The sequence below is a fragment of the Cupressus sempervirens genome, chromosome 3, assembly GCF_028749045.1.
Source record: "Cupressus sempervirens isolate cs-2001-9-10 chromosome 3, ASM2874904v1, whole genome shotgun sequence".
NCBI lineage: Eukaryota > Viridiplantae > Streptophyta > Pinopsida > Cupressales > Cupressaceae > Cupressus > Cupressus sempervirens.
Window position 1 is genome coordinate 386,155,516 of NC_143120.1, and position 144,179 is coordinate 386,299,694.

At 36.8% G+C, this 144,179-nt stretch overlaps 1 protein-coding gene across 1 annotated transcript; it reads left to right on the forward strand.

The window, feature by feature from the left end:
• Window positions 1-2,128: 2,128 nt before the first annotated feature.
• Window positions 2,129-92,859, forward strand: LOC149566630 (glutamate NMDA receptor subunit epsilon-1, putative (DUF3598)). The gene is made up of 7 exons (XM_089819938.1): window positions 2,129-2,558; window positions 2,657-2,751; window positions 2,972-3,089; window positions 9,846-9,964; window positions 75,771-75,957; window positions 91,609-91,755; window positions 92,349-92,859. Exons 1-7 carry the CDS (start codon window positions 2,193-2,195, stop codon window positions 92,628-92,630), a joined length of 1,314 nt encoding a protein of 437 aa, XP_089676064.1. The 5' UTR covers window positions 2,129-2,192; the 3' UTR covers window positions 92,631-92,859.
• Window positions 92,860-144,179: the final 51,320 nt, after the last annotated feature.

Here is a 144,179-nt window from a genome sequence, read left to right on the forward strand (position 1 = left end):
AGAAGGGGACATTAATCAGAGTGAAGGGGAGGAGTAGGAGTAGGGCTATGAGGAATTTAGAACCAAAAAATACAAATGATCGATTACAGGCAAGGACAAGAATGTGGTGTGGAGAAATTTTGACACTATTTCTGCTAAAGTGGGGATCAGTAGAGAATTGATCAAAACATTGGTCAAAGAGAATGAAGAGGGCAAAATCCAAATGGTAGAGTTGATTGACCTGATCCTTGTGATTTTTAGTGACATCACTAAGGAAAATCCTTAAATGGATGTCCTCAACAATGCCAAAAACAACGCGGTGGACAACTTTCACACCACCAAATGGATTTTCATGAAATCCAAGAGCTCAAATACAGAGTGAACAACTTGGAGAGGGAGAACTACAGCTTAAAGAATAGGATAATGAAGGAAGAAAAGAGCATGGACAATAGAGTGGAGGAAGTGAAAAATAGGGTCTGAACGATGGAGAGCTCAATGCATATTATATTTGAACAAAGCTATAACATTCTCAAAGATGCTAATGAGAATATTAAGCTACTCATTAACAAAGCAGAGGAGCATAGAACCAGTAAGGAGGAGGTCCTGTTCCCCATAGCGCCAAGGATAAGACACCTGATGATAGCTTGAGGAATCATACTAGATCCAACATGAAGAAGAAGGACATCCTCGAACCTGACCATGATCTCTCAGACATGAAGGAGGCAACTGGTAGATTGTCGGAGTTGGAAATTAGTGCAGCAAAAATACTTAGAGAAATCACCTGAGCATCCTGGCTTTTTTGCCAACCTTGGGTTTTTGTCCTACCCCCTTGGTTTTTTACAGGTTTCTTTCTTTTATTTGTGGAGGGCTATTTTAGTTGGTTGCTTTTAGTTAATACTGCTACTCTAAGTGTTCCTTTTTGTCAGTTCTTTGTTATGCAAGTGTTTCAGGCCCCCGTTAAAACCTATTTTCCTTAATAAAAAACTAATTATAAATAATATTTACACAAAATTAAGTTAAATAAATTAATAAATTGTTAAATAAATATTTCATTAAGCACACATGAAGTTATTTTTATTTTAGATTAATATGGTATAAAATAATAAATTCATTATAATGTTCTATGAGATAGTTTTCCATGCAAATCTCTTAAAAGTCATTCTTAAGACTAAAATAATCTTTAATGGCTTTTAGAAACAAGAGTAAGGATTGTAGTTTTCATGGAAATCTTTTAAATGCAAAGCTTTAAACAAAAGGCTAAAATACTATCTTAAAAAAAAGATTTTTAGAAAGAAAAGTAAGATGATAGTATGCAAATCTTTTAAATGTCAATCTTTAATAAAAGACCAAAAAAAATCTAAAATCTGATAAAGATTTTTAAAAACAAAAGTATAAATCATAAATTTCTAAATTAATTAGTTTTATTATTTTTGAAAATTTTGATAATATATTCTTTTCCTACTTTTTTGAGATGGCAATTAGTTAAATATTTTTACAAAATTATTTCTTATTCTATTTAAAATAAATTTAAACGATTATTTTATTTTAATTAAAATTAATTGAAATTTAATAAAAAAAAATTAATAATAATCAAACTTTTTAATACTTTCCTATTGATAAACACATAAGTGAAGGATTTAAATTTTTATTTATTTATTGATAAACACGTTTTTTTCTTAATTTTTATTTAACATGTAATTTGTTTTTTTCATAACTTTTTAAATATATCATAAATTTTAAGTGTTCTCTTATGTTATTACAATTATTTTACTATCAATTATTAATATTTATTTTTGATATTATGTAGATTATCAATTATCACTTAATTATCTTTAATTTTTATATTTTTTTTCTTTCATTATTATTAATAGATATTTTATATTTTCTATCCACAAAAGCATGTCACTGCTAGTGTCTATTTGTTTATCAATTCCAACCTATTTATCATTTATACTGATCGATTGATACCAGAAGAAACCATTTTAAATGATTTATTTAGAAATAAGGAATTCACTTACAATAAATAAACAACCTATTTATCATTTATACTGATCGATTGATACGAGAAGAAACCATTTTAATTGATTTTAAAAAAAATAAGGAATTCATTTCTAATAATTCATTTATTTAAACATAAGAAATCATCTTTAAATGATTTATTTGAAAATTCGAAACGAACAACTCTGACCTTCCGATAATTTGTAAAATGCCCCATGATAGATGCGGCAGAAAGAAAACAAAATTCTCAATTCTATCTGAATTTAACTGAGCATGAGGATGAAAATGAATGGACGAAGATTGTGATCATTAGCGAAGTACAAGAGAGTTTGAAACTCGATTCCATGGCGGCATTGGGTGTGACAGTGGAATTGGTTGGCCTGCCTGGGCTCAAAGTGAACTTGCAATGGCCAAGGCCAAACAGGGTTTGTTTACATGGAAGAGGGAGAAGGCGAACGCATTTAATGAGGGCAACCGTTGATCCCCAAAGCTGTACTGAAGAAGAAGATCGAGCAATGAGCACAGAGGTCTTTCATCAGTTCATTAGTTTAAGCAAGGGTTCATGGAAAGGCTCCTTCTGTGTGTGTAATCATAATCCTAACTCACTCTTTCATTCTTTCAATTATCTGCATTTGTGATGTCGCTTATTTTGTTCATGTTTGAAATGTACGAGTGGCAGCAATACGATGTCTTGGGGAATGCACTGCAACGTGTTAATACCAACTTAGCTGTTACCTCGTATGGGGAAGATGAACTTGTCAGCCTCATGCAAACGTGAGATTTGCTTCCCATCGTAATTTTACTTACACAATCCGTGTCTTGGAAACGAATTCCCTCATTGAGCAATGCTCATATTTTTCATCTATATTCGTTGGGGAGCAACCGTAACCAACAGTGGGTAATATCGTATTAATATCAATAAAAATGTGAAATGTAGCTGCCATTATTTGCCGTGAAAATGTACCCTGTGCATTTGTGCTGTGTTATGATATAGGTTGAAGATAAAGCAAGCCCCACCCAAGACATCAATATCAGGAGGTCACACAGAATCAGAATGGGAAGAATACAAGCTTAGGGAGACTAATATGTTCACAATTGACAACCATGAGCAGGTGAGCTCCAGCCTCTGCGTTCTATTATTTTGCTCTCTACCATCAAGCATTTTTTAAAGTAAATTTGTTGAATTACTTTGCAATCATACTACTTCCATATTTAACATTTCACATCCGTATCACCATTGGCAGATAGGTCTGATTTGGGGTATTGATTTCTCACTGTATCGAAAGATTCTATTTAAATAACCCTATAGCAAATTTTAAAATACTTTGACTCAAGATTTCTTTAGGGAAAATAGCTAGTAAATTTAGGTTTAAATATGTTTGATATTGGAGGCATTTCATTGACTAGATGATTGTTCTTTATGGAACGCACCCCGAAACAACTTCTTAGTACTCAAGCGGTCTTCAGATGTTTGTGCAATCGTATTCCCTTAAAGTTATAAGCGGATGAAAGGCAAGAGCGTGGAAGGAGGCACAGATGAAGATAAATAACTAACCGTAAAAGTTACCTGAAAAATGAATGAAAAGTTTGCATATATCACATTTTTCAGGTTTTCTCCCTTTCCAACTAATAGCGAGCTTAAGAAAGGAATCTAATGTAATTTTTTTTTGGATAGGACAAGGTTAGAACATTCTTGAAAATTTCTTTGCAAATTTTTCGAACTTGCAGAATTCTCAAAAGACGTTCAACTCAATAGTGTTAAAATTTGGGCAACCGGAGAAGAAAATGGCTACCTGTTTTTAGAACTAAATGATGTTTTCAGAAAATTCAAAATTCAGATTTTACAGATGTAGTTTTGATCTGCAATTTCTACCAATTATTGCTTTGAGTGGCCTATGCCATTCCACCTCTCTAGTCTATGAATTTTAAATAATAAAGATCTAGAGAGGTTGGATTTCTACAGTTTATGATGTTTTGATAGCTTAGCTTCATAATTTATCTTATGTTCAAATTCCTACCCAAACCTGATGATTGAGTGCATTGGTAATGGTGTATGGTAGTTGAGAGTGAAGTTTAATGGAAGTGCTTTCGTTTAACAGAAGTAACCCTATTAATCCAAACCTTAATCTAAATTGACTGATTTTTGAGCATTCTGATTCTGCTATCGAAAAAGTTTTAATGATACATTCCTCTTTCCCAAGACAAATTCATCTTGAGTTGCTATGTTGCTGCTACCGGATGCTTTTAATATCCTAACATGGAGTTAAAGTTTTATCGGGGAAGAAATCCAGGGCCATACACCATGCGCCTAGATCTTTTGATTGTTTTGAAAAAAGTAGATTGCTCGAAGCATTGAGTTATGTCTGAAAGAGATTGCACCTACTGGACATTGACATGTTTACTTAAAGGGGATGTCTATAAAATTTTATATTTCTTGATGTTTAGCAAAGATGCTTGTGGAGCATCACTCTAGTGCCTGTTCTTAAGGATGCTAATCTGAGGTTCTGACAAACCTAGACTAAAAGCATTTCTCATTTTACTGGAAAGGTTTGCGAAACTGCATGGTAAATAAACATTATCCATCATGCCTATCTACAATTGGACACTATCTTATAGTCATTAATAACGTACAAATTCAGTTCAAAACTCCCTCAAGATCTTTGGTAAATGCCTTGCCAAGAAAGAGAAGTGTATTATCTACATTGAGGAAATGGTATGACCTGTACAACACCCTGAAAGTGTTGATGTTTGGTAGCTTCTGTCGGATAAACCTATATATAAATTATATATGAGATATAATTTATATATATAAGTTTATTGTTATGTGAATATATCTGTAACAATGATTAATTTTTTATCATATTAATTATCTAACTAATGAATAGACATGTCCCATGAATGGAACATGTCTTTTCATGGTTTGTTCTTAATTTAAATAAGAGGCTGCTGCCATTTGGAAAACACATACCAAATCTTATGGCAGTGCTTAGTACATTTGCAGTGATCCTCAGAAATTCAACATGGTATCAGAGCAGGTTCTTCTACCTTCCTGTAAGAAATGATGAATAATAACCATTGAATTAATTCCAAGATACCAAGACTTCGATCAAATAAAGGCAGAGACGAAGATGTAAGTCAGTGATCTCAGTCTTTTTATGGTAGTCAACATCATCCATGTGTGAAATAGCAACTGCATCAAAGTCATCAATGAAGGTACACCTTGATGTGTATATTAATTAAAGGTCAGATGTAATATTGGTGCAGAATTTATCAAGAGTATAAGCTTGTTCCAAGAAGCGGGAAAATTAATATTTTTCCAACCTACTTGTAAAAGGAGTAACCAGAAATTGGTTCAATTGTAAGCAAAAGGAAAGTTTTATTTGGTTTATTGAGAAATCAAAGCAGCAATCACATTTGGATGAGTCAGAAATATGGTTAGACAATGATTTAATCAAGCATGGAAGTATTGGAAACTACAAAAGATATTAAGAAAAGAAACGATAACCACCATGAAAGACTATTATAATGGCGGGGATTATATGTGAAATATATGTTGTGGTGTATAATATGTTGTTAGCGTATAATATAAAGGTTGCAGATGGAAATCTAATACAAGCAAGGATATATAATTAAGTATTTAAGAACAGTATTCTTAATATTGTCTCATTATATAGATAAAGATCAATATCTTCAAAAGAAGAATCACATACAAGAGGTTGACAGTCAAACATATTAAGGCCATATGATCCAGTGTACTAAGATATATTTGCTGCCTGGATGATATACAATATCAATATCAAAATTTCTGCGATATTTTTAATTGGTAGGGACTTTACAGCAGCAACATATCAAATTTGCACATACATCTGGAGAACAGTGATTAAAATCTGAAATTCCTATTTTCTATAAAGCCGATACGAATCACCATAAAATATCAGTTCAAAAGATCCATAGCAGGACAGAGAAAAGTCACTGCCTCCTAGGGTAAAGTGAACTCGAATTCGGGTTTGTTATAAAGCCTTGTTACCATTGAATGAGTAAACTAAATATAATGGAAGAGAAGTCACAACCCATGCATGATCTGTATTACAGTGTGTGTAGCTTACCTATTGAGTATCACAAATTTTATTTGGATTTTGAAAAAATGCAAGCCATGGCTTATTCAAAATGCCCACCGCGTTAAAGAGGAAGTTGAGAAGATGAATGAGAAGAGGCACACCTGCGGAAATTATGAGCGAAAGAGTGGAGCTTTGCATTCAAATGAATTTACTGAGTGGATGAAGGAATAATAGAGAGATAAGACCAGGTAAATAATAAAGAAGATATGTGTCTTCCATTCTCATGATGCTCTCATCCTGCCCAAACCACAACACAATTGATTGAACCCAAGAAAACTAATGGTCAAAGAGGTGCAGAGAAGGATCACAATTATTCTATCATGTGATTTGCCTAGAAGACCATAGTTTGGCTCTAGATGCCTAGCTATAGAGGGGTTCCATTCTAGCTCAAACAAAAACTAATTCTCCATATTATGTGGATACATTTGAATATTATCTCCATGTTTCTCACAGTCAACCATCGGTCATGTTGATGCTGGTCTGTGGTAGTGCATCTACAACAAGCAACAATGAGATTTGGAGTTTTGCAAAGGATTTTGAGAGCAAAGAATTTTTTCACGTGATCATGATAAACTCCAAGCATCGACACAATTATTGACAAGTTTTGTGAACGATGGATGTTCATTAATTGGTAAACTCAACATTAATAGCAATATAATTTGGAGGTCTAGATGTACAATTTTTTTTAATATGAAACGGTTTTTCATAATCATCGTCATTTGTGGTATCAACGAAAGGAAGAGACAAGTTGTTAGAGCTTGATGAGTTTAATAATGGTGACATGATTCTTAGAAACATGGCATCATGGAATGCCATTATTGAAAGATGAAATCATAAAATTTTGAGCTTCAACTAAGACATAAAGGATTTGAGAATCAATTATGTGATCGGTATAAGAAGACCAAAGGAGATAAACTCGGGCCCACACAACCCCTAAGGGAAAATGAAAAGAATAGCACTTGGAAGGACGCGCCACCAAGAAAACAACAATATAAGGAACTTACATATTAGGAGGAATGGTAAGACTTTAGGTACTGATTCCTTTAAGGTAAATATATATTTTATATTGTTTAAGTTTTCTTTTACATTATGGTGAAATATATTATTTAAGTTTTATGATAGACTATTTAAGTTTATTATAAAATATATGGTCCACATGTATATATATATATATATATATATATGGTAATTCATGAGAAGAATATTTTTCAAAGAATGCTATTTAATAACTTGATATTATGAATCAAATGGTATAAGCAAGATTAAATATTGACGCATATGGAGGTAGTTTGTGATTTGATGCATATGAGATAAGTATTTGTCATTATTGAGTATTACATTTATTTACTCATTACTTAAATTTCAATACTTACTATTAGAGCTATTTGCCTTGACCTATTCCTTTGAGGATGTTATTGTAGGAAAAGGGAGATTGATTTTAGAATCAGAGGGAGTTTTTCACTTCTTCAGAGGTAAAGGAGCTCAAAAGATTGATATTCAGAGGGATTCTGACACATTCATCTAAAGAAGTAGATAGAGAGTTTGATTCAGTCAACCTTTGGCGATCTTGGTCATATTGATTCAGAGGGAGTAAACCATGTTGAGATGGATTCTCCAGTGATCAATTGTAGCAGTCAAGAGGACCATGCTTCATGAATATACCTTGTGACTATGTGATTTTAATGGGCATCATGAGGAAGTGATGACTTCCAAATGATGTCATTTGTATTTGCAAAAGTTATTGAAAGGTGACGATCTTGCAATAACTTAATTTTCTACCATGATGGATATCATATGATGTCTATGCAGATCATGATAGATTATGCTCTACATGGTGAAGTTTTATAAGGTAAGCATTATCAGAATGTGTGTGCACATACCTTATAAACATTTTTGAGTTCATGGTGAATGTTATGCAACTTGATATTTTGGAAGACCATTACTAATAGTATTTGGTGAATATTTTGCATCTCAACATTCTGGAGACCATTACTAAAAGAGTATTTGGTAAATAATACATATTGATACTCTGTAGACCAATACTCAAATGTGCTATTAAAATGCTGAATATCATATGCTGATATTCTGCAGAACATTACCTTATTGAGTACATGGTGAATATCAAGTGTCGATACTGTGGAGACCATTACTCAGATATTCGGTGAATATCATATATTTTGAAGGCCAATACTCATGATATCAAAATGATAGATGTCTTCTGATCAAAGATATCCTTAATTGCTAACTTGATATTAATTTGAGGTAATACGTGTGTTTATCCTCCCTAGCTAAGAGGGAGTGTTGTTTGGTAGCTTCTATTAGATAAACCTATATATATATATATAGAGCAATGATTAAATTTTTATCATATTAATTATCTAACTAATGAATAGACATGTCTTATTCATGGCTTGTTCTCAATTTAAATAAGAGGTCGCTGCCATTTGGAAAACACATACCAAATATTATGGTAGTGCTTAGTACATTTGCAGGGATCCTTGGAAATTCAACAAAAAGATCATAAAAAACAACCTGCAAACCCTACTAAAAATGCAAACAACAAACCAAAATATTTTAACATGTCAAAATACATAAAAGGCATCCATTATGGAAAAACTTTACTTGTAGGCAACCTGGTGACTTCGGGATAAAATCATCAAATCCAGCCAGGAGATTATTTTCCTCATTTGGAATTTCTAGAAGATCTTCATCCTCAAGAAATAAAAAACTCAGAAATCATCACAGTGCCAAAAGTAGATGGTAACTCTTTTCTCTTCACAGCTGCTTTTATAATCTTCCCTAGTGAATAAATTAATAATTTTCCTTTTTGGCTCCATATTTACTGTAATATTTAAATTCATTTTTAAGATAACAAAACCACGACCTTTTCACGTGAGCCTAATTCCTCCTTTATGCACAACTTAAAGTTACTTTTCTCTTTTTAATAATAAAATAAGCTGTCAATTTAATAATATTTGAAATATTACTTTTGACAACTAAATTATTTAATTTATTTTTCACCTTTTGGTCATCACTTAGCTTATGGGGAAATATAGTAAATAAGCTAATGGCCGCAAACTTGGCTATATATGTGAGAAGGGGACATTACATTTCTTTCTATGTTTATCATTGCATTGCATATTTTTTGAACTTAGAACTTCGTTCTCAATATTTTGTTATTCCTTTATTCAACTCAGGAATCACACAGCAGATTAAAATTTCATATTTACTATTAAATTTGACTAAACAAATACATACATAAACCCTTGCAGGCATGATTTTACACGCTTGCATCTTATTTGTATGATAATAATTTAAACCCACATTATTATGCTTTTCTGAAAACAAAGGTAGCCATTTCTATGCCCCAAGTCATTGTGGCAGAGCACTGCATTTAAGTAATCAATTCCATAGAATTATGTGCTCTTTCATGAAATCTGGTCATAATCTTTGCTATGGAATTATATTGTCTTTCATAAAATGTGACCATTCAGGTGCAAATAAGCTCCAATGCAAATATATAGTACTAAGTGCGCCAAGGTAGGATGCTCTTTTCATTACAATGGTGACTGAGATCTTCATGTCATATTATTACAATATCTGAAGCTATTGGTAATTTTACTTTCTGTCTGTACATTTAAGTGTGTCTTCAAGGAATTAGGCTACTTTTGGAAAATTATTGAATTTGTGAGTACATTGTATTTGCTAAGATTTTTTTTTTCTGACTACTTAATAATATGCCTCATGCAGATAGGATTTTTCCCAGAAGGAATGGCATTTTCTCTTAGACACCAATCTGCAGATGTGGTGGACAAAGTTTTGCGTGTGGGAGTTCTTGGTGAGGATGATGTTGACGAAGAATTTCCAAAGTAAGCATTTCATTACTGAAAATGTACATTGCCAGATGTTATTAATAATTTTGTTTCTTAAATGTTTTTGAATCTTTGATTATTAGAACTCTTAAATTTGTGGAACGTAGTTTTATAGAAGCTAATCTTTAGAAGTTTCTATAGTATTCATGCTAAGCAAAATGCACAGTAAAAACAGTTGCTTTATGACATAAGGTACAGAAAAACACTTTAATGAAGCCATGGAAAATTTGTAAAACAGAAATTACAATTAATTTCACAACTTCAGGAAACATAACACGCTAAAGCATTTTTATGTAATATGTAAGATATACACATAAGAACCATGTAAGGATTTTGACTTGAAGTGGTTATCGTTCGTCCTTGCTCAAATGATTATTAAGCTAGTCCATATTTCCTCATCAACCTTGTACTTCAACTGAATCATCCATGAAGTGTACTATGTCTACATTAGGTGTATGATCATGTAATTTGGAAGATCCTTTTAGCTATGACTAAGAAATCACAAAAAAATATTAAACAATATGAAGTCATTCATGAATTTGGACTTGTGTTTATTGTGTTTGATTTAACCAGTGTAGTACATAGTAAAGTACTTAGCTTTAGTTAAGCTTTGTTGGGTCGGGTAGTTAGGAAGTGAGGGGATGCATCCGTTGTTTTTCCCAACCAACGGATAATTATATAAGAACTTTGAATTATGAAGGACTCATGTTTTGATAATCAATAAAAGAGATAACATTTCCTCACCATTTGGTATTCTGGTACGAGTAATGAATGTTCTATTGGTACTATTGAATCTATGCTATATTTCTCTCTGTATGATCTACTTGGACAAATTCCTTGACTGTTGGCAAGAAAATTGGTACACATGGAGGAAGCAAGAACGGAAATAGAAAGAAAACAAAGAAGGCAACAAATGCTCCAACAATTCTCCAAAAGAACATAGGAACAGGAACTGGAGGAGCGTGATAATTCATGGAAGATAAATAGGCACTAAACCAATTCATGCCCTTGATTCCAAACAAATATCCGAGGTGGGTGCTAGAGGAAGAAACTAACGAGGAAGTCTCCCTGAGGACGTTAGGCCTTCAACAATAGGAGGAAAGATGTCGTTACCTAAGGGGATTAGGGGACCACTTTCGAAACCAAGAAGGGTTGATTGAACACATAATAGAAGAAATAGCCAATTTGGCTATTTTTGAGACATTAGGAAGGCAAGGTGCAGAAATCCTAAAACCCTTGCACGTAGAGAGTATCGGTAGGAACAAAACTCCAGCCTAGGAGAAGGAGATATTTTTGGAACAAGCACTTAGGAATCTAGCCCGGCAAGAGGGAGCACCTAGTTAGGAGGGAGTGTCTCATTAAGATCAGGAGGGTGCTTCCCGGCACGAGGAAGCATTTTGGCAGGAGGTAGCGTCCCAACAGAAGGGAGCATCTTGTTAGGAGGGAGCGTCTCGGTAGGAGGGATCTTCTCGTCAAGATTGGGAGGGAGCCTCTCGACAGGAGGGAGCTTCTCAATGGAAGGGAGCTTCTCGTCAGGAGGGAGCGTCCAGACATGAGGGAGCTTCCTGTCAGGAGGGAGTGTCTTGTCAGGAAGGAGCATCCCGACGGGAGGGAGCATCCTGACAGGAGGGAAAAATAGTAGAAGAATGGCAACGGACAAACAAAAACTCCCTAGATTCACAGGGACGACTCAGAGGACCCCACACGTCGTTGTAAAACATGCATAACCATATGGCAAGCAAATGGAGAGAATGATGCAAATGAATGGCTAAAAGCATTTCCAACCACATTAAGAGGTATAGCCATTGACTGGTATACAGACTTGGAGGCAGGCAAGAGGAATACATGGAATAATCTTCGTGCAACCTTTGAAGAAGAGTTCAAACTCCTTCGGGACGATGATGAAATAGTGACAACGATTTATAATACAAGACAAGGGAAGAATGAATCGGTCAAAGCGTATAGTAGGAGGCTGAAAGAATTGATAGGAAAGCTTGACAACAAGCTCGCAAATGGACTGAAGAAAAGGTGGTTTATTGAAGGGTTGACGTTGTCCCAAAGGAAAAAGATGAAAATAGTTCCACCATCAACCTTTGTGGATGCATGTACACGGGCAATGGATATAGAAAGTGAGAATAAAACCTCCAAGGCCAAAAGGCATGGAAGTAGGAGTGAAAGCTTAGAAGAAAACGGGGATGAATCCAAGACCATCCAAGTTCTGATGAAGGATATGATGCGATTAATGAAGGAGGTAATAGGAAGTAAGGAAGAGAAAAGTGAAGGGAGGGAACTATGGTGCATAGACTATGAAAAGGAGGGCCATACAAAAGGAACATGCTCGTGAAAAGCATTTTGTGAGATCTATCAGGTGTTGGGACACACAATCAAAGACTACCCTTACAATCTAAAAGTACGAAACACACAAGTATTCTTCACCCAAGGAGAACAATCCACACCACCCTCCACCCCTCCAGGAAATGTAAATACAAAAGCCTCATTTGGAGGATATGGAAATAACAGGCAGGGGAACAATAATAACAACAACAACACACCGAGGAGAGGGATCCAGTATGACTCTAAAGGAAGACCTATGATCCAATGTAGATGGTGCAACGAATGGGGACATTTTGCATGCGACTGTCAAAATGGAGGAGGATAGAATGGACGAATGTTGTGTAAATGGTGCGTGCCAAGTAACCATTAGGATGCCAATTGCCCTAGACAAAAAGGGGTGAACATGCTCAAGATTGCAGAACCTGAGAATGAAGTATTAGCCATCACAAGAATGCAGGCCAAGAAACTAGAATATCCGAATGCAGCTATAGAAAAAGAAAGATTTTAGGAAGTTAGAAGGGACATTAGAGATAATATGATAAAGGAAGTAGAAGCGTGGTTAAACCCCCAAACACCCAGTGGGTAACAAACATCATTAAACAAATACTGGAGACCACCACTCCCGTTAAAACTGCGGATCTACTAGAAAATCTACCTCAGTTGTGAGTAACAATAACACAAGGGGGAAGTATCAAAGGAGTACCCTCCAAGGAAGAGAAGGAAGAGGAAGTGCAAACAAGTAAAGGGACTATGAAGTATTCTAGCCGAAATGTAACATATTACAGATTGAAGATGCGGAGCCAAAAAGGTACCTAGAAGGCTATAAAGTAAAAGAATATGGGGCCATAAAATTATTAACTTTGGAGAATACTCCGATAAAAGATCTCGTTAATGGGTCTAAATTAAAACCATATAAGGAAACAAAGGAACCTTCTTCTACCTACTTCATAAATATAAAAGATGACAAGGAGGAAGTTAAGAGGAAGGTTATAAAAAGCAAAATAAAGGATAGTCACCCAAAAAGAAATAACGGTGGCACGGAATGGTCATACCATGTGCAAGCAAACTCTTTAGGGACTAAAATAAATAGAGGAGGATAGCGGAATAGAAGAAAGGACTATGCTTAAGCAGCCATACCAAGGAAAGTTACGCAGTACAAAACGAACATAGTAGTACGGAAGGAGATAGAGCACGTGTAGGTGGCCGTACATCCAGATCAGGAGAAGGTTGTCTCTCCAATTTGGGAAGAGGCCGTACATCGGATTGGGAACGAGGCTGTGCGTCTAGTCAGTGAGGAGGTCGTATGTCGGGAGGAAGAGGCCATAGTTGGGAGGAGGGGGTCATACATTGGAGGAAGAGGAGGCATACGGGAGCAACTAGAGTGAGTGACGGAGGAGGGAATTTTGGCACGGTACAGGCACAAAGAGCCAACGGGGAGGTTGGAGCCAAAGCTCGTGTGTGAGGGACAATGAAGTATGAGGAGAGGATGCTGAGTGTGGAGCTAAAACTTATAGGCAAAGGTACAATGGAATACAAGCAAAGGAGGCCGAAGTTCAATGTATGCAGGTAGGAGATCAAGCTCGTACATGGGGGGAAGGTAAAGCTTGTACGATAGGAGGAAAGAAGGTTAGCCGCCAATGTGTCTTACGTGTACGTGCACATGTAAATGTACACAAGTCACACACATTCACCATATGCAAGCAAGGAGGGGAAGCGTACGCACACATTCAACCGTACGCACACCTTTGACCATATGCAAGCAGCAGGAAGTACGGGTTGTTTCCATAGCTGCCGTATTCCACAGACAGGACAAACAATGGAGGGAGATGGATAGTATACAATTAATAGAAGAAGAATGTGGCCTGTGGCAATACAGATGAAAGGAAACCATAGCTGGAGGTAGTAGAGGAACCATCTACTGCCACGTAGAAGTAGAGGGTAGAAACAGTTGGGGGGAAATAGTTGCAGAGTGGACAAAACGCTACACCATACTTCTAGCTCAGGAGCAACTGCTTCTCATATAGACACTGACAAACATGGAAGTTGCATTCCGAAGGACATACTCAGAACTCTAGCAAGGCAAAGACTTGGTAGCACGGTTGGCTAAGGAGTGGTAGATTGAAAAAGTTGCTCTCATAGACAAGTGGAAGGCGAAAAAAAATGCTTTCAAAGAATCTTGGAAGATAGAAAAGGTTGCCTTGGAAGATAGAATCACAACAATAGAGGCAAAAAAGACATACTCTGCGTGTTCTACAAGGGGTTTATGCCAAACAAAAGGCAGCTAAATGAAATCTTTAGTGACTACGAGGGGCCTCAAGTGTAGGATGCCTTAAAAAACCTCTTCTTGAAATATGGGTTTCTTGTTTTGTTGGGTAGTCGTCTAGAAGATGACTTCTTTTTTGGGGGGTATAAATGTAGTACGTAATAAAGTACTTAGCATTAGTTAAGCTTTGTTGGGTGGGTAGTTGGGAAGAGAGGGGATGCGTCCATTGGTTTTCCTAACCAACGGACCATTATATAAGAACTTTGAATTATGAATGATGGACTCATGTTTTGATAATCAATAAAAGAGATAACATTTCCTTGCCATTTGGTATTCTAGTACGAGTAATGAATGTTCTATTGGTACTATTGAATTTATGCTATATTTCTCTTTGTAACTTGTGTTAGTTACCATTCTACAACCGAGTTGATTTTCTCTCAAATTCATATATATTTAAATTCTAGCTCAAGAAATAATTGACAAAATAAATTGAAGTTTTATTAGAAAAATATAATCTGTTAGTACTAATCTGAACTCATGTAATCTTCAGTTAGACTCCTTGAAAAGATTATTGCAAACTATGAGCAATCCTTTTAGAAGGTTGTCTAAAAATAGTCATCATTAATAGCTGCTAAAATAGACTTCTTAGAATATGACCATATTTTTAAAAACAATAACAACTAAACATAGTAGGAGCTATTTTTAGCTATAAAGACAATTTCGATGTTCTTTTTTGTTATTTTGATCAATGGCAAATCCTTTAAAGATTTTGCAACCTTGACATTCTTTTGAAGCCAATTTATATCAAGAAGGATAAAAAAAGGAACCAATAGCATGATTTCTACAATTTTGTTAATTAACACTTTAAATATCTTGTTTAAATGTCACTTTTTTTGACTTGACTAGAAGTTGTGATAAATATGACATTAAAACCATAGTTACTGGATTCGTGCTTGGGAGCCCGGATTCGGATCTGGATCTTGATTCGTGCTTGGATTCGTTTGGATCCAGGTAGGGTCCTTGTTTTGGACAGTAGATCCATCCAGATCAATGGGCTGTGAATCGAGACAAATCCATAGGGTCAAATTTGAACCTTGCATGCATCCGTCACGAATTGATGTGGACCCTCACGAATCCAACATGAATCTCCAAGGGCCCACATGCCAAACTTGGAATAGATATACATAATGCGCGCGCACACACACACACACACGAATCCTCAAGAATCATAATGGGAAACATAAAAAAATAAAAAATCTCGAATCCACAAATCTGATTCATGTGTCCGAATCGGATTTGCATCCCAAATCGACAACTAAGATTAAAACAAATATGAAAAATTTCATTTGGAAGACTCATAAAAAATGTATGTGTTTGGAAGGGGTGTCATATCATCAAAGAAAATTACCTTTTGACCAGCTGAGTCTAAGAGCTTGAAACATAAGTTGTGCATAAATGGACGATGCTAATCTGAGGGACAAGTAGAGAATGTGTGACTTGTTTTTTGAGTTTGGATAGAATTGGCCAAGGGTCTTTGTGGGTAGTTTGAATCTCCCAAATATTCTTTTATTGGTTCACTCGTGCTGATGTTTTGAACCAGAACTCAAGAATACTTGTATGGAAAAATACAATAACAAAAGACAACAGATTTATCTTGGGAAAACTCCTCGAGGGAAAAAACCATCCACTCCGAAAAATAGATCCTTTTATTAGACGCCAAAACAAATACGAAAATATCATGCTTATGATTGTTGACACTAAACAATCAATCAATTGGACTTATACACAGTTCAATCACTTTAACTATGTAGATACAGTATATAAAAATATCCTAGTATCTCACAGATACAATCATCAAAGAGACAGACTCATCCATACAAATCTAATGCTCACAGATCTTATATCCAATGATGCTGTAGCATATAGTGCACTTATTACAGAAGATAAGCTTATTTCTTCAAACACAGAAAACATCAAAGGTTCATCTCCTAAGATCTCCCTCAATCTTCTGTAGAATATCACCAACCACTGATACTCTACCAAAGACAATATATATCCAATGGATAAGAAAGAAAAGTCTTTTCGATACATACTAAGGGACACATTGTTTCAGTATTATAAATTGTTGGCAATCAAGAGGCCAGACGTATTCACACACGAGCCACCTCAGATAAGAAGGAAACACAATGCCCAATCATCATCACATACCTGGTCCGAATAGGGATCACATAATAATAACCAATAATGAATAAAGCTTTTGACAAAGAGTGATAATCACATATACAGCCCGATGACTCATACTTGTAATAAAATAACAACTGTGCGGTGACAGATAAGAAAGGAAGCCAAAACATCTTTCATGTTACAAGAGTAAAGGCAATCATAAAACAATTGATGCCAGCAAGCACATATAAGAGGGCCCCCTCTATCTGTTTGATCCTAAGTTTTTCTTGCAAAGGTGTGTTGGTGCATTTTTATTTTCTTGTATTTAGTTTATTACTATATTGCATTAGGGTAAGCCTGATTTTGTTAATTAGTCATGTGGCCATACCATATGCACTTCATTGAAACTAGCCTAATTTGAGTTGTATTCCATCTAACAAGCTATGTCATCTAGTTATTTCCAACAAGCATGCATGTCTTGCTTTAATGAGATCAGTGTCTATCTTGAGTTAGTTTCCTCTATTCATGTGCTGCCTTGCCTTGCTCTATATGAGCAGAGGCTTCTTTTTTATTTTCTAATCATATTGTACCCTTGACTCAAATAGCATTATTCTATCATATTGATCTTCTCTTTTGGGTTTGCATATAGCTCTCTTGATCTTTAGCGATAACCAGTTGACCACATGGTCTTAATCTATTTGCCACCTCTTATTCCAGTTCCCATTAGCACATTATCATTTGTCCATTTGCACAGATATTCTAAGATAACATGATTAGTTTCCTTACCTTTGGATAAGTGACTTTTCACATATATCTCATCTATACAAGGCTCCAATTGAAGACATATATTCCATAGTCCCTTGTTTTATTTTGGAGTGTAAGGAGTGAACCAATAAAATAATATTTTGGAACTTCTAACTACCCACATATAGTCTTTGCCAATTTCTATCCAAACTTAAAAAACCAAGTCAGACTTTCTTTGCTTGTCCCCTAGATTAGCATCTTCAATCTATGGCACAACTTAAACTATTTGAAAATGTTAAAGTTGTAGCTTTAGTTGGATTGATTCGATCTAATATACATTATTGTTATTGCTAATCATTATTTCCTATATATACTTATCCATGTTTATATATATATATATATATATATATATATATATATATATATTATATTGTATATTATATATATATTATTGTAAATTTTATATATATATATATATATTATAGTATATAATATATATATATATTGTTATACATATTATTATTCATGTTAATATAATATTATTTAAATGATGTTTACACCATAGAGACGTGTCTGACATGTCTCCTCATATATATATGAGATCCAAATCTGCATTTGGAGATCATCAATTCCAATGGCCATGATAGCACATTTGCAGAAAGTGATCCTAATAATTTAACATGGTATCAGAGCACCAGGCTGCAAATGTGAAATATAGAGAGCATATAAGACACAATATATTTAGTAGCATACTACACTTGGGAAATTACACTAACAGATGCGAATGGAACAATCTTGTATGCAGAAGTAATATGTTGAAGAGAATTCAAATTCTCAAGTTAAACGAACACCATTGTCTGGGTGTAAGCAAAATCCATGATTTTTGTTGAGTATTCTCACACAATAAAATGTCAAATGGAACTTGGAAACAAAGGCAATAAGTATGCAGGTGTGTAAGTGGACATGATGGCCTTTAAACTGTTTAACAAAATCTCTATATGGAATTTCATCTAGGGATGTAGTGTTGGTAGAGAATAAGTCAAAATAAATACAATTGACAAATGTAAAATCCATTTTTATAACCCACGACTTGGCTACCATTTGACAAATGAATGCTACACGCCGGAAAATGAAATTGTGAATGACTTACATGCGTAAATACCAGTATGTTTATAGATTTATGAGGATACAATTATCAATGATAGAAGTGGAGTAAATGACATTGAATGTCGATTCCGCATAAAGAGGGATAAAGGAAAGCAATTAGGGTTGACACTTTACTGACGAGACCCATAAGTACATTGAATACATGATAGTGGAATGCCAAATTCATAATGCAATGGATCCTGCGAAACATCCAAGGCGGCAATGGGTTGCAAAAATGTCTACCCAACATCTCACAAATGCAAGTGACCTGATATTCTATGAAACAAGACAATAATAATAATGTCGGACCCAGTCATCAATGATGTGGCAGAGATCGTGAATAATCATGCTACCCCATGGAAAGTATCAAACAAAGATGTATTAAAATGTAAACCATTAATAGAGAAAGGAGCGTGAATTTCATAGTTAACCTGCTGCATAAAGAAACAACACTGCCACGTAATATGCACAGAGAACAAGGAGTCTAACGTGGAGGAATAATTATTTGCAACACTAAAGGGAAGAAACATTTTTAAAAGTGGCAATCTTGGAGTATAAAAGAAATTGAAACATATGTTAAATGTTCCACTTGTATGTGGTTAATACATAGACTGAAAAATGAGATATGACAATTCACATGGACTCATACAATAAATAAAATTATTGAATGGGCGGCCCACAGAAATATGCCTTAATATGAAATGAGGTTTCTCACTTACGCATCAGCTGTCGAAGGAGGGAATCGACATTCACCTGCCAAAACATGATGTATGTGTGTCACTTGGAAGGGATCGAACTCCTTACATATCATATGAAGAGGACAGTGTATGATGTGGAGGTAAGTATTTTTATGTGAATATGATACTTAATAGTAAAATATGTTTTCTATACAATTTCTTATGAATATAAGTGAAATTGATCCTCTGATAATGTTACTGCAGTAAGACACAGGAGGAGTTGGTTTTCAGAATCAAGTCAATACCTAGAAAAGGGTAGAGTCAGCAAAAATGAAACCGGCAGACGGGAGAGGAGACCAGTCGGCAAAGGAGAACCCTAAACAAATATTCTCAACCCAATATTAGTCATAATATAACAGTACTTCAGCCACAGACAAGAACAGAAAATAATGGGCCCTATCAACTCAATCAGCAGATTTAATATCAGAGTCATAAAGATGAAATAAGTAACATGCCCAATCGGTATAAAAGATAGATGCATAGAATAATGAATTATAGTGATACAGGTCAGAATCATAATTAAGGCATTTGATTCGAATCCTTCACTTCCATTCACCTTTGGGATATACATCAGCAAGTTGACTCAATGCATTCAGCACATAACTATTACAAACTTGAATGAACAAAGTGGAGAAGACTTGCCTTAAACAACAGCAACAACAAAAAACCAAAAACAAACTCGAGGCACCTACATGAGCCATACCATAGATCAAAAGGATGAGTTTAACTTCTTATATCTATCATAGACTGGGCTTTGGGAGTAATTCCTACCTCATTTTACTTTCATCAAGATAATTGTATTACTATGAGGAAGGGTTTACATATGAAGTTGAGATTGGAGAAGTACACCAGATACAACTCTTGGTAGTTAAACCTGTACATATCAAAGAAACATATTTAGATGGTCTCTTACAAGATAATATTAGTCCCAATTCATATAGGATTCAAGGACATTAGATTGAGGCATCGATCTCTAGCATTGGATGGAAGATTAAAAACTTGTGTATAATATATGACGTCTCTAAGGATGAAGTATTGACTGTGGAGCATAGAATAATATGTAAATATAAAATAAAGGCTTTATGATATGGCAAGGACATGACTATTTCCTAAGAGAACAAGGACTCTTAGGAAGAATGATAGTATAATCTCAACAAACCAAGATCACATCCACTTATTATACTTGAAGGTCCGTGTATTCTATTATGGATAGTCTTGGAGATTATTTAGAGATACAAATTTTATCATACAAATTAAGTTAATCAAGAGATGATCCAAGTCATTCTTGTAGCCACATGAAAATCTAGGTAGTCTTGGTGACTAATTTTTTTATGTGCCTGGATATCTACATTTGAAGCAATCTTTGACGATAATGAATAGTTGATTCGCCATATCTCATCATTCAAGGCAAGAGTGATTAAAAGAGTAATCATATTCCTTTTAGCAGTAAATTATGACTGTATTTTCGAGTGATCTGCTGGCATTGACAAAATAACTTAAATATGATGCAAAATTGTTCAACAATATAAGAATAAGTGAAAATTTTACATTGTGGGGGGAATAATAGTCAATGTTCCATTCCCACTTGAACCTTATTTAGAGGGGAGATGTTCCATTCTCAAATAATCTAAAAAGACAATTTGTGAATCTTCATGTGCAGATAAGTATTTTTATCTTTTATATTTATCTACTCTTTGTAGTTTCTCTCTTATTTGTAATTTTATACATACTGTAAGGGTTATTTGCCTTGATCTTTTCCTTTATGTTTGAGGATATTCTTATAGGAAAAGAAGGTTGGTACTTTACATATGCTATCAAATATTGTGCAAACTCAATCTTATGATAGTAGCTTTAAAAAAGGCTTTGATTTACAACTCATTAGTCATTTGATGATCTAGCAGGATAAAGTGAGGCTTATGAAGTGAATATCCTTTATGATTGAGAATCCTTTCATATCAAGAGGGAGTCTAATACTTCATCAAAGACAACCTTATACGAGGAGTTCAAAAGATTGATATTTAGAGGGAATCTAAAAATACATGTATGTGACTACATGATTTTGATGGGCCTACCCCTGAATACATCATGAGGAAATAATGACTTATCACTGGAGGTTGAAAAATTAATATCAGATTCAGATGGAGTCCGAGAGGCATCCTTGGGTGAAGAGAGTCTCAAAGGGAGTAACTACAAGACTTGACTTCCCAGGATCATTGTTCAGAGGGAGAAATTTTGAGATGCAATCCTTTGTGGATGATATCTTCTCTATGAGGAGAAGTGCTAAGTGAAATTCTTTGTAATGTGCTCTCCTCTATGAGAGGAGTCTGAGGTGAAAACCCTTGTTCCACCCTCTAGTAGCAGCTATGGTGGGTCCACCCTCTGACATGGTTCATGGTGGATATCATGTGAGTCATTGCATGATACTGTTGTGATTATGTCATGAAAGGTGGCGATCTTTCGTTGATGTATATATTTAGAGCGGAGCTATTGACAAGTGGTGATCTTATCAATAGCTGGACCTGTTATTATGACAAACTTTATTAAATTGTTGTCACGGAGTGCTCGAAGTCATGATAATGAACAGACATAAGGTATCCATTGTAAGGTGGTGATCTTATAAATGGTAGACCTGTTATTATGGTTCTTTGGGTTGGTTTTTGCTGGACACCATGATAACCAACTTGTTATGGTTCTTTGGGTCTAATCTTGTTGGACACCATGACATAGTTATTGTTATAGACCGCACTTAAGGTGTTGTTTAAGCTTTTATTAAAGTTATGGAATTTGTTATAGGTGAGATGATATCTTTTCATATACATGAGAGCATAATGTGTTCTATATCAATTTTCCCTAACTAAGAGGGAGTTTTAAAGTTGTAGCTTCAGTGGGATTGATTCAATCTGTTATATATTATTGTTATTGCTAATCATTATTTCTTATATATATTTATCCATGTTAACAATATATATATATATTGTTATACATATTATTATTATTCATGTTAATATAATATTATTTAAATGATGTTTACACCGTAGAGACATGTCTCTCATATTTTTAGGAGATCCAAATCTGCATTTGGAGATCATCAATTACAATCGCCATGATAGCACATTTGCAAAAAGCGATCCTAATAATTTAACACAAAATACATCCAAACTCGAGCAACGGTCTCCATCCAAGATGTTCCTAGAATTAAACCCTGATAGCTCTAGTATTTAGCATTCTAGAAGGTCAAAGTGTGGTGAGATAGATAACTTTGTGCAAGGAAAAAGCTCCAGTCTACGATAGAGATAAGAAGAGGGACCATGCAACTTTGCCTTAAGATAAAGGTTCCTTGTTGATGGTCGATGCTCAATAGTGAAGGTTGTGATCACTAAACATTATTTCACCCTTGGGAAGAACCAAAGCCAAATGTGTACACAAGATATCTTCCCATTCTTGGAAGAAAATTGAGGGATGAAAACTTAGAATATTTGAATATGTGATGTCTTTGGAAGTTGCTTAGGTTTTGCTATGTGGATGTTGAGAGGTGCTGCAAATAAATCAAGAGTCTTAGGCCTAATTAAAGAATGTGATAATCAACAACCTAATGGAAACAAATGTAGAACAAATTCCAAAAGCAAAAATGAAGGCAACAATTGTGCTTGACTAGTCATCAAAGAGGGTATGAGTGTCATTGGCGGTGTCCAAATTTGCAAGAAGATACTCAGAAAATATATCTGCAAAATTTGTCAAATGCTCATCTTGTGGAATTGTCTTTGGAAGATGAGGTGTGTGATCTTGTTGCCCCAAATCACTGGAAGTCTCATCTTAGGCAACACAGGTAGCCTCATTGTAGGTAACTCTGAGCCCTGAAGTCTCATCTATATACTCTAATGACAATATAATATTGTTATTCTCTGCGCAGTAATCTGCATACACAACAAAGAAGACTGTGGTATGCAATCTACAATAATAATTGTAGAAGACAGTAAAATCGATGTACTTCACACAGTGATAAATAAGATAAGATAAATTTATTAATGTCCAACAAGAGACCATGAGGGTCTAAGGGATTGAAGCCCATATAAGAGGAAATCGTTAGCAACAGGAGCACCAAACAGTGTTTGCAAAAAGAACAAGACAAGAAAGCAGAAGAGCAAGCTAGAGGAGGACAAACCACCTAACTACTCCTCATAGACAAGTAGTCAAGAATTGAGGGGTATCGCCCTATGTGAGGGTGGGTCCTGGGGCGCCTCAAAGACCTATTGGGAGTCGGGTGATGTTGTTGCATATAGTCTTTGCAAGGTCTCACAGAGCTGGTGTGAGTCAAAAAGTGGCAAATAGGCCGCTTCGTTACTCAGGCGTGGGGTCTGAGTGCGAAGAAACAGGTATTGAGCTGGTTGGTAGGCTGCGTTGGAGATGGCTAAGGCTGTAGGATGTGACCATGAAGTTGTAAGGCTTCCTAAAGATAAAGAGCAAGGCACCGCTGATCCGTGTATCTAAAGAAAGTCAAGAGGGATATGCACTCTTTGAACAAGCAATAGAACCTCCCTCTGATCTTGTAGAAGATGGGGTGGCAAAAAATAAAGTGGACCTTAGTCTCCGCCTTCCCAAGCTGGCAGAGACGACAAAACCTCTCCTCCCTATCAATTTGATTGTTAGTCTGGATTTGTAGCCAATGAGAGTCTGGATTTGTAGCCAATGAGAGCCCACCTTAAAAGAATCCTAAAGAGATGCAAATGACATTAGTCTAACGATGGGAGATGTACCAATGATGCATAATAATACCATCCTAGATATCCATGAAGTGCTTTGCATAAAAAGCCATCCTTGGGAGGCCCCTGAAGTGTTACACCAAGTTGTGATAATATACTATCTATAAATGTCAGTCCTAACATACTCGTTCAACTCCTGCCGAGAGGGCAAGAGGTGAGAAGGCGCTTCTAGAGAAAACTAAAGGGGGGGGGGGAAGACGGTCCAACGCGATCCCAATCGAGCTAAGAAGAGCAAAAACCTGGGTGAACCAACAATGCCCTTGCCAATAGGATTGGAGCTTGCGATTGTCTTGGAAGAGCAATAAGCCAAATAGGAATACCTATAGTAATCCTCAGAGGAGTCAACGAAACCTTGCAATCAATAGAGGAACCAAACTAGATTGAAGATGGTCTCGAGCTTGAAGGGATGAGCACCAAACTCCGCTAAGATGATACTGAGGGGGGTGGACCGGTGATCCTTGATAATACACTTGAGGGTCTAAATCCACTCTACAGAAGTCCAGTCTAACTCAAGGAGAAGACCCCACAAAATAGAACCATTGAGGGCAATCAGTCTAACCAAAGAGTCCAATAGGGACATCTTGGTCGTGGTATCCTGAAAGTGATGTCTCAAGCACTGTTCTCAAGCATTGCTAGGGAGCCAAGCCCCTTGTTCATCCAGGGCTGCATAGTAGGTCTCAGATTGAAACAGGGCCTAAAAAACTTAACCCCCAAATAATTATAGGAGGAAGTGATCTCTATTTGCTTCCCTTGAAAGTAGAAATGGAGATGTGAGGTCTTCAGGCAATTGAAGACCATCACTCGAGTCTTTCCTAGGTTAACAACAATCTACCGTGAAGCACAGAAGGAGGCCGACTCTTCAAGGAGCCGTTGGAGTCCCTTAGGGAAAGAAGTCAAAAGAACAACATTGTCCGCAAAGAGTAAAATGGAGACCGTGACCTAGTGTAAAAGGCAGCCATAACCAAGGAGCAAGAAGTCCTTGAGGAAGGTCTAAAGCTCATCAATGTAGATCTCGAAGAGAGTGGGAGAGAGAGGACAACCCTGCTTCACTCCGATTGTGCCTTGAATACTATCTGAGAACCCCTTAGGGTTTCCGAATCTGTCCCCACACACTCATACATTGCTTATTTTGAAATTATTTGCAATTACTAACAACGTTGATATTTTTTGATTGAATGGATGGGTGCTCGTGTAATGAGAGAGTTGATGCTCTTAAGAAGAGAGGTGCTTTGTGACTCAATGCTTTGATGGGAAGTTTGACTACTATGGAGAGGAAACCACTTTTCTATAGAAACACGAAAGAATTAAGAATCATCACTGCATGAACCTCTTAGTGGACAATCTTAACTGCGAGATCAAATAAATCAATATTAAGGAATTTAATATCTATCATTAAATCAACAGCGAAATCAAATGAAATAACTAGTTAAAGCAAGCGTTTGAGAGAGGATTTCACTAGCTACTGAGAGAGGGATCCTTATTTCCATGAATGGGAAAATTGGTTATTGAAGGATGTATATATTGAGCTATATACTGTCCTTGACATAAAATTTGCAATTTGTAGGGCCATATTCATGCCATCACAAAGCAAGGTTGAGAAAAAAAATCGGTCACTATTCTCAACTCCAATGGAAAAGCATGTGTGAAGGTGAATTAGTCGATGATGGTTGTCATCCAAAGAATCACAGTTGAATTCTGATAGCATTATCACAATTTGACTTGTGGAAAATATCTCTTACTTATCTGAATAAGTTTTATCAAGGTCGTGATAGTAGATGTATGCAAATTGTTTAACAAAATGTCGTGATCATCTTCACCTTTGCATGCTTAAAAGACCTTTGAAAGAAGAAATGGATCAGAATAAGATGTTATAAATGATGCAAAATTGTTCAAAGATAGAGTGGGAATTTTACATTGTGGGGGGAAATAATATCCAATGTTCATTCCCATTGATTAACAAATGCGTACATCGAAGTATTTTCTGATTTGATACATACGGACCTTCATTGGAGCAACTTGTATCAAGGATATTGATATGCAGATAATTGTTATTATCTTAAGTATTACATTTATGTATTCATTATAGTTTCTCTCTTATTTGTATTTCCATATGTACTATGTGAGCTATTTCCCTTAATTTTTTTCCTTGTATTTGAAGATGATCTTACAGGAAAAGAAGAATGGTACATTAGGCATATTGTACAGACTCAATCTTATGATAATAACTCTAAAGAGCTATGATCTAGAATTCATTATTCATTTAATGATCAGGTAGGATAAAGTAAGGTTCGTGAAGCAAATATCTTTGATGGTTGAGACTATGAGTATTCTTTTGCATTAAGAGGGAGTCTGACACTTCTTCAAAGGCAACGTAGGAAGATTGATATTTAGAGGGAGTGTAAAAATACATGTGTGTGATTGCATGATTTTGATGGGCCTACCCCTGTGTACATGATGAGGACGTAACGACTTGTCACCAGAAAGATGAAAGATTGATATCAGATTCAGAGGGAGTCCGACAGTTTATCACAAGCATCCTTGGACAAAGAGAGCCTCTAAGGGATTAGCTAGAGGATCTGACTTCCTAGGATCTTTTGTTTAGAGGGAGAATTACGAGGTTCAATTCTTTTTTAATGAGTTCTCTACAAAAGGAAAGTTTGAAGTGAAATTTCTTGAGGGAGAAGTTTGAGGTGAAAACCCTTGTTACACCTTCTAGGAGCAGCTATGGTGGATCCACCCTATTACTTGGTTCATGGTGGATATAATGTGAGTTACTACATGATGCTATCATGATTTATGTCATGAAAGATGACAATCTTTCATTTGGTAAATGTGCGAGGCTGCTATTGTAAGGTGACGATCTTAGCAATAGCTTGACCATGTTATCATGATAGACTTTATTAAGTTGCTGTCTTAGAATGTGTCGGTAATCATTTTAATAAAATCTATCATGATCGACTAGAATAAATTGCTGTCCTGGAATGAGCTAGAAATCATGATATTGTGGTTGTTGTGCTATATTCATGATCCATTGTCATGATAGACTACATTAACTTGCTGTCCTAGAAGTCATTACAATAAGTAAATCATGATAGTCCTGGATTGAGCCAAAAATCATGAGATCAACATTGACTATTTGATGAACTATGTTTGTGTCTTAGAATGTGTTGGAAATCAAATAGTCTATATTCTTAAAGGGATATAATTGTGTATAAGCATTTTTTATGCAAACTCGAATATGAGATAATTGAGATTAAGAAATTGATCATATCCTCCCTCGCTAAGAGGGAGTGTTAAAGTAATAGCTTCAATTGGATTTGATATTAGTATATGTAACATACATATATGTATGTATATGTATAGACATGCATATGTAAATATATATACATACATATATGTATATGTTTGATTTACTTCACATACTGATATCTCATGCTATTCGATACTTTATGATTGTGCCCTGATCAGGCTATATATATTAATATATATGCCATGATAGTTCCTCTTATGTATCAAGCATTGATTCATGACATTAGTGATACTATATTTGTTGCTCTTGAGTTTTGATCTGGAATGTGCTGGAGATCGTGATGCTTGTCATAATTGAGACTGCTTTGTTGTCCCTGAGATCAAGGTTGTTATTTGATAGACTACATTCAGTTGTTGTTGTGGAATGCCGAAGATTAGATAACACATATCTTTCTAAGATATAACATATTCTTGTTGAATCATACTTCGAATTATATTGAAAGATAACATCTAAGTTGTTGGATATATATTGATATCCTTAAATATGTCATTCTAGGAATATCATATTGAGATGATATCTCTCCATATGCTTGAGAGCAGTGTTATTACATTGCATAAAATGCTCAATAAAAATTAACAGCAAGGACTAGTTACCATCATTGAGGGTTTAAACCTCTTTAATGTGTGCACTATCATTGAAGGTACTGTGGTTTGCTAGCGATGATAGGGATTTTATTCAATTGACTTCTTGCAGGTGTGTAGGCACCAACTTGTGCAATGTAAAATAATTATTTTTTACAACGTGATCCATATGATTCATGGATTATTTTATGGATGTAGATAAAAATCTCCAATTTTCACAAATTAATAGTCAATCTATGGGTTATTGGGCCTACTATTATAGAGCAAGGCAATACATAAATGTTGAAAACTAACTAAAGCTAGATATGCATGATAGACAGAGATAAATTGATGAACTAGCATGATAGAAGGAATGTAACTCAACTAAGATTAGATATATGTTCTTGTGCATGAGATATGGGAAATGATTGACAACTACCTAAGTGAGCTTATCTTAGCTAGATACATAAAAACACTGTGGTAATAAACTATAAATACAACAATCATCAATAGGTCTTACTTTTCTTTGCATTGTTATATGCAAATGTTAATGTTGGTATGGAGTTCGATTATTGGTTGATAACTTTTACACTATATAGGAGAAGTGAAAGGATGCAGAACCTGCTTGAATTTATAACATGCATTAGATGGTCTACTAACATTCATTTGTCATGATGATCACTTCTCTCATGTAGCTTGTCAACTAATAGATACTTTTCTACAATTAGTTTCCACAGGTCATTTTTTTTAGTTTAGGTACTTATTGGTGACGAGCACATTCTTATAGTAGTGGGGGTGGAATAGTTTTAAGGTAATCTTTTACAATTTCAAATTAAAATCACAAGAACATCAATCATGCAACATCAACAATTAAGAACACGAAGAGCACAAGATTTGCATGGAATGCTTTCAGTAACAAGCCACGGCTAACTATTGCTCATATAAAGTTCTCTTACAAGCTTTGTAGGCACTGACCTATTAGAGAGACCAATGCCCACTTGCCTTTGTAGGCACCAACTTGCTGGAGACACCAATCCCTAGTATTGGGCACCAACCCATCATGAGACCCCCTAAAACAAAATATTAGCCTTTTTGAGAATAATTAAAAAACCTGCCTTAAATCTGGTATAAATCACCTTGAAAGGTCTGCTACAAATCACCTCAAATCACCTCAAAAAGGTCTGCTCTAAATTTGCCTTAAATCACCTCAAAAGGTGTGATATAAATCTTCCTTAAATTAGCTATAATTCTTCTCTTAGACCTGTTCCAAATCTGCTTTAAATCACCTCCAACAGTCTACGACAAATCTCCTTGAAAGGTTGTCCATAAATCTGCTATTTGAAAATATATTTCTGCTCTAAATCTGCAAGATATTTTGATAATTGCTTACCTCTTATACCTCTTCACTGAAGACTGGTGACTACTAAAGATGTTGATCAAACTTAAAATATGAATATTTAATATTAATTCCCAAAGAGGGCAATCACAATGAGGATTTAATCCCTTAAGATAATATAAATGTATTTACTTTTAAATCTAATTAACTTCCAATGTGGCACCAAAATTGGTTGGCCCATTATAAGTAAATAAACTAATTTAGTGCCAATCTTAAGGTATGCTTGGCCTTTGAAGATCATTTTTTGAAAACAATTAGTGGAATTTGGCAATCATCACATACTAACCGTCAAATCTGCTTCACATTTGGTGCTTGCACAATGTTGAACCTTGATGATGTCACATATACTAGGCTGCTAAATATTGACTTGTACCATGTCTGGTTGTCAAAAGTGTTAAGCACACAGATGTACTGAGGTGGAGGAGTGTGAATCTGTAAGGCCATTTTAAAAATTGGTTGAACTTTAATTATCATTAATAGCTCCAAGCACCATAACTAGCTTCAAAATCAAATCATACATAGTAGCATTTATTTGTCTTTCCTTCAATATCAAGCAACTTATCAAATAATGAACATAAGCACACATCGACTCAAATGAACACCAAAGTTACATAGAAACTCGGAAGGGAAAAACCACAGTGACTAGTTGCTTGGATCTACTGCCCAATCCAACCAAATAGGAATATAATGAGAAATTTACAAAATGAAGTAGGCACCAAACTATTAGAGACAGCACTCTGTGTTAATTTGCAGGTGCCATCCTACAGGAGACACCAATCTTATAATCCAAGACCGGAGGACCAACTCAGCATGCGAGACACCAATGTCAAACATAATATAAGAGATTTGTAATATGGACCTCTAAGGCTGAATGCTCAGCTTCTTGATATGATCAACTTCAAAGCATCCTCACGCAATGCATAGGATCATCAAATGAGTTTGCACACAATGATTGAGTAGACATTGTGCATGCTACTCATTCAGCATCATCACTCACATACTCTCACAAGTTTCACAACAATCACAAAAGGAATAAATCTAGTTCAATGCTATATGTGCATTCCATGATAGTTACTTCCACAAGTTGGCCTAGAATATAATTACAGTATTCAAAAGTTGCCCACAAGAATAAACCTTAAACCAGATGTATAATAGGTCAAGTCCAAAAGAGAGGCAACGCACACTGTGTCACCCTACATAGACGCTAGTGGTCCTAGATAACCTTCACACGATTCTTCCAACTGGCACACATCATTCTCCGCTTCATCATTCCAAAACCTCAACAGAGTCAGTCAATTGGATCAACAAACGCTGTCACTTCTAACTTTCTGTCTTCTGAAGCTCGGCCACTGAAACTCTGGAATATGATTCTTGAATTGTAGCTTTACATTACTTCCAAATGGCAAGCCATAACTCTCAATTTTGTCAAAATGTGGAGCCAAACACCACAAGAGTGCAATTGAGTGCACATACTGTTTCACAGCAACAAACCTCAAAAATATATCGCAGATACTTCTACACAACAACACATGTGGTATACAATTAGGAACTACCATATGGAGCATAATGCTAACATTAAGAGAGCTATATAGCTTGTCACTGTCCTTCCAGAGCTCAAGTGCTCAGATTTGTCATCTCAAAAAGGCAGTTAAAATTGTTGCAGCTATAGGAGACATGAAATCATGTACGATTACATTTAATTTTCACTGACTTCTGACATCAATGACAACATAATGTCCAACAAGAAGTTCATATGGCCCTTTTGTCTATGCCATAACCGGCTTTCATCTGCTTGTTCAATAAAGCATCCGTCTCCCTTGATCTCCCTGAGGATGTACAGATTATCTGCTGTTCTATTTGCCTCTGCAACTACTCTTCTTATCCTTGAGTATGGAATGTAGGGGTGTATCCTTGATTACACATTTGACTAACACTGAAGAGTATGCTTCAACCATTCAACATATAAAGTATTTTTTCAGTATTTGTTTTTCCGTTGTCAAGGCTAAGAGTACCTTTTCTTGTTATCCTCATTGTAGCAGGACCCCCAAATTTAACATTCCTTTCATTTACCATTTTTAAGGCTAGGAATTTGCTTGTCTCTACTCATGTGGCTTGAGCCACCATTGTAAATAAATATACCATTTATTTTTCCCACTTTGGGCATGAAAGGCTGTTTGCTCCAGCATGGGCTTCTCCCTTTCTTTTCTTGCTCTTGTTTCTTTTTCCATACTTTTGCAATTTTATTCCTATTGCTTGACCATAGTATTATCCTTGTTTTGTTTAGATGGTTCCACTAACCACTTTTGCAAAAGCGTGTTGTATGCCCAAAATTATTGCACTTAGAGCATTTAAAACTAGCAATCACAACTTAAGGTGCAATAGGTATGCCGAAGATTTTTTTTAGTGATTTGTATGGTTGTAGAAAAGTACATTGAATGCCTATCAATTTAATCTAAGATTTTAATAACATTCTTAAGCAGTTTAGTACTTTAGTCATATATTTGATTACTTTGAGAAAAAAACAATATATTGATATTTTAAGAAATTATATATTTATAGTAACAAAATATTTTAACTAAATCAACTTTTTAGAACAACAATTATAATGACAACGTTAAATAATAACTTCAATGTCTTAGGTACCCTTGAGGTACTCAAACACAATATACTTCCAAATATAACTTTAGCTTATACATGTCGGGAAACTTGGGTAGTTAAGTAGTTTGGCATAACCAAGGGAGTTACATAGGTGCCGTGCTTTGCATCGCACCCCCTCAGACACTATATGTATGAACCTTCTTCATAAGCAAAGACATGTTGTATGTTGCAGATTTAACATTGTGCTCGGTGGTAAATGAATATATGAATTAGTATTGAGTTATCTAAATTTCCCGTGTCGAATATCTTGCTTATATATCTAGGCATTAAGTTCCTATTACCCCAGGAAGGTAAACATTTGGCACCATTCTCGAATTGAATTTGGGAAGCACGGTAATGGAATAGATGGGACTACCTGTTAATGACAACACAACCAATGAAGAAGAAATTATGGAACTTTTTGAAGGAGAGCACGCTCTGACAACGGACTTCCGATTTTTCTTGTGGACCACCACTGAGACATTCATACAAAGGGAGGCCGCACAAGAGGAAGTTACAGAGGACTCTATGTGGGATGCACTGAATGTCAGTCCTACGGTGGATAGGTTTTTGCACCATCTCATCTATTGGTGCAAGCATCCCTCGCACTGAGAAATTGAAGGGAATAAGTCGAGTGCGAACAACATTGACAACAAAATCCTTTGGAACTTTTTGAAAGCAACTGTCGGGAGGGAGATGAATGTGATGCAACCCAACGAAGGACCAACTAATGACCTTTAAGCCTCTTGGGAGTGGTAAATAAAAAGAACACTTGTAAATCTGTAATGGCAATGTCACATAGTTGACCCACGTTGTTGTACAGAGATAAGATAAGACAAGACAAGATAAGATAATGTTATTTATGTGCAACGAGAGACCAACAAAAGGGTCCAAGGGACTAGAATATGTTGAGTAACATGGATTTTTTCTGCAAATGTAATAATATGGCCATTGTAATTGATGTCTTAAATGCAGATTTGAATCTCATATAAGTATGAGAGGAGACAAGTATCTTCATTGTCTCATGAAGAGACATGTCTCCAAGGTTTGATCATCATTTAATTTATATAATTAATAATAATAATTTGTATAACACACACACACACACACACACACACACACACACACACACACACATATATATATATATATGTATAATATATACATGTATATGTATAATATATACATGTATTATATATAATATATGGTAACATACTATAATATATATTATTGTTACATGAATACGTATATATAGAAAATGATGATTTACCAATAACAACAATGTATCTCAAATCGAATTTATCCGATTGAAGCTACAACTTTAACACTCCCTCTTAGCTAGGGAGGATTTGTAAAACACCTTGTGCTCTCAAGTATACAAAAAGATATTGTCTCCGTATGATATTCCTGGAATGACATATATAAGGATATCAACATAAATCCATCAACACACACACACACACACACATATGGAATTTGCTTCAATTCACTATTAGGCTAAATTTCTCAACACTCCCTCTTTAGCAAGAAGATAATCACATCAATTATAATACAAGATTTATCACATCAATTATGATACAAGATTTGAACACTACCTTAAGTGTGGTCTATGATAGATTTAAGTCATCGTGTCCGGCAAGATCCGGCCTAGAGAACCATAACAAATTGACTTTCATGGCGTCTGGCAAAATCCTGTCTGAAGAACCATGATGAGTTGGTTATCAGGGTGTCTGGCAAAATCCGGCCCAAAGAACCATGATAACACTTGCTCCAACACATTTTGGTGTTAGGAGATAGGTCAACTATTGATAAGGTCGTCACCTTACAATAGTTACCTTCTGGTTGATACGTTCATTATCATGACTTCCAACACTCTAGGACAGCAACTTAATTAAGTCTGTCATGATAACAGGTCTACCATTTATAAGATCGTCACCTTACAATGGTTACCTTTTGTTTATATATGTCAATGAAAGATCGTCACCTTTCATTACATATCATATGTGAAATAGTAATCACCATGAACCAAGTTAGAGGGTGGTACAAAGGCTTTCACCTCAGTTCTATCTCATAGAGAAGAATACATTAGAATAAATTTTACTTAGAACATCTCCTCATAGAGAGAATATATTTTACAAAGGATTGTACCTCAAAATTTTCCCTCTGAACATCGATCCTGTGAAGTCAGGTCCTGTAGTTACTTCCTCAAAAGCTCTCTTTACCCAAGGATGCCTGTCAAACTCCCTCCAAATCTGATATCAATCTTCCAACTTTTTGGTGATAAGTCAATATTTCCTCATGATGCACTCAAGAGTAGGCCCATCAAAATCATGCAATCACACACATGTATTTCTAGACTCCCTTTGAGTATTAATCTTCTAAGCTCCTGCGTTGCCTTTGAAGAAGTGTCATACTCCCTCTTAATGTAGAAGGATAATTTTAATCATCAAAGATATTTGCTTCAAGAGCCTCACTTTATCCAGCCTAATCACAACTTCTTTTAAGCTGCCTAATGTGTCATTCTTCTTTTCTTGCAAGATCAACTTCAGATACAAAGGAAAAGATCAAGGCAAATAACTCTTATAGTATGCACATATAATTACAAATAAGAGAGAGGCTACAATAAGTAAGTAAATATAATACTCAAAGATAATAGATACTTCTCTCTGCATTACTGTTCTTGATACAAGTTGCTCCAATGAAGGTCCATGTGTCAAATAATGGGAATAAAACATTGGTTATTATTTCTCCCCACAATGTAAAATTCTCACTCATTCCAACAACATTGTTGGGTGATAGTATTTATTTAGAGATACTTAGTTCTCATGAGCGATAATTTTGTTCTCTGCAATGCGTATCTTGAGGAATGTATTGAAGTTCTATTCCCATAAATGATTCATCATCACTATTATTCCTCATATTATCATCTCCTTGTGTGGGAAATCTGATGGAATTTATAACACCATATATGATGGTCAACTAATAATTGATACTTGTGTATCCATTTTGTTGTGGATGTTCTCTACAAATATTCTAAAATATTCCTAGTTCTTTGCTCTGTCGAGTGTTTTATTGTTTGTGTTTGTATGTTTCTTAATGATATATTTATTTATTTGATGCAGTGCAAGGCAGGAGAATCCCCAAAGGAGATGTCCTAGCCCCCAACTATATAACCACATAGCGGAAAGACAACAGTTTTGAAGCAATAAAGCAATATCTGATACCAAATTTACAATAATATTCATAAAATTTAATTGACTACATGCAATGTGCTAGGTTGTAAGGCCTTCCTGGTTACGGCCAAATACAAAGCAAGTAATAGTTCTGTAAGATCCCTCAAGATCCAAATCAAACCCTAGCTAGTCCAGATCCACACTCTAGTGGAAACCCCCAAGGAAGATCTCAACTTGTGCTCGCAAGGCCACCAAGCAATCTCCTTGTTTTCCAAGCCGCAGCTACTAGCTCTTCTCAAAATTCGCTCCTCTACCACCTCCTCTTCTCCATGATGGATGAATAATCACAATCTTGCTGTAAATTGCCTCACATTTGGCGCTTTGTCCACAGACTCAGGAAAAACTCGCTCTCCGGCTTCTCCCCACACTCACTCCTCTTCCGAATGAATGAATCATGACAAAAGACTTGCCCACAACCCCTACTTATACCAATCTAAGCCACAAGTCGGCCCAAAACACAAATTAAATACAAATGTATAAATTAAATACCACAAGTCGGCCTGTAACAACAATTAAATGCCCAAAATTGATATCCGAGTAAAATTGCGATATCTCCTAGCTTCGATTGAATTAGAACTCGTGCTTTGAATTGTAGTTAGTACTCTAAGCCCTCTTCAATCCCTAAAATTTTCATCCTTTAACCCATTGTGGAAAATTAGTTACACGGCCTGCAACACCCACCAAATTCCTAAGCAAGGCCGAGCTCCATAGACCATGCCGAGCAACCAAAGACCATGCCGAGTTCCCAAACCATGCCAAGTCCCATAGACCATGCTAGGTTCCCAAAGCATGCCGAGCACCGATACTTCTTCGATCGAGTACCAGTCCAAGCACCCTCCAAAGCAACTACCGAGCCTCCTCCCATGAACTCCAAAGTAGTCACGAAGCAAACCCAAGATGCTCCTGCATCATTATCACCCCTCACTTGGGTTATTAGTTCATAGATTTATCTTTATTGCTTGCCACTTCAATGGCACATTTAGTATGAAAACCATACTGCTTATTAAATCTCCAATTTGCTTCATTATCCTTAAGCCATTTAAAAAATTTCTGTAATGTCCCCTGTTCGGTCCCATAAGAATTTGGGCTTGATTTTATATTACAAGAGACTTCTCTTCATATATAATTTGTACACAACTCTTTATTTGTCACAGTTTATTGTTATGGCATTGATATCTTTGTTTTAATATATCAGATATTGTAAAAGTTGATTGCGATGTGGGTGTTCTACTTATGTTTGATATAGCCTTTCTGTCCAAACAGTCTTGCTGACCACAAATGTTTTTTTTTTCCTCCAAAGAGATAATGATAAATGGATATTGGCAATTATAATGATGGCTCTATTGTGTTGCTCTTCACCTTATGTTCAGGTTGATGTTGACGTGTCTTCCCTCCATATTCACCAACGTTCTTCATGTCTTTGAAAACAATCTGAGATATGAATGTTGTATGAGTTTTGATGTTGGTTGTTATTCCTTCTTAGGACTTGTTTCTCCTTGAAAGTCTCTACAAACTTTGTACTCTTCAATTTAAAGTATGTTTTCTTTAAGGTTTTCGTACTGAGCTATAATCTATAGACTAGTCAATATAAACCCTTAAAATGCTTTGAACTCTTCACATCGTTTCCATTGGCTAAGGAGGCCCATATGTCTAACCTTGCATGCATTCCGCGATGATCATATTTTTAACCTTAAGTACATTGATGACTGATCACGAATTGGGATTCTATAATTTCCTATATGGCCCAATCCATACAAAGAATAGATTGCTTATGTCTGCAACCTCCCATTACCGTAGATTTAGAATTGCATATAAGTTTGTAGAGGAATTGTCTCGGTTTGTACTTGTATGATGATTCCATTGTAGTCTACAGATTCAAGGGCCCGTACTGGTATCATGCATAACCTTACTCTACATAAATCCCCCATACTGCTATTACTTCCCAATGCTACCTCATTTGTCTCACTATGCACATTTGATGCTTCCCATGATTCTAAATATTTATGTGTCTTCCTTGTCATTTGTAATGTGGGCTAATTCTTCTTAATTTTTATTTTTAAAGGACTTCTTTCTAATTATAGTTTGTTCATGCTTCTTTTATTCTTCCACAGTAAAGAGTACTGAATATGATTTGTGAATGTAGATATTATTGATATCCTTATTCCATGTATTAGAGATTGCAACAATGTTTCCTTTCCTTGATAAGGAAAATATTGCTACACAATAATTTTGATATCACTCTCAGATTGATGATGGTAATCATGCTATACGATGAAGATTGTTTGATGATCAACAATATAACCTAATACCCACACTATTTACTGTTAAACTTCTAACAATGATATTCATACTGGTTTGAGTGTGCAGACTGCACATTATTCTTCTCTCCTTGAATACCATCCTAGGGCACTTAAATATATTACACTTGGCTAAGGCAGTGATCCTTAGAAATGATTTTTGTTATGCACTAAACTATAATTAAATTGTTATGTTAGTTAATCATTAATCATCCTCCTTGAGTGCTGATTTCTAGAAGGTAATGTGGGCCGACCTAGAGAGTGTCATGTCCCTTTAGGGGACATGCCCTTTGGTCATGGTATAAGAAGTGGGTGTGATTGAGGTTTAAAGACACACAACACATTGAAGTCTACTCCTTAAATCAATATTGTCCTAAGATGAATTGCAGGAAGAAGAAGCATTTCCAGAATTATAATATCTCATTCAAACAAGATTGTTTATTGAAGATCATCTACGGCAAATTAATAAAAGGTACAATAAAAGTTTGATTCACTTCAGAATTTGCAGAAACTTTACATGGTATTAGAGCTCTGGTAGTCGAACCTAGGCTTTGCAAATTAAATAATTAGACTTGATATATATCTAGCATCATTTTCCTATCTTCAATGGCATACACAATTAAACTCGAGGACAGGTTTGATGGGAAAGAACACTTTGATGCGTAAAAATTTGGAATCATGATGATTCTTGAAGAAAATGATGTAAAACAATTTGTTGATTCAGCATCTAGACAACCTACTGTTGAACCTCATAAATCTATTTGGAGTAAAGGAAATAGGAAAGCCATTCAAATCATATTAGATGGAGTGAAAAATGATATAGTACCCATGTTAACGAAACATCAAACATCATTTAATATGATGAATGCATTACTAAATGCATATGAAGTTAACAATGCAACTAGAGTTCTCGCACTAAAAAGGCAACTAAATCACATACAAATAACAAAAGGAGATTCGATGAATTCTTACTTCCTAAGGGTTGCTAGCCTAAGAGATGAACTTGCAAGTATAGGAACCATCATTAATGATACAAAACTAACATTGATGGCTATAGATGGGTACCGGACTAATGGGAAACATTCGCACAAGGAGTAAGTGCCAAAGATAATCTTCCTAACTTCAATAGACTCAAGGGAGATTGTCTTCAGGAAGAATCCAAAGAACTTAAGAAAGGGGGAAAATTGAAAACAAATGATGAAGAACTTGATGTTCTTAATACAAATTCCTATAAAGGAAAGATGAAGCATTTCAAGAAGAAAAGGGGTAATCAAAAGAATGACAAACCTAAGAAAGATCTATCAAAAATAAAATGCTTTAGATGCAAAAAGTTTGGACACTACAGATCTAATTACCCTGAGAATTCTAAATAGCAAATGAACTGTACAAACATTACTAGAGAAGAAGATATCTATGATCTTGAGAATCATCTATTGTATTTGACACTATCAAATGAAGTCTCAAGTAAAGCATGGGTGATTGATAATGGATCATCTCTACATATTACTAGATACAAAGAAGCACTAGACTCTATATCAGTAAAGGTTAATGGTGAAGTCACCATCGGTACCTTGAAACTAAAGTCAGGTAGTTCTCTACTTCTCAAAGGAGTACTCTATGTACTAGGAATAAAAATGAATCTAATCTCAGTTACAACACTTGAAGATGATGGATATAATGTTGCATTCATGGATGGTAAAGTCATAACCTGGGCTAAGAACTCAATTAAGAAAGCAAAATTGATTGGTCAAAGAAAAGGGTTTCCGTATGAATTAAATTCAGAACCTAATCGACCCATTCAAGCCTTACTTTATGAAGTTGCGGATATAAATGAAATATGACACAAAAGGTTAGGACATCTAAATTTCAAAACTTTATCAACTATGGAGAAGATGGTTATTGGTTTACCTAAACTAAATAAGGATCACTCAAGCATATGCAAAGGATGCGCTCTGGGTAAGAACACCACAGTCTATTTTATGATAGCACTAGAAAAACTAACAATGTTTTGGAATTAATCCACTCAAATTTATGCGGACCTATGTCTGTTTCTTCTCTCAGAGGATTTTCATACTTACCTTTTATAGATGACTTCTCTAGGAAAACTTGGATTTACTTCTTAAAATGCAAAGAATCAGAAGAAATCCTGAAGAGATTTAAAGAATTTAAAAGCTTAAGTGAAAACTTATTAGGACATAAAATTAAAATTCTTAGGACTGATAATGGGGGGGGATACACCTCAGATTTGCTTAACAGGTTTTGTAAAGAAACATGAATTAAGAGGGAGTATACCATTCCTTATAACTCGCAACAAAACGGGGTAGTAGAAAGGAAGAATAAACCAATCATAGAAGTTGCAAGAGCTATGATATTTGATCAAAATCTAGAATATATCTTTGGGAAGAAGCCTCTTGTATTGCTGTCTATATTCAAAAGAGGAGTCCTCACTCCTACCTTAGAGATAAAACTCCTGAAGAACTCTTTACTAAGATTAAACCCAAAATAAGTCATCTTAGGATTTTTGAGTGCCCAATATATATACATGTTCCAATAGAAAAGAGAACTAAGTTAGAACCCTCCGAGAGGAAAGGTATTTTTGTAGGGTATAGTGAAACATCTAAAGCATATAGGATTTTCATACTTGGTCAGAAAAATATTGAACTTAGTAGGGATGTGATTTTTGAAGAAGATTTAGCATTCAAAAGAGCCCTAAGTTCTGAAGGACCCTCTCTTTACCTAGTTCTGAAAGAAATACTGAATCTGAGTCTTAGAGGGAGAACATTGAAGAAATTGAAGATGAAATTCAAAATCTTAATCTTGAAGAAACTCAAAATTCTAAGAAAAGACCACTTTGGGCTGTTAAGATAGTAGAGGAATCACAAGACTTCGCTGCACCATTCGGAACAGTCAGAGAAAGCAAAAGACCCAGAAGATTTTCTAGTTATACAACAAACATGAATGATTTGTCTAAATCAGAACCAATCAATGTTTCAGATGCTATTAAACATAGAGCTTGGAAGGGATTGAAAGTACATCAAATGGATGTAAAAACATTCCTGAATGGAAAGATTACAGAAGAGGTATATTTAGAGCAACTTGAAGGATTTGAAACTCATGATCCTAAAGTTTTTGTTTGTAGGCTCAAGAAAGCTCTCTATGGGCTTAAACAAGCTCCAAGGGCTTGGGACGAAAGAATTGATAAGTATCTCACTAGCTTAGGATTCTCCAAGAACGAAGCTGATCCAAATTTGTATTATAAAAGGGATAAAGATGATATGGTAATTTTGATACTGTATGTTGATGATTTACTAATAACAGGTGATAATCATCTCATAGATCAATGCAAGAAAGATCTAATTAGAGAATTCAAGATGAAATATTTGGGACTCCATTACTTCCTAGGACTGGAAGTAAGGCAACATTATACTTAATGAAGGGTGTTTACCGTACTGGTAAGGAAATCAACACATACAAACAATGGAACAGAATAGCAGAATTATATTCGCATATGCCAGACTTACATTATAATATTAGTAATAGTAGATGATTCATGATTTACAATGATCCCAGATGGGATATAAATACTATCCGCCGAACCTTCTCGAAGGAGTCTGTCGGCCACAACCATTATGTCTGCTACAAACTATTTACCTGTCGGCTACAAAATACAAAATACCGACGACAATCATTCCGTCGGCTACAGAAACACCCTAGGACTTCTACCCCAATTTGAGTCAGTGAATCCATGTAAATCCAAGTCAACTTTTTCATATTTGAGCCCAAGGTTAAGAGTGCCTTGAAAGTATCTCATAATGTGTTTTACTGCAACTAGGTGAATCTCTTTTAACTCACACATAAACTAACTTAAGACGTTAACAACATAGCATATATCAAGTCTTGTATTTACAAAGTACATAAGGGACCCAATCATCTGTCTGTAAAGAGTAGAATCTATGGAAGGTGATTTTGCTCCCGCTTCTTTAAATTTATGTAAATTAGTCTCCATTGGAGAAGACATAGACTTGTAGTTCCATATTCGAAATCTCTTCAAGATATCTAATGTATACTTCCCTTTGTCAGCCGATTGGATGGGTCCGACAGTGTTTTTGTAGCCGACAGATTGGCTGTCGTCGGTGTTTTGTATTTTGTAGCCGAAGGGTAAATAGTTTGTAGTGGACATAATGGTTGTGGCCAACGGACTCCTTCGGGAAGGTTCGGCGGATAGTATTTATAGCCCGTCTGGGATCATTGTAAATCATGAATCATCTACTATTACTGATATTATAATGTAAGTCTGGCATATGCGAATATAATTCTGCTATTCTGTTCCATTGTTTGTATGTGTTGATTTCCTTACCAGTACGGTAAACATTTGGCGCCGTTGCCTTATGAATCTGGAAGGTGGGAGGAATGAAGATTAATGCCAAATCAGCTTAACAAGGATCGAAATAAGGTGAAGGGAAAAGATGAAATCCGTATTGCACAAGAACATTTAATTTTGGCACAGCAGGCAGACTGTCGAAGGAGATTCCAGAAGCTTGCCGACGGAAACAGGAGTGCGGAGGAATTGTTGGAGGAGACGCGGCAGCGGGTGGAATTGGTGGAAGAAGCACGGGAGGAGTTCTTGAATTTGTGTTCGCCAAGGGAAGAAAATTCAGACAGAAGAGCATCAACTCGCACGGCTCGCAGTGCTGAGGGAGCACGAGCGTGGAGTGACCTCTTCGTCCGGGATAGACTTCCGCGGGAAACAACTTCAGAAGATCCTTCTTCACCAAAGTTCGCAGCTGTCGACACTTCCGGTATGGGAGAGCAGTCCGCTGGTGTGGGAGTGAAAACCGTTGGTGTGGGTGTGCAGACCTCTGATGTGGGAGTGTAGACCACCGGTGCGGGAGTGTAGACCTCTGGTGTAACAGTGCAGACCTCCAGTGTTGTGATGGTGGGACCCAAAGAAAAGTTGTCGAAGTTTGAGGGCGATGGTACAGCCGACCCCATCCGACATTGTAAGACATGTGAGACAATCTGGCGGGCAAATGGAATCACAGAGGCCAACGAATGGGTCAGGCAATTTTCAGCAACCCTACGGGGTGTGGCGATTGATTGGTTTTTGAATACGGGTCCACAAAAGTTGAATACCTGCGATAACATTAAAAAGGAGTTCCTGGCGGAATTTAAACTCTTGCGGGATGATAATGAAATCGTAGCAGAGATTTTCAATACCAAACAGGGGAAGCACGAAACTGTTTGCATCTACGCCAGGAGATTAAAAGACTTAATAAACAAAATGAAAAGCAAGCCGGTGGACGGATTGCAGAAAAGATGGTTCGTGGACGGCCTACGCTCGAAGTTGCGGAGGAAAATGAAAATTGTGCCGCTATCGTCATGTGGACGTGTATAACAGAGCACTGGATCTTGAAAGTGAACAGAAGACAAAGAAGAAGAAAACTAGCTCATCTGATTCTGATGACGACGAGCCTGCCGGAGATGATAGCAGCGATGACGAAGGCAACAGCAAGAAGGTTCGTGCCCTACAGAAGGATATGGTTCGCATGATGGAGGAGTTTAAAAACATGCAAAAGGAGCCATAAGGCAGTGAACTGTGGTGCACGGAGTGTAAGACCGACGGCCATACTAAAGGATCGTGTCCAAAGAACCAATTTTGTGACATTTGTCAGATCATGGGCCATTCGACAGAAGACTGCCCCTTTAACATGAAGACAAGAGGATCTCCGTAGGTGCTTCTCACACAGGAGGCTTCCCCGTCAAGTAGTAGCAGAAACACGAATACCGCCGGCGCTACATCCGGAGGATACAGGAATAATCGGCGTGGACAGAATAATAACAACAACAATAACAATACCAATACAAGCAGAAGCCAGATCCAGTATGATGCAAACGGACGGCCGATTATTCGGTGCCGCGCATGTAACTTGTGGGGGCATTTTGCGCAGGAGTGTCCAACAGCAAATACACCTCAACTATTGTGCCGATGGTGTGGACCCGGCGATCACGATGACTCAAAATGTCCAAAATCTGGAGTGAACTTGATCATTGTTGGGACGGATGATGAAGATGTATTGGCAATTACGCGGCAACAAGCAAAAGAATACCTGGACCCCGCCGAAGAAAAGAGGAAATTTGCGGAAGCACGGGCGGAGGTTGGAAAAGTATCCCAAACAGCAACACCTCCGGACACCGCCGACACTTCAGCGAGGAATTCGGCGGAACAAAACATAGTACGACAAATTTTGCGAACAGAGGTGCGAGTAAAGGTAAATGATTTGCTTCTCACCATGCCTCAACTTTGATCTGCTCTTTCAAATATTACAGGAGAATCAAGTCTCGGGAAGGAAAAGTCACCGGGAGAACCAAGTAAATGGAAGGAAAAGGAAATTGCTGTTGGAGGAGAAGATCAAATGTTGTTGGCGCTAACATTCGGATGGCACCCTGCAGTTGTCGAGATGGGGATACTTGGACATGTTCTCACAGACACCATAGTTGACTGAGGATCCGGCGTAAATGTATTGCCAGAAGAAACCTGGAGGAAACTGGGACAACCGACATTATGGCCTCCGAGATTTCAGCTGCTGACTGCCGATCAACATGGCATTAAACCATTGGGTAGTCTCATGGCACAGCCTGTAACCATTGGCACTCAGCCGTTTCTGATGGATTTCGTGGTGATTCCGTTGAAGAGGAAAGGCTATGACGCCATCTTGGGCCGTAGGTGGCTTATCGAAGCAAGAGCTCGACACGACTGGAAGAACACCTTATCACTGGAAAGTAAAGGCTGTCGATTCGTCATTGATTTGCATACCCAAATGGTAGGGGAAGAGGCCCTGTCATCAGATTCTGAGGGAGAGGAGGATGAAGGTAGACAACAGATGGAACCGGATCAGAAAGGCGTCCTCCGATTGGACGGGGGATCAACGAATGACGACTTGGATTCCGTCAACGGTCTCTACCACTAGCAAATGGAGGACTATGAATTATTTCACAGCTGCAATGTTCTGTCTATTGAGAACGAATATCCGAGGGAGTTTAGTGAAGTAAAGGAGGAGGAGGCACCGTTGGATGTTACACCCGCCCATGCATTCAGTGAAGGGGAGACAATCAAGTATAATGAAGCTACGCTGCAAACGATGAATTTGGGGGATGAGGCAGAGCCGAAGAACATACTAGTCGGAGATAATTGGGATCCAGTACTCAAGGCTGCGGCATTCAAGATATTTATGGACTACAAGGATGTGTTTGCATGGACATGCAAGGACCTCAAGGGAGTACTGCCGGAATTGTGTGTGCACTGCATCCCGCTGGTGGAGGGAGCTGTACTTGTACGAAAGCGACCCTACAGGATGAACAAGAACTATGCGGCACGGGTTACGGAGGAAATCAACCGGATGCTAGAAGCTGGCATTATCTTCAAGGTGCAGACCAGCGAATGGGTGTCACAGATAGTCATTTCATTAAAGAAGGATACTACTCAGATCCGGATATGCATCGATTTCAGATGCTTGAATGCAGTAACAATCAAAGATCCTTTTTCGATTCCATTCACAGACAACATTTGGAGGAAGTTGTGGGACATGAAATCTACTCCTTTATGGACGGGTTCTATAGATACAATCAGATTTCTATAGCAGAGGAGGATAAGTTGAAGACAACGTTTGTCGTCGAAGATGGGGTCTACGCGTACAACCGGATGCCATTTGGGTTGTGTAACGTGCCGGCCACATTCTAGCGGATTATACTGCATATCTTCGACAGGATGTCCGTGGGAAACTTCAAAGCCTTCTTGGATGATTGGTCAACATTTAGCACGGAGGACAGACACCTGGCAGCACTTGGTGAATGTATGGAGAGATGTCACAGAGCCCGGCTAGCATTAAATCCCAAGAAGTGCAGATTCATGGTTCCGCACGGAAGACTGCTCGGACACATTGTCTGTAAGGAAGGATTAAAGACGGATCCTGACAAGGTGAGTTATTCTTGAAATGCAGCCATCTACTAATGTGACGGAGGTAAAATCTTTTCTCGAGCATATAGGTTATTATCAGAGATTTATTAAAATTTTTGCCAAGGTGTCCCAACCGTTAGATAAGTTAACTTGTAAGGAAGAATCATTTAGATGGGATAAAGAGCAGGACGAGGCATTTGAAGGGCTAAAGGTACGACTGGCTACAACACCCATCCTGGCATATCCGGACTGGAATAAGGAGTTTCATGTTCATGTGGATGCCTCCAACTATGCGATCGGCGTGACCCTGGCACAGACTGGTAATCACAAACTGGATCATCCAATATACTTTGCCAGCCGGTTGCTATCAAAGGTCGAGCAGAACTACAACACGACTCAAAGAGAAGCATTGGGAATGGTTTATGCTGTGCAAAAATTCCGTCATTATTTGCTTGCTACACCGTTTGTGTTCTATGTTGATCGCCAGGCCCTGTTGTACATGATTAATAAACCCGTCATCCAAGGGAGGATTAGTAGATGGCTACTCCTATTGCAGGAATTCACTTTCAAAATCATTGTTCGGCCAGGAAAGAAACATGTCAGTGGCGACCACCTGTCGCGGATCAAAACAGAGGAATCAACCGAGGGTGTGAATGACGACTTCCCTGACGCGCAGCTATTTCAGAGTGGGGTACTGCCGGAATGGTACAGGAGTATTGGCGAGTACCTGTCAACAGGACAATTTCCCACGGGGATGTCACCGAATGATAGGCGCAAGTTGATAATCAGGAGTCGTACGTTTCAATTGATCAATGGATTGCTCTACAAAATGAGGCCGGATCATATTCTTTGGCGGTGTGTGTTGGAAGAGGAGATACCGCAGGTGTTAAAAAAAGCACATGAGGGTCCTGCGGGAGGACACATGGGGCCCGACACCACTGCACGAAAGATATTGCTGGCAGGTCTCTGGTGGCCGACGGTGTACAAATGATGCGTGGGAATGGGTTGTCGGATGTGACACTTGCCAACGGGCCGGAAAGCCGCTGAAGAGAGATTTTATGCCACTTCACCCCGCACACGCATAGGAACTTTTTGAGAGATGTGGATTAGATTTCATTGGACCACTGAGGGTGAGCAAGACTCGACGGTGCCGGTACATCATTGTTGCAACGGAGTACTTGACCAAGTGGGTGGAGGCACGTGCATTACCAGATAACTCGGCCGTCAGCACTGCAAAATTTATTTATGAACAGATCATTACCAGGTATGGAATCCCGTTACAATTAACAAGTGATAGGGAAGGTCATTTTGTTAATCATGTTATTCAATTGCTCACCATTCAGTTTAAGATTTATCATTCACTGTTGAGTCCGTACTATCCAAGAGCAAACGGATAGGCGGAGGCCACCAATAAAATCCTAGTATCCATCATCTACAAATCCTGCACGGTTGAAGGTGCTGATTGGGAGGAAAACTTACCCGCTGCCCTGTGGGCTTACCGCACGGCATACAAGGTGACGACAGGGCACACACCATTCCACTTAATGTTTGGACAGGAAGAAGTGGTCCCAACGGAATTCATGATTCCGAGTCTCCGAATAGCGTTGGAAAACAAGTTGGATGACGACGGAAGCTTACAAGAGCGGTTGAATAATTTGAATAAGCCTGAGGAGAAACGGTTGTTGGCACAGTGGGTGACGGAAGTGGCACAGAACAGACGCAAGCTCTGGCATGATAAGTATCTGAAACGTAATAGATTCCAGCTGGGACAGTTAGTATTGAAGTATGATGGCCGCAATGAAATCAAGCCGGGAAAATTCTAAGGTGAGGTGGGTTGGACCATACTAGATCCAGGAGGTTGGCGACAATGGAGCAATCAAACTGGTGACCTTGGACGGATAGGAGATGACTCAGTCAGTTAACGGATCGAAATTGAAAACATACCGCGCAAGAAGGTTGTCGTCATCGTTGAATCCTCCGTCGTCGTCATTAAAGGACTCTCAGGCGGCGACGCCAACTGGAGGTACCTCTATTATTTGATTTGAGTAAAAAAAAAAAAAAAAAGAGGGGCCCCGCAGACAGAAAGGCCCCGTGGACAGAAAAGCCCAGCGGGCGATAAAGATAAAAGCCCCGCGGAACCGACTGTCCGCAAGCGAGAAAGGCAAAGACCCCGCAAACAGTTTGTCCGCGGGTAAATAAAAAGCCTTGCGGACAGCCTGTCCGTGGGCTCTAAACTTGAAAACTACTCCGCCAGTAAGAGTTTTTTTCTGCCATTCCGCTTGTAAGAGTTTTTCCACTGGTAAATCCCCTCCTTCGGCCTTTCCTATCCGCGGCAGCTTCCGCATATCACATATAGTGAGACCGCACGGAGATGGCCCATACAATCTTTGCATACAGAGTTTAGCCGTGATTTATAAATCAGAGATGGCCCATACATTAGAGAAGCAATTCCAGAATATCAAAGACGGCAAATACCTCTACCTGAGAACATTGTGTAAGCCTGTAATTGCAGCGTGAATCACATACAAATATCAGAGACAACCATACAGCATTTCACAGTTTGATAGACATATATATACAAGCCAATCGGCTCTCCAAGGGCAAGTGAAGAATTGATAATTGATAATTGATATATTCCTGTGTGGAAGACGCTCAACTTAGAGCATGGTAGGTTGCGATAGCGACCGTTGGTGCAAGGATTTTATTTATACATATCAGAGAAGACATCTATAATAAAGGAGCACAAGCTATTAATGATCGGACGGTAGCAATTTCATGATCATCATTATTGAAGAGTTTTTTGGTCAAGTTGGTCCTCTCTATTTAGAAGAGTTTGCACCGATACTGGACGTCTGGAGCAACTAACGTTTTCACTGAGTGTGTTACATATAGTAAGAGGCCTATCGAGAAGGTGCGGGGATTATGGCAGCTGGACAATCGTCAAGGTGAAGCGTTTTGATTTCATCAGTAGTAAAGCATGCCGTCACACACTCCCTCCGCAAGGTAGAAGAGTGGAGGAAAACGGATTCAGTCTTGGACCTCCTCGCTGGGAGCTTGATGCATTTCTTTTGCAAGAGGGCAACCCAGGGCAGCCACACCCAGCGGTCGTCTAACTTTTCTCCCCCACGGGGGGATTGGGCGGACAAATTTTTTTTTTTTTTCTTTCCGCGGATTTACCGACTGCTTCCATTGCATGCCACGGGAGTAGGGAGGGCCTATATAGGAAAGAAGATACCATTTTGCATGGAGTCAGCGGGCAAGCAGAAACCGTGGAAGAGTCAGTTGGCAGCAAATATGGAGAAGAATTCAAGAGTTTTGGCATCGGGGATTCGAGTTGCAGGCCCCTTCGGTTCCAGTAGCAAGAAACAGAAGACAAAGGAGGAACTCATTTATCTCACCGTCCAGTTTGAGAGTCTTAGTGGGAGCGAATGCCGGAAGTGGTGGCAGGAAACCTCAGAGGTAGACTAGATTAAACAGATTTTGATGCGGGCACAGGTGCATTAGGCCATCCAACTTCCCATCTTTTCCATCCGGTTGTTCGAATCAGTATTGCGCACCATGATAAAGACATATAGCGCCCGGAGCCGAACAAGTACATTCCTGTACAAGGAGCAGCAGATGACGGTGTCCTTTAAACCTAGGGATTTCACTAGGGTTTTTGGCATCCCTGGTCCCGATGGGAGGAAAGTGGAAATCAAGAACCATAAACTCTCACGGGAACGGAAGGAGCATTGGATAGATCTAGTGTGCCGGGGTCTTACACCCATCGAGAGGTAGGCAGCGGTTTAGGGGAAAAAGTTCAGAGGGCTTCGCAGGGACTTTATTCGGGAGGGTCATTGGCGGTGCATCATGGACGTCATCAAGAGTAGGTTGACAGGCGCCACTTGAGCTTCGGATATGGCATTGCCGCAGATTGTGTTTATGAATGGTATCATGCAAGGAGTGGTATATGATTGGGCCTCAGTGCTTGCCAACAGGATCGAGGAATTCATGATGCTTCAGCACCGAACATTTTTTATGCCGCACCATGCCATCGGGCTATTTCTGAAGGTTGCAGCTAGCCAGATTCCACTAGATGGTTTTGAGGCTCCTCCAAGGGGCAAGTTGGCAGACGGGGAGCCTCCTATATTCTACTGGCGACACTTGGATACAGGAGGATCAGCAGTAGGTCACAAGAAAGTACTTTGCGGACTGGCTGCTTCCGGAGAGACAGATAGCGGACAGGAGGGCACTTCGATGAGTGACAGGGCGGAGTTCGTGGAAGAAGAGGTGAGGACATCGGCGGAAGTTGACGGTGAGGCAGCAGGTAGTGGGTCCACATTCTTTACCCCTCCTCAGCTGTCAACTTCGGCGCACTTGACTACCTTTCTTACAATCATTCTCGCGTTTGGTCAACGCCATGTCCCGGTCCTTATGACTCCTCCAGCGGAGGCAGATGTCCCACGGACAATGACAGAGATGGTCCCATAGATAGCGACAGATGTCCCACGGACAGTCGTCGAGATATTGCCAACAGCTGTAGCGGAGGTGATTCCAGTTGTACCAGCAGATGTTGTCGTCGTAGTCTCACAAAGAGCATAGTTGCCACCGCCAGAGCCTGAGCCGTAGGTTTGGTTGGAGGTCATTGATTGTAATGCAGTTGTCACTGTTTCGTCATCTTTTTTAGCAGAGGCCGAGTTAGCTCGGCCAGTACTGGAGGAGAACATGGAGCTCGCGCAGTCAGACCAACCGGAGGTGATGGATAGAGCTAGTGAGTTTCTGAGGCAGCAGTTCCGACTCACTCCTGCGAAGCGGGATCCGTCCATTCAGTCTCCTAGGCGTTCAGGAACATCACCAGCAGTACCAGAGCCTCAGCTTCAGGAGGAGGGAATGCCACATGCCGTGGTTGCGCCAACAGCAGAGAATATGGCACCAGATGTGGGCATGGCTCCCACTGATGAGGAGGAGAACAGTGATTCAGAAGGGTCATTGGAGGACTTCGCCAAGGAGGATTACGGGTCGGATGAGGATAGGTGTCGGGATTACCTCAGGACTATGAAGTTTGCGTTGAAGAAGGGACACAATGTGGCAATTCAGGCCCTGACTCGGCGGAGGGAGTGGCATTTGATCAGAGCATATATCTGTGGAATCTGTCCTCGACGATTTCAGACTTGTTTTGTAGACAGCGGCTGGCCGGCGGTGGAGACAGCTGAGATGTTGGCAGATTGGGCTACTGAGCCGGAGTTGGGACCCAGTGAGAGCCCTATGATGAAGCTGGCACATGAGATTGTGCGATTATACAAGGATGTTTACTATGGTCGTCGACGTGCGGAGGCGGACAGGGTTGCAGGAAAGAGATCATTGACAGCTGAGAGTGCGGCTAGATAGAAGCTAGCCGCCGACTTGGCCGACTAGCAGGCAGCATGGGCCACCGAGCGGGCAGCACTACTGGCAAATATGGCAGCAGCGGTGCAGGAGAGGGACATGGCTAGGCAAGGTACAGAGGCGGCGGTCCCAGATAAGGATGCGGCTGAGCACGAGATGCAGCTAGCTAGGATGTAGGCTATGGATGCGACGCTTCTTCTAAAGGAGGCCGTCAAAGTTAATTCTCAGATTCAGATAGATCTCCGCATTAGGACAAAGCAGGTGTATGAGTTACGTCGCCAGCAACACACTTCTAGGATGCCCCCTTCTCTCGAGTATTTCTTCTGTTGTCTGTAAGTTGTCTCTTAATTTTATTAGTCGTCAGGAGACGACTGTTTTTTTGGAGGGGATGGTGTCAGCCAACTGGATGGGTCCGGTGGTGTTTCTGTAGCTGAGAGATTGGCTGTCGTCGGTGTTTTGTATTTTGTAGCTGACGGGTAAATAGTTTGTAGCGTATGTAATGTTGTGGCCGACGGACTCCTTCGAGAAGGTTCGGCGGTAGTATTTATATCCCGTCTGGGATCATTGTAAATCATCAATCATCCACTATTACTCATCTTATGAAGCATAATGTATGTTTGGCATATGCGAATATAATTCTGCTGTTCGTGTTCATTGTCTGTATGCGTTGATTAATTTACCAGTATGGTAGACATTTGGCGCCGTTGCCGGGGATTGAACTTGGGTCACGCGGTGAGTATTCCTGCTTGTCACGCGGGTGACCCGGGTTCGATCCCCGGCAACGGTGCCAAATGTCTACCATACTGGTAAATTAATCAACGCATACAGACAATGAACACGAACAACAGAATTATATTCGCATATGCGAGACTTACATTATAATATTAGTAATAGTAGATGATTCATGATTTACAATGATCCCAGATAGGATATAAATACTATCCGCCGAACCTTCCCGAAGGAGTCCGTCGGCCACAACCATTATGTCCGCTACAAACTATTTACCCGTCGGCTACAAAATACAAAACACCGACGACAGCCAATCCGTCGGCTACAGAAACACCGCCGGACCCATCCAGTCGGCTGACAAAGGGAAGTATACATTAGATATCTTGAAGAGATTTCGAATGTGGAACTACAAGTCTATGTCTTCTCCAATGGAGACTAATTTACATAAATTTAAAGAAGCGGGAGGAGAATCACCTTCCATAGATTCTACTCTTTACAGACAGATGATTGGGTCCCTTATGTACTTTGTAAATACAAGACCTGATATATGCTATGCTATTAACGCCTTAAGTTAGTTTATGTGTGAGTGAAAAGAGATTCACCTAGTTGCAGTAAAACAAATTATGAGATACTTTCAAGGCACTCTTAACCTTGGGCTCAAATATGAAAAAGTTGACTTGGATTTACATGGATTCACTGACTTAGATTGGGGTAGAAGTGTGAAGGATAGAAAAAGTACATCAAGATGCTGTTTTAGTTTAGGATCAACAATGATTTCTTGGATATGCAAAAAACAATCTTTAGTAGCACAAAAATCCACATAAGCCGAATACATTGCAGCAGTGATGGCCTCTCAGGAAGCAGTTTGGCTTAGAAAGTTACTTGTGGGATTATTTGGTCAAGCCATGAATCCTACGGTTATTCATTGTGATAATCAAAGTTCCATCAAGCTTTCACAGAATTCAATTTTCCATGACAGGCCAAGCATATCGAAATTCCTTACCATTATGTAAGAGATATGGTAGATAAGAATACTGTAACATTAAAATACATTTGCACTACAGATTAGACATCAGATATTCTCACCAAACCTCTCTCTAGAGAAGATAGATCACTTTAGGAAAAGATTTGGTATGATTGAATTATAAAATTTTGTATTCTTTAAATTATTAATAAAATAATTTTATTGTCAGGCTATTGACTATTATGGGCTCCACCATTTGTATTCATTATTTAAGAGGTGACGATCTTTGAGATAATGAATACTTGTATGAAAGACATTATGAGAGATGACGATCTCTGAGATAATGTGTTGAATAGTAAATAACTATTGTTAGATCTAGATTAGTTCAAGATCATTTGTGACAGACATTTCTATGCCTATGAATCACAACTTGGATAAAGGAAGAATTTATTGTTCAGACTTTATCCTGTGTTCTGGTAGAACTTAAACTCAGGATCTAGTTGTGATATAGGATTGCTAGTACCTATGAGTCACAACCTGGATAAATGAAGAATTTAATCATTCTTCAGATTTTATTCTGTGTGTTGCATTACATGCAATACTGACATCACTAGTATAAGTGATAAGTCATATCACAAGATGGTTATATGACGCAGTATCATGTGTTCCATGATACCACTTGCTCAAAAGATTCATATAGATATAGAGTATCAGTCTATAATTATCCATCGTAATTGATGATGCTAGATATTTTATCTCTAAGTATGATTATCAAGTTAAGAGGGAGTGTTAAACTTCTAACAGTGATATTCATACTGGTCTGAGTGTGCAAACAGCATATTACTCTTCTCTTCTTGAATACCATCCTAGGGCACTTAAATATATTACACTTGGCTAAGGCGGCAATCCTTGGAAATGATTTTTGTTATGCACTAAACTATAACTAAATTGTTATGTTAGTTAATCATTAATCATCCTCCTTGAGCGCCAATTTCTAGAAGGTAATGTGGGCCGACCTAGAGAGGGTCATGTCCCTTTAGGGGACATGCCCTTTGGTCATGGTATAAGAGGTGGGTGTGATTGAGGTTTAAGGACACACAACACATTGAAGTTTGCTCCTTAAATCAATACTGCCCTAAGACGAATTGTAGGAAGAAGAAGCATTTCCAAAATTATAATATCTCATTCAAATAAGACTGTTTATTGAAGATCATCTACAGCAAGTTAATAAAAGGTACAATATAAGTTTGATTCACTTCAGAATTTGCAGAAACTTTACATTTAGATAATGTGTTTGTGACTATGGAATGATTTCCAATCTTCTATAAAATGGACGTATTTTGATTATATGTTTCTTAACACATATATAATCTATATAATCAATCTTGTGTCTTCTTTATCAGTCGCTAGTTAATAATGGTCTTTGCATCTTTATACCGGGAATATTGATCTGAAATATATCAGACTAGTTATAATATGCTTAATGGTCTTATATGAATCCAGAGAAGTATAATTAAGTAGCAATATGCAGCATGAATATCCTTGTTCTATCCCACTTCTTTTCATTAATGTAATGGTTTTATTGATATAGGTGTTGACTTTACAGAATAGCCAGCCTGAAATCTCTAACCGTGTTTCTAGTTCCACCAACTGATCCAGATACAGAAAGGAATGTTCAATGCTAGGCTATAGCACTGGATAACTAAATATGGTCTTTTATTCAATGATCTCAAAACTATATCCAGTGGAGTGTCGTTATTGGCTATTTATTATGTCCAGTGTGTCATTGATGTGCTCCCATCCTAATGATTGTATCCTGCTCTTATGCATGCTGCTTCTATTAACATTCAACCAAATTTTCATTTTCTAAATATCAACTATATGTATCGTTGATGTTGTTTTGTTATATTACTGGGTGTATCCGTGATGTTCAGTGATTGTATCCTCCCCATAATATTCTCCTTAATCTGAAGTATATCTTATGCTGTTCATCTTCTTTCCTCATTCTCTGGTTCCCTTCTCTCAATGGCTGCCAGTAATCAACTGCTCCTTTTCCTCCTCAATGTTCTAAGTCACTTCCAATCTGATCTCTATTTTCTTGTGACGAGTTGGCATTGGCTGGCTATGTAGGTATGATAAGGAATGCACATTATTCTCTTGCCCTCTATATATCTATGTTTTTCTTCTTGTAAAACAATTTGCTTTCTTACATTCGCAGTTTAGCTCTGATACCATGTTGAGTAACATGGATCTTTTCTGCAAATGTAATAATATGGCCATTGTAATTGATATGTTTCAAATGTAGATTTGGATCTCATATAAGTAAGAGGAGGAGACACGTCTGTTCATTGTCTCATGAAGAGACATGTCTCCAAGGTTTGATCATCATTTAATTTATATAATTAGTAATAATAATTTGTATAATATATATATGTTTATATACATATATATTATGCATATACATATACTAATATACTATAATATATATAATAATATATATTATTATTACATGAATATGTATATATAGAAAATGATGATTTACCAATAGCAACAATGTATCTTAGATCAAATTTTTCTGATTGAAGCTACAACTTTAATAGAAAATACAACAGGGGTGAAGAGCAACCTAGCGGGAGCACCAAATAGTGTCTAAGAAAGAACAAACAAGAAAGCAAAGCAAGGAAACTAACATCAGTCAAGAGGACTAACTATCCTTTCTCAATGAAAAGAAATCCATCACCGGAGGATAAGGCCTGGGAAGACTAGGGGTTCGGGCCCGTCTCTGAGTAGCATTGGGGATAGGTGCCGTTGTTTGATAAATCCACAACGAGGTCTAATAGATCTAGTATGTCCAGGGATGGGTGTAGCTAGCGACCTCTTCATGCCCTTGGAGGGTTGCATAAAGCGGTGATGGGCTGATCCGAGGCCTGGCTCTGAGGAAACATAAGGTGTAAAGTGTGGTCACGGAGCTATGAATTCTTCCGGAGGTAAAATGCTTAACACTGCTAGTCGGAATAATAGAAGAAGGTCAAAAGAGAGCTGCAATCTCTGAATAGACAATGGAACCTGCCTCTAATCTCAATGTATACAGGGCATTTGAAGATGAAATTGACCTCCTTCTCGGTCTCTGATAAAGTGCAAAGGCGACAGATCCGGTCATCTCTGGTCAAATGGTGATTCGTCTGGCAATGGAGCTGGTGAGAACCAACTCTAAAAGATTCCAGGGAGATGTGGAGGGCTTGACACCAATGTCAGCTCAAGTATGAGGGACTGTAATGTCCCCATTTTTGCCTGCATCGCAATTTCAAGGATTAGCCTATTATTGTGATCCTCGTAGGCTAATTATCGTGGATAGAGGGTCTTCTAAGGCAGTGGCCATTGAACTAACCGCCAACGTTCCCCTTTGGGATTCGTGACATGGCTTAACCGTCTCCTGTGTTCTATAAGTCTAGTGGTTGTATTGGGCATTAACAGGTCAATCTTTTGGTGCAACGACAACCCTAGCTTGTAACAAGTGGTATCAGAGCTTGGTCATAGGTTTGAATCTCCTCGGATAACGCTGAGGGGGGCATTGTTGGACTAACCGCCAACATTCCCCTTCGAGATTCGTGACATGGCTTAATTGTCTCCTGTGTTCTATAAGTCTAGTGGTTGAATCAAGCATTAATAAGTCGATCTTTTGGTGCAACGACAACCCTAGCTTGTAACAGTGGCTTGGCTTGGGAGGGTCTTGTCTTCTCCACAATTTAGTAAGCTATAGGTTGGTCTTCGTTTTGCTTAGATTGGACTTTGTTTGGGTTTAGTTTTATGTACTTACTATTTGTGGTAAGTGGGGTGTTGATTGAGATGGACCCTTTCTATTTTTGGAAAGTGCATTTGGTCACATGAGGAATTAATAGGTATGACTTCTTTTTCAAATGACATATTTAAATGATGAATATTGGGAGTTATTATATTTTGAGTAACCAAATTATTATTAAATATTTAAATGACTTATTATAAAGTTATAATTTAACTTTATAATTTCCCTTAAGTTGAGGGCTGAGTTATCATTGGAAAGAGCCATTTATTAATTAGTTAAGCCAAGTCAAGTGAAAGAATCTAATGGAAGCTTCTAATTAATGTTGTGTGGTGAACCTTCTTGAGTGAAGTTACATTTTGGCAACGAAAAGGGCATCTTGAGGTTATAAATACAAGCCTATTTGTTGAGAAAAGCACACTTGGATATTTATTTTCTTTTTTGACTTTGTGGTTTTTTCCGAGGTTTTGAAGTTTGTGCCCTTGTTGATGTATAAGGGTTTGGAGTTTTAGAATTGAGCATTGATCTTGCAATTGAGGTATTGTGGATCAGTTTCTTAAGGTTTGCATCTCCATTTTTGTACTACTGTTGCTTTGGAGAATATCATTAGTGCTGTGAGTTTGTGTAATTTTTCTATCATTTCAACTGTTTATTCTGTGCAAGAGAAGTGGATTTATGCCAAGCAAATCGACTGGTTTGGAAGAGGTTTAATTATCTGATATTGCTGTTGAAAGTCATGTGTTTGAATTGGGGAATTTTTTTTGTGCATTCATAGGGCTGCCATCCATTATTGTGGCAGTGTTTATATCTAATTGTGATCTGTGATTATTATCAGGAGGGTTGCACTTAATAATTTGGGCAGTGGTTTAGTCTGGAAGGCCTGCGATTTGAATTCAGTCCTGTATAGCAGATTTAGAGGTGATTGGGTTGGGAAAGGTTGACATTCAGCAAACCAACATGTATTGCAATATCATGTTGGGAAATTTATCCTTATAGTGAATTGAATATCATCTCAGTATGATATTCTATTCACTATAAGGCTAATTTTCTCAACACTCCCTCTTTAGCAAAAGAGAATTGAAGCAATTTATAATACAAGATTTGAATACCACTTTAAGTGTGGTCTATGACAGATTTAAGTTATGGTGTCGAGCAAGTTCCGCCCCGAAGAACCATAACAATTGGTTTTCATGGTGTCTGGCAAAATCTGGCCCGAAGAACTATGATGAGTTGATTATCAAGGTGTCTGGCAAAACCCAGCCCGAAGAACCATGATAAGTTGGTTATCAAGGTGTTTGGCAAAATCTAGCCCGAAGAACCATGATAACACTTGCTCCAACACATTTTGGTGTTAGGAGATATAGATCAACTATTCATAAGGTTGTCACCTTACAATAGTGACCTCACACATATGAAAGATTGTCACCTTTCATAACACACAATTGCAAGAATTTAATCTTTCAGTGACATCAACTTACATTAAGTCTGTTATGATACATTCGTTATCATGACTTTCAACACTCTGGGACAACAACTTAATGAAGTTTGTCATGATAACAGGTCTACCATTATAAGATTGTCATCTTACAATGATTACCTTCTGTTGCGAAATAGTAACTCCCATGAATCAAGTCAGAGAGTGGTATAAGTGCTTTCACCTTAATTCTCTCTCATAGAGAAAAAAACTCATTACAATAAATTTCACTTAGAACTTCTCCTCATAGAGAAATCATTCACAAAGGATTGCACCTAAAAAATTGATGCAGGAGCATCCAGAGGTATAAGGGCAATCCTGTGTCACCCAAAAAAATGTACTTAGACTTAGTTTCTATTTTATGTCTTTGCATTTTTGGATACCCATTTGGCTCAAATAAAGGTTCCAACTCTCATACTTCAACTATCAGTTCATTTAAAAATCCCGAAAAAATAGGAGCATGCAATTTGACCATCATTTTGGTGACCTAGAAGGTGTGACTTGGCCAGATGAATGTAATCAAGATTTAGAGCATTCCAGAAAAAGAATCAGGTCAAAAGGCCCTACGGTTTGAAAGTTATTGCAATTTTTCGGGTTTTGAAGACCCCCTAAGAATGCTTCAGAGTCAAGTTTGGGGCATTAAATGGCCTCAAAAAGGGTTGAAAAATGGGGGACGAGCGAAGCTGTCCATAGGGCTATAGAGCGCTTTGAGAGCTTTCCGAAAATGTAAACGGTTCGTCAATCGGAGTTACGGTTCAAAAGTTATGCCTCCCGGAAGTTCGGCTACCGTTTCTGGATTCTTCTAGAATTGCACCGACTTCTAACGCAGCTTCCGGAACCTTCTATTTTGTCGGTGGATGCCCACTAGCACTTTCTAGAATGTACTCCTAGTCCTTAACCCTCCGGGGTCTATTTAAGGAGGTTTATGGCATTGTAAAAGGCAGTTCGGATTGGATCTTGAGAGGAGGTGCTAAAAGGAGAAATATTCTCCAGATTTAGGCTATTGTAAGCCCGCAGGGCATGTTTTGAGTTTATTTTCTCTGTACTGCTTGTACCAGCTTATTTTCTCAGTTAATATAATTTCCCCTTTCTATTGTGTCTATTTTGGTTGTTGGGTTGTGTACCCATCAAGTGGTATCAGAGTGGGTTTTCCTGAGTGTGTAGACAGAGCGCCGACTGTGAGGCAGTTTGCACCAGGACTGTGTGGTTGTGGGTTCGAGTTAGAAGATGCCTCCACGAAGAGAGCGTGGTGGAAGGGCCAGAGCTGTTGATCCTGAGGAGGTTAGAGCCCTCCAGAGACAGGTGCAAGCATTGCAAGAGGAGCTCCGTAGAGGAGCAAATATTGCCGCAGATGACAATAGTGAGGATGACAATGAAGAGGAAGTAATGGAAGTTGACGGGGAAGTTCTGAATCCTGTAGAGGAAAGGCTTTTTAGGGCCATTTCTAGGTTTGGGAAAAGACCTACAATTGAAGTGGGTATATTTTCGGGAAATTTGAAACCAGATGAGTTGATCGATTGGATCAATGAACTGGACGAATACTTTGAATATGAGGATGTAAGGGACCCAGATAGGGTTAAGTTTGCAAAGGCCAAACTAAAAGGCCATGCCAAAATTTGGTGGCAAGAGGTTCAACTGGAAAGACTTAGAAGAGGAAAGGAGAAGATCACAAGATGGGATCGCATGGTGGACAAATTGAAGAAGCAGTTCATTCCTGTGGACTACGAGCTTGATCTATTTAAGAAGATGCATGGGTTAAAGCAAGCGGGAAGATCAGTCCAAGAATATACAGAGGAGTTTTACCGACTCCTGATTAGAGCAGGGCATGCAGAAGCAAATAAGGAGAAGGTTGCTCGTTATATCAGTGGGTTACGACCTAGCATCCAGGAAGAACTAAGTCTGGTAAGAATGACCAGCGTTGAAGAAGCATACCAGTTTTCCCTACGAGTTGAAGAGAAGCTGAGTAAAAGGTTTGAAGGAAGACAAAGAGGGCGCGGTCAAGGAGGAAGGGGAAGCGGTAGATCATCTGGAGGCCGCAATGAAACTCAAAAGAAAAATGAAGATGAGGGTACTAGCAGGAACCAGAGGAATGAGGGTTTCAACCGCTCCCATGATCAAGATTTTGGAAATCAAAGAGGAAGAGGTAGAGGACGTGGGCAAGGAAGAGGAGGCTTCCGTGGTACCTGTTTCCATTGCAATGAAGAAGGTCATCGTGCCTTTGAATGCCCTCAACGACAAGGAAGGACAGATAGGAGAGCTGAGGGCCAAGCTAGGGTTGCTCATGTGGACGAGGATGCACAATCATCACATTCAGAGGATGCAGAAAGAGGAGAGACCTTGGTAAATGAAAGAGTCCTACTAAGTGGTGAAAATGAACCAGGACAACGGAGGAGCTTGTTCCGTACCAGATGCAAGTGTGAGGATAAATGTTGTGATGTGATCATTGATGGTGGTAGCACTGATAACTTGGTATCCGAAGAGATGGTCTCTAAGCTGAAGCTCAAGAGGGAGAAACATCCCCAGCCCTATCGGATTTCTTGGGTAAAAGATGATCATAAGGTCCTGGTAAGTGAACAATGTTTAGTAAAATTCAAAATTGGAAGTTACCGTGATGAAGTTCTCTGTGATGTTATTTCGATGGATGTTTGCCATCTATTGTTGGGTAGACCATGGCAGTTTGATAGACATGCAATACATGATGGACATGCAAACACATACTCTCTGACAAAGGATGGAGTTCGACACAAATTGAAGCCCATGAAAAAGGAAGGTGAAAAGGTATGTAGCAGTGCTAGGATTTGTCTTGTTGATGGAAGGAAGTTTTTAGATGGCATGAAACATCAGCGCATGTGCTATGCTTTGATTCCTAGGAAAGATAAAGAAGGTAGTAGTGAAATACCATTTGAAGTTTCAGATTTACTAGGGGAATTTGGAGATATTATCTCTGATAATGTTCCAGATGGATTGCCACCAGTAAGGCAAATCAGTCATCAGATAGATCTGATTCCAGGAGCTAGTTTGCCTAACAAGGCTGCTCACAGGATGACTCCTACTGAAACAGAGGAGCTAAATAGACAGGTTCAGGAGCTGTTGAGGAAGGGCTTGATTCGAGAGAGCCTGAGTCCATGTGCAGTACCTGCAGTACTTGCACCAAAGAAGGATGGAGAGTGGCGGATGTGTACAGATTCTCGAGCTATAAATAGGATAACCATCAAGTACCGGTTTCCTTTACCAAGGATGGATGATCTTATGGACTGCTTGAGTGGAGCTCAGTACTTCACAAAGATAGATCTGAAGAGTGGCTATCATCAAATACGGATTCGTGAAGGAGATGAGTGGAAAACAGCCTTCAAGACCAAGGAGGGTCTTTATGAGTGGTTAGTCATGCCTTTTGGATTGACGAATGCCCCAAGCACCTTCATGCGGCTCATGAATGAGGTACTTAAGAAGTTCTTGGGAAAATTTGTTATTGTCTATTTGGATGATATTTTAATTTTCAGCAAGACTTTGGAAGAACATTTACTGCATATTCGTAGTGTCTTTGAAAGGCTAAGAGAAGAGAAACTGTTAATTAATCTAAAGAAGTGTGTCTTTGCAAAAAGGGAGTTAGTCTATTTGGGATTTGTTATATCACCTGAAGGTCTCAAAATGGATCCAGAAAAGGTAAAAGCCATCTTGGAATGGCCTACTCCAAGGTCTGCTACTGAGGTAAGATCATTTCATGGTCTGGTTAGTTTTTACAGGAAGTTTATTAAGAATTTCAGTGGCATATGTGCACCCCTAACTGATACAATAAGAGGGGATAGAAAAGAGTTCAAATGGACTGCAGCAGCTGCGAGAAGTTTTGAATTGCTGAAGAAGAAGGTGACTGAACAGCCTGTGTTGGCACTTCCAGATTTCAGAAAAGTATTCCAGGTGGACTGTGATGCTAGTGGTAGCGCTATTGGGGCTGTATTAAGCCAAGAAGGTAAGCCTATTGCATATTTTAGTGAAAAATTGAATGATGCAAAGAAGAAGTATTCTGTTTATGATCAAGAGTTCTATGCGATAGTTCAGGCCTTAAAGAAATGGAGGCATTATTTATTGCCAAAGGAATTTGTTTTGTATACTGATCATCAGGCATTACAGTACCTAAATAGCCAAGGTAAATTGAATCAGAGGCATATGAAGTGGGTAGAATTCTTGCAGAGTTATACATTTGTGTTGAAGCATAGAAGTGGAAAATCTAACAGGGTTGCAGATGCATTAAGTAGGAGACAGTTGTTGCTTACAACAATGCAGGTTGAAGTAGTTGGGTTTGATGAACTCAAGAATTTGTACCCTGAGGATCCTGATTTTGCTGAAGCATGGAAAGCTTGTAAAGAACCTGTTGCTGTAGATAGAACCAAGTGGTTAGACTATTTGATTCAGGATGGCATGTTGTTCAAAGGTAGTCAATTGTGCATTCCAAGGAGTTCCATGAGGGAAAATCTGATTAAGGAGAAACACAGTGGAGGGATGGCAGGACATTTTGGTCGGGATAAGACCATTGCCATTCTTAGAGAATATTATTTTTGGCCTCAAATTACACAGGATGTGAAGAAGTTTGTACAGAGTTGCCAGGTTTGTCAAGTTGCCAAGGGGTTTAGTCAAAATACTGGCCTATATCAGCCATTGCCTGTTCCATCAAGGCCATGGGAGGACATAAGTATGGATTTTGTTCTTGGATTGCCAAGGACACAAAGGGGTAATGACTCAGTATTCGTGGTGGTTGATAGGTTCTCCAAAATGGCACATTTCATTCCATGCCATAAAACTCATGATGCTGTCCATATTGCAGACTTGTTTTTCAAAGAGGTGGTAAGACTACATGGTCTTCCAAGGAGTATAGTTTCTGACCGAGATACTAAATTTGTGGGGTATTTCTGGAGGACATTGTGGAAGAAGTTGAGAACAGACTTGAAATTCAGTTCCACGCATCACCCACAGACTGATGGCCAAACAGAAGTGGTAAATAGAAGTCTGGGCAATTTGCTGAGATGTTTAGTTGGAGATAAGCCCAAGGGATGGGATTTGATTCTATCACAGGCAGAGTTTGCTTATAATAACTCTGTAAATAGGAGTACTGGAAAATCACCATTTCAAATTGTATATGGAAATAGCCCAAGGACTGCACCAGAATTGAGGAAGATAGAACAAGGGGAGAGAACAAGTGCTGAAGCTGAGGAATTTGCTGAACACATCAAGCGTCTACATGAGGAGGTTCAAGCACACATTATCAAGATGAATCAAGAGTATAAAGCTAGGGCTGATGCAAGAAGAAGACATAAGGAATTCCAAGTAGGGGATCTTGTCATGGTACACTTACGAAAAGAAAGATTTCCAGTTGGTACTTACAACAAGCTGAAAATGAAGAAATTTGGCCCCTGCAAAATTTTGAAGAAACATAACTCAGGAAATGCATATGAGGTGGAGCTGCCAGATGGTATTCACATTTCTCCCATTTTCAACATTGCAGATTTGACAGAGTATCATGATGATGGTGCTGATGAGGAGCTGGTTTTAGAGCCATGTCCAATTCCTGCTTCTAAGAAGGAGGAGATAGAAGACATTCTAGATCATCGTGTGGGTAGGAGTACCAGAAACAGGCAGTATGAAGAGTATTTGGTCAAATGGAAAGGACGACCGATCGAAGACTCAACTTGGATTTCAGCAGCTGAGGTTTCCCATTTGGGATTTCCTCTACCATCCATAAAGTGACAGGGTCACTTTTCAATCTACCCTGGGTGTCTGATGCAGGAGCATCCAGAGGTATAAGGGCAATCCTGTGTCACCCAAAAAAATGTACTTAGACTTAGTTTCTATTTTATGTCTTTGCATTTTTGGATACCCATTTGGCTCAAATAAAGGTTCCAACTCTCATACTTCAACTATCAGTTCATTTAAAAATCCCGAAAAAATAGGAGCATGCAATTTGACCATCATTTTGGTGACCTAGAAGGTGTGACTTGGCCAGATGAATGTAATCAAGATTTAGAGCATTCCAGAAAAAGAATCAGGTCAAAAGGCCCTACGGTTTGAAAGTTATTGCAATTTTTCGGGTTTTGAAGACCCCCTAAGAATGCTTCAGAGTCAAGTTTGGGGCATTAAATGGCCTCAAAAAGGGTTGAAAAATGGGGGACGAGCGAAGCTGTCCATAGGGCTATAGAGCGCTTTGAGAGCTTTCCGAAAATGTAAACGGTTCGTCAATCGGAGTTACGGTTCAAAAGTTATGCCTCCCGGAAGTTCGGCTACCGTTTCTGGATTCTTCTAGAATTGCACCGACTTCTAACGCAGCTTCCGGAACCTTCTATTTTGTCGGTGGATGCCCACTAGCACTTTCTAGAATGTACTCCTAGTCCTTAACCCTCCGGGGTCTATTTAAGGAGGTTTATGGCATTGTAAAAGGCAGTTCGGATTGGATCTTGAGAGGAGGTGCTAAAAGGAGAAATATTCTCCAGATTTAGGCTATTGTAAGCCCGCAGGGCATGTTTTGAGTTTATTTTCTCTGTACTGCTTGTACCAGCTTATTTTCTCAGTTAATATAATTTCCCCTTTCTATTGTGTCTATTTTGGTTGTTGGGTTGTGTACCCATCAAAAATCCTCCCTCTGAACAATGATCTTGGGAAGTTAGGTCCCGTAGTTACTTCCTGAGAGGCTCTCTTCGCCCAAGGATGCCTATTAGACTCCCTTTGAATCTGATTTTCTAGTGATAAGTCATTACTTCCTCATGACATACATAGGAGTAGGCCCATCAAAGTAATTCAATCACACACATGTATTTCTAGGCTCCCTCTGAGTATCAATCTTCCAAGCTCCTGCGTTGCTTTAGAAGAAATGTCATACTCCCTCTTAATGTAGAAGAATCTCATAATCTCAATCATCAAAGATGTTTTCTTCAAGAGCCTCACTTTATCCATCTTGATCATCAGGGTCTTTGGAGCTACATCATTTAGATTGAGTCTGCACAAAATTTGGTAGCATATGTTAAGTACCAACCTTCTTTTCCTGTAAGAGTATCCTCAACATAAACGAAAAGATCAAGGCAAAACTCTTATAGTATGTATAGAATTACAAATAAGAGAGAGACTACAAAGAGTAGATAAATGTAAAAGATAAGAATACTTATCTGTCCATGAAGATTCATAAATTGTCTTCTTAGATTATTTGAGAATGGAATATCTCCCCTCTAAACAAGGGTCAAGTGGGAATGTAACATTGTCTATTATTCCCCCCACAATGTAAAATTTTCACTCATTCTTATATTGTTGAACAATTTTGTATCAAATATGACAACTCCTTTCTAAGTTCCAACTTGCTCTTTTTTGCCCATTGAAGGTCCAAACATTCATTTAGCTTAACGATAGAAGCGAACATGTCCTTCCATTTTCTCAAACTTGGCCACAATATGCTAATATCTTGATTGAGTATGATTGTGCCACATGAATGAATCTACAACTCATATGTCGAGTTTCATTCATCAAAGAGAGAGACTCGTAGATGGTTCCAATGAATTCGTAAAGGCTTCATTAACGTCTCACAACAACTCAAATTTCCTTTGTTCATGCAAAGGTATTTGTTTGATCTTTTGATTACCTTACATTATGCAGATCTTGCAATTTGTGTATTCCAAATTTATATCATTAGTGAATCTATCACAACGTGGTTTACTCCCTCTGAATTAACATGACCAAGATCACCAAAGGTTGATTGAATCATATTCTCTATATGCTCCCTCTCTTTTAAGGTTGCCTCAAATGAAATGTCACGCCCCCTCTGAATCTCAATCTCCTTCTTGAAATGACATTCTTGGAGGAAAAAGATCAAGGCACATATTTCTTATGGTACATAAAAATCACATAGAAATACAACAGAGAAAGACTACAATGAGAAGATAAATGAAAGATCTTAGAATACTTGCGTGTTCATATATATATATAACAACAATGAATTTATATTTGTTTCCAATATAATAACAATCAAATATAATAATCACACCTTTTAATTTTCTTATTTCTTAGTTTAGCTAAGGGCATGACTCTCCATATATATATATCCCAAAAATATTTAGGAACCTTAAATAATACACCACTTAAAATATTATTCAATAATAATAACAACAAATGAAACTTATTATACCACCATATAATATTTTCCTATGAGAACTAAAAAATATACCATGCCGAAATCACCGAACAAAGGAGAGGCCCACCATTTCATAGATGTTGGGGAGAGTATAAACAAATTAAGTAATGTTAATTTTTGATACAACATGTACCTTGAAATACTAGTTACCTTTGTCGGTTAACATTGATCACCATGAACATACTAAGCAAGAGTTTGGGAGAGAATCAGGTCTGCAAAAATACCCTTGTCCACTCAAGGATGTTCTATTGGGGATATGGATGTTTAATTTAGGATCCTATAATTATAATAACTGGTCTCTCATTTGTTCTACTCCCAAGGATGTTATACTTTCTTTGAAGTGGCATCAACTGGATCTTCAGGAGGGCAGCCTAGTTACACATTCCATTCCATGGACCTCAAATCAAAAGTCAAGATATTCCTGCTTCCTTTGATAAGCCAAATGTTATCTAATGAAGTAGCAACCATAAAATCTGTTCCATGAGATGAGTGGACTGCATCTTCTACCAAATCTTGAGGACCCGCAGATGCCCTTAATAATATGATGTAACATCCTTGAATGGTAGTTATAATTCCATCCAATATATCTCCGTATACGAATATGATTTGACGGAGACTTTTGTCCCTTATATCTCCTGCAGCTCCATGTCATCTGATGTTCTTTTCCTTATGCCATCGTGTAGTGTTCTTTCTTATACTTTGCTTTTATATTTTGACCATAGCTTTAAAAAACTGTGATATATCGCTAATATTGCGAGCAAAACTGCCAGCCAATATAATCGCCAAATAAATCGCCGACGATGTTTTGAAGAAATTGCACATTTGGGATGAAAAAATCACAATGTTTACGATTTTTGGGTCAAAAAACCGCTGATTAAGTCAATTTGAAAAACAAAAAGTTTTCTACAAAATCTTATAGAGTTTTTTCATTTTCCCGCAGGTTGTGACAGCTAACAAAGGGTTGCGATGATTGCTAAGGAAAGGTGCGATAGGACTATTAAGGCAAACAGATTCGGACACATGAATTATTTCGACGATATGAGTTGGGTCCCACAAATAACATGCAGACTTACTGTCCACTTCTCTATATTTTTCTAAAACTATATTATTCTTTTCACGTACTTGTTAGTACATTTGCAGTTGGCTTTGATACCATGTTGATTTCTAGGATCGCTGCAAATGTACTACCAATTGCCATTTTATTGGTTGTGTTCCAAATGCAAATGGAGGCTTATGAATAAGAGAGGAGACATGTCTCATGAAGAGACATGTCTCTACGGTTAATCAACACTACTTAACATATTAATATATTAGTAATATAAATAACCATATATATATATAATATATTATTATATAATATGTATAACAATATATATATACTATATAGAATAATATATATTATTTAACATGAATAAGTATATATAGGAAATGATGATTTACCAATCACAATAATGTTTATCAGATCGAGTCAATCTGACTGAAGCTACAGCTTTAACAAATCAAGCAACAAGTTTCAAAAATAATTGAATTTGCTATTGATTGTTTTTCTACCCCTATTAATATAAACAAGTTCTAATTTTGCAAGTTCGTTGGTTGTGAATTTAAAGTGAATTTTGGAGTTAAGTTTCACTAAGAATATTGGTTTATTATTGTTTCAGAATTTTATATGATTGAAAAGTTCAGAAATTTATATAAATCCTTTACAGAAGTAAAGGTTGATGCACCACCTATAGGGATGGTATATTTTGGCTACATCAAAGAACAGTTAATATATTTGCATTTCCAAATGCTTTGTTGGATAGTTGATTTTCCAAGTGTTTGACAAAACGCCTAAAATTGGATTTGTGAGGAAAGTTGGTGAAATGGGAGTTGTTCTAGTTATAGCCGAGTGAGGGTTATTACAGGGACGCACAATAATCTTGTCGTGGATCTCCAAATAGTACTTAGAGTAGAAGGCCATCCGCAAACGCAGACCCCCATGGGGGTTAATCAAGGTAGTGGTGATGTACTGTTTGTAAATGTCAAGTCTAACATGTCCATTCAACTCCTACTATGAGGGGAGGAGATGGAGAGGAGCATCCAATGAGAACTGGTAAGATGGGAGACGATCAATGTCAATCCTGATCAAACTCAATAAGGCAGTGGCCTGGGTATACTAGCAACGAGCTCTAGGCATCAAATTGGAACTGGCAATATCAACAAATGAGTAGCATGCGAGGTAGGAGTATCTGTGGCGACCATCCGTGGAGTCTGCAAAGCCTCTGAGGCGGTGAAAGAACCATATCAGATGGAAGATATAAATAAATAAGAAGTGTTCTGTTTGTTACTTATGGTGTTTTCTTGGAATTGATGCCCAATCTATTAAAATAAATATAGAAATAGAAAGGAGCCAAATGATGTCGTACATGCCACACCCCAAGCGCTAATTCTTGCACAGCAAGCCAAACGAAGACGAAGGTTCAAGAAACTTGCCGAAGGACAACTAGTTGAAGGGTTGCCCGAAGGGGATCACGAAGTTGTCACAAAGGGTGACAATAGTGGTGCCACGAGAGGTGCAGTGATCGAAGGGGAATGCGGTTTGCCGGAACATCGGTGGGCGAGAAGTAGCGAGGAGTTATTGGAAGAAACATGACAAGTGTTAAATTAGATTGAGGAAACACGAGAGTAGTTCATAAATTTGTCTTGTACACCATGGATGGAGAATTGAAGTAGGAGTGAAGAAGGAATTAGCGTGACTGAAGCACAGGTTAACCAAGATACTCAGTTTGTTCCTCACACACCGAATGAGTGAATACAATTTGGTAATCGAAACCTTTTATCAGACCCTACCATAACGCAGTGCAACACAGGCAACACAGGTGCGTAGGGGCAGATGCAAACCTTGCCTGAGGCACAATTGGCACAACCGGTGGCACAACAATTGGTAGCCATAATGACAAACAAGCAGAAATTGCCCAAATTTATGGGCTTGGCGAAGTAGGATAATCTCTGCCATTGCCAGACGTGCGAGACCATTTGGACAGTGAATGAGATTACCGACTAGGATGAATGGGTCAAACAATTCCTCGCTACACTCACGGAGGGAGCTATTGATTGGTACCGAGATGGAGATAAGACCAATTTGATGACATGGGTTGAGTTGAAAAAGGAATTCCAAGAATTCAAATTGCTGAGAGACGACAATGAAATACTTGTGGAAATCTATGGTACGAAATAAGGGAAGAGCGAGATCGTTAGAGCTTATAGACAATGACTAAAGGAATTACTTGGGAAGATGAAGTGTACAATGACAGACAAACTCAAGAAGCGAGGGGTTTGTCAAGGGACTCAGAAAATCCCTCCGGAAAAAGATGAAGATCGTACCTCCTATTTTGTACGACAATGCATACAACCGTGCCATGGATTTGGAGAGTGAATACAAGACCTCTAAGAAAGTTAGCAAGTCATCATTGGATGGTGAGTCCTTCAAGGGAAGCAGTGATGAGGAATCAACTAAAAAAGTAAATGCCTTGTAGAAGGACCTCCAGCGAATGATGAAAGAACTGCAGGCAAAAAAAAGGAGCATCTAGCAAAAATGAGGAGGGCGAAGTAATGTGTACCGACTGCAAAGAAGTCAGACACAAAAGGTTCTTGTCCTAAGAAGTCTTTTTGTGACTTTTGCTAGATTATGGGATATTCCACTAAAGAATGTCCCTACAATATTAGGGTCAAAAACCAACAAGTATTGTTTACACAAGAGCAACCCTCTACGTCAGGGATGGTTGCACAGTAAAATAACAATAATGCAACTTTTGGCAGCTAAAGAAATACTTGGTGGGGAGGCCGAGGGAATAACTACAATTACCATACCTACATCCAATATGATGTGAAAGGAAAACCGATGATACAGTGTAGAAACTGCAATCGATGGGGAAACTTTGGTTGGGATCTCCAAAAGAAAGAAACCCCAAAGAAGCAATGCAGGTGGTGTGGACCTAGGAAAAGACCAAGATTGAGAAAGATTACAGGCCTGTAGCGAGTCAAGAGATGCGATTTATACCTCTGCTTGAGCAACGACAAAACAAAATATTCTAAGGCAAGTGATACAACTAGAAGTTTCGGTAAAGGTCAATGACCTAGTTGAAACAATGCCCCACCTATGAATAACCCTCCTAAGGACAGGTACCTCAGAACGGGCCAAGGCTCTTGGTAGTTTGGTAGCAAACCCAACAATACTCATAGTAAATAGTGGATGACACCTTGCCATGGTTGAGACGGGTATTTTAGGCACCATTGTCGCCAACACAACTGTTGATGGTGGGTCAGGGGTCAATGTTATGTCAGAAGCGACTTGGAAGAGCCTCGAAATGCCAACGTTGTGGTTGCTGACCTTCAACCTCTTGGGGGCCAACCAACATGGTACTAAGCCCCTTGGAACTTTGATGGCACATAAAATAACAATTGACACACAACCATTTACCCTAGACTTTGTAGTAATTTCTCTTTAGCAGAAGGGATATGATGCCATCTTATGAAGAGTATGGCTAGTGGTGGCCAAAGCAAAGCACAATTGGAAAAGAAACACTTTATTTCAAGAAGGGTGGGAGAAATTTAGTGATCAACTTGAGAACCCAGATGGTTAGAGAGACGACATCTTCCTTAGATTTTGAATTTGACGACGGAGTGGATGAAGGAAAATGAGGCATGGAACCCAATGACGAAGGGGAATTGGATTTGAGTGTGTACTTAGGGGATGCAAACTCCATGAACAACCTATTCCACTAGCAAATGGGTGACTATGAACTATTCAAATTGTATTGCAATGTGTTGGAAATCGAGGAGGGGCAGAATGAATTCCCTCCGGAATACACATAATACAGGGAAGGGGAGGCTAAAGTTAAGGATAGTCCTACCCACCAATTTGCCAAGGATGAGCCTATCAAGTACCAAGAAAGCAAATTACAAGAAATAAATTTGGGAGATGATCAAAACCCCAAAACCGCACAACAGGAATACAAACCGCAGGTGAAGGAAAGAATCACTCACAGAGGAAGACGAAGGATGAAATGGACTAAACAATAGGCCACACTGTAACTTATTTCCACTATGACAAGTAGTAATTTTTACAGGGTATACAGGGGTTTCATGGAACAAGAGTAAGGTTGAGCCGTACAGTGCATCCCTTAGAGATGACATCATGCGGATAGTTGGAAGCACAAATGCCGCACATAGAAGCAAAAGGCTCGAACGTTTTTTTCTCCTTCCTACACTAAAGCCAAACAAGAAACAATTATGTAGGCGATTGGGAAAAGACATTTGAAAGCAAGGTTGTAGTCACAGGAAGGTGATTCAAGTAGGAACAATATGAATTTGAATAAGCATGCACAAACTCTATCCTCAGGTGTGAGAGTTGCAGGAGGAGTGAACATAGACGTGAAAAAGAAAATAAGGCGAATAGTATAGGGGCAACAAATGGCATCGACAGTTTCTCGGAAAGATTATATAACAACACAAACGATCACCTTTGAAGGCTTGAATGACTTGGATTGCAGGAAATGGTGGTATAAGACTGTTGATATTCTAGACAATTTTCTTATCACTGACAATTTGGGAAGAGCACAAGTTCAATGGGTTATCTAGATGCCCATCTTTTGCATTAGAGATTTTGAGGGTCCCTTGAGAGCGATGATTGAAACATTTGATGGATCCTTAAAATGAAGCACGGTTCCCTACCTGAACCATATGACAAAGATTACAATAGTGGCTGAGTTTGAAAGGGTATTGTGGTTGCCAGAGGAGGGGATTAAGGTGGGGTTGAAGCCCTTGAAACTGATTTAGGAGAATAAAGATTTTTACATGAGGCTAATTTGTAGAGAGAACCTCACCTGAACCATATGACAAAGATTACATTAGTGGCTGAGTTTCAAAGGGTATTCTGGTTGCCAGAGGAGGGGATTAAGGTGGGGTTGAAGCCCTTGAAACTGATTTAGGAGAATAAAGATTTTTACATTTGATGGATCCTCAAAATGAAGCACGGTTCCCTACCTGAACCATATGGCAAAGATTACATTAGTGGCTGAGTTTCAAAGGGTATTCTGGTTGCCAGAGGAGGGGATTAAGGTGGGTTTGAAGCCCTTGAAACTGATTTAGGAGAATAAAGATTTTTACATGAGGCTAATTTGTAAAGGAGTCCCTCTAGAGGCTATCATACAACAGAGGAATCAAGAAGGCATTTATCCGAGAAGGCCATTGGAGATGTCTCATGGATGTTGTGAAGAACTAGTTGACAAGTTCGAGCTGCACCTCCAATATTTCCTTTTCGTAGGTATCTTTGATGAATAGCCTAATGGGCGATGAATTGTATAATTGGGCTACATTATTATGAGAGCGCATGTATGAGTTCATGATGCTCTAGCATAAAACTTTTTATACGCCCCATTATGCTACTGGGATACTCTTGGACTCCGTGGTTACATAGATTCCACATGAAATTCTGTTGAAGGAGATCAAAGTGGGACCACAGGCACTTGGCGAGCTCCCCATTATGAGATGGCGACACTTGGATATGCTTGGCAGATAGATAATGGTAGGTCAGAAGTAGGGCAAACAGGAGATAGATGCTCATGGGGATATTGATAGTGGGTGATAGTACACCACAGAGAGTGTGATTGCCACGGATGAAGGCAACTCTCAGGCAAACAAGGAGGATGAGAGAGAGGTAGTGTCAGAGCCTTAGTCACTATTTGTGCGTCCTATGTTGTCTTCCACAGTGCATTTGGTGCCCACTATGGGTGCTACCCCCATCCTTGCATTTGGCCAGATCAAGGCACTTGTGATTATGTCTCTGCCCGTAGGAACGATCGTGTTTATACCAGAGATGGAGATTGCAGTAAAGGAAGCCTTAGTATTAGCACCTGACATGAAGACTAGTCTATAAATTCCTCAGGTGGCGGATATTGTTTTTGTAGGTGTTACAGAGTTGCAACATTCGCCATCCAGAGATGTCATTGAGGAGGTTGAGGTGAGGGAGACTCGGGAGATAGAAGGCAACACGTCAAAGGAGCCATAGGTTCAACTTGACGTGATTGGGTCGGATGCTGTGGTGACAATCTATACAACACTATTGGCTAATCTAGAGGGATATAGTTGTAGGTGTGTGACTGAGCAGGTTGGAGAGAATTCTACAACACCTAGGTAGGGACACATTCCACTAGTGATGGGGCATGCAAGTGATTATCTACTGCGGCGATTTCAGGTTCCACCGATAACTCTAGGATCTTTTAACCAATCTTCGATGAGAGAAGACTTCCATCCTGATGAGATGATGTTGGATAGTGCAACATAGGGGAGGTTGTTGCACTAGTGTTGGAGGGTACAAGGGGCGAAGAGCAGATGACACTTGCGGTGCTAGTAGATGTAGTGGAGGGTGGATGTCCTCCAGGAGCGATGGTAGAGGCCAGGGTACAAATGACAAAGGAAGAACGAGCATATGATACACTCGACGAGGATATGAGGGCATATCTTGCTGCTCTTACCGATGTGGTTGATAGAGGTAGGACAATTGTGCAAAGTGTGTTTGCAACAAGGCATGAGGAGGCTAGGGAGGAAGCTAGGATAGCCGCAGATAGATCTCAAGAGGAGATAGCCACCCAGTTAGCCACTTAGGACGCAGCTTGGGCAAAGGAGCGTGCAACACTCATGCCGCAATTAGAGGCAACCACTAAGGGTAAGACTACGGTAGAGACCCAACTTGTTGTAGTTACCAAGGAGAAGTGTTCCGTGGAGACAACTTGCAACAATTATAATGGAGAAGTGTGTGGTGGAAACATAGTTGGTAGTGGTCATAAAGGAGAAGTGTCTAGTGGAGACTCAGTTAGTTGAAGCCAAGGAGGCATGTGATCGCAAGGAGGCTGAACTGAATTTTGTTGCCTTAATGTTAAAGGAGGCTATCAAGACAAAATCCTAGGCACGAGCAGATTTGGACATTCGTACTCAGCAGGTGTACCGATTATGGAAGAAGCTGAACCCTCCAACATCCTAACCAGCTCCAGGGATGCTTCCTTCTTCCTTATCCTAGTTGTTTCTTATATGTATAAGGTGTAGAACATTATCTCCATTTTGTGTTTGTCGTCAAGAGTCGACTTCCTTTTTAGGGGGGATGATGTTGTCGGGAAACTTGGGTAGTTAAGTAGTTTGGCATAATCGAGGGAGTTACAAGGGTGTGACGGTTTGCCTCGCATCCCCTTAGACACTATATGTATGAACCTTCTTCATAAGCAAAGACATGCTGTATGTTGTACATGTAACATTGTGTTTGGTGAGTAATGAATATATGAATTACTATTGTGTTCTCCATATTTCCTGTGTCGAATATCTTGCTTATATATCTATGCATTAAGTTCTTGTTACCCCAGGAGGGTAAACAGTATAGTGATGCATTAAAAAATAATCTTCCCAAAAAAGTATTTAAAACTGCATGCCCAATACTACTTTATACTTGACTTCTTCTAAGAAGAAATCAGCCACGTGTCATCTATAATCTTAGTACATATTGCAAAAGGTAGATTAAAAAACCCGATATCCAAGGGAAAGCCTCACCATCTAGACAGTTTAATGCAAAGAGATTTATGTCACAATGCTCCACAATTTACTAAAGAAGTCTGATATTAACTGTTAAAGAGTGTTATGTACCACAAACAATCAAGGAAATGTTAAAGGAATTATAGCATGGAGAAGTTAAAAAATAAGTAAAATTGAAATAGGTTTAAAATATCATTTCATAAAGTTTGAAAAACCCTAAGTTTTTCTTTGAAGAAATACTTCTATTTGAAGTTAAAAATAATAATAATAACATAGGTAAAGTGACATCGCTATCATAGACATAGACCTCTGAGTATGGATCATGATGCACCGTTAATCAAAATTTTTAATTAATTAAAATTTAAAATAATTGTTTTATAATTTTTAAAACCAACATCCAGTACAAAGAAATAACAATGGAGATTAACTTGACATTGACCACTATACCTATAAGATGTAATGCTTAGGGCAATCAAAAACCACTAATTATCGAGTGAAGGATGAAGTGTTTAGTCATATATTTATATTGGAGCTCAAGCTTGAGCGATTTATGCAAACTGATGACTCGAAGAGCCATCAAATCGTGAAGGATTACACTTCATATTAAGAAATAAAAAGTCCAGTGGATACAAATGAGTTAAATGGAATTAGGAAGTTGACAGTATGACAAATTAATGCGTGTAAAGAACCACAAGGAAGCATGTAACAGTCCTCTGTCAAGACTTGCCAAGAATATACTTAGCATTCAGCAGTCCTCTGTCAAAAACACTGGAAAGAAAAAATGCAAAAAGCATGCCTTAAATCAAATTGAGCTCAGCAGATCCATTTTGTCAAAATTATCCACGACTTGCATCCAGTAGGCAACTCTTAAATTAGTTATGGTGTGCTACTCATGTTTTTCAGGGAACACTATTATATTTAAGACTGCTTAATCTTGGGGATTATTGGCTGCCTTACAGTATTTTGGAGTCGGGGATTGGGTTGCGCTTGGATGAATTTTCAGCATCATTCCTGTCCAAACTGTTTTTTAAAGTTTTGTGTCATTGTTTCCTGCACATACTGTTACCATGTCGAAGTTCTCAGCTTTGAGAGATTTTTTTTTGTATTTTTCTACAGTTTTATTTATGTGCATTTTTCATTTATTCCATGTTTGTTTTATGGAAATCCAACCTTCTGAGGACATGAAGGTTAAGGCTGTAAATGGAGGATATTGCAGGAACTTAAAGGTGCCCCCACGACGCCCATCTGTTGTTTCTGAAAGCTGTCTTTATTCCATGGACAAAAACAGCCGAATGAGAGCATATCATATCCTGAATCAACGTGGTATTGTTGACATGATTGGCATGTTTCATGAGAAAAAGGATGGAGAAATTAGTTCTGCAAACACAATTGACTATTATGAGGTTAGCTCACTTGACATACAAAGCTATTATTTGGAATGTATACATTTTAGTTGAGTCCCTTATTGACTCAAAACATCAAACTGTTAATCCACTTCAGATTGATCCAATTCCCACCTCGCAAGAGGTAGCCATAAGTATTATCATATTAAGAAGTTATAGTTATGGGAAAAAGAGGTCAAAGGTGCTCCTTGGGTGATTTTGGGGCTTTGAAATCATCAAGTCAGGGCTTTTTTTTTGCATTCTTTAAAACTTCTTACGTTTCATGTTTTTATTAAGAAAATAATCATATTGTTAGCAAAAAGATACGAAAACCCATTAAATATGTGCTAAATTTAAAGGCCTAAAAAATATTGGTGTGTATGTCTTCTGTGTATGCAGCTTATCAAATCCATGTCCAAGCTTCACCAAAATATTAGTCAGCAAATTTGATTGTTGCATAGTCATGAATAAAAGAATAAAAAGTTAAAAAATAACTAAATAAGTTGTATGTTGAAGAAATGTTCATAGAATAAAATTTGTTTACTTTTCCATTAAGTGGGTCGTTCTTAATAGGTAATGGTTGTCCCTCATTGCCACATCTTCTTATGGAGAATAGTCTGAACAGATATTGTGAAGACATATACAACTCTAGATTCAATGATACTTCTTGTTGACTATCATGCTTGAAGATCAAACCTAGATGTTAGACTTGGTCCGTCAATATCCTATAGATGGTCCAATCATCTAGATTGCAGTATACAAGTTCATTGATTACTTGCAAGGTTTTTTGTTGGCTGAGGACTCAATAGAAAAACTATTGAACTCTGCTGGTTGAGTTTTCAGCAAGTCATGGTCTCCACACTTGGCAAGTACTCACTAAAACCCAGTGACCGTGTGCCGAAAACTCACTTGATACGAGTTAGGTAATCCTCTGCAGTAAAAATGCAGCATAAACTTTGAAAAAACCTGGTTTTCTAGCATTTGACTATTCTTGTTAAAATAAACCATCTTTTTCCATTTAAAAAATTATGAAAATTGCATGCACTATGTAGGTCTATGTGCTTTCAAAGGCTTTATTTGGGCTTGGTGTCTGGTGCTTCATCCCTTCAAACTGCCTTGTATTGCAACAAGGAAGGTAGCAGGGTTGCAGTCCCTAGATTCTTATGAGGGCACTACCCCTCAACCTCATCGGGGGCATTGCGTCCAAACACTTGCCAAACTCATTTGTAACATTTGTAGTTGTATTTTGCACAAAATTTACATTTCTTTAAAAAAATTAAAGTATATCTTAAAAGAATTTGAGTTTTGCCGAGACAAAACCTTTTGTTCTATCTAATCTGATGTAATGTCCCTTCCATAGACAACTCAAATGTTAGTAGAGGTTGGCCTATTGTTCTAGTTTCCATAGGTCAGAAGAGTGGATAGGGACCCATAAGACAACTTAGATGTCAATAAAGGTTGGCCTATTATCCAAGTTCCCATAGGTCACTAGAGTGGATTGGGGACCCATCCATAGATTTGTAGAGCTATCCTAGGGATTTGAAAGCCACCTTGGACAATTTGGAACAATCTCCTATATTTTAGGAGGGATTCATACTTTTTAAGGATTTATTGGGAGTTGATTGGAATGCATTAGTGGACGTTTGGGATCATTATGGAGACTTTGGTTTTTTTAAGGGAAGATCCCTATTTTCAAGGAGGGAGTTTATTAGTTCGCCTTCTACATTCAAACATCGTCCTTGTATTGGTGGTACTAGTCAACTTTCAGTTTGGAGCCTAGATGATGAATTTAAGAATAAATTTGGAGTATTAATGTACTCTTTTATTATTAATAAGTTAAAAGGGGTGACTTAGAAAAAATAATAGTATTAATAAAATATTCCCCCTCAGCACGAGTTCTTAGGTGAAAGTTGTTTTAAAAGGTGGTTTTATTTTTCATGAGAATAACATCCACTGTGGATCGATCTCTTTAGGAGGTTATATATTTTATAAAACTTTGAATAAAAATGTGAAACCCTAAAATGGTCTAGTATTCCGATTGGATATTCTTATCCCAGTTTTGCTCAGAATATCTCAGAAATAGATAAATTTTGTAATAGATTTCACATTAACTAGTACAATAACCAACAAATACTCAAGTAAAGATATTCAGAAATTGCTATTGCATTATAATTTCAGCGATGCATTAACATACTAAATTCCAATCTTAAATAAATATCAACAATTAAAATGGCACAACTAGAAAATGTACCTGTAATTGCAGATGTGAACTCCGTCTGGAATTCACCAACAAGCTGAAATGGGTTTGCTTCTGATTCACCAAGAAGATGCCTGAAGGCTTCCATCCTCAGGATTTTGAATAGAAGCTGAAGCTTCCCCAATCTGAAACCAAATCAATATCTAAGCATACCAAAAATGAGTCTCCCTTTCCTCTTTTAAAGCATCAAGCTATGACTCTTCAATTTCCACTTCTCTGTCTTTTTGTCATCTTCTCCTTTTGTCACCTTTTCCCCTTTTAAATTTAAAAATGACTCTTTAAATAACTTGCACTTAGCTCCGAAGTCACTTTTTAAATATTTGATGAAGTGGACGTAGATATTTCCTAATGTCCTTGAGATTGCTTGTCCTCAAGCAATCATGAATCTGCAGTAATACCTGGATCCATAAACATCTACAAGTAGATCTACAACCCAATTTGAAATCACATCCTATAACACAGTGAAGAAATGTGTCCAAATGCAACTTATTTATCAATAAGATTTCTGGATCCCAAGTCAACTTTATAAACATTGCTGCACCTGCCTGTTGCATTACTCTGATCACAACTGTGTCAAGTCTCAAATAGTACAACTCATCACAGTTTACAAAACACAAAGCAATCAACCTCTCAACTCCTGGATCCCAAATTAGCCTATCAACACGATCCTAGGAGTAGAAATAGGTGTCCATCAATCCACCATTCTCTACAATCAGCTAGCTGAATGGGTAGGTAACCATAAGTCTATGAAAGACAACTCCAATGTGCACCAAAATAAACTAATCCAACCTCCAGATGTCGCTGTCATAAACTAGGTCAGCATTATGTATTATAACATTGTTGTCACCATGCCCCCACACTAGAAAGATAGTCATCTCATAAGGCATGTACTACAAGGTGTGATGTCTCCATGAATCTGCCTGCAACTTACTAACTCCTACAGGCCAAGTGAAATATGAAAATGTACAAATGTACCAAGTAGGGAAGCCATTGATAACTTAAGTATAAAGATAAAATGACCAATCAACAAGTAAACTACTGCCATGTCATAAGAACTCAGTGATAAGTCTGTAGTTGAGCTGTAGGAACCTTCATTATTCATCAAAGCCAACTCTAGACTTCCTGGGTCACTACAAGAGTAATCAATCAAATCATCCTCTTCACCAAAGAAATGATCATCACCAAATGACATGTCAAAATTGGTATCACTTGATTTATCCTCATCCTTATGCGGAAGCGTTGTTGCCTCATGGTAATGTGGAGGCATACGACTGCTGTTGTAAAAACCAGACTCTTGAATCTAACTTCTTGCTGGTCCCTTGGATCATTGCTAGCATAATGTCTCGTTTGAATAGGGTAAGGTGGGAATGATATGCTCGCTTTTGTGATCTCCCTGGCTTTTGAATTAGGATCACCTTCCTTGTGAGTTGCTGCCATAGAAGAATGATTTTTAGCCTTCAACAATGAATAATTTCCCATTCTTAGTTGAAGACAAAGTTCATCAACCTCTGTTTCTCTGGTTTCCCCAAATTTGATAGCAAGTTCCCTATCAACTAAGAGCTGCAAGTAATCTGGTTTCATCCTTTCAAATGTTTCATTGACTGTTTGTAGTTGTGTACTAGTGACTCCACATGAAAAACTCTGTTGCCTTTCATCAATTTTTGATTTCCATATAATATCTTCAATGAATTTGTGTCATCTGCCCTTGTCAACACTTGTACAAGCATCTCTTTTGTTACTAACAACTGGTCCATCAAATCTAGCGGCGATGAAGGGTTTTGTTCAAATTCATCTAGGGAGGTTGGGCCATCACATATCAAATTTTCTGATTTGTCCTCAATTGCAGAAACAATGTCATCATCACTCTTAATTGCTACTATAGCTGGTGCCATGCACCCTTCATGAAGTGATAATGGAATGCATCATGATCATATATGGGTTCATCAAAGGAGTCTTCTCTTCTTTAGTTTTATCAATAGTAATCTGCAAATTACCAATTAAGAGTGTTGTATACCTTTCATCTATAGTAATGGGTTCTTCCATAATATTATCCTCGGTTCGAAGACAGCACCTTGTTTGCTTCCTACGTGCTTGAAATCCAGTGTATTTGTTTCGTCTTGTGCCTTTTGTATCAAGTTATACTTTATATATGTATTTATGTCCTTACCAATGTTTGGCTGCATTTATTCTTCCTCATTGACTCCACAATGATGGTTAGATGTTCAAGGCTCATGACAAGAAAAACAAATATATTCTCTTCTCATTTGGTTATTGCTTAATTCTGAAGATCCTGAAATCTTTATGCCCATTGATATCAGCTCACTGTTTGTCACGTGATCTGCTTACCGCCTATGGGTAAAGAGAATTAATGCTTACTATAGATAGAGAATTATAACAGATATGAGTGAGTACAATGTAACATCAGAGAACTGCCATATCTTTCATTAATATCAATCAAATTTACATCCAAGTGATAAGAATAACAACAGCGATACCAATGATAATGATCTGTTTCATTTTAAAGAGTGTACATATAACCTCTGAGGGGGTGCAACGTGAACCATCGTGACCTTAACTACCTACCTCTCGGCCATGGTAATGACCAACCACATAATTAACACTTTATAATATATTTACGACACATGATTATACCCAACGACATCATCTGCTCCCACCAAAAAAATTGTCTCCTAATGACGTACAATCAAAATGAAATGATGCTAAAGCCACACTACACTATACAAGAGAGAAGAAATTAGGATTGGGGAGGCTAAGAGTGCGTACTTGATTTTGTAGCCGCTAATGGTGGTGGTGGGGTTGTTGTTAAGCAAGGTCACAACCCATACACCTACTATGTTCTAAGTTGCAAGTCCTGATTCGCGACCAACTTCTGCTCCATCATCCTCTTTCCCTTTATGGCTACCTCTAGTAACTACTTCTCCTTGGTATCCACTTCCTCTATCAAACTCGTACTCATGACTCCAACATGACCTTATTTGCCTTTGCCTTGGCCTCCTCCAACTGAGACAAAAAAGTATCTCTCGCTGCCTGCATGGCTGGCCTCTCTGCTGCCTCCCTATCTCGAGGTACATCTCCCTTCACTATTCGCAACTTAGTCGCTAACTCCATCTAGGTTGTTTCACATGTGGACTAGACATGCTTTGAGTGACGTAGAGAGTAATAGCCTTCCCTTGAAGCCTTTCTCAATCTCCCTGATCAACACAACAACTCGAGTCACTCTTGGTCTCTCCCGGAGTGCCTAGTCCTCCATCATGGCAAGAGACTTTGTCATAGGACACCCCCTAGACTTGTAGTAATCTTTGAAATCCTTCGTGCATCCCACTTGTACAAATGTCAAGAGCCTCTCTAAATTCTCTTTCACCTCCTTTGGAGTTCTTGATTGAGTAGAGGTTGTCATCCTCCTAGCTCTTATGGCCATCTCTTGTAGGTACTGCTCTAAGTCACCCTCTCTAGGCTCCATCCTACTAAGCTCTTGTGCAAGGCCCTGCTCCACACTCCTTGTCATGGGTGTCTCTTGGGTAGGCTCCTCGACTAATGTATCCTGGGCATGCTTTGTGGCTAAATCCAATAGATTCTTCGACTCTCAAAAACTCCCTGGGCATCGGTCTCGTTGAATCGACTATCTCTTGTGTGGCTAGTAGGTCCCATTGTGGAGAGGTAAGGGTATGCCCCATCAGTCTCATCAGTGCCATGTTGTGCTTTCTTAGCCACGAGTTCACCTTTGTTGTTTCTTCCTCTGTCATCTTGCCAAACCCTAGCATCTCCACCGCTCCACTTGGCTCCCTTCCCTCTATCTTTGTCTGCTCGAGCTCTTGTCCTTGTGACTCAACACTCAATAGCTCCATCTCAGGTCTACTCTCACTAACATCCTGTGGTACTATAGGTAGAGCCAACTCTACTGAAAGTGGTGGTGCAATTGAAACTAACTCTGCCGAAGGTGCTAATGTCATGGGTGTCATGCTCATTGGTGTGTGGATCTAGCGAAATGTTGGAATTGTCGCAGAGGTCACCAATCTCGTCAATATTGATGGAGTCAAGTATGTAGTGTGTGACAATAAAGTTTGGGTGAAGAAAACCTGTGCGAGCATTGAGGCGACTATGGCAACTATTGGCTCAACAGGGTTGTTCTCAGCCACTTGACTATCCCCCTCTCCAAGGCACTAGAGCTCTTTGACATCTCCTCCTGTCTATTGTCCACGTCCTCTGACTCCGACTTAGAAACAACTTGTCTTTATTGCTTCTGTCTTGAAAGTATTTTGACTTGTTGGTGCCATTCCTATGTCAAGTGCCTCCAGTACATGGTGGGCAGTTCGCCATGCGTTAAGGGCTAGGTTGCACCTCTAGGTGGTCAAGTGAAATCTGCATGCGTGTGGCATCCAAGAATAGCCCTAAGGCATAGTGTGGCATGTAATTTTTTTGTACTGGAGGGTCATGAACTCGAATATTCTATCTGCCAATAGTGTTTCCCAATCATAGACAGTGCCATTCATCAATACTATTTGAGGGAGGGAGATATCGGAAGCATTGATCAACCCTGTCAATAATACATCCATAATACATTGCCATGATCTTTATGCAATGAAGGACTTCTTCATCCTCGTCCTTTCGATGCCTTCGCCAAAAACTCCAACTATGCAGGTGTAAGGCCCCAAAAACTCCTTTGCCTCCCTTGTCATCTTTCATGCTTTCATATCAATCTTTTTCCGATTGTGCCCTAGTATGCTAAACATCCATGTGAACACGATGGTGAATGAAACCTTCATTCCGCCTAAGATATGGAAATGTGCTCGTTCGTGAATGCGCATCAAAGGTATCTATCATGACTCTGAGTGCACCCTCAGTCTTTAATACAAAACATAAGCACTTGTATCATCCATTATACCTATGGGTGTTGTCGGCATAATTGTAATTATCAAGAATGGGTTGAATTATTAGTGAGGCATTAGTGGCTGATGGGTAAGTCATTATGTTGCAACAGTTGAGTCACACCCCGTAGGATGGTATATGAACACTCTATAAACGAGAGACAATAGCAGTATGATATAATGTTGAGGTCCATTGATTTGCTTGGAAGAACGTTAATGAAATATATGGTGGTTCCCTATTATTCATTGGCATTTACTTTCTCTGTTGTAACTTTCATAATACAGTAGTATGCATCAAACTAGTTTACTATAGGCCGTAAATAGTGCCCTCTTTAAACTTTGTTTTATCAGGTCATCCTCCGGTACGTCTTGCCAGCACTTCCTGCATTCGAGTTTATTCAAGCTCTCTAATGCTACTGCCCGTGCTGTTACTACATCCCTCAGAGGAGCCGCCATGTGTACCAATGGCCTAGTTTTCTTCTATTTGCTGGGACTACTAGCACTTGTACCAACATCTATGTTGCCTGCTACTTTGTCACCTAAAGGTAAAATGCGTACACTTTTGTCCATGCTGGAGTTGGTTGACTGCAGATGTAACTTAGCTTTCCAATTTCTTTTATCCACCGAATCCATCACTAATTGTCACTTGCTTGATGTTTTACTTTCACAAAGAACCCAGAACATTCCAACTTGAATGTTATAATTCCTATTAAGGAATTAAGATAGAGATTAAGCATTTCTAAAGGTTAGTATACTGAACATATGCATATGAAAGGATAGATATACCCAGTATGGTTGTCCATAAGGCCTAGAATGGGAGAAATTCTCTTCTAAGAAGGATGTATATTGTCCATAAGGCCTAGAATGAGAGAAATTCTCGTCTAGGAAGGATGGATATTGTCCATAAGGCCTAGAATGGGAGAAATTCTCTTCTAGGAAGGATGGATATACTAGTATTGATTATCCATAAGACCTCAAAGATAGGAGATATAGTGAGGAGATTGTGTTTAGTGGAAGATTTTTCTAAGCCAAAACCCCAAGAAGCACTCCCCTAGGAGCTAAATATCTGATCACAACCTTTCCTTAAGGAGGGAATAAAAATGGAATCAGGTTTTTACTTTCATAGCTAGATAATATCTTATTTTCGGTTGGTACTTTTATATATGACATATTGGAATACTAACATATGTTTGTAGGTATTCAACAAGGCACCTGGGAGGACATTAGAGTGGTATTAGAGCATAATCATGCCATCTTGTGAGTAGTAGTTTATGCAAACTTATAAGAGAAGAATAAAGAAGACCACCATGAATGAAATGATCAATTGGCTAGGGACTTTCATGGAACAAACAAACTAAATTAGACCCTCATGAGTTAAACAATAGCAAGCCCTTCTAAAAGTTTTGCAAAATATAGGAAGCTTTATTAATAAGCTCAAGAATAATTCTTCCCACGAGAGAGATATAAGTTTGAATGAACCAGAAATTAATGAGTCATCATCTTCTCAAATCCCCAAACCACCCTTCTTACCAAGGGAAGAAATGCCAATGGAAGAGGAAGGAATAGATCAACCCACCAATGCATAGTAGAAAATGCAAGAGTCTATGCAAGCCTTGAATCCGAAATAAGGGAACTCATAACATTTGCATAATTCTATGAGAGTCAAAAGAATGAGAACCCTAAAAGAACAAGATACATAAATAAAGATTTAAATGCAAGGTGAACAAGGTGATACTACTAGATTTTGATGGGTTAAAAAAATGAGAGTCCATGCATGACACCAAAAATTAAATAGCTATTTTAGTCTTAGCCCAATGATTGAAGAAGATGCTCTCCAATTTTCCATTTTCCACTTAGAAGGAACAACCCATGAATGGTCGCAAAATGGGCTTCTCTCCCCAAGCCATCAAAATATAACTTCTTACCAAGAATTCTCTCAAAAACTTATCAAACAATTTGATCAAGTTCAACCTTTTTGGTACTTCAAAGAACTGACTCATCTAGGACAACATGGAACATTAGAAGAACAAAGGAGGCTTACATACTTATTTGTTGAAGGTCTAAAAGATTCTATTGAAAACATAGTCAACCCCTTAGAACCTCAAACCGTGGAAGAAGCCATTCAAAGGGCCAGGAAGGTGGAATCTAATGCATCCTAGGAAAGATTTAGAACCTACCCTCCTAGAACTCCAAATAAGCACGAAGGATTGAAAAGCGAAAATAGAGGTAAAACATGTTACTTTTGTAAAGAACCATGGAGTCCTGGAGACCAATGTCAAGGGAAAGAAGTACATAAAAATTGGGATGAATTGTTGGGAGGTTGGTGCTTCCGTCCCCTCTAGGAAAAAGTATCGTTCAGCATAGACCAATGGATATGTGACTTGTGCTTAACCGCCTCTTGTGGATCCTTGTCTCTAGTTGTGACGTTCATTGACAAATCAAGCTCTTGATGTAACGACAACGATGATTCCAACAAGTGGTATTAGAGCATAATCCTGCCATCTTGTGAGTAGTAGTTCATGCAAACTTACAAGTGAAGAACAAAGAAGACCACCATGAACAAAATGAGGACTTTCATGGAACAATCAAACTAAACTAGACCCTCACGAGTTAAACAATAGATTAGATAAATCCAATCAGGCTCTTCTAAAAGCTTTGCAAAAGAATAATTCTTCCCACGAGAGAGATATAAGTTTGAATGAACCAGAAATTAATGAGTCATCATCTTCTCGAATTCCCAAAACACCCTTCTTACGAAGGGAAGAAATGCTAATGGAAGAGGAAGGAATAGATCAACCCACCAATGCATAGTAGAAAATGCATGAGCCTATGCAATCTTTGAACCTAAAATTAGGGAACTGATAACATTTGCAAAATTCTGTGAGAATCAAAAGAATGAGAACCCTAAAAGAACAAGGAGATGCATAAATAAAGATCTTAAACACAAGGTGAACAAGGTGATACTACCAAATTTTGATGGGTAAAAAAAATGACAGCCCATGCATGGCATTAAAAATTAAATAGCAATTTTAGTCTTAGCCCAATGATTGAAGAAGATGCTCTCCAATTTTCCATTATCCACTTAGAAGGAACAACCCATGAATAGTGGCGCAATGGGCTTGTCTTCCTAGGCCATCAAATCATAACTTCTTACCAAGAACTTTCTCAAAAAATTTTCAAACGATTTGGTCAAGTTCAACCTGAATGGTACTTCAAAGAATTCACTCATCTAAGACAACATGGAACAGTAGAAGAACAAAGGAGGCTTACATACTTATTGTTGAAGGTCTAAAAGATTTTATTAAAAACATAGTCAACCCTTTAGAACCTCAAACCATGTAAGAAGCCATTCAAAAGGCCAGGAAGGTGGAATCTAATGCATCCTAGGAAAGATTTAGAACCGCCCTCCTAGAACTCCAAATAAGCACGAAGGATCAAAAAGAGAAAATAGAAGTAAAACATGTTACTTTTGCAAAGAACCATGGAGTCCTGGAGACCAATGTTGAGGGAAAGAAGCACTTAAAAACATGGATGAATTGTTTGTAGGTTGGTGCTTCCGTCCCCTCTAGGTGAAGGTACCGTTCAGCATAGACCAATGGATTTGTGACATGTGCTTAACCACCTCCCACGGATCCTTGTCTATGGTTGTTGTGACGTTCATTGATAGCTCGAGCTTTTGGTGTAACGGTAGTAGTGATTCCAATAAGTGGTATCACAACATTGGGTTACGGTTTCAAATCCCTCGAGTCATGCTGAGGGGGGTTTTTTGGGAGGTTCCCCTCCACGTGAAGCTACCGTTCAACATGGACCAATGGATTAATGACATGTGCTTAATTGCCTCCTGTGGATCCTTGTCTCTGGCTGTTGTGACGTGCATTGACAGCTTGAGCTTTTGGTGTAACGGTGGTGATGATTCCAACATGATTTATCTATTTAAGGATTGACTTTCAAATGCAAAGAACCTTGGGCATGAGACCACCAATGTAAAAGGGGACAACTACATAGAATGGAAGAAGCGAGGATGAAGCACCTAATTAAAAAATAAAGATTGATGTGAAAGAAGTTTGGTCACTAGCGATCGGTACTCAATAAAGTGGAAAGAGACCTTTTCGTGTCAAAGGAACATTAAAGGGTAGAAGGGTGATTGCATTAGTAGATACAAGATCCTCCCACAATTTCATTAGCAAGGACTTGGTAGCAAAGAAAAGATTGAAAACTCAAAATTTCAAAGGCTTCAAAGTGATGATGGGTAATGGCACCATTGATCTATGTACAAAGATCATTCCCCAATTAGAAATTAGTCTAAGTAATTATACCATAAAGGCATATTTTCATGTAGTGAAACTACAAAATGATATCATCCAAGGAATGCTTTGGATTAACACTTTAGGACATTTCACCATGGATAACCCCAATTTGGGAATATGTTTCAAACATGAGGGAAAATATATAACATTAAAAGGATAATTTGATGGGTTCCCAAAATAGTGTCTTACAACAAAATAGAATGTATTCTTAGACATGATCAAGGAAAATGGGTAGCACAGTGTGTGGTTCTTGATAAATAACCAAGTAATGAACCTATGGTACATGTACATATTCGTCCCATCCTAAAGAAACACAAAAAGGTTTTTGAAGATATCCCTCTTGGTCTACCACCAAAAAGGGGTTTTCAGCATTCCATAGAATTAGAGGAAGGAGCCAAACCAGTCATAACAACCCCTTATAGACATCCCCATAAATACAGAGAGGAAATTGAAAAGACCATCAAAGAATTATTGGAGATGGGACTCTTCCAATCAAGCAATAATTTATTTGCCTACTCAGTAGTATTTGTCAAGGAAAAAGATGGAACTATGAGAATGTGCAGTGATTATAGAGCCTTAATTAATAAAAATATCAAAAATAGGTAGGCAATCCCAAGGATAGATGAATCGATGGACGAATTACATGGTGTGCGATATTTTTGAAAAAATGATCTAAGATCGGGGTATCACAAAATCAAAATGAGGATGGAAGATGTCCCAAATACAGCTAAGGGTAGAAAACCTATTAGGCTGACCTAATTGTGAATTAGGCCTGTCTTCAGCAAGAATACTTGAATGGATTAGAATCCCTCAAGGGTCCTTAAAAATGAGCCATTTTCATTCTGATAAGTCAATAGGAGATGCTTTGGTCCACTCTCCACAATCGTAAGTCATTTCAAGCATCTGTTTGGAATCCTAGTCTATGTGGGTTTAGGTCTAGGAAGTGATCATAGGATCTTGTCACACAAATTATGCGTTGATATTGGAAATTGTCAAATGTCTATATGAAACTTTGAGTAGATAAAAATTGGGACTAGAAGTTGATAGAGGAGGATTTGGGTGAATTGAGTAGATAAACTTTATGTGAAGGATAACCTAGTTTGCCTATGCCTCTGCATCAAGGAGGGTCTATGATGTGGACCTACTGCAAGAAGCTTAGTGGAGGCATCAATTGCCTCGAATACCATCTTTTAGGAATTCCTAATCATGATGGCAAGCCATGTGAAGTAGCCCTGGAAGAGGTGAAATAAGAGATGATGGTTCTTTTAGCTTGAAAAGAAAATGGAGTGTGAAGCTACAAGCAACCATACGTTAAGCTAGTACTTTTATTTTTCCAATAATTTCTTATGTGAATACAAAAGGCATTGTGGGCTCTGCTTGCAGTCTTCATGCATATGTGGCCCATCCTTCTCATCCAGCTTGAGTAGAGCTCAGTTCCAAGCATTTTTTGTGCTTAGGAATGTACTAGGAGCATAAACTTCATTGGAAGTTATAGGTGGAACAAGGAGGTGCATGAAGAAGCAGATTAGGCATGTGCAAATTTAGGGTTTTACCAAAACCTTACCTACAATGCGGCAGTGAGTCCATCTCGGGTGTGTTTGGTGACACTGTTAGTGTTGTAGGGAAAGGGTAGAACACACTCTCTCCAAGAGATTAATGTGGCAGGTTCCTTCTATGTGGCATGTGCAGATAGTTGTAGGGAAAGGGTAAAAGGCACATCCATTTTGTTCATCTCAGATTTCTATTGTTCCTTTGCATCAGCTCATCATGCTAAACTTGCATATTTTCATCAGCATGCCTACATGGGTTCATTCATAAGTGGATGAATTTGCTGTATCAAATCCCGAAGAAGGTTTTTTAATTTGATAATGAAACTGTCAAGAATGTCATCTGTGCAGTCTCTGGTGCAGATGCTTTGGTTGATCCCTGCACCTGTTTCTCTTTTCGGGACTTGTAGTTGAACTTCCTATCGAACATTATGACTTGGTTCAATTTCAAAGTCTTTTGTGACTTTTATGTCAGAAACTTGTCCATGATCATGGTATTAATGATCCCTAGCTTCAACAAGTACTTGCTGAGTATATCAATCAACAGTCAGCTCTGCATGTAGTTGTTTTCTCAAATTTCTTCTTGAATCTTTCTCAGAAGCTAAATGTATCTTCAATACCATGTCTGCTAGCCTCTGAAACAATTGCCCTTTAGCTTTCAGCAATGCTTACTTCATTCATTCGAAGCAGCTAGATCAAGATCTTCAGAAGGTTAAAAATGTGTTCGAAGGTACACTCTGCTCAAGCATCTGCCTCATGTTCCAGTGTCTGATTTTAATGGTGTTCAATAATATCAACCTTGCTTGTGATGAAGACAGTAATATAATGAGTAGCAGCGAATAGTCTATTTTTCTTCTGTTTTTTAAGTTTCTATGTATCCGGTGATTGGCATTTGCACCTAATATTGCTGTTATTTGTAAGATACCAGATCTCTTTTGTCTTGCTGTTTTAAATACACTATGTAACCTTTCTATGACGTATTCTTGTCTTGTGTGGGCTCCCTACTGTGCTTTGCAACTCCTTTTTACTCTGTAATTATACCAGTGTTCTATCATTTAATATATTATGCTTTCCACCCTTTATTCAAAAAAAGGAAAAAAGAGACTCCCCAAAGATTTTTTCTGTTATGCATTTGAAACTCCTTGACCTTGATCCTTCTTGCCTTGCTAGGCATCTGCCGTCAATCTTTCTTTTAACTTCAATATTTCCTTCCTTTGTCCGTGCTACAATATCCTTTAGGATTCAGAGCATGATAATACTCTTGATGAATATCTTGCATGCATTGTTAGCAGACCAAGATATATTGAACCTAAGGATTTTGACTGTTAAACAAAAAGGATAACAAAGCTGATATTGATAGAACAAGAATGATTTAACATTTGGCTACACATATGATTGATTTAGATTTTTTTAAGGGGTATCAATTTTGCACACTGTCATGGTAGTCTTGGGAAAAATATAATTACTCTACATCTATATGCACCTATTGCATAGGTACACAGTGCACTGACGCCTTTAAATACTCCACCACGATTTTGGTATCATCTGAAAGATGAAGCCATTCTCTTAGATAACCTTGATATGTTGATATTACAGTCATGCTGCATGTTATTATGTAACATCATAATGTACATATTCTACACAAATGCTTTGTCAGTTGACCATTAACAAATGTAAGTTAGTCTACCATCTTTGTAATTAAGTACAGATAAACCAATAAAAAATCCAAGCAATGTACAGGATATAGGTCAACGAGCACAATGATAGTCATTCAGTAGTCCATTTTTTTAAGCAGGAAGCCAAACTGTACCACTGGTTCACATATCGATGGATCCTCCTTGTTATGTATGTACTATCACAGACTTTTGTATCTTAGAACTACTCATTTTTTAATGTGAAGATTTTTCATTCTTGGGTTTTTTCTCATTGTAATGAACCTGTTCTCTTGAGGATTTGCTCTAATCAATTGTAACGTTCCTTTCAAGTCTAATATTATTTTGTCCGAAATGCAATATAAGCACATTCTACATCATAAGGTTTTTTCAATTTCAGAATGCACCTTGAGTTCTACTTGCCATAATAATATCAAGACTGGATAAACCTATGTTAGTAGTGTGAGTATGATATACTTTGTTTCCACCATGTTTCTGATTTTCTGTATGGTCCTCGAACCTAGATAGTTTAATAAACTAGCAAAGTCTAATTAAATCACAAGTATACACATTGAAGTTCTAAACTTTATGACATTCAGAACTATTTTCCACTCATTTACTGCTTCAGTTTTCCTGGAATCTATGTATGTATCTTACTCAATTACATGCATGGTGAATATCCCATTTTATCCGTGTTTATGTGAAGTTGCATATAATAGTATCAATACACCTTGAATCTGTCATAGGTGATTCTTTGCAAATGTGAAGACCTATGTTCGCTTTATATCTATTTGTAGATTGGACATCATTTTTTCAAAAGATTCATCCTGAAATCCACTTATTTGAATGGCCTTGGCTTTACTATTCATCTTTGGTAGAACATGCAGCTTTTTGAATGACAGTGCTTTTCTTGACAAATGAGTGGCTTGTGTCTTTCGTTATATTGCTGGTTTTGGTGTAGTTGATAGGATTATGTTATTATTATTTTTATACATCCACTGATGGGTCTGTGGTCTTTTGCAGAAGAAAAACGAAGATAGAATAAATGCATTGTTAGGTAGATGGTTGGGACATTCTGTAACAAAACGAAGTGGATTTTATGGATCAACAATTGCTGAAGCTGATATTGATCTAAAGCTTCAAATGGACGAGAATGGGAGATTGATTCAGGTATCACTTACAGTAAAACTTGTGTGGGTAGTGGTTATTAACTTACTGTCATACACAAGTCTTGCATACACGTGTGGAGATGAGCATACAGACATACTAGAAATATAGATGGATAATGAATGCTACACACTGATTTTTGATCTTGACTACCATTTTAATGGTTTAGATACATGCTTCTATGTGTGCATGAAAGTAGGCAAATGTGATGGCAAAATGAACGCTCTACAGGTTCATATCTGGATCTTAATGAATTAGTGTTTGTGTATATACCTGAAAGCTGCTTCTCAGTTCTTTGTTTGGTTGATAACAAACGATGTTTTACATTCCCAATCCATGAATTAGGAATATAAAATATTTTTTTATTTTCTTTAACTGGTTACCTGTAAATATTGCTGAAACCTAAGATGTATGCTGAATAAGTTCCTTTTGAGTATACCTTTGTACTTAGTACTGGCTTTTATATCCCTATTAAGCATCCAGGTGAACTATCTTCTTGTGAGTCAAACTTAAGTTCCCTTCTGAATCAGTTTTCCTATTATTTACAGCAGCAGTTTGTTTACCTCTGTCAAATCCTGATTATGTTCTTTTCTCAGGATATAAACACGATTTCTGGAAAGGGTGCAAATGTTCACTGGACTGGAAATGTGGAAGGTGGTTGTGTGACCTTTGATGGAGGTTTTCAAATGACGTTATTGCCAGGAGGCATGTATTTGGCATTTCCACAGAATGTAGCAAAAAGCATTGCAGAATCTCAGTCATTTCATTTGGAATTCTCATGGATGGATTTTCCTGGCAAGCGACGCAGGCTATTGCGGACTTATGATGCTCAAGGATTGGTTGTTTCCACTACCTACATTAATGAAGTTAAAGTTTAATACTCACATTTCTAGATTTTGATACTTATTAAATATCTTTGTAATTGTAAATGTATGGGAGGCAATTGTCTAAAAGATGGAAAGTAGTACATGTGTAGATGTCAGTGCCGCAAGTTGTAATATCCTTTGCAAGAAGTTGAACATTTAGTTGCAAGTTATAGCAAATGGTACCTGATAAAGATGAAGTTGTAGAAAATGAGGAATTAATTAATTGGGTTCTGTGTAAAAATATCTCCCGTGAATTCTTGATTCTTCTGGTAAGGATTGCTGCAAGACATGTAGATTCCTTCTTGCAAATTATCATTCTTAGAGAATTTTATCAAATTTTTTTTGATTAGTAAAAGGCAATAGCCTACATTTTTATTTATATTCAAAATATTTACAATGTTTTACCCTGTTCAAAGTGTGTGCACTTGGGGAAAAAGAACAAAGTGTGGGCACTTGGGGAAAAAGAACGGGAAAGAAAACACCTATTGTGGCCTGGGACTGAAGTCCTGTATACAAAGGGAGGAAAGGGAAGTTCCCCCGATACATGATTGAGAGAGCATACCCTCTATTTACAAAGGCCAAAAAGGCTGGCTAAGGTGGCATTCCACCATTTACATTTGCCTCAAAGTGAGGTCTTTGGGCAGGCCTAGCACCCTTACATCAAGTATTGAGAAACAAAGGAGAAAATTTGGAGCTCAAGAGGATGAGTTGGAAGCTTTTCTTCCCAATTGAAGAAAGTCTAGCCAAATTGGGTGAAATATATGTAAACCTGCAGTTAAAATGGCAGACCTACATAGCTTCCCCCAACACTTGATAAGAGGTCCATTTGGAACAAGGAAAGAGATTCAAAATATAGAGAAGTTCCAGCAAAGATTTCATGTTTCCTTTATTGCTGGAGAGCCAATTGTTGGCTCTAATATCCATAATATGGGCACTGAGCTAGGAGGGTGCTGGCTCCAACACCAAACAACAAGTAGAGCCATTCAGACTTCCAAGGCAGTAGCTTGCTTTCAGACTGAATTTAATATCAGCCAAGAGCCAAATAGAGTCAAGAGCCATAAGTAATAATACAAAAGCCAAGTGGGCTGGCCCTTTCGCCCCACACAGAAAAATAAGAAATACATTTTGCCTCAAGCGGAGAGACAAGAATATAAGCCATAAAACCTTTGCAATAGTTAATATCCTGTGAAAATCATAATCGCTTCTCAAGAAGAGAGCATCATAGTCATAATTGAGATAGCCAAGCAAAAAGACAATATCTTGTATAAAAATGTCAGTAATCGCCATACCATAAAAGTTGATCCCAAACAAATCAACAGAAATCCAGAACATCAAAGATATCAGGAGAAAATGTTAAGAGCTGGAAAACCAAGGTGGAACTTAGCATAAGAAAACTTCATTGTACATATATCTCATACTAATTAACCATAGCTAGAGTAAATTGCATAGGTTTCCATCAGAATCCATTAACCTTATATTTATCTCCTAATAACTTGGTATAAACTCAGTAGAAACCTCGAAAGGAGGATTATGGGTCCCCATGGAGAAGGGAGAAACTTGCAAATATTACTGTGACAAAATGACTCAACAATAAAACTTCTAGGGCATAATGAAAGGAGCTCAATGATTCTGGACTTGTGGCCTTAAGGAAGCCAAAATGGAAGTGATAACACATTTTGCCTTTATAATTCCACAAGTTCAACGGGCCCCTGAGTTTAAGCAATGGGCTAGAATTAGTGAAGGGAGAGGGGGATCCCTTATACATAAATATTCAGGATAGAGAATTCATAGAAGAGCATTAGTTTCAACCAATAATGTGACAAAATTAGACCAACCCATTTGGACAATGATTACAAAATTCATAGTAGTTTACACAATTTCTCAGCTGCAAAGAGGATATCCCATTACAGAGCAACCATTACTGTGAGAAGGAAAAATCCATCGGAAATGGAACTCCCACAAATGAAGTTATCATTATTATGGAAATGCCATAGATGATCCTTTTTGGCAAGAAGCTCTCCATATAAATAGAGTTTCCACCAAGGTAGTAATAGAGCTTAGCCGATCACTGTGCCCTAACCTTATAAAATATAGAGCAGAAAAATCATTCTTGTAAAGCCATTGGACCCATTTAGGCATAGAAATAAAATGTGAACATTAAGCCTACGCATATATAAAAGCTCATTGCAATGCAAAGGTTAGGAAGTGAATCAATTAGGAGGGCATGAGAACTAGAAAGCGACCACTTAGGCCTCATTTGGGTCTCGAATACCTGCGCCTGAGAAGAGAAATACTTCAAAATCTTCATACCCAATATCTCAAATTACTAATTACAAACAATAAGCATGAAATATCTTAGTGTTTGTAATCATATATAAAGTTCCAACGTTTTCGATAAATTCTAAAATAAGTATCCTTAAGTCCCATGTAAGCAGAAGCCAAAATTTTGAATAGTATAATAGAAGTAAGAGCTTTCTAAAATAACTAACTAATCCTCCTCGAAGAATGAGTCGACTTCATAGTCGCTCTCTCCCACATGATAGTTCATGAGAAACCAGTCTAGGCCATGCCGCTCTAGAGGTTGGGGAATATGAGAGAGAGAGAGAGAGAGAGTAAAAACCACCAATTGAGGCGAATAGACGGAATCCGCTTGTTGAAAGCAACAACATTCTTAATGATAAGAATGGGGTGAACTTACACTGGTCTATCTGTGATCTTTTATTCACTTCTTTTGGGAATACATAGATTGTCATCTATGTTATTTAGAATTTCCCCAAGGTCAACCACTAGTGGAGCTTTAAAGAGACTTCAACACAACTCTAGGGTAGACATGTTATCCTCATCGACGTGCAGAATTATGGCAGCAAACGTAGCTGTAATTTCAGCATTGGACTTCGACCTATCTTGAAGGAGTGAGAATTCTTGGCCCACAATCTTCCGCACCGCTCTTATTACCAAACTATTAGAAGTGTTTAACATTAGTATGAGTCTCCTATTAGAGATACAACCCTAGATTTGTAAGATCCCGTTTCTTGTCTTCATCCCAATGCTTGTATCCATTAGAAGTAGACAATGCCAAAATGGAAACAAATGAGCTCTAAATAAGAGAGAAGAATATGCCCATAAATCGTGCGAGGTTGACAGGGTAATAAAGATGGAAATGTGTGAAAGGGGAAACCTGAAATAATAATAATGACTTTGATGTCCTTAAAAGATTGCTTGGTATTGAAGGCTTTCACAAGTGTTTGATATAATGACCACTCTTATCTTCATCTTTATCTCTACTTTCCTCTTCCCCTTCCATACCCATTTCTATCTTTGTAGGTTCAATCTATCTGTATTTCACTATACATCCATCTCTCCTCATTAGCCCCTTCCTATACCTTTAAATCTCTACATCTTCAAATTTCTCCCCATCCCCCTCTAACTTTGTGTGTGTGTGTGGGGGTGGGTAGGTAGGTGGGTGCGTATGTGTGTCCTTATCTTCTATATATATGTATGTATGTATATTTTCCATCTTCATTCTCTCCCTCTATATCTCCCTCTCCTCTCCACATCCCTCTTCTTCTAAATCTCCATCTTCACACCTCTATCAATCTCCTCTCTCTCTCTCTCTCTCTCTCCTCACCTGTTACATACCAAATTTTGACCTAATTTAAAATATAGCCGTTGAGGTTCACATGAAGTCAAATGACAGTTAAATTGGTTATAATCCAGTGAAATGATAAAATGGTTAGTCGTTATAATTTCATGTGAAGATAACATGCTAGTTGATTATTTATCACGAATTCATGGAATTGAAAAGGCAACTAGCCATTATGATTATTTATAATTTGTTATAATAATATGATTTAATTGTGGAGAATTTCTTTGCAGGATACACGTCGAAGGGGTGGAAATATTGTCAGAAAAGAATTAGGCATAGAAGCATCACCATCATTGAGCAGATGGGTTGAGAACCTAGCGACTTGAAATAGGATTCATCTATGGAACCCGCATGAGCTATTTAAATAAATAATTTGAGAAACATAAATAATTGAGTTAAAATATAAAATGTACCTCTAAGAGATTTTTAATTAATCTTCATCATATTATTATAATAAATACTTACATACATATAAATATGCAAATAAAATGACACTAATAATTTATAATAACATAATTTAATGATGTTACCCTAATTATATACTTAAATGCACATATACAAATATATATATTATAATAACATTTGAAAATCTTAATCTTTCCAATTCTTCTTTCCAACTTTTTTTTAAATTTATTTATTCTTTTCTCTCTCTTCATAATCGAATTAATAATTGGAATTCGAATGGATTTCTTTTTTTGAAACCGATGGAAGTCGAGAAGCCATGACTAGTCTTTAAATAGAAGCCGTAATGGAAGTTGGACATCACAAAAATCCCAGCCTTACTATCTTTCGGCTACCATTTCCGAATACCGTGCTTTACAACAATCCAAGTTCCATGACATCACAATAATTTATCTGTATCTGCTAGCACCTTGCAATTGCCATATCCAACATTGATCGAATTTGTGTTACAACTGAGCCATGCAAGAGTTCTGGCTAGAAGACGTGAGGGTGCCAATCCCAAGTCAAGGTCTTCAATCACATATATACTAGGTTATGAAAAGCTTCTAACTTTTTTTTATTACTACCTTTTTCCTGAATGTAAGACCTACTGCAGTCAGCTAGGCATGGTAATTCAGATTATCATATGTAGCATTGTTGTTGGTCACCTTCGAATTTCATAATCTTCCATTTTTGATTTTCTTTATATATTTTCATTGTATCTCAGACCATCAATAAAGAAGTTGAGTGGTAACTTTAGGGGTCTCAAAATGATATATGAACCATCACAAATAGTATTTATATCAACAACAAGAATTATACTGTTTTAAACCATGATAAATGTATAATAAGAGCAGTATGCTCATCTAATGCACTTGGGAATCACTGACAATAAAGCCACAATGGTGAACAGGTGAAATAAATCTACAAGAACACAGAAGAGAAATCAAATATGATTAACTAAATTAATTAAACAATAAATTCTGCAGTCTTTAAGAATATCTTTTTTTAAATCATAAATTGTGATAAGCTAGAGTATATATGTTATTCATGAATTTGTTGAGAAATAACAGACAGAGCCGATTGCTCTGAGATTTGAGCACCTAGGATTCATTAGTTGTATAGCTATGGAAAAGGGTGAAAAGGTGAGATGGAGTCTACTATGACATAGAAAATAAAAGTTAGATATGATACATTAAATCTAGAATAATATCATTTAATAACCCATGCATGATCTTGTTATTGTAATCTCTTGCTGTCAAATCGAGTAGTGTGTTTAAATACTAGGATGCTCAATAGATAACAGATGTTCCAAGGCTAATTTCGAGTAGGAAGGGCCTTTCTCATTAGAGATTGTGTGAGGATAAGTTATGGTTCGAGGTTGGGTGGTTAAGCCCCTGACAATGTTTCACCTCTCCCCAAGTTGTTAGACGTACAACAGACAAAGATAAGCTATACATTCAATTGGTTACTCGAAATAGGTATTTTATTTTTATGATGTATATGCAAGACTAAGGTAAGGTTAATTGAGTTTTATCATCATTACAATTATTTTACATTTAGTTGTGAAAGAAAGATTTATTTGATGGATTGTTATATCAATCTTTCATTTATATGAATAATAAATATGAGCATATTTTCTAATATGATGTTATTACCACAGTTAAGCAATCAAAAGGAAAGAAATGATATAGTGGTATCTGAGACCCTAATTGATTTAGTGGTATCTGAAGCCCTAAATGATATAGTGGTATCTGAAGCCCTAATTGATTCAATGGTATTTGAAGCCCGAATTGATATAGCGGTATCTAATGCCCTAAATGATCCAATGGTAACTAAAGCCCTAAGTGATACATTGGTATCTGAAGTCCTAAATGATCCAATGATAATATGCCCTAATTGATATAGTGGTATGTGATGCCCTAAATTTATATAGTGGTATTTAATGGTAATCGTCATTTGATTTTGATATAACAGTATTGGATGGTAGTCATTATATGATATTGTTATAAATTGCAGAATCATTCTTACAATGATTTATCAGTTCAAATTCCATGGTATATGGATTTTAATTTCTATAGTAAATTCCTTGATGGTGTTTTAAGTTTTTAATTAAGAAATTTTGTTTAATTGATTTTAACTGTCACTCTCTTTCATATGAATGAAATTGGTTTAATTGTCTTCCTTTGAAAATGAAGTAATAAGTGTATTTCTTGGATATGTTGGTTGTTAATTAAGACCCGGATAAAGTGGATGTTACATCACCTCTCTTTGTCTTTATATTTCTATGTCTCTTTCTCTCATTCTTTTCTTATGTATCCTCTATATATATTTATGTCTACCACGTCTATCTACTCTTTTCTTCTCCCTCTTTATCTATCCATTTCCTTCTTTACACATCCCTCTCCTACATATCCATACCCATCTCTATCTCTATCTATGTCTTCATCTTTATCGCTATTTCTTTATCACTTTTTCTCACACTCACTACTTCAATACCCACCTCTTTCTATGTCTATATTCCAAACATAACATGACCTTGTTGGTAAAAAAATTAAATAAAAATTCATAAACTCTATGTATTTTTCTATCTTTTCCTCTTCATATCTCATCTCTCTATCGATCTATATCAATTTCTATATCTATTTTTCTCTTGTCCCACCACTCTATTGCTATCTTCCTCCTCCCCCGCCCTCCATATCCCTCTTCTTCTCAATCTCAATCTTCATACCTTTCTCTAGCTCTCTTACTCTTCCCCTTACACCTCGCTCTCTTTCTATCCACATCTATCCCCATCTCTTCTCCACTCTCTCTAAATCCGAGAGAGAGAGAGAGAGAATGGAGAGGGATGTGTGTGTGTCCCTCTCATTATTTTCTTATGCCTCCTCTATATATATTTATACATACCATCTCTATCTACCATTTTCTCTCCCTCCCTCACTCTCTCCCTTCTATAATTCACCCTCTCTTCATCTCTCTCTCTCTCTCTCTCTCTCTCTCTCTCTCTCTCTCTCTCTCTGTATATATATATATATATATATATATATATATATATATATATATATATATGCCTACCATCTCCATCTACCATCTTTGTCTATCTCTTTCCTTCTATACATATTCCTCTCTTCCATAATCATCTTCATCTCTATTTACATCTTCTTCTTTATCGCTATATCCTTAAATCTTTCTCTCTTACACTTCTATCTTAAATATCTACTTTTTATGGCTATATCTCCCTTTCAATATCTCACTTCCTCCATATTGTAAACATAACATAACCTTGTTTATAAATAATTGAAATAAAAATTCATAAAACCAACTATATTTTATTATTTTATAAATTAATCTAGATACACTAATTAAATTGAAATATATATTTCACCTGTTTACTATCATTAATAAAGACAATTATAATTTGGAGGATTCTCTCACCAGATGTGGATGAGTGAAAGAAGTAGAGACGTTTCATGGACGACCAACAAGTTTTCTTTTCTTTTTAGATACATTGCTATTTGCCACTTGAATGAATATGACAAAATTTAACCCTTATATAAGCACAATATATTTCATAATGTAAACGATGTGGAGTCTATGCATTGACAGATTTCATCATTGACAATAGTTTATTTTCTCTTCCCCAACTATTGACATGACATTCCCTGCTTTGTCTTAACATATACCAACCATTGCTTGTTGAGTAAATTTGTTTACACTCATTCTTGTAGTGAAACATGAGAATTCCATACATGGGCAAGTTTCATAGTAATAATGATTACCATCAAATTTCCACCATTTCAATCACTGGTTTTTTCTTTGTTTGTTACATTCACTGATAATAGAAACTCTTGAAGACTCACAAAATTTGACATCATTTTCTTTAACTACATCTTTCTTTCATTGCTTTAGGAAAATCCCTCGCATAAAATAACAGAACACCTGGTACATTGATCTCATACTATTCTTGACACAATGTGCTCTGAAGCAAAATTAGGAAAGCCTAGACAAAGGCAAAGAGGAATTAAGCAACGACATGTGGCATGACTTTCTACATGTAATTGATATGTGAATTTTAATATTCACTTGCTCGTTGTCCTCGTCACTGAAGGAAGCTCTATAAAGTAAATGTTGAGGCTATAAAGATGCCAAGTGATGGGCATATGTGACTTGCTTGGTTGGACGCGTCCACTTGTTGGTTATTATCATTCCGAAAAATCCATGGTCAACATAGAGAAGATTTATGAATTCAATGACAACAACAAAATAGCCAACTCTTGCGCACAAAAAGATGGCAATGTGAGCTCTTCCTATGCCATTTTGCACTTCCATGGTGGAGGCCTTTGTCCAAACACTTTATACCATTGCGAACTCTTTTGTGTGCATTTGTAAGCATTAGAGGACACGTGAATTGTTTAAATAACTTCAAAAATGTTGGAGTGGAACATTAGCAAAATTTTGGTAAGTCGTAGCAATCTCTGTTGCCAACATGGATGACATGGATTGAAGGAGAGCTCTTGAACTACCATCATCTAACACTTTCGATTACCAATTCAAATCATTTTGATTACCAGTTTTAATCATATATATATATATATATATATATATATATATATATATATATATATATATATATATATATATATATATATATATATATATATATATATATATATATATATATATATATGCATTCAAGCACATAGATCTATAACAATAATCATAAGCAAATAATTATGTTTCTTTGACAATGCATTTATCACACTTAATAGATGAATTTTCTACATGTTGTAGCTATACTTGTCCTGGAAGACACATTTGAAAAATTTCTATGGAAAATGAACACGAATTGTTTGATAAATGCCTCCAAAAATTTTTTGCTAGAAGGTTGTATAAAATGTGGAAGCATAGACAAGGCACTTGAGCTATTTGACAAAATTTCTTCAAACACGTGCTCGTGGAATGCCCAGATGTAATACAAAAGTTTAAAGCCATACTCCACAATCTTTGTATCCTCCCTCCCTATGTGGAAATGCGAGCTTTAAAACAAGGTAGGACATCCATCCCCACATAAATAATAGGAAACTCTTCTCAGTTGTAGCTGCAACTAATCTGGCATATATGTTTGTAAAACATGTAAGCATAGAGAAGGTAACTCAATTATTTGACATATTGTCTCCAAGAACTATTTGGCAGATCCCCAAGATACATGAATGATATGGAGATTAATACTAGGTTTTTGGGGTGATTTTGGCTTCTTGCTTTTTGGCTCTGCATTGTCACGTAAAACAAAAAAGCACACAACAACTTAATGTGAATTTTTTACACACCTCTTGTCCATTGGTGCAAGTGATTTAGTATGGAAAATGAAGCAATATTGTTTATCCATTAGTTTTCAATTATATGTCTAGATATTACATATGAAGATGAAATCTTATCTAAATTAACTCCATTTAAATCATAAAGGATAATTTTGTGTACTTCTAATCTTCAATTTCTATTGCTATCTTTAAAATATATTAAGATACTTTTTAAAAAAAATGTGAACATACATTTTCAATATCACTTTAGATCTTATTAAAGATACTCAAAAAATATTAATATTTTAGTTCACAATTTGGTAAATGTTAAGTCCTCTCAAACACAATGTTTTCCAAATATCAATCCCATAAATCATCACATGATCAAACATATATCTAATTTATTTTACACTACTTTATATATAATAATAATATTATTATTGCCACCCAATGGTTTGAATATGCTAAGAAACTTTATGAACAAGAGGGTGGAGTGAGATAGCCACCTTTGGTCAATGATGATACAAATTTTTTCACTATGCAAGAGATAGAGGCATGGATTAAGAAGTTAGGTGAAGGTAAAGCAAAAGACCTTGTTGCGCTCCAAGTAGAATATTTGAAGTGGGGTATCAAAACTCTTGCACCGCACATCACTGAAATTTTCAACAAAATTTGCCAAGAAGGGTTTTCAAAAGATTGGACAATCGGCCTTGCAATACCACTTTTTAAAATTGGTGATGTTAACAATCCCTCCAACTACAGGACTATAATGATCAATTCCCTCTTTGCTAAACTTTTTGGCAGCATGATAAAAACTAAGATCAACAAATGGGCAGAAGAAAACCATAAACGTGCTAAAGGGCAAGTTAGTTTTAGGCCAAAGCACTCGACAGTGGATCACTGTGTCACTTTGAGACACATTATTGAAAAGGAGTGGGAGAAAAAGGAAGAGGTATTTTGTTGCTTTGTCGACTTTAAAAAGGCTTTTGACACCATCCCGAGAAACAAGCTTTGGTTTAGGATGGAAGAATTGGGGATTTTTATGCATCTCAGAGCTGCTGTTCATAGGATGTACGAAGAGGTGAAAGTCAAAATTAGAACCTCAGATGGCATTTTAGAATGTTTTAGGAGCGATATCGGGGTCAAATAGGGCTGCCCTTTATCTCCTACTTTGTTTGGTTTATATATTGACAAACTGGAAGAGTGGTTAAACATGCAAAAGGGTGAAGGCATTCATCTAGGTGAATTTGTTATAAAACTGCTCCTATATGCGGACGATCTCATTTTAATTGCCAAATCTGCTTGTGGTTTGAAAGATCATCTATCTTCTGTTGAGCGTTTTTGCGGTATGGTGGGGATGCAGGTCAATATCAGCAAGACTAAGGTTATGATTTTCTCTAATAATAAAAAATAACACCAATATGAATTTTATTACAATGGAAGTGTTCTTGAAGAAGTTGCAGAGTATAAATACTTTAGCATCGATTTCAACAAAAAACTAAGTTGGTCTAGCTGTAGGTATAAAAGGATATTAGGTGGGTGGAAGGCTTTTTATGCTCTTCAGAATAGGTGCCGTGAAACAGAGTTGTGGGATTGAAAAACTATTCAAACTTTGTTCAGTCTTCTTGTGCTGCCAGTTGTTCTTTACGGGTGTGAATTATGGGCTAGCAACACTACTATAGCACAATGGAAACAAATTGAAGGAATCCAAAAGCGCTTGATCACAAGCAAGTTTAAAATCAAAAGCACTGTTTCATATGATATCATGCTGAGTGAAATGGGGGCTGCTCCTATTGAGGCACTTGCTATGGTTCGCCTTCTAAGCTATTTAAAAAGAATCGAAAAAATGGAAGATGATAGATGGCCTAAAGTTGTCTTTAGTGCATATCCCTTCATGTTACTCTGATAATCACAAAGATCGTTGTGTACATTCTCCTTCAATAGGCTTGATAAACTTCACCATAGCATCCCAAGTAAGAGCAATGGCAGCTGATAAGACTCCTGCCATTACAAACATCCACTGCAGCAAGGTAATGCAAAAAGGCATACTCATAAAGAATGTCTCAATTTAACATCATATGAACTGACAACACCATGAACAACATAGGCACTTCAAATTTAAAACAACACAAAGCGCCAACCAACCATAATATTGAAGTTTAATAATCATTATATAAAATGAATCAATGAGCATGAAGAAGAAAGCTCGAGTTTCATAAATTGTTGATGGAACGTGGAAACAACATCAGGCTCTATCTTCGAATTAGAGCAAGAAAGATGTTGAGTACATAAAATGAAGCTCTATGCACATTCCTATCATTGCTTGAGTGAAACAAGACATAGTTGTACGATAACCAGAAGACACTCTTCCATAGTGAACATGACAGTGGAGGTAAGATTTCAGCAAACAATGGGAGAAAGGTAACAATCACTGCTATATATGATGCAAGAAGTATTTGCACCTCTCACTCCTCTACATGAATTAAGTGCTCGAGATAACTCCAAAACTTAATTGCAGAAGAAAGAAAAAAAATTATGTTCCCAAAAGAAATTTTGAACATAGAAACTTCACGCTTGCAACATCGTTAGCTCTCCAATATCTAATTCCACGCCTCCCAGAGAAGCCATTGACAGTTACAACATGCTAGAGAAAAGAGACTTCCTTAATTTTTGTTATTGAACCTGCGTTGATACCATGTAAAGTTTCCCGGATCGTTGCTGCAAATGTATTAAGCATTGCCTATAATAAGGTATATGTTTTCCATATGCAACATCCTCTTTTTATGTTAAACATAGGTCATGAATAGACATGTTCCTTCATGGGACATGTCTATTCGATAATCAAATAATTATTTTATATAGACTTAACTACTGTTTTATATATATATATATATATATATATATATATATATATATATATATATATATATATATATATATATATATATATATATATATATATATATATATATGTCTCATATAATATGTTTATATCTCACATAAAATTATATCTCATATATAACTACGTATACAATCATATAGTTATACGACTAAAGCTACCAAACATTAACAAGGACAATGACTTCGACGAACAACAATTTTGTGAGAGATGGAGATAAGGTTTCATGATTTATCAAATACGTGTAAAGAACTAATGAATGAGATCATTTCTATGGTCGTCATGCCTCTCTAACACAGTATCTACTATTAGATGGAAAATTCAGCTCCTCCTCTTCATATAGGGAATGCCTACACAGTAATGAATTATGTGAACTAAGGAAGTACAATATTTAATAAATCCAAGGGAGAATAAAGGGGTTAGGAAAAAGTGAATAAGAGTCTTTGGGGAGGGGGGAGGTAGTAAATTTGGATACCTTCCACACCTTTATTAGCTAGTCAATCTCCAAGGGAATTACCTTCTCTATATATGTGTGAGATTTTATATGGAGAGATTGATAAGAGACATGACTCTATTTAGTTTGGCATTTAAAATCCAATTTGGGGAGAATTTATTTCTAAGAGCATCTAGTGTAATATGGGAATCCCCTTCAATAATAAGATTCTTGATATTGAGCTTCTTACAAAGTAATACACCTTCCACCAGTGCCTCCATTTCAATTATGTTGTTAGTAGCCACTCCTATAGGTTTGGCTAATTGCCCACAGACATTCCCATCCCAAGCATGCATTATGCATCCAATGCCTATTTGACCTGTGTTACCTCTTATGCTCCATCAAAGTTGAGCTTATGCCATGATGTGGGGTGGGTGGGTGGGTGGGTGGGAGGGGGGGGGGGGGAGGCAGGGGTGTACATGACCAAACACAATCTTTCTGACTCGGCTTAATCTTAGCTCCTCCTAGACTAACACATTGAAGGTGTTTAGACCAACCACTCCTTCATGCATGAATCACAATCAATGAAGATGCCTTCAAGTTGGGGTTTAGAGTGCAATTTTCTATTTATGTTTTCCACAACACTGGCTTCTATTTTGTTACATAAAGATTCTTAAGGCGTTTCTAGATTTTGAAGATTCTACGATCCCTTTCTTTCCATGATTCCCATATGAGAATTGCAGGGGCTGAGGTCCAAAGAGATTCATATGTGCTCTTGGAGACCTTGGAAGGCCATGTTTGCAGATGGCCAAGTACAAAGTTTGGAAAGGCCACAAAAGGGTGAAGTTTCCTACAAAGCTAGGAGCATAAGGACAAGATAGGAAGAAATGATTCACATATTCCTCTTATTCTTTATGGAGATAGTATAGGTAAGGACTTGCAAACCCAATCTTCCTAAACCATTTTGTTGTTAGGATTTTTTTTGGGTTGCTACCTAGACGAACATACCTGCTTTGGGGAGGTCGATTGTGTTCTAGCATAGGTCTAGGTGAAGAGAGGAGGTCCAATTATTTTGCAACACCAAAGAGTTGTATCCTTCCTTGATACTATATGGTCTGGATTTAGCCTTAATCCATACTCAGGAGTTATCTTTAGGTTTGCAGAAGATCTGTTGATCTCTTGGGATATTCTTGAATATATCTTTTTCATCATTGGATAAGGGGATATCTTCTAAGGATCCCTATTCCCATCCTAAATGGTGATCATTATTTGAAAAGGAGATGTAGTTAATTAGGTGATCACCCCAAAGGTCCTTTAAGGAGTTTACAATATTAGGAGGAATGTTGTTAACTAAGTAGGGATAATTGCCCCAAGAGTCTTCCTAGAATAGTGCATAATGACCATTCCCCACATCCCAAGAAAGATGGTTTGCAATCAGGGGTCTATTATCTAACATAAAATTCAAAACTCTAGAGCCCCTGGGGGAGAGACTATTCTAAATATATTGAGGGGATCATTTGGGGAGAGATATTTATGAAAGATACATTCGGCCCATTTCCTATGGGACTCCTTGTGTAGTCTCCACACAATTTTAGCACCGAAGGCTTTGCTTTGCCAGATTAGCTTCCTTATCCCCAATCCCCCATTCTTAATCAGTTTGCAAATGTTGTCCCATTTGACAGAGAAAATTTTTGATGTCAAGAAGGGAACTGCCAAAAGGTCTTGAATTTCTTTTCTAGATCATTTCTTGCTTTGGAGGTGAGGGGGAGGCAAGACATTTGATAAGATGGAAATGGTGTAAGAACATACTTGATCATGGTTAATCTGCCAACACTTGATGACCACTTGGTATTCCAAGTGTTCATTTTAGAATGTACTTTATGTGAAATGTGTTCCCAGAGATCTGTGGATCTAATTCCCTTGTCTAGAGGCATACCTAGATATTTGCAAGGGAATTTACCTTTCTTAAAGTTCATGATATTGCATATCCTACCCTCGAGGATTCATTATGAGTTAATGAAGAATATTTCTGATTTATTAATATTGACTATTTGGCCTAAGGCAATCATGCGGAAGTCAAGGTTGGCTTTAATCACTATGGCTTCATTGATTAAGCATTGACTAGGCAAGATAGTGTGAACTGCAAACTATTGATGTGTAATGTTTGAAATCTCTTCAGTTACCTTGACCCCTTGGATGTGCCCTTGGTCTTGTGAGGCCTTAGTTAACCTACCAAAGGCTTCTGCCATGATGGCAAAGAGAAAGGGGGATATGGGATCTCCCTTTTTGAGCCCCTATAGATGTCAAAGAATCCTCGGGAGCTCCATTAAGAAAAATGGTGATTTTTGGGGAGGAGATGTAGTTGAAGATGAGGTGAATCCTCTGTTTAGAAAAACTAAAGGCTTCCATACATTTGCAAAGGAATCTCCAGTCAACTTTATCATAATCCTTCTAGGTATCTAATTTGACTAACATGCATGAAGATTTATTGTTTTGGATAGAGTGAATAAGTTCCTGGATGATGATTACACCATCCATAATTGATCTTCTTGGGATGAAACCTGATTGTTAATCTGAAATGATAATGGGGATGACAACTATGAGATGGTTAGCTAAGGATTTGGTAAGTATTTTGAAGATAGTATTGTAGAGTGCAATGGATTTGAAGTCCCCAGGATGTAATGCCTCAACCTTTTTTGATATGAGGGTGAGGAAGGTGATTGATTTCTTTGAGTAGGCTCTTGGAGTTTCTACTTCTAGCTAGAACTTCCCATAATTCATCCCCTAAAAAGTGCCAACATTTTTGGAAGAAGTTAGCCTGGAACCCATTTGGCCTTGGGGCCTTATTAGGCTACATTTGTAATAGGGCATATTTGAGTTCTTCTTTGGTGAATTTTTTGTTTAGATTTGCATTGAGATCTCTAGTAATAAGTCTAGGTATGAGATCCATGACTTCTTTTTGAGCTATTAGATCTAAGGAACCCCATATGTTTAGTGTGTCATTGAAATAAGATACAGGTTCTTTAGCCAAGGTTGTAGGGTCCTCTATAAGGTTTCTCAGGGAGTTTTTTTTAGTAGTCCTATTAATACAATTACGGGCCTTGGAGTTATTATGAAAAAAATTGGTGTTCCTATCTCCCTCATTCACTTAAGACTCTCTTGGCTTCTGTTTCCAAAATATTTCCTCTTTAGCTAGTAAACCAACCTACTTATTAAGGAGATACTTCTCATGGAAATAAGAATCATTAGCCATGTTATTGCATAGAACCTTTTCATTCAATGTTTGGTTCAAAATTGGCCAGTTCTTTGAAAATGTTATTGAAGTATAGTTTATTCCATTCCTTGATTCTAATTTTAAGATGTTTGAGTTTGGATACAAAAATGAACATCTTTGATCCTTGAAAAGGTTCTTCATTCCACTACATTTCCAAGAGGGAAAGAAATTCCTTGTCTCGGTACTACATATTTTCAAATTTAAAGGGGATTCTATTTGACTTGACCAAATTCCCAATGTTCAGATAGATTGGGAAATGGTTTGGTTCACTCATACTAAGAGGTTGTAATCAAAAGAAGAAAAATCACCAAAAAAAGGAATCTATCCAGTTTTTCTACTATAAGCTTAGGACATGTTCTTCTATTGCTTCATGTATGGGAACCATTGGTGAGATTGATGTCTAGTAGATTATTTGCAGATATCCAGCTCTTAAAATCTCTAGCAGCTTGATTAAGGGATTTGATACCACCTTATTTCTCCTCTAAACATGTAATGGAATTAAAATCACCTCCAATTAAATGTTGCTAGAGGGATATGAGGAGAGGAACACAATTAACTCTTCCCACAATTCACATTTACCACATGTAGAGATAGAATCATAAACATTGATAAGGGTGAATTTCAGGTTGGAATTAATGCAATTGACTTGCCCACACATCCAATGTGGGCGATTAACTTCTAGGAACTGGATGAGTTTTCAATTCCAAATGCAAACGAGGAATGTCTGGATGGCCCCATACTTTCCAAATTCCTAATTTATTATCAAAACATGTTAATCCATTAGAGTATAACTTAGTTTCTTACAACAAGATAATGTTAGATTCAAAGCATTTGAGACAATGCTTTAATAACCGCTATTTAATAGGGGCATTTCAATCCCTAATGTTCCATGATGTGATCTTGATGGATTGTGTGGAAAGCACTTCCCCTTCTCATTGTTGAAGATGAAGGTGAGCTTGGGTTGATTTTTTGCCTCACGATCTTGCTTTCTTAAGTCGGATCTAGATTTCCTGCCTCTTTTGTTAGGGGTTTTACCATAGTTTGGTGATTTGTTGCCTTTGGAGTTTGTAACAATCCCCAATTAGGCTTCCACTTTAGGAATGTTCAAGAAATGGGCAGATTCTGAGGATTGATAAGATAAATGATGACATGCTTCGAAATCAAGGCTTACTAGAGAGCCAGAGGGGGTCTCCATCCAAGTTAGACTCTTGATTGAGACCTATCTTTTCATAAATCGAGGATAGTTGCATTAGAGTTTGTTTAGAATCACCGTTAACATTTATTGCTTTTAGGGTGATGTTTGAGGTAGCTGGGAGCCTCGCTTCCAATTCATTCCATTTTGGAAGTTTTTTTGCACTTCTTCATGAGTGAAGACAAACTTACCCATTAAGTCATTGAGCTGGAGGAATCTAGCTTGAAGATAATTAATAATTGTTGCAACTTCTTCTTTAGTAGTTGTAGGTAAATTTTGAAATGATTGTGTCACCTCATGACAGGGGTTATCCAGGGGGCTGGGACACTTGCATCCATATCTAGAAGAGATAAGCCATGAGGAAGGACCATAGGTTGAACATTGGTTGACACAACCATCTCACTATAATCTAAGTTAATGAGAGGGGGAGGTGAGGATGTAGACCTCTCTAGATTTGAATTAGTGATGGCCATCAATCAAATAACTGGAACAAGGGAGGGGGGAGGGGGAAAGGAGGAGACTTTTTTCGGGGACTAGGAATAGGTTGAGGATGGTGATTAAAAAAAAAACCTCCCATTTGTAGGAATTTGATCATAGGATCCATAGATGAAGGAGAGATTTATGGATGAATCAAATTGAGAGAGCACATAATAGCTTGTGGGGAGGAAAATTCTGCCAGTAAGGTTACCCTACTATTATCAATGTCTCCATAATAATGTTTCATGAGGATGCTAAATGAAGTGTTATCATTGCTTATGGTCATCTTTGATAATTTAAATCCAGAATTTAGTAGGATGAGAATTTTGCAGTCTTCTTGATGTGATCTAGGATTTTCAAACCTTAGAAAGGAGCCAAGACAATCCCCAACACATTGACTGATATCCTTGTTTAAAGAGATAGATGGAATGATTCCCATATTAAACCAAATGGAAATTCTTTGCAGAAAGCATAAATGGGGTTTAGAATTATTAGGATAATCCATAAAAAAAAAAGGAAAAGCTGCATAAAAGATTTTCCCCTCTTTCACTAGGAATTTCTTAAGATTTCTAGAATTGCATTTAATGGAATATAAGTCACAATCAAGGCATGAAATACTTAGCTAGTTTGAGAATGCTGAGATCCACCATTCGACCACCTCTAATTGTCTTTCCCCTTCTAATATGTCGAGAGCTTGAATGAGCTACATGAAGCACCAAAATTCAATTCTCTCATTGCTATGATATCCATTTCCCTTTGATTTAGGGTAGTAGGGTTTGGTGGGGGGGGGGGGTGTTGGGATCTTTGGAGCTTTTTGATTCATTACAAATGACCAAGGGTCTGCCAAGAGGGAATATCTTTTCTCCTAAAGCAAAGAAAAGAGTTGAAGAAGATAATGAGATAGTTTAAATGCTAGCCTCTTTGTGTGGGAGGGCTTGAGTGAGAGGGATGTATGAAGCAATAGAGGATATCTTACATCTTCTAGACTGAAGACATATTTCCCTTCTTGTTAGAGTCAGAGGGTTATGCTTCCTATGGAATCAAAGAGATTTGACCAAAGCACTTCTAGCATTTTTTTAGGAGGAACCTCTTTTGTTTCTTGCTAATAACTTGAAACTAGGTATGTGCATAGAGAGATGGGTCACATAATGGGGGGAACATAGTGATCTCCATCCTCCATATATGGGGATTCATAGGGCATGAAGAGACAAAGGGATGGAGGAGAAACAACGCTTGGAAGAAAAAGACCGAATTCACAATCAAAGTTCGCAATCAACTTAGGATAAAATATTAAGAGAATTTTATCAAATTTTAAGGTCATCTAAAATTGGCATTTGATATGAGTGAATATCTATTTAGAAGGTTTTTATTTTTCTTCTATTGTCTTTCCTTCATACTAAATTTGATCTTCATAGAGATATCATAACTTTGATGAAGTGAATTTGGAGTATTTAAATATATTGGCTGAGAAAAGCTTGATCATGATTGCATTCTCAAAGGACTTTTAACTCATTGACATTGCCAGGATAAATATCTCAACTCTTAGTATATGGATTACTTAAACTTAATTCAAAGGACTTGTGGGAGAGATTATGGTTTTTGAGTTGAAATCTTTGAATATGAAGTCAACTTCCAATATTTAATCGATCTTGATATTCGGTGAGAAAATAATTTTTTTAATAAATTATTGAAATTCAAGTCAAGCTGAAATTAATTTCTTTTCAAATCCAACTAAGGTTTCTGTAGTTGTAACCAAACATGGTGTGATTAAATATCCTTGCCATGACACACAACAATTATTTCCTAGATGGAGCGACACAAAACAATTTACGCACAACTCCCATGTCACTAATCATCCTTAGTACAGAAGGATGATACTGAAATTAATTGAGAGACTCTTTTTTTTGTTTTTTTGTTTTTATAATAGTTGCATTGGTCTATTAAGTACTGATTTGCAATACAGGGTTCCCCACTTTTTAGAAAAGTTTCCTACCTTAAGTAATAAATAGTTAGGGCCCTAGGATAGATTGATTAGTGGCTTTTGAGATGCTGAAGGGGAAGAGTAAACAAGAAATGGAGGAGGATAGAAATAATTTTGGAAGGACTGTGCAGATTTGATTAATTAAGTCAAAGTTGGACTAGGGGAAGATATCTAGTGGTGGCTATAGCTAACTTCACATTCTCAATTGAGGTACTAGACGAAGTAAAAATTTCCCAATTTTTGGTTGCTCCCAAATTCAACTTAACTGCTTAAAGCTAAGGTTTCAACTTATTGCCAAAAATGGTGCACTCTACAGAGGATGTTATTAATGAAAGGGTTAAAAAGTGGTCCAAAAAAGTGTTCACCAATACTCGACTCCCATTTCACCAATTATTATTCTTTCAATCACCAATAGTGGTTTACAAAATGTCCAATAGTGCTTCACAAATCTCTACTAAAGGTTCACAACTCACTAGTAATGGTGCACAAGTGATCTAATCATGGATGAAAAAATGACAGCAAAAGCCAAAAAAAATCAACTATTAGTAAATAAATGATCCATTACTGATATATTAAATGATTAAAAATGAGTGAACCGCTATTGGATGGGTTTCTTCCCCAAATTATGTACTAGTTCTAGAGATTTAATTAAAAAATTTAATTCACTTTGTTTTGTAAATGAAATCAAGATATAGAAAAAAATTCAAATAAAATTTTCTTAAAAAGTGGCCTAAATGATAAAGAAGGATTTGCTTACTAATTTGTTGGATTTTTTTTTTTGCCAAATAGTTAAAAAATGAGGCGTTTTCTTAAATTTTTAGGATCAAAATTTGAAAAGATGATGTATGAACAAAAATCTTCTATGCCTATGTAAAAATGGAGCATAAATATAACCAAAATAATGTAATCTATTAAAGAATCGAATAGAAAATTCATTTGCATGTGGATGATTAAAGTGAATAAAATAATTAAAAATTGTTGAATTATATGTGAAATGACTTCAAATTTAAGTATTTTTTCACAATGTCATTGAAAAATTATGGTTGATAATTTAACCCAAATTTTTAAGGAATGACAATTTAAAAAATAAAATAGTGATAAATTATTTTTGCAACTAGAAATAACCTATAAAATATATATAATAAATTCAAGATATAACATATACAATAATCAACATTGAGTTCGCTCGCTCGCTGCTCCTAGAATTTTCTCACTCGCTGCTCCCACCATTGCTTGGGCCAAGTATGGCTGTTGGGGCCGTGTCTGCTCAACCTATTTCTTCTAGCAGGAGATCAGGGGTTAGGTTTTTTGCTTTTGCTGTTGGCGGTAATGCTGCCTCTTCTACGAATGTGGTAGTTTTCAAAGCTAATGTCCATGGATTGGGGGTTCTAGCTATGGATTGTCCGATTTTTTCCTTGATTGTGACTCCTGTCATGGTTTACAATCCTATCTGGTTGGAGTTGGAGGATGATATTGCCGAAGAAATTTCTCATATGATTGAGGAGTTCTTTATGAGGGAAGCCATTTTTATATTTCAAGGCTTTCAACCTTCCCTTTAGGCTATTCATGCTTGGATTTCTAAGCATTGGGTCTCGCTGATTTCTGAATCTATCCAAATTTACCCTATGGATAGTATTTTTTCATAGTAGAATTTCATGTTGCTGATGATAGGAAGACTATTTTGTGTAGTCGCTTCAGCTAGGAGGATCATAACCCTTTGTTGGCCAAACCCTAGCACAAGGGTCTTGACCTTGCATCTAAATATTTTTCTCATATGCCTCTTTGGGTTAGGCTCCCAAATCTTCCCCTTCACCCATGGCTGGATTTAATTCTTGAAACTATGGGAGATGCCATTGATGACTTCCAAATGGTGGATTCTAAATCTTTTGATATTATGCATACTACTTACACTCGCATCCTCATGGTGGTTAATACTTCGAAGGTACTCCCTAAGAAGATCAAACTTGAGGTCCCTAATGGTTCCTAGATTTAGACTTTAGACTATGAAGGAATTCCTTTTCATTGTAGGGTTTGCTTTGGGACTGGACATATTGTAGAACTCTGTCCTACAAAATTGAGGAAATCAAAGAAAATAACTTGGTGGTCTGGGGCTTTGGTTCAACATTACTTTGTCCTTAAAGACTCTTCTCATATGGATTCTTGCACGACTATGGTTGCTGTAGGTGCCTGTGGCTCTGCCCTTTCTAACTAGGCTATTGATCCATTGTTGGATGTGGATGCCGTGATTTCCTATTCCTCTACTGGTTAGGCTCCTTTGGGAAATTTTTTTGGTGTGGCTCTGCCTATTTCTCTAGTTGGGTCAGATGTTGATGCTTTGGGTTGGGAGATGGACGCTTCTCTGGTGGAGGAAGGTTGGACAAAGGTTAAAGAAAAAAATACAAATGTTCCCAATAGTCCTCTGATTGACTTCTTAGATCTCACTCTTTTGGGATTAAAGGGTCCTAAATGGTTTTATTGAGTTTTATTTTGTGGTAGAAGTGTATTGTGTTATCTGTGAGGCCACCTTGGTCACCTTATTTTGGTTGGTGACCTATTTCACCTCTGGTTTGTTGTATTTTTTGTTTGGGCTCCATTGAAAATATTTTTATGTGTAAAAGGTTTTAGGCACCCTTCAAAATCTATTTTCCTTAATAAAAAATATATACAATAATCATCATGTCAGAAGTCATTATTATGATTGGCATTTGATTGAATGAATTAAAAATTTTCACACAACATTTTTTTTTTAAAGAAATTTTTATTTTTTATTTTTATTGTTTTTACTATAGATAAATAAAAAGACAAAAACATAGCATTTTAAAAATCATTTAAAATAAAACATTAAATATAAATACATAAATTTTGTTATAAATTTTCAATTCTATAAGATGTTTGGTTGTTCATCTTTCACAAGAACTAATAAATCTTATATATTTTAATTTTTAGTTCACTTATAAGGACTAAAATGATGTTGGAATTAAATCTTATGTACTTCTATAAGATTAAACTATGATTGGTTGACTAATTATATATTTGGGCAATGTTGAACATGTCCACAATAGTCTAAATCTTTTCTTCTATCATGGTTTTGCTATGGGCCTCGCTAACTATTCACCATAGTCTAACTCTAGTGGTACATTCCTTTGCCACATGTGATTACCTCACACCCCCAACCTAATTCTACCAAAATAACTCCAAAATAACCTACCAGCCTAATGTGGGGATTGGCTAAACCCTAAACTATAATATAATACATAAGAGTGAAGTTTGTTTTTTTTTGAAAAAAAACTAAGTGCACCCCTTGTTAAAATATGTGTTTTAGTTTAGTGTTTAGATGTTGCTAATGTGTGTCCTCTTCGTTCTCTTTATCTTAGAAACAAGGGTTGGGTCCACATTTTTTGTGCATTCATAACATGTCTTCTTCAGAAGGAAATCTCAAGGAAATCATTCCCCATCAAAAAATCCCCAGCATGCAAAGGTGAAAGAAAAAAATGAATGTTGTTACGTCCCAAAATTAGTAAAAGGCTTAACAGTAAAACAATTGGCATCTATTTGAAATGTTAGTGTCAAGAAGGAAAATACTGGTCACCTTTGTTAGACTAACATTGAATCATGCTCAGTTTTGTTTCATAATGACCTCTTGGAGTAGTTCATATAAACCCTAGTGGTTTTCTTAAAAAGAATATGTATATCTACCCATCTACATTGGTATTAAATTTTTATATTATTGATGAACCTTTCCTATGCATTGCATTGTAGTTTTTCATTCTATGATGTGTCCTATATAGATGTATTTTGTGGCTTGATTTCTAGCATTTTCATTTCTACTCTAAATGAAGCATGGAGACATTACTTGTTCTATCTTTCTTCTTTTGTTAATTGGAGTGTATGGTGTTGATTATGTTCATTCCCAGTCTAGTTTATTTTGTTGGTTCTCTTATCTTCCACTTGTCCCAAGAAGTAATGTACCACATGCCTTTCCTTTTCTCTTCAATAGTCTTTGAAGTGGGTGTCAAATCGTATCATCTATGGTTTTCTCCACTATTTGAAAAACTAACTAGTTTTGGGTACTCATATTTGACTTTATAGAAGGTATTTCTATCTAGGACATAGAGATAACCAATAGTATCTCCCCTTTAGGTCCTCTCATGCATACTTTTCTTATACTATATTCATTCTTTGGACAAGTTTTATATATTCAAGGGCCCATCCACCTTTACTCAAACATTTGTCCACATATCATGTCCAAATCTAAAGGTGATTCCCCTAGAATGAAAATTTCCAAAGTTTTGTTAAGGTTTCACTATGGATCTATAAAATGTTGTAAAATCTTTGGCCTATAGCCCATGCAATGCAGTTTTTAATTTTTAAAAATTCCCTTCTCTTTATCATTCCCAATAAATGAAGAGCTACCTTCCAAATCCTAGAGTTTTCTCTGTAATATGCACCAAGTCCCACTCTTGCAAAGCTTCTTGACTACCCTTATTTAAGTTTGAGCTTCTTAAGAACCAAATTTTTTTTCTAGCATACCTAATGGTACCCTATTGTTCACTCATTGCAAAAATTTGGTGCTCTCTTTGGTGACATTTCCCTTGAGGATTTCTCTATAAAGGTCAAGGTTATTGCATGGAGAAGAGGCCATTCTCTAAGCAACCTGGAGTAAAATGACTAACACCACTCCATTATGGATCATTTTGACTGGAGTTACAAAGTCTACTTATGGTTCATGGGATCCTTTTCTTCCCTTGTTCCTAAAATGGAAGAACCTCATGGAGATCTAGTTCAAGACATCCTACACAACTTCAAATGAGTGCTAGAGAACATTGAAGTAGCATGTTTTTTTGGTATAGTCACCCAAACCTATACCATGATCATGTTCAAGCTACACACTAGGTCAAAGACATCTGTTGGTTATATTTTTCTATAGAACTGGCATCACTAGTTTTTCAAGAACACATCTATCTTCCTTGCTTGGGGGATTAGCGGCCATCACAGTCCCTTCTCCCCAAGACACTCTCATTATATGTAAAATGTCCAATTGTGTATGGAGAAATGTGGCCCATTGAAAAATAAGGTGAGGCCCCAGTCCCCTACCCTTACAAATATCTTAGTCCCACATCCATTGCTTCAAAAAAGTTGAGGAGTCAAATGAAATGCTAAACTAAGATCAAGGCTGAAAGTAAAAAGCACCCACTTTAGGGAAGCATCTATGAAACCAAATATATGCACCTAAAGTGACACATTTTTATATTAGAATAGTTTATAATGCTGCAAGTACATTGATTTAATTGAGGTTAACACACCCTAATGATGGGGTTTCCCCCTTTTAGAACCACCCACTTCAATAGCAGACTATTTAAATATTAAAAAATGGATCTTCTTGCTACTACAATGTATATACATCAAAATGGAACATATCAGTACTAGGATTGATTGCTGCACTCATATATTACAATAGACTAATTTAAGACATCTAGTTTAAAACCATGTTCATTATGGCATCTTCCATACATTCAACATCTCTTGGTTCCTATTCATCATGTCCAGCTAATGGAAAGATCTCTTGATCATCTTGTAAGCCTATGTTCTCGTGAAGATTATTTTCTTGCAAAAACATATGCAATCTTTCTTTTTCTTTTTTGTTTAGTATATTAGAGTACGTTTCAAAACACTGCATTGAGTGCACATCTTCCTTGAACAACAGCATGGGTCCATCCCGAATCGAAGTCATGAATCTATCTATGGGGACTTCCAACATTGCAAAGACTTAGGACATGATATAGAAATTGGTGAGTTTAAGATTAAACCTAATAAGCACCCTCTTATTAAGCTAAAAATATCTTTATTTCTCCTCTTCCAAAGAAACAAAAAGATTTCCATAGTAGGAACAAAACAAAACCTATTCAAACTCATGCAAATTTTTTTTAAAAAACCAACAAAAATATCTTGCCAAGTAATACCATAATTATAGTTCAAAATACAAAATTTTCTAGGAAAAATAACCCATACTTCACATGCAAATCTACATTCAAAAAATAGATGCTCAAAAGTTTCAAGATGACCACAAAAGGAAAAACTACCATAATCCAACCTCAAATACTCCAATCTAGTCCCAACAACAAGCATTTTAAGAAGAGAAATTCATCTAAAACAAACTTTCTTAGGTTCATAGGCATAATCCCAAAACCAATCAAGGATCAGATGCCATCTAGAGTATGACTAACCAAATTTCCAACTATGATTGACACAATTAATGACATAGTCATTGTATTTTATCATATTGTAAATTATATTAGAGGAACGATCAAGTAAAATATTACCATCTTTCCATTTAAGTTGTTGAATGATTTGCTCTGAATTAAGAATTTTACTAGGAAAAAAGGACCGATAAATTTAGAAATCAAAGTATAGGTTTTCTTTTGAGTGGCGAGAATGCTAAACTTATTCTTAAGAGTCTCCCAATCTCCTATTATCAACCATTAGGTCCTTAATGAATTTAATACCTTTTTCACATCAAGCATTAGCGTAACAACATTGTATAGTACTTCCTTGATCAGGCACCACAAACTAACAATATCCCACTTGTGGACTGATCAGGCTCCACACTAGACAACAATCTCCCCTTTGGAGATTGATGTTGTAGCAATTTTACTACTCCATGAGTCTCCCACTAGATCAAACCTCCCTCAACTCAGCTCTACCTTTATTCTATTCAATCAAGAAGAACAACCAAAGCTGAAGAGAACTTTATCTTCTCCCTTGTCACTACGTTTGTAAACATATCTACTATATTATGACACATATGTATCTTTTCTAGCTTCAACTATTCATTATCCAAAAATTGACCGAATGACAACTATATGTGTTTTATCTTTGAATATAGAGCATAATTCTTTGCAAGATACATGGCACTCTAGCTATCTATAAATAAATAATTATCCCTCTATGGGTGTCCCAATTCTTCCAAGAAGAACTAAAGTGATATCATCTCCTTGGATTCCTCTATAGAAGCAACATACTCTTCCTTTTTAGTGGATAAAACATTCACCTTCTATAACCGAGAAACCCATCTCACTGCTAACCCACCAATAATAAATACATAAATTTTACTACTCTACTTGGTATCAATATCCCCTACAAAATCTGAGTCAACATAGCCCTGTAAGTCAGTAGTAGAGCCCCCCAAATCTAAACACCTATTGGGTGTTCCTCTCAAATATATGAGAATCCATTTGATTGCATTCCAATGCTCAATTCAAGGATGACTCATATATCTACTAATGACTCTCGTTGCATGTGCAATATCTAACCTTGTACATACCATAGCATACATCAAGCTTCCTACAACTGAAGCATAAGGTACCTTAGACATCTTATCACTCCTTTTCTTGGGCACATCTCCTTAGTTAACTTTAAATGACCAAGTAAAGGTGTGCTAATAGCTTTAGCATTCTCCATAGAGAAATATTACAACACCTTCTCAATATAATCAGCCTGAGATAATGTCAATTTTCTTTTCTTCCTATCTCTACGAATGTTCATGCCAAGGATTTTTTTCTGCCCTCAAATCCTTCATAGGAAATGAATGTGCTAATTGTTATTTTAACCCTTAATGTGATCCATGTTAGACCCAACTACAAGTATATCATCACCATATAAACATAGAATAATGTACCTATCATCATCCAACCTCTTTTAATAAACACAATAATTTGAATGACACCTACTGTATCCATGCTCATGCATAAAATTTTCAAATTTAGATACCATTACCAAGGTGCTTGCTTCAAGCCATATAAAATTTTCTACAATCTACACACTAAGTTCTCCTTACCTTTGACCTTAAAACCCTATACCTATGTCATATATATCTCTTCATCCAAATCACCATGAAGAAAGGCTATTTTAACATCAAGCTTCTCCAAATAAAAATCTTCAATAGCTCCAATACTTAAAACAGTGCGAATAGAAGTCATTTTAACAACATGAGATAACATCTCATCAAAATCAATGCCCTTATTCTATGCAAATCCTTTTACAACTAAATTGGCTTTAAATATTTCCTTACCTCCATCCTCTTCTTTCAATTTGTAAACCCATTTATTCTATAAAGCCCTTTTATCTACAGGCAACTTACATAAATCCCAAGTCTTTTTTTTTCAGTACAGAGTCCATTTCTTCTATCAACAGAGACTTTCATTGAATCTTAGTATCCACCTACAAAACTTCACATAAGATTCAAGTTCACTAGCATCAGTTAGTAAAATAGAGTACAAAGAGGGAAAAAATATTTCTGGAGGTTTACTTAGCCTTGTTGACCATCTAATATTCACTTGGGTGTGTGGTATTTGTTGTTGTGGTTGTTATAGAGCATGATGAACTACTAGAACATAATCTTTTAGAGTATCATCCAACACCACATAATCATTTTCTTTCTTCTCATGCTGCTACAACAAATCTTTGTACAACACTTTCTCATTGAATATGACATCCCTGCTTCTTATAATTTTATGATTTTCAAAATCCCAAAGCATATAACCAAATTCATCAATTTTATATCCAAAAAATATATATTTCTTTGACTTAGCTTCCATATTGGTTCTATTTTCATAATCTATATGTGCAAAATCTTCACAACCAACGGTTTTGAGAAAAGAGCAACTCACCTTCTTACTAGTCTATGCTTCCTCTGGAATACCATAATCCAAAGGAGTGAAGGGACCTCTATTAATCAAATATATAGTAGTATTGACAGCTTCTACTCACATTTTTAAGGGTAGCCCAACATGTAACCTCATTCTCCTTGCACACTCCATTATTGTCTTACTCATGCATTCAACCACTCCATTTTCCTGTGGAGTCCTTGGAACAATTTTCTGTCTATGAATACCATTGGTGGAGAAATAATCTTCAAATTTGTAATTGTAATATTCACCACCATTATTATATTTGAGATATTTTAGCCTTTTACTTGTCTCATTTCAACCAAGCATTTCTATTTCTTAAAAGTTTGAATTATATCAGATTTTTGTCTAAGGAAATAAACCCATACTTTTCTAGTTGCATCATCAATAAATGTAATAGAAAAATGAAAAAAAACAAGGGATGATACCTAAGCTGGTCCCCATACATCTGTATGCACAAGCTCTAATTTCTCATTTTTCTTTTCCTTTCCACTCTTTACAAAACTCACCCTCTTTTGTTTTCCATACACACAACTTTCATAGAAATCCATATTAACACACTTTAGACCTGGTAAAACTTTCATTGAATGAAGTAATTTCATACCTTTCTCACTCATGTGCCTAAGTTTTTAGTGTCAATATAGCACTGTATTAGAATCAACAACAATTATTTGTTCTCCCTCCTCAATTAGAACAATTGTTCTTTTTATTATTATTATATAAAAACAATTAAAGTAGAACGAACAATATAACTTGTACAAAGATATAGGGTGCCTCCTTTTACACCTTTTTCTACTACAAGGTCACCTTTTGAAACCTTCCAATTTTTATCATTAGAAGTAACTACGCAACCCTCATCACTGAGTTGCCCTATTGTAATTAAATTTCTACTCAGCCTTAGAACATGTCTTACCTCATGTAGTAGCCAGTGATTCCCACTATGCAACTTAATCTTAACTTTTCCCTTTCCAACAATTTGATAGGGTTCATTATCCCCGAAATAATTAAGCCCAAAATCCCCTTACACATAATCATTAAATTAACCTCTATGGGGTGTAACATGAAATGAAGCCCCATAATCTAAAACCCAAGAATCATCAACACTTTCTAAAGAAAGAAGAAATGCATCCTCTTCAAATTTGTTTGTTACCACATTTGCCTCCTTGTTCCCTTCTAGTTTATCTCCTTCATTGTTCTTTTGAGTCCAACAATCTTTATTCTTATGCCTTGGTTTCCCATAGTACCAACAACCTTTCGGTCCTCTAGATTGAGACCTCTTCCCCTTTGCTTTTCCTCTTGATTTCCAGAATTACTTCCTCTCTTAGTCATTCTACCTTTTCTTTGTGCATTTAAAGCACTTCTTGATGTAGATCCACCTGAGAGTTTCCTATGATTTTTGTCACTCATATTAACGTTAAAGACATCATCAAATTCTAGGGTATTAGATCCAGAAACAAAATTACTCACAACCATTACCAAACCATTCTATCTTTTAGGCAAAGAAAAATAATCAAGATAGCCCTAATTTCATCATCAAAATTAAAATTTATAGAATATAATTGAGTAGTAACTATATTAAACTCATTTAAATGATATGAAATAGATCCACCTTCTTTCATCTTCATATTAAATAAACACTTAATGAGAAATACCTTGTTTAAAGCAGAGGGCTTTTCATACAATTTCGCTAGGGTTTGCATAAGCTCTTCCATTGTCTTCACTTTTTTAATGCTAAATGTCACCAATTTTTCCAAGCATAATAGAATACTTCCAAGTACCTTTCTATCTAAAATTTTTCTCTCCTCATCTATCAAAGTTCCTCGTTTCTTGGCTTTTCCTTCCAATTACCATCATAAATCCTTCTGATAAAGATAGTCCTTCATTTGCATTTTTCATAACTAAAAGTTCTACCCATTAAAGTTATCAAATTTTAGCTTACCCTCATCTTCTATCGCTCCCACTCAACCATTAGACTCCCGCTCAACTATGAGACTCCCACTCAACCATGAGACCTTCTTGTAGAAGATAACTGAAAAAATAACCTTGCTCTGATACCACTTGTTAGGATTAACCACAGACATAAATACCAATTACATGCAAATATAACCAATATCATAAAATAATAAATCACATAGAAGAGAATAAAGAGACAAATATTTAACACGGTTCACCCAATCCCTAGGCTACGTCCACCAAACAACAAGTCTAATATTATTATTATCTAGTGATTACAACTTGATTACAATCCGTAATCCCTTACAACTCAATACCACCACATGAAGCAATTATCACATCACAACTTATGAAATCCCTAACCCTAAGCCATTTCATACAAGTAATTTTGTCACTTTAGCATTAAAATTAGTTACTTAATTAGTCACCACAAACTAACAGTCTCCCACTTTGGGACTAATCAGGCTCCACACTAGACAACATTCCCAACTAGTGATAAGATTATCTAGGATGCATCTTCCTTTTATAAACTAGTTTGGGTATTAGAAATAATTCTCTCAAGAATATCAAAGATTCTTCTAGCAAGGATTTTGGACAAAATATTGTAATATAGGTTTAATAGAGTAATAGTCACCAATTTTTAACTAATGTTCTATCTCCACTTTTTGGTGATAGCTTAATAAGGCCTCTATTTATCATAACCATGAAGGAATCACTGCTAAAGCACAATCAAAAGTGGTACTTAATTCCTCACAAATCCAATTAATATTTTACTTGTAAAATTCCATAGGTAAACCATCGGGTCCAAGGAATTTCCCATTCTCCATACTCTTGATAGCAGCTTCAAATCTCACTAACTTTAATATAAGCACCAAGTTCCTTGCCTTCTATAGGTGAGATTTTTTTTTGAGATAAGTTTAGAGAAGAACTTTAGATATTTTTGGTTATTCTCTATGTGTTCAAAAGAAATGAATCTTTATAAAAATTGAAGAAGACCTTCACAATATTAGAGTTATAGTTTTTGATTCCCTCCTCACTCAAGATTTTATCAATCAACTATCTTTTACATTTTGACCTAATATATTAAAGAAATATTTGGATCCTATGTCATCTTCTCGTAACCAATTCATTATAGCTCTAATTTTTTGCCCTTATATCTCATAGTTTTGAAGTCTTCTTAGCTCATTTTTATCATGTGCTAATTTAGTTTCTATCTCCTTGTTGATTCCATTATTTTGAATATTTGGTTTTGCATCAATAAGGGATCTTTGGCATAGGGTTAAGTGAGACTTTCTATCTATAGTTTTTTTCCCAATAATTAAAAAAATATCTTTCCAATTGGTGACTTTCTTGTTCCATATGTCAATAGGGAAATGAATTTGGTTCTTAAAGTTGGTAATCCATGATATCATTATATAATTGCATCATTAATATCATCATCCTTGAGCAAGGGAGTATTTAGTTTGAATATGTCTTTTTTCTATCTCTTTCGTTATCCTTATTATTGTCAACAAAATTAATCTCTACTGAAATAGATGAGTGGTTAGAGATGTTGATAGGTGTGATATTAATATGATAGGAGGTAAAGGAGTGTTTCACATTAAAGATAGAAGATTCAAAGTAACATTTATCTATTTGACTATATAATCTCCGAGGGCCTGATTGATTATTGCACCATGCGAACCATATGCCCCTCCTATAAATTCTTTTATTAGACATTGGATCAATTAGTTTAAATTTTCTCTTAAATTTATTCTAGAAAAAAATTCATTACCTTTCCACCCATGAGTCTTGCCACCACATTTGCCTTCTTTTTTCTTAATCTTATTAAAATCTCCAATAAAGATCCAGTGTTCCTTACGAAGATTGTTGACTAGCCAATCACATAAGATATCTCTATATTTATAATCATTACCAATATAAATATTACAAACTTAAATACATTTATTAAGGTATTTGAAAACAACCCATTGAGATCTTTTGAAGGGAGAAAGGCCTTCACATTTTATTCTATCTGTCCAAGTTGGATCAATAAGAAATGAAGTACCCGCTTTACCCTTGCTGTGATTGGAGTACAAACATGAGACCTTATTCCAAATAATCTTCAAAGTATTATAAGCATGATAACCTACCACTTTGATCTCATATAAGAAAACAATATCCTTCTGACCAATATCATTACACCATTTTTTGCCTGGTATTTCAAGCCTCCAAACATTCCAGCTATGAATTTTAATCATGGAAGAAAATTAGTTGGGGGAGTTCTTATTCTTGTAGAGTCTTTTAAAAAACTCTATCATTTCAAAGTGGAGATTCTTGTTATTACCTTTTGATTAGAAATAGATAGTCTTTCACTAAATTTTATTTTTGTTAAAGCATTTTTACTGAGAACTTTAATAAAAGGAATCCCATTATCTCTTGGTAAGTTACAAGTGAGGTATTGGGGGGGGGGGATAGGTGAATCCGTACTTGATAAAACTTTAATCTTAAGCACTTTTCAATAACACAAACTAACAAATTTTTAATTAATTTCACCAATATCTCTTAATATAATTGATAGTATGACCAATAACTCTCTATACATGTTATTTACTACATTGTAAAGTTAAGTAATAAACATCAAACTCATAAACACATAACACAATATTTTGATATTGCAAAAAACCCTTGGCTAGAGGAAAAAATTGTAGTCGGGATGAAACCCACAACTCATCATTGCAATAATAAGGTTCCTTGTTAAGATCATACAATAATGTAATCTTTTGAATGACTACACCCTATGAAAATGTCTAATACACTACTAGGAGTATTAATAGTCCTATAAAATACTACTATGTTAAGATATTTTAATCCCACTAATACAATGTTCACCTCGTTAAAGGATTTGCAATAAGTTCAAAACAAGCACTTATAAGTTTTATTAAAGATCACCTTGTTAAAAGATTTAGCAATCTTGTTGACAAATATTTTAGATATAAACAACAAGAAATTTGACCTATACTAGCCTTCCTATAGTGCTTGATAGGTCCTTTTTATTCTATACTATTCTACTCCTCTCCAATAGCTTGCTGCATAATCTTCTGATAGCTAATTATTGTTTCATGCACATGCAATACATTTCCAATATTCTCACAACACTTCCTCCTTTAAATCTCTCTACCTTTTCTACTCTCGTCTCTTCTCTCCATTTTTTTTGTTCTTCACTAATTTCCTCTTTTCTATTTCATGACCTAATTAGGTTTTATTAATGCTTCCTTAAACTATTTTTGGCCTTTTTTGAGTTTTTTTCATAAGATTATTTATTTATGATAAAATATAAGTGTTAGGGTTCTGATAAAACTTCACATCTTCCTAATAACACTGCTACCAATTCTTTGAAAACACTTTTCTTATTACGCTTCCTATTTTGAGTTCTTATGTGTAATTGTGCCTTTTTTCCTTTATTACCAACAATGACAAACTTCAAAATCTTTACCATAGGGTTTTAGGATTTTGTCAAGTTAATAATCTCCCTCTTTGACATTGATGAAAGATAATCATTCACTAAAATATGGTCTATATTTACAAGTATATCCCACTCCCCCATTGCTCTTGCTCCTCCATACATCTTTCTATCTACCATATCTTCTTCTTAACTCACTTATCAACTTCTCTTTACTTATCTCCCTTTGATAACAATGCCACAAAATTGTCCCCGACTCTACATTGCTACCTGAATATGTTTTTGCTTTCTAGTAGGATTCATCAAAATCTTGTTCCATTCATCCCTTAATCTTGTGATTCCAATAATGTGACTCTTTACCTATATTATTCTATCAATCATATCTTCTTCTTGTGTAGACTGTAATATGTTTAAGAGTATCTCATTCATTCACATCTTCTTCTTCATTAGATCCATACAAAGAGATAGTTGACATGATTCTTCAATTGTAAGTTCATTTTCCATAAAAATTAACTTCATCACTTCTAATCCTTCAACTACTAATTCCTCTAATCCTCTCTTCTTTACTGATAGCGTATATGTATCTTCTATTGACTTTGGTGGACTTGATCCATTTTCCAATTTTATCTTTAATTCATTTTTGATATGTTGGTAATTGTTAATCTCTTCTAAATACATTTGTAACTATTTTTCACTTGATTTATCCTTGTCATTTTCTACCTCAATCAATAAACTTGAAAATGTACTTCTCATTATTTTTACAAGCTTCACTCTTTGTTTATCATTATTTTTACAAGCTTCACATTTCAATTATCTCTTGATGTCTTCATGTATATATTTTTTTCTCTTCATGGCTCAATTTAACATAATTCATTTTAAATATTGCAAATTTAGATATATTATTTACTTTGTCTTCCTCATCAGCTATTTCTCTTTTCCTTTTCTCCTATGTTACTTATACTAACTCCATATCCTAAAGGGTTGTGGCAACTTGTATTTCTAATATTTCTTCATTTTTTTCTTAAAATTTTGTTATTTTGTGTGTTTATTCTCCTATAGTAGTTGTACTCACCATCTCGCCAATAACAAGGGCTTTATCGATGGATGATATATCATTTTGAGTTTCTCCATCATCACTTTGATTTGTCTTCCCTTCTACTTCTTCTCTTGTCTTTTCTTCTAATTTCTCATACTCTTTAATTTCTTCTTCTGACTCAATACCTATACTTGTAGATTCTCTATCGTAAGCACTTTTAACACTTGTAGGGGTTTCCTCTCTAGTGAGATCAATGTGTATACTCTTTTCAATTTTTTCATTTAAATAATTTATCGCTTCGATAGATGTTGATTCTTCTATTACAATCTCTTGTTGGATAGTGTTGTCCTTGATGTCACACAAAATGTCATATCAGTCTTTACTCTTAGTTAATCGAGTTCAGACAATGATAATCGAGCTCACTCGGTCATCGAAGAAAATAAAACAGACAGTGATAACCGAGTCATCGAAGGAAAGATGGAAAAGTCAGTTTTCACCGAGCTCACTCGGTCATCGAAGGAAAGATGAAAAAGTCAGTTTTCACCGAGCTCACTCGGTCATCGAAAGAAAGATGGAAAAGTCAATTTTCACTGAGCTCACTCGGTCATCGAAGGAAAGATGGAAAAGTCAATTTTCACCGAGCTCACTCGATCATCAAAGGAAAGATGGAGAAGTCAGTTTTCACCAAGCTCACTTGGTCATTGAAGGAAAGATGGAGAAGTCTGTTTTCACTGAGCTCACTCGGTCATCAAAGGAAAGATGGAGAAGTCAGTTTTCACCGAGCTCACTCGATCATCAAAGAAAAGATGGAGAAGTCAATTTTTACCAAGCTCACTCGGTCATCAAAGAGGAGTCAGTTTCACCGAGCTCACTCGGTCATCATAGGGAACTCAGTGCTTACCGAGTTCACTCGACGACTGAAGGATTTCATGGAATTCTCTGTATTAACCGGGCTTAGTCGGTTAACACAGGAATTATTTTTGAACAGAGTTTACCGTGCTGTGTCGGCCAGTAAAGGGATTTGTTAGTTTATAATTTTAATTATTTCTAGCCGACTATTGTATTTTTTTGATTATTGGTCAGTGATTAGAGCCGACCAAGATAATCTGTAAGGTATATATGAAAGATCAAGTTGTGAATTCGTGAGATGTAAGAATTTGGATGCATAAGAGTGTGAATGTATGGATATGGAATGAGCGAATATTGAACATAAGAGTGAATGTTGAAGAAGTGTGATGAAGGATCAGATGCATTGAAGGAGCTGCAAAGTTGTATTTGATCAGTAAGGATCCAATCAAGCCGAACAAAGATCTGTAATCAGCAAAAGATAAGTTGCACATTATATCAGGTCACTTCATTGTTTCTTTCTAACCATTGTAACAGTGAACTCAAAATCTCTTAACAGAGTGGGTTTAACAACTCTATTGTGAATCCTCTAACAAGGTGACAGTTCAGTTGAATTGTTCTAAAGACCTCTAGCAAGGCCACTCCTAACAGGGTGATTAAATCCTCTAACAGGGTCACACCTAACAGTGTGTTTTTGTAACCTTTAACAGGGTTGGCTCCTAATAGGTCTCACTTCAGAAGAGTGAAAAACAGTAACTAGTTACGTTGGTGGTTTTTCTCATATTGGGTTTCCACGTTAAATCTGGTGTTTCTAGTGTTTGAGTTTGCTGAATTGTTTTGATATCAATTCTTAATGATTGTTATTATTTGCTGCAATATCAAGTTTCAGTAATATGTAAAATAGATCAAACTTTTAGACATCTAAGGGACTGTGAAATGTTTTTGTAGTAACTGATTCACCCCCTCCCCCTCTCAGTTACTTCATTCTCATTTCCAACAATTGGTATCAGAGCAAAAGATCAGGATGTCTTACAAAAGAGAAATTCCAAAACTTAATAGAGATAACTTCTCAGCATGGCAAGGACTGATGAAACTTCATCTGGCTACTATTGGTGATACTGGACTGAAATACCTTGAAGAAGAATATGAAGAACCTTCTGGCACACTGTCAGTCAATGATATTGCTAAAAAGAAAACTCACAACAACATGATGATAGACATAGCATTTGATCTCAGTTGTGAAGAATTTGATGATATTAAGGATTGCAAAATCGCCTTTGACATGTGGAACAAGCTAAAATAAATCTATGGAGGGGATGACAATGTGAGAAGAGAAAAAGAAGAAAGTCTAAGAGGACAATTTGATCAAATGAAGATGAGAGAGGATGAAAACATTGCAAAGTATGTTGAAAGAGTTAAAGCATGTATAAGTGCAATCAGGGCAGCTGGTGGTGACATCAAAGGAGAAACAGTTGTAAGAAAAGTTCTCAGAACCTTGCTTCCCGTTTATGCAATCAGAGTGTCTGCAATTCAGGAAAGAAGATGTGAAGCAAATCATCAGATAAATCTTGAGGCCATAGTTGGGAGATTAACTGAATTTGAACTAGATAACTTTGACAACTATGTTCCAACTTCCAAGAACATGGAATCAGCATTTGAGGCCAAACTTTCACTCAAGGAGAAAAGCAAAAAGAAACTTCAGTCAGAAAGTGAAGATGAATCGGATCTAAGCTCAAACAGTGATCTTGAAGTAATTGAAGCTCTTCTAGCAAAGAAATATTCCAGAGGCAGAGGAAAATATAAAGGTAAAGTTTCTCTAATATGTTTTTCATGTGAAAAAATTGGTCATATTACAACTAGGTGCCCGAACAAGCAGAACAATGATGAAAAGAAGGATCATAAATGGAATGGCAAGAAAGATTTCAAATCATTCAAGAACAAAGGTAAGAAATCATGTTTCATGGCTGAAAATTCTAAAGATTCTGATAATAGTGAGGATGAAATTGTTTATATTGCTGTTAAAGATGATTCTGACAATGATGAGGAAGATAAAATTGCTCTTATCTCTCATATAAGAAATAATGATACATGGATTATAGATAGTGGTTGCTCACATCATATGACTGGTGATAAAACTAAGTTTGATCAGTTTGAAGATTATGATGGTGGCAGTGCAAGGTTTGGTAATAATGAACCTCGTTTCATAAAAGGAAGAGGAAGAATTTGTCTAACCAAAGAACTTGTTTGTAATAATGCCTATTGGGTTGAAGGTCTCAAACATAATTTGCTAAGTGTGGCACAGTTACTCAATACTGGATTCAAGGTAGAATTCATGCATGGAAAGGCAAGACTGTTGAATGAGCAAGGAAAGCTGATAGGATCTGGCACCCAAACTAAAGGTAACTTATTCTATCTAGAACTTGGTGAATGCTCATGTTTTATTGCTCAAATTGAAGAGAGTTGGTTATGGCATAAAAGGTTGTGTCATGTCAATTTTGATAATTTGATAAAAATAAGAAAATTCAAGAAAGTAAGAGACATTCCTAACATTAAGAAACCTGAGGTTGGTCTATGCAAGAACTGTCAGATTGGTAAGATGGGAAGGACTAGTTTTAAAAGTAAAAACTATCAATCTGAAGATATATTAGAAATTGTACATACTGATTTATGTGGACCTATTGGAATAGAAAGCTATACTGGAGAGAAATTTTTCATTCTCTTTGTTGATGATTACTCAAGAATGATGACTGTCATGTATCTAAGAAATAAATCAGAAGCATTTGAGAAATTCAAATGGTATTTGGCAAGAGTAGAAAAAGAAACAGGGAAAAGACTAAAATGTTTAAGGTCAGACAGAGGTGGTGAATTCATTTCACATGAATTCAATAACTTCTGCATTGAAAGAGGTATTAAAAGACAGGTTTTAGCACCAGGAACTCCAGAACAAAATGGAATAGCTGAAAGAAGAAACAGATCCATTATGGATTGTGCAAGAACCCTGATGATAGAAAAGAACATTGCTATCAAATATTGGAAGGAAGCCATCAGCACTGCAGTTCATACATTAAGCCGAGTACAGCTGAAAAAAGACTCATTCAAGACTCCCTATGAATTATGGTATGGCCACAAACCCAATGTAAGTTATCTGAAAGTATTTGGAAGCAAATGTTATATTTTGAAAGAATCTAGAAAAAGAAAATTTGATGTAAAAGGTGATGAAAGAATATTTTTTGAATATTCTTGCAAAAGCAAAGCATATAGATGTTTAAATCTATCCACTCAAAAGGTCATAGAAAGTGCACATGTGAAAATTGATGAGTTTGCGGACAAATCAGAAGAAGAAAGCAAAAAGGTACCTGAAGACTACAAGAGATTTTTTTACATTGAACCAGATACTATACCAAGTATACCATTCACTCAAGAATCCTCAACTCCTGAGTCTTCAGTAACCGAGTTGCAAATAGTTCAAACCGAGCCTCAGCAACTTTCAAACACTGTCGAGCAAGTGTCTACCGAGTCTGAATCAACCGAGCCAGAACAACAAGAATCTAAAGTACAAAAGGATAACGATGAGATTCATTCAAGAGGCAAGGAACCTGTATTAGCAAAATATGTCAGAAGACATCATGCACCAGATCAGATCATTGGAGACAAATATGAAGGAACCCTGACAAGAAGTAAGTTGAAAAATACTTGTTTACTTGCTGATTTTGAACCTAGAAGTATTAAGGATGCATTGGCAAATGATAGTTGGATTGAGGCAATGAATGAGGAAATAGAACAGATAGACAAGAACAAGACATGGACTCTTGTACCCAGGCCTAAAGACAAGAATATAATTGGAACCAAGTGGGTATTCAGAAACAAGTTGACTGAAGATGGTAAGGTATCTAGAAACAAAGCTAGATTGGTATGCAAAGGATACTCACAAGAAGAAGGTATAGATTATGGAGAAACTTTTGCTCCTGTTGCAAGATTGGAAGGAGTCAGAACCTTACTTGCATATGCTGCTCACAAAGGATTCAAAGTTTATCAGATGGATATCAAGTCAACATTCCTCAATGGAATACTAAATGAAGAAGTTTACATTGAACAACCGGAAGGTTTTGTTGATCCAGATAAAAGGAACATGGTATGCAAATTACACAAGGCACTGTATGGTCTGAAACAAGCTCCTAGAGCATGGTATGAAAGATTGCATAATTATCTTATTCAGATTAGTTTTCAAAGAGCTAATGATAATAGTAGCTTGTATATAAAGGAAGGTCCAGATAATAAGATTGTCTTGGTAGAAATATTTGTAGATGATACTGTTTTCACAGGGCATGATGATCTTTGCAAAGAATTTTTAGAACAAATGAACAAGGAGTTTGAAATGTCTATGTTTGGTGAGATAAAATTCTTTGTTGGTCTTCAAATCCAACAAAATAAAAATGGCATCTTCATCACTCAGTCAAAATACATCAAGGAGATATTGAAAAAGTTTGGTATGGAGGACTGTAAACCTGTTGGAACTCCTATGTGTACTGGATTGAAACTTACAAAAGATGATGAATCAAAAGAGGTAGATCAAACATTGTATAGATCTATGATTGGAAAATTGCAGTATGTAGTTCATACCAGGCCAGATATTGCTCTCGCAGTTGGTATTGTTGCAAGATTTTCAGCAAAACCAAGAGAAACCCACCTGATGGAAATCAAGAGAATAATGAGATATTTGAAAGGAACTAGAGATTATGGGCTATGGTACAAATTTGGAGGTAATTTGGATTTGAAAGTTTTTACTGATGCTGATTGGGCAGGGAACCTTGATGACAGAAAAAGAACAAGTGGAGGAGCATTCTTTCTTGGAAAGAGATTGGTTTCTTGGACAAGCAAAAAGTAAAATTGTACATCCCAATCTACAACAGAGGCAGAGTATGTTGCTGCAATAGTAAATTGTTCTAATATTGTTTGGTTTAAGCAACTATTGCAAGGAATGAAGATGGAAATCAAAGAACCAGTTGTTATGTTCTGTGATAATACAAGTGCAATCAATATATCCAAGAATCCAGTGATGCATTCCAAGACCAAGCATATTGCAATCAAATATCATTTTGTCAGAGAATTGGTGCAAGACAAGGAGATCAGAATGGAATATGTCCACACAAAGGAACAAATTGTTGATATATTCACAAAGCCCTTGTCTAAGGATGCATTTTTATATCTTAGAGGTAAGTTAGGGGTCATTCCCCTATTTGAAGTTCACTAAAGGAAGCTTTAGTGATGCATCAACGCATACCAGATTGAAGATCTATCTGTTGATGCAGTTTAATCAGAAATCATTGCATATGAATCAGTACTATAGGTACATTGCAATTCACTTTACTTCTGTTGTCTTTGGCATGTGTTGTCAAAGAGGGAGAGATTTACTGTCATATCCTTCTGAAATTTATGAGACTCAAAATCTGCTATGAAGCTCCTTAAAAGAAGGAGACTAGTGAAAGAGGGAGAAGTCTGTTATCTTGTTTTCAAAATTTCATTCTGTTATGACATGTTGTGTTGCCATCAATGCCAAAGAGGGAGATTTTTGGATAGTGTTGTCCTTGATGTCACACAAAATGTCATATCAGTCTTTAATCTTAGTTAACCGAGTTCAGACAATGATAACCGAGCTCACTCGGTCATCGAAGAAAATAAAACAGACAGTGATAACCGAGTCATCGAAGGAAAGATGTAAAAGTCAATTTTCACCGAGCTCACTTGGTCATCGAAGGAAAGATGAAAAAGTCATTTTTCACTGAGCTCACTCAGTCATCGAAGGAAAGATGGAAAAGTCAATTTTCACTGAGCTCACTCAGTCATCGAAGGAAAAATGGAAAAGTCAGTTTTCACCGAGCTCACTCGGTCATCAAAGGAAAGATGGAGAAGTCAGTTTTCACCGAGCTCACTCAGTCATCAAAGGAAAGATGGAGAAGTCAATTTTCATCGAGCTCACTCGGTCATCAAAGGAAAGATGGAGAAGTTAGTTTTCACCGAGCTCACTCGGTCATCGAAGGAAAGATGGAGAAGTCAGTTTTCACCAAGCTCACTCGATCATCAAAGAAAAGATGGAGAAGTCAGTTTTTACCAAGCTCACTCAATCATCAAAGAGGAGTTGGTTTCACTGAGCTCACTCAGTCATCATAGGGAACTCAGTGCTTACCGAGTTCACTCGGCGACTGAAGGATTTCACCGTATTCTCTGTATTAACCGGGCTCAATCGGTTAACACAGGAATTATTTTTGAACAGAGTTTACCGTGCTGTGTTGGCTAGTAAAGGGATTTTTTAGTTTGTAATTTTGATTATTTCTAGCCGACTATTGTATTTGTTTGATTATTGGTCAGTGATTAGAGCCGACCAAGATAATCTATAAGGTATATATGAAAGATCAAGTTGTGAATTTGTGAGATGTTAGAATTTGGATGCATAAGAGTGCGAATGTATGGATATGGAATGAGCGAATATTGAACATAAGAGCGAATGTTGAAGAAGTGTGATGAAGGATCAGATGCATTGAAGGAGCTGCAAAGTTGTATTTGATCAGTAAGGATCCAATCAAGCCGAACAAAGATCTGTAATAAGCAAAAGATAAGTTGCACATTATATCAGGTCACTTCATTGTTGCTTTCTAACCATTGTAACAGTGAACTCAAAATCTCTTAACAGAGTGGGTTTAACAACTCTATTGTAAATCCTCTAACAAGGTGACAGTTCAGTTGAATTGTTCTAAAGACCTCTAGCAAGGCCACTCCTAATAGGGTGATTAAATCCTCTAACAGGGTCACACCTAACAGTTTGTTTTTGTAACCTTTAACAGGGTTGGCTCCTAACAGGGCTCACTTCAGAAGAGTGAAAAACAGTAACTAGTTACATTGGTGGTTTTTCCCATATTGGGTTTCCACGTTAAATCTGGTGTTTCTAGTGTTTGAGTTTGCTGAATTGTTTTGATATCAGTTCTTAATGATTGTTATTATTTGCTACAATATCAAGTTTCAGTAATCTGTAAAATAGATCAAACTTTTAGACATCTAAGGGATTGTGACATGTTTTTGTAGTAACTGATTCACCCCCTCCCCCTCTCAGTTACTTCATTCTCATTTCCAACATCTCTTTAGCATGAAGATTATATTCCACAATCTTAACTCTCTCTCTCAACACCATCATACAATTCATACATTATTTTACCTATTCTTGATTAAAAAATTTACTTGCATGTGCCTATAATAACCTATCTATCTTAGTAATACTTGCATCTAGTTTTGTGAGTATTAATGGTCTTTCTCTACTTTGTTTTTCCATTTCCTCTTTATTCTTCCATCTCACTAGGATTTTGTCATGTAGTTTTTCTAGAATAGTTCTTTTGAGTTGGATTGGAAATTGTGCAAAGTTATATACTGAAAACTCTATTTCATCTTCTAAAATATTGTTTTCTTCTCCAATCCATTTCCTATACTTGTACTATGATATGTACCTAATAGTTCTGAATTCTTTGGTTACTTTGGCTAATTCATTCATAGTCCTTTCTATTCAGGCTCTTAGTATTTCTACTATTATTCGAGATTCATTCCTCCTTCTTTGTGTTCTTGGCCTAGCTCCTCTTATAATTTGACTTCTTATTCTTCTAAATGCTTGAGTTGTTATTGACTGTGTCTTCCTTCTCAATTTTGTTCAACAACCCATTATGTTTCTCCATCTTGCTATTTATGTTCACATATGTTAGCGACATATCTATTGACCTCTATCTACTGCTTCATTCTCCTTTTGATTTTTTCTCTTTAGATGTTACTCTTCTATAGAATTCTTCATAAGTTCAATACTTTTCAATATCTTCATCTCTTGGCTCTGCTAGCACTCATTTTATTGCCAATATTGATTTAACTTTTGAGACTTCCTAACCATATGGTGACAACCAAGATGTTCTTGGCTCCACTTCTTTCACTATACATGAATACATGCTAGCTAGAAAAAAATACGTCTTTCTTGTATTTATCTACTGGATGAGGTGAAATTTGATTCCTTCTACTCATCTTCTCTTGAAAATGTTTAAAGTAAAACCACATCAAAATATAAATTTCTACGTAAGATTTCAATAAGTTTATTGATCTAATGTGTGATAAGTTCATTGCCTATCCAATATACTGTGCCCAGTTCAAGAAAATAATTTTGTACATAAAATAATATACACACCAGTAATGGACCATGCTTCAATTCTTGTTTCTTGGTTTTTCTTAAGTTCATCATTAATTGATCTCTCAAAATTTCTCCCAAAACAAACTTCTTTCCTTCCATGATAGTTCCGTATGCAAACTATAAATCTGCACCTAGTACCTTGTCTAATTGTTTATCTTGGTAAATTTTGTATCCAATAACCATAGAGATAAAATTTATTCATTTATCTAGGATACTGTGTTGCTAATGACAACACAGTAGCAATAAAATTTGAATAATATTCTTCTTGCACTCATTTCTTGTTTCAATTTGTAGATATTTTGTGTGTGACCATACTCACCAATATATTAACATATAGGATGGTAGTTCATCTTACCTTTTTAATCATCTTTGGAAATCGGTTATTTGGACTTTGATGATTCACCTTTATCTTACATGTTGTTGCCAATAACTCCCAAATTAGTGGCATCCAAGTTTTCCTTCTGTTTCATCAAGATTTCTTGTAATTTACCATTTTTCTCTAGTTGTTCTTTTATCACAACATCAACATCCTCAGTGTTATTACTCCCCTTTGATAACCTATCCATATCATCAAGACTCATTTTTAGCTTCTTTGTTAGTTCCTTCATTTTTGTAAAGGATGCTCTCATCTAGCTCCTTAATTCAATTTATCTTTTGTGTTGTTGCTGATAACTCCCAAATCAGTGGTGTCCAAGTGTTCCTTCTATTTCATCAACTTTTCTTGTAATTTACCATTTTTCTCTAGTAATTCTTTTGTTGCAGGATTAACTTCCTCAGAGTTATTACTTCCCTTTGATAATGTATCCATATCATTAAGACTCAATTTTAGCTTCTCTGCTAGTTTCTTCATTTTTGTAAAGGATACTCTCATCTTGCCCCTTAATTAATTTTTTTCATTATCATTCTCTAGGGTTTCTTCTAATTCCTTTCGATACTTATATCTCACCTTTTTCCTGTACCTACTCAAGTTGTTAGACTTCCTTCCAAGAACCAAAAAGATCTGATACTTATTGTTGGTAAGTTACAAGTGAGATAATGGGGGGCGAGGGGTGGAGGTGGTTAACCAATACCTGATAAAACTTTAATCTTAAGAACTTTTAAATAGCACATACTGATAAACTGTTAATTACTTTTAGTGATATCTCTTAATATAATCAATAGTATGATTGATAAGGTTTGTATAGATCTTATTTATTGAAATGTAAATTTAATTAATAAACATAAAACACATAAACACATAACAGAATAGAATACCCTTGGTTGAAGGGAAAAATTATAGTGGGGATGAAATTCACAACTCATCACTATAGTAACAAGGTGCCTTGTTCAGATCTTACAATAATGTCATCTTATTAATTACTACACCCTATGAAAAGTGTCTAATACCCTATTAGGAGTATCAAATATCTTGTCAAAGACTACTTTGCTAAGAAATTTTAATCTCACTAATACATTGTTCACTTTATTAAAGGATTTACAATAAGTTCAAAACAATCACTTCTAAGTCCTATTAAAGACCACCTTTTTAAAGGATTTAATAATATTGTTGACAAACTTGTTGGGTATAAAATAAAATAAAATTTGACCTATATTGGCTTTCTTTACTACTTGATAGGTCATTTTGTTCTATACAAATCTACTCCTCTCCAATAGCTTGTTGTACGATCTTTCAATAGTAATCACTATTCCATGCACATGCAATACTTTTCTAATACTCTCTCTCTCTCTCTCTCTCTACCCTTTTTTTAGCTTCTTTATTGTTGATAATATATAAGTTTTGGGCTTTGATAACAATTCAAATATTCCTAATAGCACTACTACTAGTTCTCTGATAATAATTTCCCCATTGCACTTCCTATGTGAATAATGTCCTTATGTGTAATTGTGTCTTTTTTCCTTTTTTCTAGCAATGAAAAACTTCAAAATTTTCACCATAGGGTTCTAGGAGTTTGTTAAAATTATCCTCATAATTAGTAGTAACATCATATTCCTCCAATTCTATCTCATGAGAAAAGTAGCCTCAGTTAAGTCCCTACCCTAATCTATAGGTGTCATGGAGGGCTTAGTGTTATTAGTAGCTATTATTTTAATGTTATTTAGGATTGGATATTGGGCGTTTAGTTTAGCAAGACAAAGTGTATTTTTAGGGCCTAGGGATTGACAACCATTTAAGTTTTCCACGCAAATATCAGATCCAATAGGGATAACTTCAAATTATTCAAATGGATTCAACATAATGCAAATTTATTACCAGTATCAATGTCCCTATTATTTTCATGATACACATCTTATCTTTTATATAAAGTTTTATCTGTAACATTTTTATTAAAATAATAATCATTTTCCTTTGGATTCACCTTTGTTCCATCACTAATGTTAATTTTATAAGATTTGGTATTAACAGAGGGTCTCAAAGTTGAGTGAGAAGCATCAACATTTGTAATGTTGTCTTTATTTTTATTCAACACATCGAAAGTTCTCTAAATGTTTTCAAAGAAAGGCAACTATTTCTAGTGTGTCCATTTAACTTATAATGAAAACAATCACATAGGTTTCCTAACAAGGAAACATTCTATGAAAAAAATTCACCTTCCACATCAAACAAAATCAAATATGGAAAATCCACTTTAGGGTCAAGAGAAATAAGAATATGTGCATTGAGATGAGGGAGAATTATCTTGGACTCTTTGACTTGCAAAATTATCCCTAGGGGTTTGAAATTTGGGGAAGAAACAACCAAAGACTATGGTTGAATATTGCAAATCTCAACCTAGTGGAGAGAGGATCTAGCTAAGACTTGATTAAAGTTACCTTTTGGTGACCATGAGAAGGCTTTGAACATGGCTTGCCCTACAATTCAATAATTTTACATTAAAAAAATAATAAAAAATCTTGGATATCCTTATTTTTAAGAAAGACCACAAATAATCCTTTTTATATCATACAACTAAAATTGATAATAATACATATATTTTGTTTTTCCCCAAATTCTATTAAACCATTCATCCAAAATTGTTCTCACAGGAATTTTTTTTTATGCATACAAACAAGTAAAATAGAAATATTCTTTAACCAATATTACTTTGTTTTGGTAGCTCTTACCATGTCTTGGTTTGGGGAGAGTGGGATAGTTTTCTACCAAGAAAGAGGGGGCTTACCTAGTTGTTCTCCTCTAGGTTTTGAACTCTCTAAATTGAAATTGCCTCCCAATCAATCTCAATGAGTTCTAGTAGCATATCCATCGTCTCTTCTATGAGAAAGGGTTCGAACAAACTCACTTTTTAAACATGTACAGTCAGGAAAAATGGTAACTGAAGACTCTACAACTGCTGCCTTATATGATCTGGATTCTTAGAAATAACATCACCTATTCCAATTTTGGTCATTTTATTTCCACTATTTGCCATGATTGGAGGAACCTTTTTTTGTTTTGTGTTTCTATGATCGTTCAACTTTGTTATAATAGAATCACACATAGAAGGACAAGGAATGAATCACAACTCTAAATGGCACCTAGATCATGGCCAGAATGATAGGACCAACAAAAAAAATGCACCACAAAAAATAATACCCCAAATACAAGGCAAAAAATCACATAGTAAAACTATGAAAAAAAAAACATGACACAAGTATCATGCATAAGAACCCAAGTAATCCTACAAGTGTAGGAAAGAATGCAAATTTCCTACTTGTAGTGTCATATTTTCCCCTAGAATAACCATTTAAAAAAAAAAAATCAAATATGAAATCACATAAAATGGTTGTGTATTTTTAAATTTAATTAATAAATTCATAAAATAGTCAATTTAGGTGCATATATTTGACTGTTTAGCCAAGGGTCTTTGGAAGGGATGTGGATGGAGAGAATGATACTCATTTCTAAGATGAACTAGAATTTTTCACTCATTACTTGATGAATTTTTTTCCAACAAATGATTGATACAACAAAAGAAGACATAATCAAGGCCCCAACCTCTATAACACAAAAAATGAGATGCTATGGTGGAGCCTCATCAATGTTTCTTTCCAACACATAAATGCGTCATCATACTTGGAACACAACCCTTGATTCACGAACCCACCCTAATTGTATCTATGTTTGGACATGAGGGTAGTACTTCAACAAGTGAAATCAGTATCCACATCTCTAGGAAGAAACTATAAGAATTTGGTATAGCTTTGATACCATGTAAGAATTTTTTTTAGGGAAAATCATCCAATACCAAGAAGCTCAATAAATAGCACAAGATAGACCAATAGAGTATAATCAGAATAACAATATGAAATTAAATTCATGTACAAGTACACTAGGAGTGCCTGTATATAAAGGCCTCTAGAATGCTTCTAGAATGACTAGGAGTTAGCAACATGATAAGCCTTACAACTAAGCACATGTCTACCAAGAGTGGATTATCCTCCATTGAGCATAGGAGTAAGCGCAATGATGAGAGGATAAGCCTACAAAGGTGTGTCACGTAAAATTATGTTGTAGACACCATCTGCTTAATTAAGAGTGTGAGCAATTGTGTTGTCTACATGACAACTCGGTTAATTATGCAAACTCCAGTGTTGTGGACACCATGTGCTAAAATAGAGTTGCTAACTCTAGCATTGTCAACATGAAAATACATATGAGTATGCATACTCCTAGGTGTCTAACCTAATAAATAATAAAATAATGAATTTATCCTAAGTAAACTTAAGTAAAGTGTAAATAATAATTCTTTACACTAACACCCCCCTTAAGTGAAACTTAGGGGAATGCACTTAAGCTCATAAAAGCTATGATGAAATGCATAATGGGTCTTGACTACTAGGTCATGTTAGGTACCCGAGTACAAATACAATGCTGTACACACAATGCAATGCAATGAAATGAAATCTCTCTGAAAAAGGAGAAAGAGGGAAAACCTCATGGGAAAAACCCTCCCCCAAAAAGAGAGATAAGTACAATAAAGAAAGATGCATGTATGGATGGAGTAATTAAAACCCCCCCATTATGACATACATCATGCATATACAATAGAGAATCCCTCCATGAAATCCCCCCTTAGTGAAGGATCTCAAATGATGAGTTCTTGAAGACGAAAGAAAATCCAATGCCTACAAAAAAAATTTCTCCCTTGAGGAAGAAGAAACACCAAGTATAGGTGCAAGTATGCTTCTCACTGTGGATAGGAAGATGGAAGTGGGATCCAAATGTAGTATGGTGTGGATGCTGCCTTTGAAGGCTGCTCATATGTTGAAAAGTCCTTGATGAATATAGATGCCATGAACCAATATGGTGAATGCCAAAAATAAGGTAGAAAACAAGGTAACATGTCCATGTATGAAACTAAATCAACCACCAAAGACAATTAAGCATCCTGATAGGAAGATATGAGAAGAGAAGCAATGTCACCTCCCTTCAATGATGTAGGCACACCCATGAAAGAAGCTCCTTGATGACTGAAGAAGCTGCACCATGAAAGCTGGATGAAGTTCCTCCTTGTAGGAAGAAATGGTGCAATAGGTATAGTAGAGAATACTCCCCAACAAGTAGGAAGAATCCTTAGAAAATATGATGTCTGAGGAAATTGGAATACAATCTCCAAAAAATAATTTGTCTCCTTTGAAGTGAAAGAGTTCTCCTCCAACTGTTGTAAAGAAATGTCCACAATCATGTTAGTCTCAAAAGACAACTCAAGTGGTTGAGGGTCAAAGTATTCCCTCGCAACAAGTGAAGAAGTCTCCTCAACAAAGAGAAGATGGATGTCATCGATGATGTCTCCCACATCTTCAATGTAAGACTCCAAAAATAACCCTACAATGTCTGGAAGGAAGTCATCCTATGAAGCTAAAGTAGGAAAACATGGTAATTCTTGCTGCATTGAATTAAGAGCATTTGTGGCTAGAACTAGATCAGTAGAAGAAATTGGAGCATCAGGAGGTAGGATCTCAACTGGAGTTGAAGGTACCATAATTAGAGTGATTTAAGACAAAATGTCTTTTGGAAATGAAGGAATTGTTGGATCTCCATATACTTTCTAAAGTCACATCCAAATGTCATAAGGTTCAATTGCCTTTCCAATGATAGCTAAACCATCAGCATTGAGACTAAAAAAAATGACATCTAAAATTATTTTAATAGGTGGTAGATCAATGGAAGAGGGAAATTCTTTGGAACATAGATAATGAAATACTTCCTTATGCTCTCTTCTTAGATGATCAATTATCAAGGTACTCCATTTTTGATAGTTCCTCTTTCTCAACCTCGGTCTAACACCAAATTGACATGTGAAAAAAAAATCCATTAGATCAATAAATGTATGTGTAAGGAAACTCAGGTGCGAAAATAGCTTCCTACATTAATCTCATAAGGAAAGTATGGTGCAAATCCTTTTAAAATCTTCTACACTTACAGATTCAATATCATGTAAACAACATTATTGTAGCCAACCATGCATACAAAAATTAGATAGAGAAAGAACACATAACACAAAGATTTTCCGGTAGGGAAAAACCTTTCGGTAAAACAACCCCACCCCTCCAAAACCTGCACAATGTATTATCTTCAACACAAGATTACAATACACTTGCAATGCAAGTTCAATATCAACAATAGAAGACTCCAGCAACACCTCAGTACCTGCAAACTTTCATCTATCACACTATTGCATTACAACATGCAATACTCATTTTATGAACATCTTAAGACCCAAAAAAATGCCCATAATGGAGTTGGGCATTTTTCATGGCTCAACCACCAAGAAACATGCACAATGCCACATGTACATCCAATACCAAGAAAAGGGCATCCATCCCTTGAATAGACAATGACAGCTTGTCATAGAATCTACCAAAAATAGCGGTCACAAGAGAAGTGTAAGGGAATCCGTCATACCAACCTATTTTTGGCATATTATCTTACACACACCAAAGACTCATTCTTGGGCACCCAAATAGGCCTCATGTCATAAGATGCTCTTACACCTGTCATAGCTCATTCCTTAAATAGCTCTTACGTGTCATAGGAATCCGTCATAACCATTTCAGCCATGATCTCCTTCACACACTTCAAGATGCTGACACATGTAAGTGATCAACATGCCAACTAGAAATGTACACTCACATTTACATATTATTTGCAAAAAATGCATTTTACAAAAAAAATTAATAATAAGAATAGGAATTATACAAGGTTGAGACACCTTATTCCTAACATTCTCCCACTTGTCGAACACCTTGTAAGAGCAATCAGGAACATAACAGGAACTAACCGCTATAGGCTGAAAGGCCCATAGACTCTGAACACCATCTGAACTTCTCAGTGCCCACTGGTTTCGTTAATGCATCTGCAAAATTCTTCACAGTATCTACCTTCTCCAAATTTACCTTTCCATCTTCCACCATATCTCTCACAAAGTGAAACTGCACATCAATGTGCTTCATTTTGGCATGGAAAGTTGGATTCTTTGCAAGGAAAATAGCACTCTGACTGTCACACCAAATAGTAATCTATTCTGCATCAACACCAACATCAAAACATAATCTCTTAATCCAAATGGCTTCCTTACAAGCATGAGTAGTAGCCATGTACTCAGCTTTTCTAGTGGACAAAGCAACCACAGGTTGTCGCTTACTCATCCAACTAATGGCACCACCAAATATAGTGAAAACATAACCACTGCTGGATCTCCTGTGATCAATATCACCTGCCCAATCTGAATCCACAAACCCATGAATACAAACTGAATGCAGAGATCTAG

Bases quoted from the DNA above. Each gene is read 5' to 3' on its own strand.
- LOC149566630 (XM_089819938.1), top strand. From the start codon at position 2,193: ATGATAGATGCGGCAGAAAGAAAACAAAATTCTCAATTCTATCTGAAT. The intron at 2,752-2,971 runs GTGAGATTTGCT...GTTATGATATAG, and splicing joins CTTGTCAGCCTCATGCAAAC to GTTGAAGATAAAGCAAGCCC. The intron at 91,756-92,348 runs GTATCACTTACA...TTCTTTTCTCAG, and splicing joins AGAATGGGAGATTGATTCAG to GATATAAACACGATTTCTGG.